Source organism: Archocentrus centrarchus, chromosome 22, assembly GCF_007364275.1.
Source record: "Archocentrus centrarchus isolate MPI-CPG fArcCen1 chromosome 22, fArcCen1, whole genome shotgun sequence".
NCBI classification, from domain to species: Eukaryota; Metazoa; Chordata; class Actinopteri; order Cichliformes; family Cichlidae; genus Archocentrus; species Archocentrus centrarchus.
Genome location: NC_044367.1, coordinates 2,810,990 through 2,955,168, shown reverse-complemented (window position 1 = coordinate 2,955,168; position 144,179 = coordinate 2,810,990). Strand labels below are relative to the sequence as shown.

At 40.7% G+C, this 144,179-nt stretch overlaps 5 protein-coding genes across 5 annotated transcripts; 4 read left to right on the top strand and 1 right to left on the bottom strand.

Moving 5' to 3' along the window:
• Nucleotides 1-36,781: 36,781 nt before the first annotated feature.
• LOC115772783 (phospholipase A and acyltransferase 4-like) lies at nucleotides 36,782-40,798 on the top strand. The gene is made up of 4 exons (XM_030719163.1): nucleotides 36,782-36,905; nucleotides 37,470-37,578; nucleotides 37,698-37,975; nucleotides 38,611-40,798. Exons 1-4 carry the CDS (start codon nucleotides 36,891-36,893, stop codon nucleotides 38,728-38,730), a joined length of 522 nt encoding a protein of 173 aa, XP_030575023.1. The 5' UTR covers nucleotides 36,782-36,890; the 3' UTR covers nucleotides 38,731-40,798.
• A 9,924-nt stretch (nucleotides 40,799-50,722) lies between these two features.
• foxi2 (forkhead box I2) lies at nucleotides 50,723-54,826 on the top strand. Its single transcript, XM_030719128.1, has 2 exons — nucleotides 50,723-51,424; nucleotides 52,280-54,826. The coding sequence occupies exons 1-2, from the start codon at nucleotides 50,821-50,823 to the stop codon at nucleotides 52,858-52,860; spliced, it is 1,185 nt and encodes a 394-aa protein (XP_030574988.1). The 5' UTR covers nucleotides 50,723-50,820; the 3' UTR covers nucleotides 52,861-54,826.
• Nucleotides 54,827-93,595: 38,769 nt separating this feature from the next.
• cfd (complement factor D (adipsin)) lies at nucleotides 93,596-97,224 on the top strand. Its single transcript, XM_030719271.1, has 5 exons — nucleotides 93,596-93,722; nucleotides 93,859-94,015; nucleotides 96,017-96,158; nucleotides 96,300-96,590; nucleotides 96,770-97,224. Exons 1-5 carry the CDS (start codon nucleotides 93,665-93,667, stop codon nucleotides 96,947-96,949), a joined length of 828 nt encoding a protein of 275 aa, XP_030575131.1. The 5' UTR covers nucleotides 93,596-93,664; the 3' UTR covers nucleotides 96,950-97,224.
• Nucleotides 97,225-102,438: 5,214 nt separating this feature from the next.
• Nucleotides 102,439-129,940, top strand: dnaaf9 (dynein axonemal assembly factor 9). Its single transcript, XM_030719463.1, has 37 exons — nucleotides 102,439-102,610; nucleotides 103,770-103,849; nucleotides 103,969-104,094; nucleotides 104,182-104,306; nucleotides 104,461-104,557; nucleotides 104,695-104,801; nucleotides 104,897-104,974; nucleotides 106,629-106,730; nucleotides 113,897-113,952; nucleotides 114,070-114,205; nucleotides 115,375-115,456; nucleotides 115,713-115,749; nucleotides 115,837-115,921; nucleotides 116,012-116,088; nucleotides 116,212-116,256; nucleotides 117,137-117,182; nucleotides 117,296-117,407; nucleotides 117,663-117,733; nucleotides 117,865-117,912; nucleotides 117,996-118,086; nucleotides 118,199-118,299; nucleotides 118,497-118,640; nucleotides 118,842-118,921; nucleotides 119,015-119,116; nucleotides 119,656-119,773; nucleotides 119,932-120,020; nucleotides 120,113-120,238; nucleotides 120,489-120,614; nucleotides 123,942-123,979; nucleotides 125,308-125,443; nucleotides 125,786-125,872; nucleotides 126,549-126,655; nucleotides 126,917-126,991; nucleotides 127,791-127,978; nucleotides 128,072-128,137; nucleotides 128,843-128,936; nucleotides 129,162-129,940. Exons 1-37 carry the CDS (start codon nucleotides 102,540-102,542, stop codon nucleotides 129,266-129,268), a joined length of 3,456 nt encoding a protein of 1,151 aa, XP_030575323.1. The 5' UTR covers nucleotides 102,439-102,539; the 3' UTR covers nucleotides 129,269-129,940.
• Nucleotides 129,941-136,712: 6,772 nt separating this feature from the next.
• On the bottom strand, nucleotides 136,713-141,514 carry ky (kyphoscoliosis peptidase). Its single transcript, XM_030719650.1, has 7 exons — nucleotides 141,455-141,514; nucleotides 139,988-140,586; nucleotides 139,535-139,649; nucleotides 139,268-139,385; nucleotides 138,879-139,070; nucleotides 138,515-138,705; nucleotides 136,713-138,386 (listed from the first exon to the last, which is right to left on the bottom strand). Exons 2-7 carry the CDS (start codon nucleotides 140,564-140,566, stop codon nucleotides 137,059-137,061), a joined length of 2,523 nt encoding a protein of 840 aa, XP_030575510.1. The 5' UTR covers nucleotides 140,567-140,586; nucleotides 141,455-141,514; the 3' UTR covers nucleotides 136,713-137,058.
• Between the last annotated feature and the right edge of the window lie 2,665 nt (nucleotides 141,515-144,179).

Sequence of the window (144,179 nt, the reverse complement as noted above, 5' to 3'; positions counted from 1 at the left end):
CTAGGTAAATTTGAACCAAAGTAGCAGCAGCACTAGCACTGCCTGAGTGAAATGTCTTATTTCCAGCTGTGGAGAGGTTGGAGGGAGCCACGGAGGGGAATGGATGAGAACAGAGAGGAGATGAGAGCCAGGATTGGAGATTGGGTTTTCCTTGTGTAGATCACAGGGTCAGAGAAGAGGAGGAAGCCTGAGAGGAGATTTAATCTCAGCATAATCTTAGATGTCTATCTACTCCTGCTGTCATAAATAATGGAACATCTTTTTTTTTTTTTTTTTTTTTTGCCTCTTCTGCAGATACAGAATCACAAAAACAATGTTGCTGCTTTGGTGTATTTAAGCAACCCCATTCCAGTAAAATTATTCCAGCACTGGTGAAATGTATTCTCAGCTGCTATATGAAGAAGCAGTTCACCCAAACTAGGTAGATTCTAGAGTAACATCAATTTTTAATGAAGATGCAATAAGTTTGCCATGTTCAATCAGGGATGAATTTATTCTGGATAAACTTAGTGCTGCACAGTGGATGCAATATTTTTGGGAGGAAATTTCACCCTGCAATTTTGTCATCCAGGGTGCAGAGTGCATGGAGCGAGGGAACAGAAGTGTACAGACATTTTTTTTTCCTTGCTGGCATCTCCATATGAAACTAATTCCGAGGATTGTCTTTGTGCTTTTTTTTTTTCTCGCCTCTGTGTCTGTCTCTCATCCCATTTTTTTTCTTTCTATCTTTGCTGCTCACACTCTCTCTCCTGAAGTGGAAAATCTGAAGTAATTGGTTTCTGAATTAAAGAAAGCAAGCTGGGATGAAAACAGGCTTTAATTCATTTTGCTCTCTCTGGGAGAAAAGGGTGTCGGGAGACTTTGGGGAATTCTGGCAATCGAGCATTCGCCCTCCATTTCCCTGCCAACAATCAGCGACATCGCTTAGGCTGTAGGTGTTTCTATTAATGGAGCTCTGGGTCAGCACTGGCATGCAGAGGCTTATTTTGATTAACCTCACACCTCTGAAGCCGTGGCAAACTCTGGCTTAATGCACTTCAGAGCGAGGAGTTTCAGACAGGGCGAGAGATGGGTTTGTTGAAAAAGGTTTTAAAAAATACATAATTGGTAGGCTGTCAGGGGAACAGAGCGGCAGAGGGTCGTAATTGGGGGAAGATGGAGAGAGACGTTCCACTCAAACTGCAAGAATTAAAGAGATTTCCAACTCGGTGTCAGAGTCCAACACAGAGGAACAATGTGGCGTATTATGTGAAAATGAGGCATCACACCAGCGTTGACAATGAGCCATTACATCCACTTGGCATGATATGCCTAAGGGGTTCAGGTATCCCTCGTCCTCTGCATGCTTGGGTGTTAATCTACAGCTGTAACTTTCTGCAGTCTCAACAGGTTATGATAATGACTCACAGAGGATTGTAAAGCTATAGGAAGCAAATCTGCCAACTGCCACTGAAGAAGATAATGAGTAAAAATCAGAATAATGTGTTATGATTTGAGTTGAATTTACAGAAAGATTCCCAGTTTATTGTCCTTTCGGTCGAGGCAGACTGTCACCCACCCTTAGTCTAGTTCTGTCGGAGGTTTCTTCCTGTTTCGAGGAAGATTTTCCTCCCTTGTTGCCAGCTGCTTACTTACGAGGGAATGGGGTTCTGTCTGCAATACTGTAAGGTGTTGACTTTACCACATAAAATGATTCACACGTGGTGTGATTATTATATATAATTAGAATAGGGTAGAATAGAATTCAGCTGAATTTAATTTTATTCCACTGTAGCTATCAAAATGTCCTCAAACCAAAATAATAATAAACTGGTTTCTGTTTCAAATCTATGAGGTTGTGGTGGGACTATAAATGTAACTAATTAATAAGAATATTCTGTGTAACAGGAGATTTGCCACAAATGGCAACAGATTTGCAATTTTCAGATTGCATGCAATTGCCAGTTTGACCCCATTCAGTCACAAACTGACAGCAGACTGACACCATCTTATTGCCTTTTTATTGCTGTTTTATTTTTATTGATTAATGCATCAGTCATTTGAAGACGGCAACTGACAGCAACTGGTCACAGGCCTAGTTCCCGTCTTCGAAGCAACCGTTTCAAAGGTACAAAGATCATTACACATGGTCACAGTCATTTTGGTCATGTCACGGTCTCGAACCAGTGTTCTTCACCTATGAGAACATTGCTGTGACTGTAGTAGCAGGTGGTGATGCAACACCTTATAGCAACATTGAAAATCTTTAAATACCAATGCCAGAGGAAAACTCTATAACTGCCCAGTGACTTGCAACACACAGGAAACTTGTGAGCTTCACCGTGTACTTTTGTGAAATGATGAGCCAGATGTAGACGAGTAACCCTGAAATATTCTCATTGTCAACCCACAATGTAATTAAATTTCATAGTCATTGAAAACGATCATTCTATCAAAAACAGTATTTTTTGGAGTTGATTTGTACTAGGTAATACCCCGGGGGTTTTTTTTGGTGTTTTTTATCGAGATGCCATGGCTCACATTCCCATTTCTGGCATTTATAACAATGACAAAATGATAATAAATTAAGAGCTTTATAACTCCTCTGCAGAAATCTACAAAAAGTGGGATTTTTATTATACTTTTTCAAATACAAGCATTTAAAACTGACATTTAAGTTATCACAAGGTGCCAAAAGTTCTATACTCTTAGTAAAGTACTGCAGTCTGTCACTCCTGGGAAGGTCATACACTTGTTTTCTGTTTTTTAAAAAAAAAGTCCAAAACAAAACTGAAACAAAGTGGAAACACAGTCATCAGAACATGATTATTAAAAAAGTTATATTTTACATATAGCATACATACATTTTTTTAAATTTCCAACACCATTAACTTTATTCAGTGTCTGCCTTCACTGTGGGATTCAGGGTATTTATGACATCATCTTTAAATGTATCCAACATACATACATACCTGCCACAAGCCATAAACCATAAGGAGATGCTGTGATGTCTTCACTTGTTTGTTTTTTTATGAGCTAAATTGCCTATAAAAAGCCAATTAAACACAGCATTCACTGGCCAGTATTTCAGTTGAAATAAATATTTTAACCAAAACTAGAGTTCCAGGAAGTGAAGCAGTGTCTTTTCTCTTACTTTTTTTCTGTTCAATATATTAGGGATGCTTAAAGCCTGTTTCCTGTGGTCACTCATCAGCCTTCAGGGGGGCCAACCATTAAGGTGGATCACTGGATCATCTACAAAAGTTTAGAATATCATATTTGTCATATCTTGTCATGGAAAACTGAAATTGTGTGTCAATTGCTGTATTCTTCAATCAACATCCTTTATGGAGTGATTTTCCTTTTCTTTCTGGGTGCAGCTACATTTCTGGATTTATTACATTCAAAAGAAGAATTTCTTTTGTGAAGTCTTACAACAGAGATGGTAAATGAACTAGTTCTTATATAGCGCTTTTCTACTCTGAGCACTCAAACAACACGTTTGCATTCACCCATCCATACAAGCACGTCCATCTGTAGCTAAGTGCTTTCTGTCTACCATTCACATACCAACTTGGGGTTCAGTAGCTTAACTAAGGATACTTTGGCATGCATCTCAGAGCAGCCAGGAATCGAACCACCAATCTTCCAATTAGTAGGTGACCTGCTCTACCTCCTAAACCATCCACCCCGAAGATCAGGTCTGTAACCAGAGTCCTGTCTCATTTTAGAGTTAGGCAATAAAAAATTGTGCTGACTATCTTAACTGAGGGCAGCTTTTGTCTAAACAAATTGATTTTTTTAAAAAGTCATAATGCTGTAGTCATAAGTGGATGTGGAAATGCATCAATAATTGTAAATGACATGCAACAATAATTAGGTATCAAAGAAATAGAGTAGCTATAGTGCTGATACATTCAGTCTCAGCATAAATGCACATTGCCAAATACACTAACAGGATTTTTAAGACCCCTGAGCATTCGTTACTGCATCACTGTTGCTTAAAATGACCTCTTTTTTTTTCTTGATACATTTATTTTCTTAATGTTTTCCCAGCTGTCCCAATTCATTGCCATTTCGTAAGCAGGGTGGTGCTGCTAAAAGCTGACATCCACCCATGTTTTTTGTACGTTTTGTTACCAAAGAAAATCAAACAATCACACTCAAAGATGTAACTGTGTGAAATGCAAACCAAAAGGGAGGCGGGCGGGTGTTCCAACCGTCTCCTTACTTTGCCTAATTCTTTGAAGCTCTGCAGCATTCAGATCCATCAGAGCCGTCGGTGGTATCACGGCGCTCCGAGCAGACAGTGATGGACGTGGTGTGGGCAGTTCACACACTGTAGAATGGGAATTTTGTGTGTGTATGTAGAGGGAGTGGGGTCAGCCGAAGTGCTGGTTACACTCCTAGCATGGGAGTGTGTTTGGTATCATCAGCCCTGCTCTTTTACCCTCAGCAGATAACCTCTGATTTGTATGTGGGGGTTAATCCAGGGATGACAAGGGGACGTTCTTCGCGGTGCTGCATCTGCAACCTCTCAGTCTGTGGGGATTTAGCTGCTCAAACAGTTACAAACACAATGAGACAACTGTCCCTTTCACGCCTGACCCCAAAAGCCTCAGAGCCCCCCCAAAAGGATCACAGCACACCGATCAACAAACCCCATTCACTCAGTTGGTGGATCACAACATAAAGGAGATCGATTCTTTGACGTGAATGAATCACTTTCATGGGATTTGACATGCAGATTCATTTCACTGACTAAAGAATGTGTCCACAGTGGGCAATGTGCAATCAAAACAAATGGTGCAAAAAAAAAGTGTCTGAGTGATGTGCAGCTTTTATTTAAAACCTTTATTATTTAACATTATTAAAATAACAGGTTGGCTATTACATGCAGGTATGATTTAATAAAGAAGCCATATATTTAATTCACGGTCCCCGTTACAAACCACTTTTGTGGGAGGAACAGACCTTGACGTCCCCTCCATTCACACACTCCCATGCATACAAGACGTACACGTTAAAGCTTACAGTAAATTTGTTTGAATTTATGCCCTTTATTGTCTTGCAGGGACATGTGTTATGCAATAATAAATAAAAAATCGGCCTTGTAGCTCAAAAGCACTTTGTTCGTCTTCATCCTCTTTTGCTGTTTCACACTCGAGCTCAGTATCACTACGTGACAGCCTGATTGATGGAACATGCTCTGCAGATTAGTGCTGAACTGTTTTGATACAGTTTTCCTGATAGAGCACTTACACAAGGCCCCGCTTGTGTTTTCCTGCATGTCTGCTGACAAGTGAGGGACTGTAGTAGAGCGGTGAGGGACGCCGTGTTGGGCAAGGCTGACTGGTACAACAACATGACTTTGTTATCAAAGACAACAGCACCAGGATAAAGGAAGATCTATTTTTCAGAGAGGCACTTTGAGTATAATCAAGAAAGACAGTCAAACAGGGCACTTCCTACAATTTGCTTGCCTTAGCTCTACAATAAAACACTTTTAAATTGCTCTTCATGGGGGATTATTTCTTTCTTTTTTTTTAATTTGATACATTTATATATTTTTTACCATTGTAACGGATTTTAGGTACATGATACAAACCTGTGATTTTGGACAATATACTGTAAATAATCTAATAACTAATCCTTTTCTCAGTGGTGGCAGTTTATCGTTGTATTTTCCCCAATGTAACTCATAAGATAAACCGTTTACACAATGAGAAATTAAAACAGGAAATCAGCAACACCATATCTTATTTTCTCTGGCAGCCACACTGAAGTCAAGTCTTGGGATGGTTACACTGTACTGGATCTCCAAGGGATGAAACGACACTTTGTAGTTCATCCCGTTTCTTACTGGCAGTTGATCAAGTCACAAATCTGTTGAAGCTATCGTTGTATTGTCTTAACAAACTCACATGTACTGAAATGTGTGAAATGGAAGGCATGTTATTTCAAATTTAGTTGTTTAAAGGTTTCATCCTAATTGATGTGCCTTAACTAATTCTGCACTGAGCTGCTCTAGGGAACAGAGTGAAACCATGCAGGTTTAATACTGAGGAACTAAGGCTAGAGTATGTTCTGTGCCACACAGTCCTGAAAGTCCCTTGGGGTAAATGTATTTGTGATCTTGAGTTATGTAAATAAAATTCCCTTGCATCAAACACAATCTGATGAGATTTATAAAAAAGCGACATTGTTAGTTCATAATTTTCTAGCTTTGGGTTACTGAATTATTTTAATAAGTCATTAACCCAGAGAGTTGGGATAGCAGGCAGAGCTCATCACAATGACACATGAGCATCTGAATAAGACATCACTGTGCTGAGATCCACAGACCCTCCATGTGATTGCCCTCTAGGCCTTAGTGTCTGCTAATTCCCAGAGAAAGAGACTTAAAGCAGAAGAATGCTGTAAGCCCCATGGCTGTCCCCAAAGCTCCTTTGTCAAATTCCCCACTGCTCTCTGCAGTGAAAAAGCCTGTACATGTATGAGAAAGTTAACTTTGACTGGCTTATACAAGATTTAGGTCAGATAGTACTTACATATGATTCTTGGCATATTTTTAAACCTATGATATAAACTGAACACCCATAACATTATTAGCACTGACAGGTAAAGTGAAAAACATTGTTTACCTTTTTACCATTAGTTATGGGTGGGATGTGTTGCGTAGCAAGTGAAAATGCAAGTTCTGAAGTTGATGTGTTGGAAGATATCCAGCTCAGTCCATCTCCAAAAAAGCAGAGTTGAGCAATCGTACCTTCCTTGTACCCACTGGTAAACGGGTTAACAAATGCCAGCCATGGAGTCATGGACACAGAGCAGAGTTCATTACTGTCTCTCAATTTGCACACTTTAGCACTTAGACTTGCTATTTTTAGTGCATAAGTGCATTCACACAGTATGGCTACATAAAGCAAACTACAGGTACTTTTATTGTATACTAATAATGGTCAAAAGGTTAAGTCTGTAGTGCCATTCACTTCCAACTCTCAAGAGCCACCATCTTGGCAACAGAGGAAAGAGAAGAAATTTTGAGAGTGTGTCATCAGCATCAAGGCCAGTGCTAGCTAGCATTGCATCTAGATTAGGCATGGCTTCTGGGCAGTGCACCTGTGTCTCATTATTCACTTACCTGCAGTATTTAACTTCAGCTCACCTCTTCACTCATCATCAGATTATTGACCTACAGTGTTTGGTAGAGTTGCTCAGGCCTTACCTTTTGCCAAGCTTTAAACTTATGAGCCTCGTCCTCCTTTGCTCTAGGAAGCCCACCTGCCTGCCTGCCTTGCAAATCCTTACCTGCCTTCTGGAGGAAACTCACCTGCAAAGACAAAGAGCCACCTGTGGAACTGAACTGTGTGATTTGTTGAGCTGCTTTGGAAATAGTTTACCTGCTCTGAATCTGTGGCTGGAATCTGTGGACTGAAAATCTTAGGAAGAGAACGCGAAGCATTCATTCATGTTTTGGACCATCATTGAAAACCTCGCTCTGTAATAGTCACCTTTGTGCTTGATTAAAATCTGTTGAACTTTGAGCTGACCATCTTATGTGTTGGCCCTGTGCTGGACTGGCAGCCTGTTCAGGTTGCACCCCTGCTGTATCAGTCCGCTGTGGTGAAGAAAGAGCTGAGCGTAAATGCAAAGCTATCGGTTTACTGGTTGATCTACGTTCCTGTTTTCACCTATGGCCATGAGCTGTGCGTAGTGACCGAAAGAATGAATTCACAGATACGAGCAGTGGAAATGAGTTTCCTCCAAAGGAAGGTGTCTGAGCTCCCTCTTAGAGATGGGGTGAAGAGCTTGGTCATTAAAGAGCAGCTCAGAGTAAAGCCGTTACTCCTCTACATTGAAAGGAGACAACTGAGGTGGTCCAGGCATCTGGATAGAATGCCTTCTAGATCCCTCCTGGGTGAGGGGTTTTGGGAATGTCCCACCAAAAGGTGGCCCTGGGGGCAGATCCAAAACACGCTCTAGAGATTACATCTCTCAGCTGGCTTGGGAATACCTTGGTGTCCCCCCGGGATCAGTTGCAGGAGGTGGCCAGGGAGAGGGAGGTCTGGGCGTCTCTAAAGAAAATTAGATAAAGATATGTGACCCGTTTTAACTTTTGATTCAACTGAGACATAACCTCCAGTTTAGCTCAGTGCTTTTAGCTTTTTGGCAGTCTATCCTATCTTGCACATCATTTGGATGCATGCAAAACTCCACTTTGCCAAAAAGTGGTGCCAAAGTGATAATTTATGGCATGAGAGTAGTGATTGTCCAAAATTTCCACTCATGCCAGATTTAAATTGAAGGGCAACTTTTTTTTTTTACTTGCACTTATGAAGAAAGCTGTTTGTTCCAGATCCAGTAAATAACAAAATCCACTTTGCACTTTGATTAGCTGAAAACTGGTTGAAGAGCCACAATCTGCTGACTGCTGAAACTGAATAACAGAAAAAGGCTCTCCAGCCGAATACTGATTTGATCTGCAGCTCTGTCAGATTCAGCCAGTTTTTTTTTTGTGTTTTTGTTTTTCAAACGAGGGCTCTTTCGGAGCAATATCGATGGTAAACCAGGCTCGTTGATCCTTGAGAAAGCCCTTATCTGGTCTTTGTTGGCCCTGCGTACATTGATCACGCCTATTGTTGTGCCTGTTTCATTGAGGCAGGAGTGAATGAGCCTGCTGTGTAACAGCTTTCTGATCCCCTCGAAATGAAGATGTTCCCACCAAAAGAGACCTGACACACAGAGTGAGGCATCAGCCTCCCAGCAGACCTCATATAGTTTACAGATTTATTTTTATTTCTATACATTTAATAACTTGTTTGCATGTTATTTGGGGGGGGCTGTATAATATTAAACTTCAGGCATGTCATTTAAAACTTTTTCTCTAATCCAGGACAGTCACTAAAAGGTAGAGAACTAATATTATGTCATCATATTGCATGTTTGTTAATAAAAAAAAAAATCAAATTTATGTATTTCAAGCATGTTTTTATTATGTTAAATATTTAATTGCTTTGCATGTCCAGCAGTTTCTAAATGAGCTTTGATGCAGAGACCTGATGAAACAGTTACGTTTTGTTTTTGCTAAATCTCCAGTCTATGTTTAAATTATTATTATTTTTTTCTATATTTTAAATTCTAAATGGCAGTTTAAGAAGCTGAGCTGTCCGGCTGCATAATGTCCCATTTTCAGAATGAAGACATTCGTGGCCCACCAAATGTGCCACAAATAATCCTCCAATCACAGAGCTCATACTCTTGGCTGCTTTTGACTTCATGGTAACTCAAACATAATATTTATTTTAGTCTCATTTCCTTTTAATGGTCATTTTTCCATCCCTTTTTGTGTCCTACTTTGTAATTATTGTCTTCTCATATGAACTTGTTTCTCCTGGCTAAGGAACGTTCTTGGCAGAAAGTTCTTATTGCCTTTGATGAAATGTATTTTTTCATGAACTTCAGGGCATGATGTGTGGATTATTTATAGAAAAGACAAGAACCTACCTTCATTTAAATGATTAATAAGTGCTTAATTTTAATGAATTTCCATCATGATCTATATTATAAATACAGTATGAAATGAGGAAAAGACACTAGAGCAGAAATTAGAGAGCACACAGCTTGCTGGTTATAGAAGGACTATCAATATTTAATTGGGACAAAATATTATTTTCTGTCTGTGTTTCTAAAAAGAGAAATTTCCCAGAGAGGCAATTTCATCCATGTCCATCACCCTTAAAATTAGGTGTCTAGCCTCATAACTGTAGCGCTCATTGTAAGCCTCCTGTGTTATGTGCGGGTTTGGGTGATTTCAAGTGTCCTCTCCTCACATGAATGATCAGTCCCCATCATGTCTTAAAGACCTCATATTAGCCCAACAAAGCACTTCACTCTCAGACTGCAGGTTTCCTTGTGGTTCCTAGAGTTTCTAAAAATTACAGAGGGAAGCTTTCAGTGATTTGGCCCTTCTCCTGTGGAACCAGCTCCCAGTTTGTATTCAGGAGACAGACACCCTCCCCATGTGTTTATATACCACTGCAGCATGTCATTAAATGTTTGACTTCTCTCTCCTTTAGTCTGTGTTTCGTCTTGTCTCCCTGTGCTCTCATTTTCTTTTCTCTTCTCCTTCTTCGTTTCTTTTTTTTTACCCCCCCGCCCCCTCTCAACCGGTCATGGCAGATGGCTGCCCCTCCCTGACCCTGGTTCTGCCTCAGGCTTCTTCCTGTTAAACGGGAGTTTTTCCTTCCCACGATTGCAAAGTGTGTGTGTGTGTGGGGGGGGGGGGGGGGGGGGGGTCGCTTGATTCTGGAGATGTTCCCCAGAATACTGCAGCAACTTTACCTTGCAGTATAAAGCACCTTAAGGTGACTGTTATTGTGATTTGGTGCTATATAAATCACCCTGAACTGTATTGAAAGTGTCTGTACATGTTTACCAGAGGAAGTGTAACTCAAGCGCCCTCTACTGGTGGGGGCAGTGTGTGAAAGCTGTGCCCCAAGGTGTCTGAAGCAATGGGTTTGTGGGCACTCATGCAGAGGAAAAATCACATCAGAGAAAACTATCTTTAGGGTATTGTTTGCTCACTTTTGCTCTAAATTCTCATTTTCATAGTTTCCCAGCCTCTTGGCGGTCTTGCTTTCCCACAAACACTGTGTATCTGTCTCCTTGTTTAGAAAAAAGAAAGTAGAAAAGGGGTAACTGATTATTCTCCAGCTATCTATTATGTGCTCATTATGGACCTAATTTAGGCTGACTAATTTTGCATGTTATTGTATACTTTACTAGAAAACAAATATCTACGCCACAGTTATGATGATTCAGGAATATCATGGTAGGTCACCAAAAGTTTATTTTAAAAAGAAGTATTGCTTCCCATAATTGATAGTACTCCAAATCTAATATTATATTTGCAGTTTTGTTTTTGTTAATGCATGCTTTTTTAAAGTTTGTATTTTATTGCCCTAAAAAGACAAATGTAAGAACAATATTGGTATATGTGTTTGAATCTAAAAAATGACCACCACTTATTTATTTATTTATTACTAAAACAAAATTAGAACTTGATTTATCGAAAAAACAAACACAAGTTGAATGACAAGGAAACACAAAAGTAAGATCCACACTTTCCTGTGATAAATGTCTAAAATGATATCTCAGATTGACACATTGTTAGCACCACTGATGCATGTCTGCATAATACAGAAAGTATGCAGAAGGCTACATTGTCTCTGAGACTGCAGTGTGTATGGGAAAGGTGGATCAGCTCATGGCTCCCCTTTGCTTATCTTTCCCATGATACCATGTCTCACGCTGCGTGGGCTGGACTCAGCCCTCCCTCTGGCCGAGCCTGACTATTCTCCTGCCTCAATAGCTCTGTTTGACTCCTCTAGTGGAGTTCTGATCTGTCTCAGGGTCTGCAGCAGAGTCCCCCCCCCCACTACAGAAAACCCAGTGCCTGCTGTGGCTGAGAAGAAGGGTCAGTGCATGCCCCTCGCTAAAGACCGCCAAGACAAAGGCAAAAAAGAAAAAAAAAACTTGGAAGAAAGAAAACTATGCTACCAGGTTGACCCAATGCTTGCCTGTTTGTCTGACAGCACAATTTATGGTTGAGTTTGAGATACTGCTAGAGCCAAGTTAACAGTTTACATGGAGTGGTTCCCAAGAACAAGCCTTCATACAGGGAGACTGGAAAGGGAAAAAAAAGTGCTTCAAGGGAGAGTGTGGAAGAAAGGAACGGAGGTGGGAAGATAGCGAGACAGAAAAGAAAAAAAGCAGAGAAAGCAGAGGAGGCAGGGTGCAGGCAGATGCAGCAGAAGCAGGAGATGGAAAGTGACAAGAGGAGAGAAAAGTGAAGAAGCAGAAACAGAAGAAAGTGAGAATAAAGAAAGGAAGATGTGAGTGAGAGACTGTGATGAAGACAAGCTCATGGAACAAACGATGCTTTTAAAAAGTGGACTCTACTTCACCGAAAGACAAAAAGAAAAAGAAAAAATACTTTTTTAAATGGAGAAATGTTGGCCGGTTATTGACCCTTAGTGTCATAATGGGATTTAATCTTCATTACAACCAAGTTCACTGCCAGTACAAACATCTGCGTTCAGCTTGTGTTTAATATTGTAACTTATATAAAGAGGTCTGCAGAAAATTGTCAGTTGGTTAAAGAAACCGAGACATTTGTAATTTGTGCGTTGGACATGCTTCAAACACACAGGCCCAGACCGCACAAAACACAGAGTACAGTTGTTGTTTTAGACCTGAATCTCACTCTCTCAAAGCACATTAGGTGAGAAGCAGCAACAAAATTGTGTGTTGTCATATATAATAGGTTACTGCTGCCTTTATTTAAATGTATTTTTCTAAGGTTTAAGATATTTTACGGAAACAAAGTTTTCAGAAAGAATGTGGGACACGACCTAATTGTGTGTTTTAAATTCTAAATGGGAGTCGAGGTCTGGGGCCTGAAGGAATTACCCTCTAGCAGAACAATTCACTGTTTGGTTTGATTTTTTTTTTTTTTTGTTGAACAGAAAATATAAAAGTGGTGTAATTTTTTGTTGTTGTTGTTAAAATGGCAAAAAATTTGTTTTGTTAGGTCAAGATTTTTGGAGTGGTGGAGAACAATGAGAAGAAGATAAAGTTAGCGAGCTAAAGGAAGATAAAGGAGGAGCGGTACAGTACAGTATAATGAGGATTTGATTGAGAGTGGCAGGCTGGGGATAAGGGAGGGGGGCAGATAGAAATGTAGAGAGAGAGATGGGAGATGAATGGGATGATTGGATGCATGCTGAGTGTGAGATATCTATTGAATTACAATATGCTCGGCTTGCTTGAGGTTGCCATGGACACATTGTAGCGGGTTTCCTGGGGAGTTTCTCCGTCTCTTCTGAGAGAATTGTCAAATGACGTTGTAACCCTCTGTAACCGTGGTGACAGCTCTGACATCAGACGCGTCTCACAAGTGGAGCCGTTGTTGTCTGCAGGTATACCGGCGGCCAAGTTCACCGCGGTGCACTCACACTCCTTTCAGTGCCGCCTCCGTGAGACATTCTCACTTTCCAATCAGCTTCAGCGCTGCCAGAAGCCCATTCCAGAGGAAGGAGACAATGAATTTTCTCTCTGTGAAATATTAATGCCACACTTTTCAATTCACTGCATAGAATTTCTTACACAAGATGCAACACAGACTAGACTTCAGGCAGGAAATGGTGTATTAATCTTGGAGTTTCAAAGGAAAAAAAAAAATATGCAGAATTCCTTTGGGGATGTAAAGACTGGGAAAACATCTCTCTCAGCATGGATAAATATTTGGATTAATCCTGGTTTTCTCATGCAAAGTGAGGCCTAGGCAATACCTTCAACAGAGCGCCTGCTCCTGGATAAGTTAAGTAAGTCCCAATGGCTTAAAGAGATCAATTGGCATCCCCCCTCCAACGCCCTCCATTTTCTCCTTCTGCCCATTCAAAGAGTGGCCAACAGCATGAGATGGGGGCACACTCATGTGTGAAATAGACTCTTCATGACGCTAGTCTTTGGCCATCTCGTTTTGGGACCTTCGTCTTAATCCCCTTCGAATTCGAGGAGGAGGGAACGCGAGCACAAGGCCTTTTCTTTGGAAACAGAGGGCAAGGGGCGGGGAAAGGGGAGAGGCTGATGAGTCCATTGACAACAGTTGCGTATCTGTGGAGATTTAGGTGATGATTTCATAAGAAATGGCTGACTGAGCAGCAATGGTCCCCACTTTTAGAGAGAAAAAAAAATGCAGTGTTTTCCTCTCCACTGATGCGTTCTGTTTGTGAAACTAACTGCTGAAGTTTTTCTGTAGTGCAGACAACGAGCTCAGTCCCAGCAGATGCGTACAACTGCATGTTTCACACATTCTTGCACATGGGCACATAGGCACCAAAACACTAAGAGCCACACCAAATCTCAAAACGGCATCCTCGTATGAAGAAGCGCATTATTCATGATTTCAGGAGATAAATAAAGGACACACACACACACACACACACACACACACACACACACACACACTGTATAATACAGAGTATTTTACTGTTTTCAATAATATTTTACTGGATCCACAGTTCACCCAGTAAATGTATAGACAAATATATGCCTTGCCTGATACAGATTGAATTTTCCCAGTACAAAATACACCTGATATATACAATATATGCACACTGAGGAGGAACTCTTCCTATTTCATTCCACAAACTGTAACTTACAAAATCAAACTCAAAAAAAACAATCTGCAGTTTCTTCCTTTCAACGTTTTTAATTAACAGCTCCGCTTCTGAGCGCCACTACTACTTACAGACTCACAATCGCACACAAACAAACTGACTAAATAATCACTCATGCATGGCCCTGCCATACTGTATAAATAATCTCACAATCTTGCACAAGCTGATTGGAGTGTACATTAATTCTTTTATCTGATAATGCAAAAAACTTCGTGGTTCCTGTGCTCCCAGACGAACTGTGTGTGGCTGGTGTAACAGATGCATCCACCACAACTGTGGCCTCTTTAGCGATCAGTATACAATATAATGAAGCTCTCTCTTGCTCTCTCTCTCTCTGTGACTAGCCCATAGATTCAGCTCCCACTAAGTAATTATCCATGCTTTGCAAAGTCCTCAGAACTCAATCTGTGCTAATGTCTAAGGATTCATTATAGTATAAAACAGATAAAAATTCAATTATTTTCTCCTGGGTACATGCATTACTCCAGATTGCCCTTCTCTTGAGGTTATTCACATTGGCTGTGGTATCAACACAGCATCACAACCCACTGGCTAATGCAGCATTTCTGCTTATATAGATGGAAATTAATTGGGAGGGGGATAAAAATAATGTGAGGTTCATTTCCGCTGAAAAGAGTAAAAAGTTCCACTGATCACTGGAAATGTTTTTTTTTTTACATTCTACTCTCTGTTTGCAAAGTCATAATGTCATTATGAGCGCAGTGCGTCTGGCTGAAGAGATAATAAATACCAGCAAAAAAAAACTACACTTAGAAGGATGTTCAAGCCTTTCTTTTCATCACAATGTTCGACAAAGGCTTCAAATTCATACTTGTGAATGTATGAATCCATTATGCAATCGTTCAGTAAAAAATTACAGCAAGTGCTGCAATTTTTTTCTTCTAGTTCATGCTTTTACTTTTGAATTTCACACAAAAACCACATAAAAACCATTTACTATGTAAAAATCACAATTTTCTTCTCACTCATTCAAATGACTTTAAAAATAAAACTTTTAACTGTAATAACAATATCACAATAAATCCTCCTTCATTTTCCAGGATTCTCCTGAGGTGACTTACATGCATGTTCACTGTTAAGGTGCTCTGGTTGCATTATTATTTATTTTACCAGTTGAATGTTAACCTGTCACATGCTAATATTGTAACAGTAGCACAAGAAGTCCAACAAAGTCACTAAATGGTCATGAGCTAACAGTAATACCAAACTGTGAAAACACCGCACTGTGTATTAATAATTAAATTTTACTTAAGGTATCAAAAGTAAAACAATGTTCCCCATCAGTGTTATATGGGTCAGTACTACAGCTGCAGATGTTTAAGGCTGAGGCCATTTAAAATATTAAATCTACTGTAATGTATCATATTCTGTAAAACAAAATAATAGTTACATCTTGACTTAAAAGCATATTAAAATAAAATATATTGATATTGAAAAATCACTGCAATTCAATTCAATTTTATTTATATAGCACCAAATCACAACAAGCAGTCGCCTCAAGGTGCTTTATATTGTAAAGACCCTACAATAATACAGAGAAAACCCAACAGTCAAAATGAAGCCCTGTGAGCAGCACTTGGTGACAGTGGGAAGGAAAAAACTGCCTTTTAACAGGAAGAAACCTCCAGCAGAACCAGGCTCAGGGAGGGGGGGTCATCTGCCATGACCGGTTGGGGGTGAGGGAAGGCAGACAGGACAAAAGACACACTGTTTACCATCATTATCAGATATTATCACAGGACAGTCAAATATTAATGAAAAATGAGGGTGGTGTGTTAGCAAAGTATCTGGTTAAACTTTGCACAATCAGTCAGAGGAGTTACTCCTCAGAGATGATAATCTGAAAGTGTGGCTGCAGCCTGTACCTGTTCAACTTGCCTCTTTTATTAAACCAGACATGACAGGAGCTAAAGTCCTCTCCCATCAAGGGCTCCTTGCCAATGTGCTAAAGGAGTTAATTTCACACTAACTTTAAATCACACATGCTGGCGAAGGTGGTTATTAGGAGAAAACCTATCTGTTAGGATTATAAATCACAGTGAGCTCAGTTTCTTGCTAATGTTCTTGCTAATGCTAGCTCTGTTTCTACACAGCACACAAATGGTAACTGATCTCAGAGCAGTGAAAGCAGGTCCAGTGGCAGCTTGTCCAGTATGCTTGTCCTTCACCCTGTCCAGCACCAGCCTGGATGAAAATGCAGGCCCCATACAGACTCCAATGGGATTCAAGACAAGCAGGCTTAAGCCAGTTTCCAAAAACAATACCCAACTGCAGCCACAAGATGGCAGTAATTTGAAGAATGGATGCAAGCAGGTAAGAAATTTTTTGACAGGTGTTTGAGATAAACGGAATGAGATCGTTGCCTTGTTTGTCCTTGCAGAATGCCACTGGCATATACCAATAAACCCAATTAGGAAAATAACTAATAATTTTCTCCAAATGATGCAGAGTTTTTGTGAAAGAACATGATCATGTTGCAAAACTGTTTAATATTAATATGAAAATATTTGTTAGATGTTATCAATGAACAAGATTTTTGGGCGTTTGTCAGAGTATGTGAGAATCTGGATTGTGGGTGGTGAGTATGGTGTAGCCTTTCCAGTAAAGTTCAGACATCCAGTTTTAGCACGAGTGCATCATTCTCTCTCTTTCACATCCAATCAGTAATAACACTTCATGACACCACTGCCTTCCCATTATCTCTTTTTCTTGCCATTTACCTGTGTCATAAATGTCAGGTTCTACAAGGCGTACCTCCTGACTCTACATGTGCACTGCATTAATATTATATAAGCTCCCAAATATTATACTCTGGTTCCTTTCCTTTTAAATGGCAGGTTATGTGCAAGACATTAATTTTAGGAGGAAAATTCACAGTATTACAACAGAAGCTTGGAAAAAGGCCCTGTTAGTCACTCCAGTTTCCCCCAAGACAATGTTTATATTAAAAATCATTTTATTTTTCATTTTATTCCTTTATTTGTATGGTGGAGTTTAAGTTGATTTGTGAGTGCAGTGGTATTGGTATTTAGAAATGTTTCATACAGTGTGCCCAAGATCATGATGCAGTAGACATACATAAGCTCTAGTCCCCTTGCAACCTTGCACTGGATATGCTGTTAAGAGGATGGACATGTTTTTTAGTCCCTTTATATTATTTTTGGAATGTAAAGGTCCTCTCAAATTCAAAATGAGCATATATTTAAAAAAAATGAATGTGTTGGATTCTCAATATTTTCACTTAAATGCTGTTTTTGTGCACACAGTTTACACAGTTTCCTAACTTAACTGGAGACATGGTTGTTTATCAGTACATATAAACAATCAGTTACAGGTTAGACAAGCAACATTCAGGGAAGTGTGTTCAAGTGCCACTTGAGCGCCGTGTACTGCAGACTCCAGTTGTGTGTGTGAAGTGTAGCTGAAGTGTGGCTGACTTTTGTGTTTGCATTTGTTTCCTCATTGTCCTGGCAGGAGTTGCCCGTGCAAGAAAACAAACATTCAGAATTCACTCATTTGTTTCCTAGTTTATCGCTTAATTAACTTCCAGCATTTGAGTCCCAAGTCCTGACGATCAATATAAATCACCGCTGCAGACGGGGTCTCACTAATGAGATCAGATTAAGGAACGGAATTACACCCGCTGCTGCCACTAATGATTAGAAATCACTAAGTACCCCTCTGTGCTATTAAAAAGGCCATTTAAACAACATCCATATACTCTATTTCTGTCTGTAGCAATGCAGTAATTACAGTCTGTTTGACACAGATTAATTTCTCCCTTCAACTATCTCCGTTTGACTTCTTCACTTTCAGGACTTGGATTCACTTCACTCATATATAATGCTGAGCAGTTCACCACATTCCAGTCTGTGATGATGAACTGATAATTTTGTACAATCTTTTTTTTAGATGTAGGACAGCAGCAGCAGCAGCAGCTGGTGTTCATAGACTTTAATTCAATTCAATTTTATTTATAAAGCACCAATTCACAGCAACCGTTGCCTCAAGGTGCTTTATATTGTAAGGTAAAGACTTTATAGTGTTGCTCATGTCTCTATTAGCCCCTCAAGCATGTAAGAGTTACTGATGCTTGTTTTGCAGTACCGACACTAGAGGTGAGTAAGCTAGATTAAAGCAGTTGTCAGAACTGTTTCTTCTTTTTTTCTGTCTACTGCCAGAACTGCTTTGAACACATAGAGCCATGAGTACAGGAGAACACCAGGCAAATATTTTAAAAAGTGAAGGTCATTGCACACACACATATATATATATATACACAGCATGTCGTTTAAGGCACAAGAAGGGTCGTGGAATTACTCTTGTACTATACACCAATCGGGTATTATTATTATTATTATGACTGCCTGCCTAATATTGTGTTGGTCCCCCTTTTGCTGCCAAAACATCCCTGACTCGTCGAGGCTTGAGCTCCACTAGACTCCTGGAGGTGTGCTGTGGTATGTGGCACCAAGATGTGAGGTGGGGGGCCTCTATGGATCAGACTTGTTTGTCCACCACATCCCATAGATGCTCAATTGGATTGAGATCTGGGGAAATTGGAGGACAAGTCACCACCTCTGAGTAGTTGTGCTCCTCAAACCATTCCTGAATCATTTCTGCTTTGTGGCAGGATGCATTATCCTGCTGAAAGAGGCCACAGCCATCAGGGAATACCGCTTCCATGAAAGGGTGTACATGGTCTACAACATTGCTTAGGTAGTTGGTGTGTTTGTCAAAGTAACATCCACAGGGATGGTAGGACCCAAGGTTTCCCAGCATATTATTGGCTTCTTCCCATAGTGCATCCTAGTGCTAGGTGTTCCCGAGGGAAGCGATGCACACACACCCGGCCAGCCACATGGTGTAAAAGAATTCATCAGACCAGGCCACCTTCTTTCATTACGCATGTTCCGATTGATGGTGCTTTCGTTGGTGGACAGGGGTCAGCTTGATCACTCTGACTGGTGTGCTGCTATGCAGCCTCAACACAGCAAACTGTGATGCAGTGTGTATTCTGACACCTTTCCATCAGAAACAGCATGAACTTTTTTGGCAATTTGAGCAAACAGGAGCTCGTATGTTGGATCAGACCACCCTTCGCTTCTCACTCCATTTGTGGATGATGGCTCTCACTGTGGTTCGTTGGAGTCCCAAAGCCTTAGAAGTGGCTCTGTAGTCCTTTCCAGACTGATAGATGCCAATGATTTTGTTTCTTAGCTGCTTCTTTATATTGCGGCATGATGTGTTGCTTTGGAGATCTTTTAGCCTAGTTCACTTTGTCAGGCAGGTTCTACAAACCAAGTCTTGCTAATCTAAGTATATTGGCAGAAAATGGCTGTTTTGGAGCATTTGCTAAAATGACTGGTGCTGCTGGTTGGCTGTGGGGGACGGATTCGGCCTAACATAATGGGGATTTGTAATCTGTAAGGCTGCAGCTTAAAGCAAGTTGCTTGTGGTTGCAAATCAAATTCCCTAAGTCAGCATTCTGAACCAGGAAGAGATTCAAAATGCAAAATAAAATTAGACAGACGAAATTGAAAAAGCTAAGCAAAATATCAGTTATATTTCCATTTTATGCTTTCAAAGCAGAAATCCACAGGGAGATCAACCAGCCTGCTGTTTATCATTAGCAGCCAATATGAACCTGTTAATATCAGTACAGTAAGCTGTGAAGTGAAGTGTGAGATTACTGTGCTTATGCTTGTCTTTAATGTGGAAAAATATAAACAGTTTGAAACGTGTTGCTTTCGGTGTTCTAACAGGTTTTGATTCATGGCTGGATAAAATCCCCATTAATAAGCAAAAAAGACAGGAAGTATTTGGGCCTCTTTAAATGGATTTTTATGAAACTCCAGGACCAGGATGAAGGCGACAGGTTTTAAAATAATTAAGATTGGCCATCTTTTAAATTCCAGTTATTCTGACATAAACATCATCAGTGTTTTCCTATAATACTCCCCCTAGTTTAAGACAGTAAAGGAAAAAATAAAAAACCTGCACAGACCTTCAGAAGATGATTTACTCTCAGTCCTTGAGTGGGAGACACCGAGATAATCTGTGCAGCAGGAAACCCAGCAGTGCTAAACATCCTGTTCCCACATCATTAGAAATCACCTCAAATACATTGTCTCTTTCTTTCTTATTATCACACCACTATGAACACTCTGACCTTGTGCCTAAGTCAACATCCTTTTTCCGGCTCCAGGTAAAGAGAACTGCTGTACCCTGAAATCAGTAAACGAGTGGGAATCTTCTCACGAAGATAACGTTTATTCACGCTGACACCAGGAACAAAAAGCAGAAAATTATGTGTGTTTGGCAGTGATTAAAAATATCTTTTCCTCAGTCCACAGTAAAAAACAAATGCAATCAGTGTGGTCCAGGATGGTGCAAAGGTCAAAGGCCTTGTTTCTGTAACTGCATGTCATTTGATTTTCCACCAAAACTCTCAGTCAGCCTAGAGTGTCTCTGAAACTACTTGTACCTCATCCAGTCACAGCTATAGTCATTTAATCTTACTGTTTTAGATGAAGCAGCACACAATTTATATAGGCCAGTGTAGATAGTAACCCGCGAAAAATCCACTGTTGTCTTTATTAAGCTAAATAATAACTACAGAGGTTAAATTCTTAACTACATTTGAATGTACAGACACATCCAGTGGGCAAAGGCTCTGTAAATAGCAGTGGGAGCCATACTGAGGAAAAAGCCTGAATAAATGAACATTAAAGTTGACGAATGGTTCTTTAGTTTACTCGTATTTTCACACAAATGGAACACCAAATGAGGCAATGTATTTCACAAGAAGACTTCTTGCGGGCAGCATTGGTGGTGAAGTGGTTAGAGCTGCTGCGTCACAGCATGAGGTTCCTTGGTTTGAATCTTCCAGTAGCCTGTGGCCTTTCTGTGTGGTGGTTGTATGCTCTCCTGGTACCTCTGTGGGTATTCTGGATTTCTCCCACAATCCAAAACTTAACTGGTCTAAATTGGCTGTATGTGAGTGAGTTGGGGTACACTCCTCTAATGTGGCACTTAATACAAAGAAACTCAGAAGTTATTCTAGTGAAGGTCTTTTTTTTTTCCTGCTAATCAGTCCCTCTTATATCAGCTTTTCTTTACAAAAATGCTGCGTGGCAGCTCTGACTCTATATTCTGTTCTTTAGTAGAAGAAAAACACACTACCAAGTTGTGTTGCTAAACAGTACATTTCCACCCACAACTACAGTAGCAATCATTGTGGAGAGAAGAGACTTCAGTTTTAGGTACTAATGACACATGTGCTCTCAGTACCTGTCACATATTAAAGTCACTAAAGCAGAGTCTCAGCAGTAGTAGACTTTGTCTAGTTAGCTACATCCCCATGTTGTAACTAACAACAAATATAACAAGTTTAAGCTAGTAATGTAACAGAATACTACTTCAAAGTGTTTTAAGGACCCTTAATTTCACATTTACAACAAAAAAACAGCCACAGCTAGTAGGCAGCAAAAATAGGAAATCAAGGTCCAAAAGTTTGCAACATTATTTCAAGTTAAGTTAGATTTATGTGCTGCTCTCTATCAATATGGATCATCCACAGGGCAATAAAGGAAGCCCCGCATACTGTCTTTGTGTGACACTCCACTGAGGAGGCCTGATCTATCACAGAGCTTCCTGTCAGTGTAGAGGGTAGAGGGAGAGAAGCATGGAGTGTCTGTAAAGAGCAAAGAAACCCTGCAGTATTTCAGCTCCTCTCTTGGCGTTCGAGCTCAGGGACAGTACGATCCCTGGCATCCGGACTCTGTACCTGGCTTTATAAGGCCTTAAGTGATGCCAGAATTGGGCTATTCTTGGAGACGGTCCCTAGCACTCCGTACCCAGAGAGGTTTGTTTGGACTGAGGCAAGTGGAGATGTATGGCTACCACTGCCACGTAGTAACAACCCCTTCTCTCCAGTGTCACCTATTAAATCTTTATTACCTACACAGTCCAGTGCAGGGGGTGAGAAGAGGAAACCTGTGATTTTTATTTCCTTTTTTCCTACATGATGGGGACAAAGAGGGGAGACAAAAACTTGCAGTTAATGCTCTTAAACTAGGCTAGTCAAAATTGTGTTTGGTTAGTCCTAACGGGCAGCACGGTGGCATGATGGTTAGCACTGTTGCGTCACAGCAAGAAGGTCCTGTGTTCGACTCCACCATCTGACCCTTTCTGTGTGGAGTTTGCATGTTCTCCTTGTGTCTGTGTGGGTTCTTCCTCCTGCAGTCCTAAAGACGTGGTTACTGGGGTAAGGCTAACTGGTGATTCTAAATTGCCCATAGGTGTGAATGTTCATCTCTCTGTGACAGCCCTTTGACCTGTCCAGGCCTCTTGCCCTATGGCTCACCACCCACAACCCTGAATTGGAAGAAAAGGGGTGGATGTTTAGTCCTATACAAGTAAAATTAGTTACTTTAAATTTAGTTCATTTATTTATTTAAACCTATACTTACCCCAAGACTCTCATGCATAATAAGTACTGATAATAAAACGTGAATGTTTTAAAAACATCCAGTTTCTTACTGTGATTTGTGACTGACATTTTTGACTTTGTGTCAATAATGTGAGCATAAAACTGAAGAGCAAATAGAACAAAAAAAAAAAAGGGTTCAGTTGTTTAAGATTCTTAAGTGTGCTTTTAACTGGCTGTTAAAAGCACACTTAAGAATCTTTGCTTTCTCATTTCTTCTGTTTCTCACTACAAACAGAAGAAAAGAAAGAAACACTCATTTGTAATGTTTGTCTAGTACACATCTCACTGCATAGAACTGTGACGGGAATCTGCAGAGTTGCAAAGAGGAGGGTTGCAAAGCACATAATCGATTTTAGAGTATGCGGGTAACAAACACATCCTGGTGAAACAGGAGGAGCTGTCAGTCTGATTCTGTGATTGATTATGGGGAACAGATAGAAGGCTTCTTTCCGAGGAAATCGTCCCTCTGGGATGGGCTTTAGCGCAGCCTCTGTTTAGCTTCAGCTGCTGGATGGCAGGATGATATGGCCCCTGGCCAAACTTAATGTTTACACTAACGCTCACAACTGTTCTGTACGTAGTCACGGTGAATTAGTGACCCTGAGACGCGGGGCTGTTGTGATTATGGCGAGACAGGTGGTCGGTGCAGCAGTGGGAAATAGTGAGGTGGTGGTGAGGGGCAGAGCAGAGTGGATTTACATTTGGTTGCAATCCTTGAGCTTTAAACACACAGACAACCACCATGTTTGATATCAGGCCCTAGTGGCCATCTTTTATAGCAGTGGCCTGCTCTGTAAGGCACAATAAAGTTTGATCCTCTCCTCGTGTGTTCCTTACTTGTCTAAATTGGAAATATCTCTTGGCAGCATGACAAATAAATCTGGCAGTTAAATGATTTTCATGGAGCTGCCCACTGCAGAAAACCTGCTTATCAGGTCTTTTTGTCTAATAATAAAGTTCAGTAATAAAGTGAAAAGAATATAAAGTCTGCAGCAATGCTAGCACCTCTGAGAGCTTGTACTTAGGCACAGTGGTGTTTAATATTAACATTTGCTTACATACAGACTCACAATGAAAATAACATTCATATACTGTAGATATTTAAATCAGTGAGCTAATACTAGTATTTTTGAAGTGGTTACCATATTAGGCAAGTAGAATACTGACTGTATTCTGCAACTTAATTTGATGTTTTAGCACGCTAGCATTTGCTAATTCCAACCGTGATTCATATTGCAGGTGAGCGAGATGGTGCAAGCATCACCGTAACACAGATGTGGCTGAAATATCAAAAGGTTTTGTTGGTTTTTTTCTTTTTTTCAGGTGGAGCCGCAGCAGGGGTGCTGGCTCTCTCTGACGTACACCTGCTTTCTGTCGCAGCCACGCAAAGCTTATAAAAGAGAGAACATCAGATCCCCACCACTCTGCATTTTCCTCCTTTGGTTAGATTTCTTGTGCACTTTGTTCTTTTAAAGCAGCAGGTGTTCAATTTTATATATATATATATATATATATATATATATATATATATATATATATACCCAAAAAAAAAAAAAACACAAAGCATTCCACTCTGGTAAAATCACCGCCTCTGAGATATGAAGCTGCTGCAGTATCTCAAGAGCATCTACTGTATCCACTAGCGGGAGGATAAAGCGGCAGATGAAGACTGGGTCATTGGTTCAGGTCTCAAGAGAGCCAGCGCTGCTGTGCGTTCTGCACTTAACCTGAATCTTAACCTGAACCACCTCATTAAAACATACAGCTGTACAAATGTACCATGTGGTGGGACTGGTTGCCATTCAGGGATTTTTCTTTCAGGAACAGCATCGGTTAGGAAGAGAGGCATTAAAAGGAATCAGTCCCTGTGATGTGGGGAGTTCAGGCGAGGTCAGTGCTGCAGGACCAATCTGGTTTTTGTCTCTCTTCACTTCCAGAATCAAGTGTATGGAATAGAAAAAACTTTCTCATCCCTATTCCTGCATCAAGAGGATGTCGTCAGCCCACAGTGTATGTTTAGCAGCAACCACAAAAAGGTAACAAAAAAAACTTTACACGGTTCACTGAGCGTGACGTGTTTAGCTTAAATTTTTCCTGGAGTTTGCCTATTTAGGGTTTCTTCTCAAATGAGGCCAGTGCACTATTAATTACAGTAAGAGGACAAACAAAATAGCAGCTACAGTACGCATTTTTCAAGTAGTGTTTATCCAGGCTGCCGACCAGATAACCTCGTGAAAGGGAACTGAAGAGAGAGGGTACTGTAGTAGGAGTGCACGCAGTCTTTCTAGTGAAAACAAAATGTATCTGAGCCCTGTCAGTGACCTTCATCAGAGAGAGAACAGACTTTCGCGCTTCTTGTTGACCCAGCTTTAAAGGTTCAGCTTTTGTTTTGCACAGATAAACTCTGAACAAAGCCTAATTGTGAAGTAAGAAATTAAAAATAAAAAAGTCGACGAAGGAAGCAATTAAAAAGTGCAGCAGAAGCCGGTTTGTTCATCCTCTCTCTGTCCAAGTGATCCTACCACCAACCAACAGCAATAACAGCATCTTTTCCCTATTAAGCTCTACTTTTTGTTAGAAAATGGTTTTTGGTCATTTATGCTCTTATTCACATATCATTACAGATAATGTAGTCCTCCTTGCACCGAAGTACTCGCCACTTATTTTCAGCCCATCAAATTATCACCTGTCCTCCTTCACATGCTAGCAGGCTCGGCAGAGACAGTTATCTGATGGTCTTATGGAGATTTCTTGCTGAACAGAAATTCTGGACAGAGTTTTTCCACCTTAAAAATATCTTCAAAAGTCAATCCAAGAAAGCAAGAGAGAGAGAAATCATGCAACCTGTACCTGAAACCAAACTACACTAACTGGCCAGTTCATTAGGTACACCTGTTCAACTGCTCATTTGTGCAAATATTTGATCAGCCAATCACATGGCAGCAAATAACATGAATTTAGGGATCTAGACATGTATACTGTCAAGACGAGCTGCTGAAATTCAAACCGAGTATCAGACAGGTGGGAAAAAAAAGGTGATTTTAAGGGACTTGAAAACATGGTGTGGTGGTTGGAGCCAGATGTGCCGCTCTGAGAATTTCAGAAACTGCTGATCTGCTGGGATTTTGCTGCACAGCTATCTCTAGAGTTTACAGCTGACCTCGGCATTGTAGACCAGGCCACATTGGGCCCTTTGGTTAAATAAGCCTATATCGTGCAGTTTTTCCCATTTCAGCTATCAAACACTCTTTGATAAACTTCCCATCAGAAAATTCCTTAATTTCTTTGTGATTCTGTGAGAAATCACAATCCAACTTTGTTGTTTGTTTTGGGTTTTTTTTTTAAGTATGTACATAAGTGTACACAAGCAAAAGCAGCTTCCCTGTAAATGTGTTGGAACCATCGTTTATGACGCGAGTTTGCTAGCCTGGAAAACAACCTGCAGTTGGAAAACAAAGCGGACAATTTTGAATTGGCTTCTTGACTCTAGACGAGAGCTGTGATGTCCGCAACACAGGTAACCGCATGCTTTGATGGGCTTGGGCTGAAAATGGACAAACTAACAGGTGCTACAACGGGTGTCCAAATCTGACAGAGAAAAATGTCTGGCCTTTGAAGCGGATGAAAGCTAAAGTGACTGAAAGGAACCCGGCATTCAAATTGGTATTTTTGCACTGTATTTATCCACAAGGAGGTGTTGTGTAAATCAGTGCTAGAAATTAACCATGCTGTTGATGTTGTAACTAAAATAGTTAGAAAAGAGCACTGAATCACAGTTTGTTGCACTTTGGATTCACCACTGGCAGAGCACTTCACCTGGATTTTTATTCTTCTCTCAAATAAGAGAACCTTCCACATATAAAGAGACATGCTCAGAAGACGTTGGTTCTCTCTGGCGTTACCGTCATATGTGAAGCTTAATAAATCCACATACAGATCCCCTCGCAGTGACGATCACCTGTACTTCACATTTCCACCTCAGACAACCTGAACCTGACTCTAATTCACCTGTTCAAGCCCAGAATAGACTCGATTCCTCTCACTGAAGAAGAAAAATGAAAAACTGCAGATGAAGACAACAACAAGCAATTTTGTTCACGATTGTTTTGGGGAACGTTGATTAAATAGTGATAAAATGTTGGCGTTTTTTCTATGCTAATTGCACATTTTAATTACATAATTGTAACATCTACTCTTACCAGGACCACTTTATAAAGACATAACATTAAATAGCGAGCAGAAGTGAGTTCAGCTGATTGATGCGACCCTCCACAACAGCTGCAGTTTCTCATGTGTCCCATTGGGAAAATGAATTGCCCACCTCTGGTTTACAGAGAATGGTCTGAAAAAGAGAAAATATCCAGTGGGCAGCAGTTCTCTGGGCCAAAGTGCCTTGCTGATGAAAGAGTTTAGAGGAGAATGGCCAGGCTCCTTGGAGGCAACAGTAATTCAAATAAGCACTTGTTGGAAGAGCAGAAGACCACACCAGGTGCCAATCGGATGAGTCTTGATTTCTGCCGTAACATTCAGATGGTCGGTTTAGAATTTGGTGAAAGCATAGACCCATCCTGCAGTTCAGGTTGGTAGCGGTAGTGGTGTAATGGTGTAGTGGGTATTTTCAGGCCTCTTGATACCAACTGAGCATTTTTTAAATGCCACAGACTACCTGAGTATTGCTGCTGACCATGTCCATCCTTTTATGGCCACAGGGTTTCAATCTCCTGCTTCTAGCAGGATATCGCACCATGTCGCAAAGCTCAGATCATCTCAAACCTGTTTCTTGAACATGACAATAAGTTCACTGTATTCACAGAGCCACAGTAAAAAATGCCAGAGCAAAATGTGCAAGTGTGCTGTTGTGAAAAAGCTTGACCGCAGAGTTTCAGTAATTAAGGATTATTAAATGCCTTGCTCAGGGGCACATCTGCTGCAGGAAATAATTTCGGCCATGAAACTGAAGTGGCTGTGGTGGGTCAGTTATACAAGCAGGGGGTCAGTGTGTTTGAGTGACGCCCCCCCGCTCTTTGCAGCTGTCTCTGCTGGCAGCTGAGGCTACTGGGCCCTGGCAGTCACCAACACTGTCAGATCAAGTCAGTAACGATGTCCTGGAAGCTGTTCAACAACCCAAAGCCATCAGTCAGGGAAACAAAGGCACGCCCACAGCATGGTCTGGCCCAGAATGCAGCCATTCATTTGCGAGGGAGAACCCACAGCACTGGCCAAGCCTTTCATGGACAGAGAAAGGGATCTGTAACCAAACCATGCTCAGTTAAGACTCTGATTTGCCAGGGTAGATAAGGGGTAATCAATCATCCATGGTCAGTCCTTGTACAAACAGTGTCAGGATGTGTCATTCCAGCAGCAATTGGCCAAAGTCAGCTGATGACTCTCAAACCAGGGTGCAAGTCCTGTCAGTGGCTTTAACACAGATCTGTCCTCTCAGAAAAAACGTCTGCTGAACAGTAACACTATTTCATTCCCTGTGAGTGAACACCAGCTTCTTACTAACTCATCTGTGCATGTGGTATGGACAACAGTAGGTGGACTGACTCACAACTATTTTGAACTGGCATTTCCAGTAGCTAGAACTACCCAGTGTTCTTACCACATCTGTGCAAACATGGAAACAGCTTTCATCAGCAGCTGTGATGTGTAACTTTTCTTGATTCAATAGCGCCACCTCAGGAAAGTGATGATGAGTGTTTTTAAAAAAGTTGGATAAAATTATAACGTCACTGGAAAAATTTCATGAAAAAAATATTGCCTAATAAAAAAAGAGAGGTAATAAATTTTGAAAGGGCTCGACCAAGTTAAACAGGCAGCATTTTTCATTTCTTGTGCACAATTTATACAATTTTCAGTTACTTGGATCCTTCTCAGATACTTGAAACTTCAAGGTGAATCTGAAGGGAGAGGTCTGTATTTCATTGTCCTGGTACTCTGATGGAAATAATATATAAACAGCCTGGATATGATATTGATAGTATCCCTAAATTAAAAAAAAAAAAAAAAAAAAAACCTTCATAAAAAAAGGCTTTATATTATACTTATGTCAGCAATTTCTTATAAAAATAAAAACATTTACAACACACATTTAGTTTCAAACCCACTGTTCATCCTGATTGAATATAGTGAGTTTTTTCTTCTGGGCTGATATTGACAGAACGCTCCCAGATCTTAAATAATGCTGTTTGGATTTCTGATTTTTGACTCATAGTTTATTTATTTTTTATTTATTTAGATTTGTTCATAAGAGATGGGAATCAAGCAGTTGTGCAGTGTGGCTCATCCTATACACAAATATCACATTAATTACACATCCATTTGACACCACATATATACATATATATATATATATATATATATATATATATATATATATATATGTATATGGTAACACATCCTTTTTTTGGAATAATTTTTTCTGTGTACTGATGAAATTTGCTTACTTCTGATGGTTTCCTTCTCTCCTTTTATTAAATAAAGTGAAACTAAGGGTCAATTGAGATGCTTCAGAATCTTTAACTTTGACAAAATCTTCCCAACTCTGCAATACAATCAACATATACTGATCTCTCTTTGTTTAATTAGAAAAAAAATTAATGTCAGTAACAACTTACACTACTGCTTTCTACTTTCTTCATTCCAAACAAACCAAGCCTGCCTTTTTTTCCAAGCCGCACTGGGAAAGAGCTGTAGCGCCAGACACTGTATATTAACAGCAAACAAAACAGAAAAACTTTCACAAACTAACTGCAAATTACTGTGAGCGAAACAGACTTCTTATATAAAACTGCCACAGATTCTTACTTTCACTGCCCCAAAGTTGGAAAAGGCTGCAGCACTTTTTCATTATTTCTTCTACTGTATTGACAAGGGCATAATTTCCATCTCCGCAGACGTGTAAAAGCAGTGTGTTTTGAATGAGTCACCAGCAGTTGGTCACCTTTCAACTGTTGCCTGCTGGTTAAAATATCCACCATTTCTTTCTGTCACATGGAGGAGATCTCAGAGGAGACCACAGAGGGTGAGCAGAAGGCGGCTCCTTCTCTCTGTGAATCATCATGCACCTTCTGTCTGCTGATTCTGACACTTTACTGAACTCTGAAGAGTTTTGTTTCCTTCTTCTCTTTCCAGCACAGGCACCCTCATAAGGAAACATAATGACATACACAGACACATAACACAAACAAAAAGACATTGTATATGAGAGTAAAACACCGCAGTGGGAGCGGCTGTCAAATCAGTGGCAGCAAAAAAAAAAAAAAAAAAATCACCTACTATTCATTTCTCCTAAAAAAAAACCTTTGCCATATGTGTATGTGCGTGCGTGCGTGCGTGCGTGCGTGTGTGTGTGTGTGTGTTTCTATATAAACGCATCGACTGAGGCCACAAGGGAGGTCAGTGCTGCATTCAGGGTCAAATCAGTTCCTGGTGGTTGGGTACAGTGTGTTATGAGATGTCTTGGTTGGCTGACCCAGAGCAGGAAGTCTGCAAAGAAGACCAAGAACTCTTTTCAAATCACAAATCATCCCATGCTGCTAACTGCTCTGAGTTTCACTGGCCGGAGCTCCAGCGAGCTCATTGGCATGTCATCTGAGTTTCAGAGATGACAAGCCTACAGTAGCTGGCATCTTTTCTCTGCTCTTTTTTCTGCTCACGTCTCGTCCCAGAACAACCCTTGGCATATGAAAGGTCCGGAGGAATGGAAGAACTGAAGCAGTTGGGACAGATAAGAAGCTTTTGTTTTTACAGTGGTTGCAGTCCCACTTTTGTAACCCACGTGCAACTACTGCTGGATGTGTGTCCCTCCTTTAAGATGAGGAATTTGGGATTAATCCATTTTTTTTTCTCTTTTATTCATCAGAAGTTACAAATCTTTATTTGTGAAGGTTTAATCTCTAATTTTATTAGTACTTATTTTCATTGCAGATTTAATCACATATGATATGTAACAAGTTTTTTTTTTTTTACAATTTTTATATGTTGATTTTGAAAAAACATAAAAAGCTTCAGAAATTGGACTTTAAAATCAGTTAAACATGATGAAATAACTGTTATCAGAGGACAGAGAAATATATGCTGATGGAAACAAGAACAAAAAAGGACGACAAAGAAGAAACCACACTTGAACTACAACCTCAATAAACACCTTCTCAATGAGTTTACAGTCCCAGTCATTAAAACTATTTTATAACCATTTTTATAACCATCTAATCTATACAGGCCACGGTTAGGGTTAACCTTCTGTCGCAGTTGTTTTATGGCTTGCGCTTTAAAATTACTGTTTTACATTAAATTTGCTGGAGCCAGCTTCAAGAAATATTTATTCTCTTCATGGCAGACGGAGGCAGGATGAACCAGTCTCAGTGCTTCCTTCAAACGCATCTAACTTTACAAATAAGGTGATTAAAGCGGAACTGACCTTAAGTTCATAAACACTCGCTTATGTAGTCTCATTATTTGAAATGTGTATTTGGTAAATCTCCACTTTTGTCATTGTTCACCTTGTAGTATCTAAACTGCCCTCCGGGGTAATTACACACAGTATGCTGCCACCACAGCAATAAGAAACTAAGATGTGAACTCTGCCCCCAGCTGCCCCCAACTAGCCTCTGTCAACTGCGCTGTCCAGTCCCCATGGCAACTGGCACTGAACTCGTTTTCCTGAAATGTGTCCGTCGCTTTTGGAAAACAGCAGAAAAGGAAAAAAAAAAAAATATAACAGTTGTATTTGTTGTACGCACTGTGAAAACACATCTTTCATATAGTGCCAGTGAGCCCGCGAGGCTTTGTCTTCTGTACAAATATGAGTGGCAGCCTCTTTTCCAGCCATGAGCAAACACCATGGCCCTCGTTATCCTCCTCCTCCTCCCGACTCCACAGTGGGACTGCATTCTGTAGAAACAGTGTAAAAAAAAAAAAAGACCACTGGCACTGAAATTGATCTGGCTTTAATTAACCATTGTACAATGATCCATGGCTTCTGCCAAACAGTCGGCGTGATTTACGATCCACTCGTGGTTGAATATGGGCACAGGAGGCAGCTTCAGCTGGGCTCGTTCCCTTAGAAAAGAAAGCAGCTCAGACTGAGTTTGCGCTGCAGAATTTAATATGACATTTGAGACAGCAAAATATAGGCATTTTGAAATGTTATATTTCGCTAAAACATATGGAGACTATATTCTCCTTTTGTAGAATATAGTCTCCAAAAGGTTTTTAATTTTAATTAAGTTTTATTCCTTAAACCTTTCAAAGTAGAAACAAAGTCCCGACAAACTGCAAAACTATTCTGAATTTGCCATGTGACATATTTGCATCCACAAATAAGAATTTTACCCTAAGACACTGAAGTGCTGCCAGTGCTGCCAGTGCTGGTTTTGGTTGCATGCAGATGAACAGCCCACATAAAGAGGAAAAGAGCAATTAACCGCAATGCCTCAACTACCCTCTGGTGAAGATGTGTATACACTGCTACAACAAAAGCCCTGAAAACCTGTCCATTGCCCCCAGAGGCTATACTGGACTTTTAATAGCATTTAATATAACTAACACTGTTATTACTAAAATTTCTTCTCTGTTTCTGTTGTCTTTTCAATGCCGTTTGCCAAAGAAAATTATTGTGAAGGCCTGTGGACACCAGTCAAGGGAACCTTTAACAACCTGGCAACCTAAATTCTGTTCTCATGAATGGCTTTATTAATAAAAAAGTGTATTCTCTGTCAATGAAGCCACATAATCCCACTATGTCTAATTTAAAAGCAGCACTGTATTTTATTGATTCATGAATAAATAAATTAGTTATGCAGTATGTGCGTTTTTCTCTTGCCCTCTATGTGACCTGAACTCATTCATGTGTTATTGGTGTGTCTTTATTTACACAGAGAAAAAAGGCAACTCACTTCTGAATGTACTTTAGTTACCTTGAACATAAGCCTTTTACAAAAGAGAGCGTGCCTTTCTCTGTGTGTAACACTTGCCCGTTAGCTGTGGGGCTGCCGCTCCCCTGCAACCACCACAAATTCCCAAACATGCATTGTTCCCAGCTGATTGAGGTGGTTTCTGCTTTTAAGACTCGGTGAGGGAAAGGTGTGCAAATCACTGACTTAGCAATACGCTCTCAACAAAATCTCCTCCCTCTTCCCCCGTAACAGGCCAAAGATCGTGCTGCGCTTGCACGTCTACCAGTCAATACTTAAGAAAAGGCATGAAAAAGAGAGCAGCATTAGCATATCAAAGACCAACATCTGACAAGGCCCTGCCGGTCCGCCTGAACCTACCATAAGTGGTGTGCACTGGGAGAAGGAGGTTTGACTGTACATGAGGAAAGGTGGGAAAAGCGAAAGTCCAACAGTTGAAGCTTACTGAGGGTTTCACTGCTGCTCATCAGTCACACAAGAGGAGACCCTCACAAGAGGGGGGATTAGGAAGAATATTAGGGGCCAGATGTTGGAGATGAGCGCCCTCCTCACTGCCTCGGGCTCTGATTAAACTCAATATCTAACACATGATTTTTCAGTGTGAAAGATCAGAGGTCAAAAGTTTAAGGGAGAGAGAGAGAAGGCAGTCAAAACAGGGTGAGACGAATAAAAGGACGGTATTTAACAAGTGTGGCATTAAAAGGCAGGACTAACATATAAGAAGGGAGTTCAGTGCTAGGTGTCAAATCTCTCCTCTGGCTTCCGTCTGCTGTCAGCGAGGTGAAGACAGCCAGAAGACAGCAGAACAGTAAAGGAAAAATAGGGGGAAAAAGGAGGAAAAAAAATGTTCTTGGCAGCAGTGCAGGACATAGTGTATAACAGCTGTATTTAATAAAATTTAAAAAAATGAAAAGAAAAAGTGCAGCATTGATCAGACTGTGGGGAATTTCTCCAAACATCCTGTAAAGCTAAAAGGCCAGGGAGCTCCCTGTGCTGGTCTGATTGAGGGTTTCCTGTTTTAAGCACTTAATGAGGAACTGGGGAAAAATCTAACTTCCAGGTCTGCCGACTTGGATGCTTTCCTGAAAATAAAAATGAAACAAAGCTTTTTTTTTTTTTTTTTTTTCCTCCCAGGTTCTTCTGGCAGATATTACTGAACACCTGCTATTGCTAGACATCTGCAATTGTGAATTTTGGTCACTAGGAGTCTTCTTAATGCTGTTGAACATTGTGTCTTACACCAAAAACGCAGAGAAAGAAAACATCAAAAACAGACAAAACTAGAGAGGGGAGAAATGACGCAACTGCAGTTCCCCCTAGCACTGCCTTTGACTGTTTGTTGTGATTTGGCGCTATATAAAAAAAATTAAAATTGAACAATGGCTATGAGTTCACAGAGAGCTGGGGAATGGTGGTGAAAGATGTACCCTTAGTCCCCCTCCTTGGTTCAGAATCGTTGTTCCCCTTTCACATAAATGGCGCTCTTGACTCCCTTCTCAAACCAGCATTCCTCCCTCTCCAGGATGTGCACATCCTCCTCATTGAAAGAGTGGCCACTGGCCTATAGGTGCAAATAGACCACAGAGTCCTATGTATAATTCACAGCAATCTTCTTGGTACTTAACTGTTTACGCTATAGTACTCTGTTTGTGTCAGGGAACTTGATCCTTTGGATGGACTAATTCTTGGCGTAGCGTGTTCTGGGGTTTGAAAGCCACAGAAACATGATGTTTAGAAAAAATGCACCTCAGCTTTTCCAATACTCCTGACACATTACGGGATCACCGAAGGTTTTAGCTTAGGCAGCAGTTGTCCTTCTTCTCTCCTGGATTGCCTAGAGCATTCTTTAGGCATCTTCCCAGCTTGGATGAATGCCCACCTCGGATAACCACATTTACTCAGAGCCTTTTTGATATGTTGCTCTGCTTCCCTGGCCGCTGTCACTGTGTTGTGGCGTCAGACCTTGAGAATCAAAACTTAAATACTGATCCATGTGTGTTGGTTGACAGTACACACTGACTTACAAATGGCCCCATTACTAATTGCAATTTCACAGTGTAAGAAAGCTAGCCAGTCATTTTTCATATCCTCCCTGGTGAACTTGATGTGTTTGTCCACTGAATTAATGTGATTTCTGAATTATACAGTAGTATGTTCTGACCAGGTTTCATCCACATACCTCCACCAATGGCTTGGTGGTGTTCCAAGATAGGATATCAGAGCCCTCTTTTCCACTTCTTCAGTATACAAGTTAGCCACAACGGGTGAAACAGGGGACCCCATGGCACACCCATGTTTCTACCAGTAGTACTGTCCCTTGTAAGATTCAAGATTCAATATGTAAACATATAACGAAATTTGCGTTCCAGGACACCCATCCAAGAGAAATACAAACACAGAAACAAACAGGGGGGACAGGTGTCTGAGGTCGTGCAGCCGTTTTGCCGGCACTACCTTTAGCAGGAAAACATAAAGAGATACACTGGGATAGGTAGGTTAAAAAAGAAATCATCTCGTACTGTGTTCATCATGAACACCTTACGAGGTTCCAAAAGAACACCTCAGCAAAGCAGCAGCACATTTAAAGCCTGGAGAGCACTAGGGTGGGTAGGGGAGGGGCTGCCAGCGGAGACGAGCAGGATACTGTGATGGCCAATCAGCTTCCAGACCAGCAGTTCATGATAATGTTCATGGTAAGATGGTACAGTCAGCCTTGGTTGCCAGGATACCAGTTCATACAGGTCACAACACAGCGCGGGGGTGAAGAGCATTTGTTTACAAACATCTCCAAGAGGCGATTTAGACAGACAGCATCCAAGGCCGTCTGGGAGCCAAATTCCAAATAGTGCAATTGTTTTGGTTCAGGACGTCATAACTATTTGCTGACAGACTTACAGTTTTCTGGTTACCGCTCAGAAGTCCAATAATCCGAATTTGGTTCTACTCCACCACACAGAACAGACACTCCAACACTTCTCCAGATGTAATCCACTTCGATTCAGCTCTACTGAGTCTGACTGAGTTCGTACTGTTTCTGCATCCCTCATAGGCAGCCTTACTAGGGCCTGAACAGCTGCCCAGAAACCAGGTATCCCCAGGTCCAATTCAGGGAAAAAAATCCTGGTATCAATATATATACTACGTCCACACAGTCCAGCCAGGAACGTTATCTTCCATCCCCACGGGAATCCATAACATAGCCAGCCAGGTGTGTAGTCGGACCAGAGGAAAGAGGGTTCCCCTTCTCCCAATCTCCTCGTGATGAGAATTTGGCCATCAGTAGTGTTGAGAGACCAGCTGACCAGATCCATGATTTAATTTCCAGTTCGGGGATGTGTGAAGAGACGCAGCGAAGCAGCAAAAAGCAGGGGTAGATAGGGAAGGCTGGGGAGAAGAGAAAAATGCGTCCGTCTCCACCGAGAGCAGGAAAAAAAAAAAAAAAAAGTGAAATATGTAGATTAAAGACACAGTTCTAGTAGCAGACACACTTGGTCAGTGTTGAGAGGGGTACCGCAGCTGAGGGTAGGGTCGTCCTGTAATTTCTTGGATGGATGGATGGATGGATGGATGGATGGATGGATGGACTTCTTTACTATCAAACCACCTACATTTGCACTAACATTAGACATATTTATTTGCTCATTTCTTTCAGTGAACTGTAAGATATGAAAGAAACGTACAGTGTCTTTCATATCTTACAGTTTGGGGAAGTGTGTCCAAACTATGTCCAACCTATGGCCTTTACATGGTACAACTATATTCATTTATTTATTTATTTTTTTTGCTTACTCCACAAGAACATTTCATTAGTTTAGCTTTGATTCAACATCAGGGAAATAAGGTGGAGGTCTCTAAGATGAAACCATTACTGGAGTTAAAATTGATAAAGACATGGTTTGATAAAGAGCTGTTTTAAAATCCTTGATTCATGATTATTTCCAGTGCAGTATCTCAATCCACTGAACAGTTCACAAGAAATGAAACTTAGTCTTTATCGCACTAAGCACCACTTGGCAACTACTCAACAACAACAGCCCCATTGACTCTTGTGGTTAATGATTTACAAATTTAGCCCAAGTAGCCTCAATACATAGTGTTTACCAATGTGCTTATCTCGTGTTTGTCTGCATGCATCTCAGCACTTCTCCTCATCAAATGAGCGTGCACCACTCCCAGCCAGGATAAATATGTTGCCAGTCGCCCCTGCCTGCTGAATGAAGAGGTGAAGACATGGCACCAACACTGGTGAGTCGTCTGCTCCTTTACTTCACCGTTACTTTACTGTGTATTTTATCACTTTGAGGCTACATAGGTATGTTGTGTGCTTTTACTTGGTCAAATTTTTATTATTTTCTGTGCTGCATGAGTGCATTACAATAATTAACAAAATACATCCACAGAATTTATTCCAGTTGTGGAGCAACATGTTACCATTTCTAAGAGACACTAAATTTTTTTTTTAGATATATTACACACTGTAATACTGCATTGCTGTAGATTTTCACCCAACATTACAAATGCTCTTTAGTTTATTGTAGACAGCTCAATCCATTGAACAGTTCATGAGAAATGAAATGCAGCCTTTATCGCACTGATCACCACTTTGCAGCTACTCAACAACAACAGCCCCACTGACTCTTGTGGTTAATGATTCGCAAATTTAGGCCATGTAGCCTCAATACATAGTGTGAAGACTATTAGGGGCCTTATAGTTTCACCTTAGTACTAACTGTTATTCTTCCTCTAGTCAGCGTTTACTAGCTTACTTGTACATTTACACTGAGAACTGCGTTTACTTGTTATTTTTAGTTTGACAATGATCCAAAGCCGGGGGACCTGATTGAGATCTCTCGTGGGATGTATACACACTGGGCTGTCTACATTGGAGGAAATGAAGTTGTTCATTTGCTTCCTCCAAGTGAGTTCTACATTTCTGAATTTAAACAAAAGCCAATACACACTGACTTGCTCTGCTTAATTCATGAACCGATCCTTACTACAGTCTCTCTCGAACCTCCTTTTTCCTCTTCCAAAAAGCACATCCAGGTGGTGAGTTGGGAAACTTTGGCGAGCTGCTGACATTAATAGACAGCAGCACAGCGTGTGTGAGGCGTCAGAAGATCTGGGAAGTGGTCGGCTCGAGCCGTTTTGAGGTCAACAATCTTCTGGATGACGAGTACCAGCCTCGTGAGCCTCACGTGATTGTTATGGATGCCTGTAGGATGGTTGGTCGAGAGCTCCCTTACTCTGTTGCCACTCAGAATTGTGAACACTTTGTCACAGAGCTGCGCTACGGCAAGCCAGAGTCTCGACAGGTGAGGGGTTTTTATACATCTACATCCATGTCTACTTAAAAGAGAAGTCTGTGAGATGGAACGAGCTGTGAACTCGCTTGTGTTATGCTGAACCTGGCCTGAAACAGAGATATATATATATATCTAAAATGCTGAAGAAAATTGGTAATACTTATTGCTGTTTCAGTGAGAATTCTTGTATCAAAGTGATTGTCTGCACCTGCACACTGGATGTGTTTATCGTCTAAGCACCTCATTCATTGTAAAGATACACAGAGCAAACACAATCTACTATGACTGAAGCAGATGTGGTGCTGAATACAGTTTGAGTATGCATGTATCAAACAGCAGCGAATGATTAGTTTGAATCCAGTTAGTGCATTTGTCACCTTCACTGTCTTGTGATCATAAATATCTGTCTGAAATTCAATGGATTTTCAGCAAATATTTTAGTATATTAGATCCATTATTTTCTGTTTTGTTTTTAACTCTCTATTTTTGCAGCAGTGTGGTAGTCAACACTGATATACATCATCTAGCAACAACAACATGTTTTCCCTCCATCAACCCGAAACTTAACTGTTTGTAAATATATAAAATATATAATGTCATATATATAATATCAGCACAACTTCCATTCTTTCCTTCTCTCGTAGGTTCAAACAGCAGCTGTGATTGGAGGGGTTGCTGCTGTTGGCGTAGCTGTTGCAGTTTTGGGTGCCGCTCTCTTTTCCTCTTTGACCAAAGATGAAAACAAAAGAAGAAATCATAAGTGATTGCAATGGGACAGCGATATTAAAAAAAAAAGAAAAGAACTTGCCATGGTTTATAGCAGTGGAGGTGAAGGTGAAGTGCTAGGTGTTGAGGAGAGTAGTTGTGTAGAAAAACAGTCTTAGGTGAAATCTTTTACATTCCCATGTGTGTAAAAGTCAATGAATGTCACCTTTATTAAATTTTAAATTTTAAATTTAGGATTCTTTTAAAGATATGATTACTCCCTCCATAAGACAAATACCAAACTGACAGAGGGAACTATCTAATTTAAATATGCCTATACTTACCATCTTTTTACTGTGTTCTTTTATGAATAAGTAACTGATAATGCAATAAAAGCCGTGTTGGAGGTTCAACTCAGTTCAGAGCCTTTCAACTGCCAAACACAGATGATTGCTTTCACTGAATTTTAATTTTTCTCTGGAGAAACTTTTTCCCAGTAATTGGCCACAACATTGAAACCACTGCTGGGTGAATAATATCGATCATTTCATTAAAATAAATGTGCTGCTGGGAAACTTTGGGTCCTCTTCTGGAGTCCACGCTTTGAAAGGTCAGAGATGTTTTTTGAATGATGAATTTGCATGTGCAAGCAGACAGAGTAGTTACATCACTTGAAAACTTGAAATATTTACTGTATGTGATACATATTTTCACAGTATCAATCATGACTGAAAAGCAGAGAGTGTATCAAGAGTGGCTGTGCAATCATCGTGCTGCACCACAATCTACAGCTGTTCATATGTTGACCCTTATTACAGCCGAGGCAGACGGACCAAATGATGAGTCATACCAGATCATGTGATCACTGCAGGGTTTTTGTGTGGGTTGTTTTTATAAAAAGGACTTGTGAAGATTGAAGACATTTTTGGCAATATTTCTTTGAATTGTGAACATTTTAGCAAATCGCAGATGCTTTTAGAAAGTTTAAATTTGGACTGAAGTAACCACTGAGACTGTGTGCAGGTTTTGTACACATATTGATTTTATATTACAAATGTATTTGGATTTGCATGTTTTCTGAAGCATCCTCATATGTTAACCAACAGACAGAATGCATGAGCTCAGTAAGCAATTTGACAAAATCAATTTACAGACATATATACAATCTAATGTTAATGTTAATGTAGAAGCAGGTCAGGGCCGAGGGCCAGGCCAGTAAAGCTGTTAGCAGGTGGGTGCAGCGGGCTTGCTTAGTCCCCAGAATCAGCACAGAACCCCATATTGTTCTTGAGGTCAGCGTCTGTGAGCTCCATGAAATCCAGTGCGGGCTTGCAAATGCTCCGGTCGTGGGACAGAATCCAGAAATAATAAGACCTCACACCCTCCACGCTTCGGGAGTCTGATTGAATGGTTAATGGTGGCTGATCATTAAGCTCAGAATGAGTATGCATAACAAATGTGCAGCGATGTCACTCAGTGACTGATAGAAACACAGGCTGATAATATACATGATTACAGAGAGACGGTGAGTCACAGCGTCAAACATGAACGCTGATTAGATAATATTTATCCATCTATCCATCCATCCATCCTCTGCAGCTTATCTGGTTCAAAGGTCTCAGCAGAGAAGCTCAAACCAGGGGCAAATAAATAGTATTTAGTTTCCACTTAATTTAGTTGAGAAATGCAGCTTTAAAACAAACACTTTTTCATTTTTTCGCCCTCTCCATAAACTGTTTTTTTTTCCTGTGGTATCAGTAAGAATCTTTGGACAAAAGACTTTATTAAGTCTGCTTTCAGATAAGGTATTTGTCAATAGCATCAATCAATAATGTCAGTCAAAAATGAGTGACATTAAAAACAAGGCAAAATCCCACATTAATGAAATGAACAGCATAAAGCCACATAGTAGATCCAGTAAGCTGTACGTGACCAGCAAATGATGATGATTAGAATTCGTGGATTTTTGTTGTTGTTGTTTGTTTATTTCATTTTAGTTTTGTTGTTGGCTTTGTTTTTTTTATTTTTGGGTCTGATCATCATGAAGTGAGCGTCAAAGAAAGGTCCTGCTCCTGATTACGTGGCAAATACTTCAAGTAGGATTCTTGCATTCAGTTTCTGTCTCATCTTGCGGTCACTGCTTTGTTGTTCATTACTCTATTTTTATTTTATTTATTTTTTTATTCAATCAACTATGGTCTTTACGTTACAATATAAAGTGCCTTTAGGTGACTGTTGTGATTTGGAGCCATGTAAATAAATTCTCTGCAGAGCTCTTTGCCTTGTCATTTTAGCCACAGTGGTGTGGCTGCTGTCAGTGAAATGTAAGTGTAAGTGTAAATGTAAGTGACATTTTAAGGTACAGTCAGTTGCTTTTTGAGATGTTTGATTTTTTTTTTTTTTTTAAAGAGGAGGAGAAATTGATCACACTTCCTCTTGTTCTCCACTCGTTTTGAAAGTTTGAACCATTCCCTCCATTTGTATGACTCTCACAGCCCCCCCCCTTCCTATAGCAGGAGGCTGTCAGGTTTCCTTTGAGTGTGGTGTTCTACACTGCAGCTATAAACCCTCAAAAATGTGAATAGACAACAGTTTGTATGAACTGGCATGTTCAAGCTTGTCCTGGCCATAAATCTCAAAATGTTTTGTGGGCATAACAATGTACAAACTCCGGGCACTGGGGGGTGGGGGGGGGATTACATCATGGAATAGTCACATCTGATAGCAACATGTGGTTAGAGGTGGATGCAGAAATCTGGGATATGTCCCAGTGGACATAAATTTGAGATACTTTTCTAAAAGCTGCCAGCAACGGAAATCACTGCATGGCTGCACATCTTGCATGTTTACCTGTGATTATCTGGGATGCAGTAAACCTTGAGCCAACAATGGTTCAGTCAGGTTTTTTTAACATGATTAATAGGCCTTCCCTGGTTAATAGTAAGATAAATGAGTTCAGAGAGGCTTTATCCTGGAGCCTAATGGACTGAAAAGGGACTTATTGTGGGTTTCTTTTGTAAGCTAGGCTTGGAGGCAGCACTGAACCAACATGAATACAGCCAGTAAAGAGCAGTTGGTGATAAAAGCAGTGTGACAGGCAGCCATGGAGGCCAGAAATCAACTACTTTTGGTGTCTGTGTCACTCGAGGATGCATGGTTTCCCCTTTTGGGGACTGTCACCGCTAATGCCTCACGTTCAAGTTGCCACAAAGGCAAACAGAGAGGAGGTGCTCCTAGCCAGGAGAGCCATTAAAAACCCCAGAAATCTCCCATCCGATACAAAGATGTCATTGAGGTTCGTCTCTGCACCTGCTCAAGTCACGGAAGGGATGGCAGAAGGTCTTCCTGTGTGTGTCCGAGTGAGTGACAACAGTCCGCCGCCTCCGTGCTGCAAAACTAGCAGAACAAGATTTTTTTCTTTTTCGAAAGGCAAACTGCTCCCATGCCAGATAAGTCAACAAATGAGGGCCAGTGAAACTTTGTTCGTCGTGTGTGAGGGGCTTTTTGTGAGCGGGGTTGTGTGGAGAGAGTGGGGGAAAGGGGGTGGAGGGAGGCAGGATGGGAAGCTGGAACCAGGACCACATAAAGAAGAGAGCCAGAAGGACGCGGTTTGGAGACGGTGGATCGGACCACCCTAAATGTTAGGGCTTTCTGGCTGCTGGTGCACGCTCAGGTGGCAGCAGCTAAAACACCTCCATCTCGCCTCACTCACTCACTCACTGAGTTTACAATGAAGAAACTGTTTCAGCAGGACAAGGGCTCTGCCTCTGAGACCACTGACTGAGAGAGATTAGAATAACAATGGCCTGGGTTAATGATGTTTGTGCCGTTGAAGACACACAGTCATTACTAAAAAAGCCATTAGGCCTCTGAGTCAAAGAGAATGAAAGGGGTGTTTTTTTTTTCTTCTCATTCTGATTACTTGCAGCGAATGTTAAACAGAACAGTGATCAACACACAGCACCAGTCGCTCAGTGTTTCATTTTATGGCAGGTTCTTGGTATTTTTCTTTCAGCTATAGCTACTTTTTAACTTGTGCAATAGTGGCTCGTTTCATGCATTAGCTCCAGTTCCTTTCAGCCTTTCACCTGACTCTTTACTCTGTCCTACACATCATGTCGACTCAGAAGGGAGAGCAGAGCTGGAGCTGGCAGAAGGGGCAAAAAAATGTAAAAAAAAAAAAAAAAAAGCCAAAGGAGGGAGGAAAAGAGCAAAGAAAAAGAAGGCTTTGAAGAAGACTGAGCTTGCAAAGCTGTATTTTAAAGTTGGATGGCACATCAGAGGCACGAGCAGCTACAGTTCTGCTTTTTTGAGGCCTATATATGCTTATGCTGCAGCATCCAAAAGAGCATTCCCTTTAAAGCCGGGCAGAGTGAGACCAAACATTCACCACCATGCTCCGAGCCTTAATTATCCTTTGGATCACAAGCAGAAAGCTGATTTCAGAGTTGCAGAAGATGAACAGAAGATGACTGTGTCTGAAAATAATTAGACGCGACATGATTTCAGCTGTTATTTACATTTATATTATAGGCTGACACTATCATTTAGAGGGACACGACGGCAACAGTAGAATTAGTTTCATTTCCTGTGCTTCCTTGTCCTTGAAGTGTCTGTTTAATAGAGATGTGATAGGAAAAGAAATGAAGTTGGACTAAAAGAAGTGCTTAGAGATGCTTTATTTAATTAATAACAAGCACCAAATACAGTGCTCAAACAGCAGCTCTCAGACAACACTGTAAATATTGGTGAACATTGTTATTATAACAATCCGAATAAGTTACCTGCCTCAACAGCCTGAAGTAGCTCCGTGACAGTTAAACAGGTATGAAAACAGAGCGAGTAGAAGAAGTGATTCCTTTAGATTTTAGGTAGTAACACTAGATCCAATTCAAATTTACAGCAACCTTCAAAGCAGGTCAACAGAGAAATAAACTTAAAGCGCTTGGTGGTCTGCAATTTAAGCAGTCAGCGGTTAGCAATATGAGGGTCAAACCAAACAATAGATGCACCAAATCATCTCTCTAAAATATTTATGTTTGAAATCCCATGTTTCTAACGTTACACTAAATCCACATCTTAAATAAATAAGACAATTGCAGGGCAGAATCTCAGCAAAAGAAGGAACAAATAGCTGAGTTGTGTAGAAACAAGAGCTGGGCGGTGAATGGGGGTTTGTGATTAAATATATGCAAAAGGAGAAAGAAACAATCAGAATGCCTATTTTTGAAAATGATGAAGTGTGACATACGCTCAGCCCTCATCTAAATGCTCACTGCCTTCTCCCAGCACTGGTTTGGAGGGGTGACTGAAGAGAGAGGAACTGAGGAAATGCCTGTGGCTGAGCCTCTTATTTTTCCATGGCAGAGTTATAAACATATAGTGCAATAACATCTCCTGTATGTGCCCTCTCAGCCCACAGAACTGTGGCTGGCCTCCTAAAAGCAGCACTATGTTATTACCGCCCGCTATGAATGCCTTCTGTGTCCGTGTGTATGTGCGTTGTTATCGGTTTGCCGTCACATGTAAGTCTGTGCATGCGTTTGGTAAAAAAGAGGAATGCAACATATACTTAATATGTGTAAATGTTTATTTCCACAGGCTTCCTGTGTAAATTATCCTGCCCAGCCTAAGACAGGTAGATTTACAGGGCCTGATACATAGGTATAAATAGGTCACAGAAATAGCCTGTGGCTAAATGGTGGAGATTGTGCATCCGCTGAATGGGTCTGACTGTCTCTGAAGCAGGAATAAATAAGTCTTAAGCCCCCCCCAACCAACAGTGGTAAAGCAGTAAAGCCTGACAAGTTTACCTGTTTATGTGAGGATTTTATTGATTATATACAGTACAACCATTCTGGGATGGAAAAAATAACAACCACACATTCATCATTCAGTAAGTGCATAATTCCCCAAGAGTGTGGTTCGTCCATTCATTTACCATCTTTAGTCCCTATTATTACAGCAAAGCATTTAAAGTTAATCCCATTCGTCATTAGACCACCTACAAATTTTACACATCACGGCAGCTTCATCTTTGCGAAGTAAAGGAATTTTCAGCCTCTAAACCTAATCTTCATGTGCTAAGTTTCCATCCCTAAATGGTAAAATAGATCACTTGTCCAGTGCTGTCTTACTCCCAACATGTCACTCAGTGGTGGTAACAGCCCACCAGCTTCACTTTATCCCTTTGGCACAAGAAGGGGAGTCCAATAGAGTTCAACAGGAGTCCCTGAGTGTCTCAAACAGATGCAACGAGACCCTGGATAACAAGGCTTTGGGATTTGTAACCATTTTAAACAAAGAAATACACTGAAATTTGTTGCTGACAGACTGTATACCAAATATGGATATAGCTTCCTGGGCTATACAATTAAGCCAATGTAGAAGTACCTTAAAGATTATTGGGGCAAAGGTTCTTCCAGTATAGCACCACAAGTACCACGTGCGTGTGCCGTGTCCCTTGGTTTCTCAGTCAAATCCAACCCTTGACTTATCGTGTTAGGTTTCAAAAACACCACGATGGCAACAACTGGACTTCACCAATCAGTGTGTGTCTAAAAGGAAGAGGTCTGTCTTTTAATCCATGTTTTATGTTGTGAAAGGATGTGTTTTAGCCCCTAAACCTAAGTCAAGTACTCTTAGTGTCTAAACTACATAATTAAATGTGTGTGCCTAAACCCAACCGATGAGCAACAACAAAGGCAGAAAGTAAAATGAAGGGGTCCCAGACAGGATTCAAACTCATGTCTGGTTGCCATCATCCATGAATCCAGCTGCCTCTTAATGCAGACTTTTGCACACTGGGAATCAGTGTTCAATCAGCGGGTACCCTTTGGGTACTGAGAGGTGAGATTCATATAACTTAACTTAGTGCAGGACTGTATTAGTTTGCATTCATTTTGGCTAGGTGGCAAAATAAACCGGTAAATGTGTATGTATCACAGTTTCGTGCCTTTTCCTGTTTTGAACATGCGGCTCCAGCGTGAGTGAGCATATTGTGTTCCCATCATAAAGTTTAAGCAAAATGAAATAGTGACGTGTTTTTGAGGCAGCACTTTACTGTAATTTGCGTCCTTGCCTCAGTCTGAAATGACACTTGACATCAGTCGCAGGTCCCAAACTCTCGTGTGAAATAAGATATAAAACAAAACAATAAAAATATTCCTGTGTGGTCTTGTTCCTGTTTTTGCCCGTTGTCTGTAATTACATGCGTTCATATCAGCTATAACATTAAAATGTCATCCTTTCAGTTGTTTACGTTTCAGTGTTTGCGTGCAGCCTTTTTTTTAGTATTTCTTAAACAGCCACAATATAAAACAAGTTGATGTAAAATGTATTATTCAGAGCGAGAGCCATGAGCCACGGCTCTGTGCTGCAATAACTCACATGCTGCACATGATATCAACATGGAAGTCATAAACTATTTATGCTTTCCTCTCATCTTTGAGCATTTCTTTAATGATTTATCAGTTAAATGCTTTGACTCTGTGTTGTCCTTCATCCTGTTATGCTGTTCTGTTAAGATTTGTATCCAGTTCATAACACACAACCACAGACACGCATGGCATATATGAAGATGCTTGAATTAAGGTGGCACAAAAACTGCACAGAGTTTACAGATGTGTGAAATGAGTGTGATGTGAGGGAGCAAGCCAGGCCACCTAATGATTCCTCCTAGGTTCTTGGGTGCTTAATATTTTGTCCTCTTTGGTTTGTTTCCTTAATTTTTTTTTTTTCTGCTATGCGAAGGCAACAATGTATTACTTTCAGAAATGGCAATTTACTCAGAAAAGATTGTAATAGATAACAAATAGGCATTCACATGACCACAGTTAGGCCACAGAGCCACATTTTCTGCTTTCCATCCTTTGGGTTCTTTAAAAAAGCACAACTCGTGAAGCCAAGATGCTGCGAGCCCACAAAAAGCTGTCTTCTTTAAAACACTCTGCTCACATCAGCTTCAGAGCCAGCAAGTCTTCCCCTTTTCCACAATCTCAGATTCTCATACATACATTTGAGTTTGTGAAACAGTTTTGGCGACGTGTGATGAGCCCTGGGATTATTGTCATAGCCAACCCCGATATTATAGAATTACAGTCAGACAGAGCGACTCCTGGTGCTGCGTGGACAATTACGCTGCGGCCTGGATCCCAGTGGAAAAGCTGCATTAGAGAAAAACCTCAGTCTCAGATGCAGAAAAAACAGGGAAGTGTTGGCAAATAATGTGTCAATACCAACCAAAGTAATCACAGCGGGGCTCAGAAGGGGTCTGACTCCACTTTATTAGAAAGTTCCTCTCCAAGAAGAAATGTAACACGGTCGGGGGGTTCCAGAAAAATGCAGACAGGCTCTGGTTAAAGAAACATTTATGTGAACTGTTTTGTTTTAACATCATGAGGGAGGGAGGGAGGGTCTCTGGGCTATTATTAGTCTTAACCTGGACTCTGGACTGGAAGAACCAAGCACGCTTTAACTTCTTTTGCAAACTACAGTAGTTTTCACCAAACTCATGCTTCCATGTAGGCCAAAATTTTAAAGAGTTTGTCAGCAGCTTGGCACTTTCATTTAAAGACATTTACAGCAGAGTGGGACTCTCTCTGTGGGTGCCTCATGCGCCGTGCCGTTGCTTCAGACTCCACATTGAGCAGTGTGCTGCCTCCATCTTGTGGTGACTATTATATCCTACATAAAACTCTAAATAGTTGTAGAAGAGCTTATATTTTGATATTTGCCAGAGAAAAATGGCATCTCAAGGTGGCAGTATGGCTCCACAAGTGATTCTTCTATCAAATATCTGAGCTAGAGGCAGAAAGAAAGGAACCGCACTTAACGGGAGACTGTAGAGATTTTATTATGGTCTGTCCATTTCTAATTATGCTCTAAGTGTTTGAAGAACTGATTTCAAGAGAAAAATGTATATTCCCTGACACTGGCCACCTACTGAATAAAAATTTGTATTTAATTTTGGGCTGCCAGGGGGTCGCCACAATTTTGAACAATTACTTACCAAAAGAAAAATCTGTATAAAGGTGACACAGTCTCTTAGGTATAAAACAGGCGTAAAAAAAAAAATCTGCTAGCACGTTTCGGCCTATGTTGAGCAGCTATAAAGCCGTGCAGTCCTACCTGTGTTTGCCCAAATGAGAATAATTAAAAGTAGCCCACTTTGATTGTAAATAAAAGGAATCAGCCTGATAGTAAAAATATAAGAAGAAAAAACAGTCCAGACCTGGAAATAACAACATCATCACCTAATAAATAAACATTAAATTAATTTCTGTGTTTATATTAATTTATTTTTTTTTTTTTGTCTAAGCCAAAGTGGGCCACTGGAGATGGACATGTGGTTCCAGAGCCACAAGCTCATGACCCCTGGTCTACGGGGACGAGGGTACATTAAGAAATATGTGACTAGTTTAAAGAATGCAATAAGATACAAAGAACAAATGCAGAAATGTGATAATAGAGGTATACATAAAACAACAAATAAATAAGTGAAAGATTTATTAATTTTAAACTTGAAACGATGTTCAGTTTAGTTCACTTGATCTTTCCTTTGACTGTGATAATAATTTTAAAAAACACCCATTATTTAACACCACCTTTTTTTAAAAAAGTATTACCAGTGTGTTCAGCAGAGAAAATGATTACCCAAAGCCGGCGATATGTGAATAATGATGTTTCTGCCTGTGTCCAAATAATAATTACAACACAAAAATGGTCTTAATAATAAGGCACAATCAGTAGGTGACAAAGGGGGTCTCATTCAGATGTTATCTTTATATTCACACTACAGTTCAGGCTGCTGCGCTGGCTTGTTTTAGTTAAGCAGGCAGTTGGTAGGTGGAGCTCTCTTATCAATGACACTGTGAAATCTGGACTTAATCCTCCTCAAACATCTGCCATCTCATTATCCTCAAAGAAGCCCCCACCGTGCTGTGTTTTATCATTTATCATTTTGCGTCCTTCATGTCCTCACACAGCATCATTTCATATATATATATATATATATATATATATATATATATATATATATATATATATATATATATATATATATATATATATATATATATATATATATATATATATACATATATATATAAAATAGAGGTGTATATTCTGCACCCTGGTGTTTAATATGGTAACAAAAATATCTATTTTATGGCATGTTATTTAAATTCACTTCAAACATCTTTTTTTTTCCTTAATTTTGGAAAATTGTGAAATTTTGTGTGAAAAAAATTATTCTGTTTGACGGACTGAAGTGAGATCATGCAGAGGTGTTCATAAAGTAAAAATCCTTTCAGAATAATATGATTTAATGTTGTTGGTGGGTTTTTTGTTTTTTTTGAAAAAAGGTTTTAGGGCTTGGAAGTAAAAAAAAACAAACATTTTTATAAGGGCTAATTTATTTTTAATTCTTGATACAGAAGGTAAATTATACCTGAAACATCTGATAACTGGAGTCTGACTGCAGACTAACGCGCCAAATTATAATAAAACAAACAAAAAGATCTTACTGACTCAGAAAGCTTTTATTTTTAATCTACTGAATGAAGTCAGCTTTTGAACTTTCACAAAGGGACTTAGATTAATATTAGCAGAGTTTAATAGTAGCAAGAGTCAGTCTAATAACAGTCACAAAACAAGATTCAAAGTCCTATAAAATCACATAACTTGATTTTTTTTAGGGGGAAAAAAAAGCTGTTACTTATTTATTAATCATAACATACTGCTCTTTTATTTTGAAAAATAAAACATCAATTTAAATGAAACTAGAAAAAAGAGGAAATGCTTTGATGAAAAGATACAAAGAAATTAACTGAATGTTCTCCAGACACCTTAATTACCCACAAAACCAACTCTAAAAACCCTTCAAACAAACATATTTGTTATTTCTTGCCTACGGGTAATAATAGTAGGGCTGCCAAGCAATTTTCAGTTGAGGCCTCTTGACAGTTCACAATATTAATGGGTGCAATTTAATTACAGCCTTTAGGACGCACATAAACAATAACAGGAAGTCCTCTTTGGGAACGGTGAGGTTTCAGCTTCACAAATTCTGTTAACTTGAATGTACAAAAATCTTAGAACATCCTTTCTTACATACCACAATCTAATCCCTGAATTTCTCATCAGATGAGTGAATGAAAGTGAGACAGTCACAGTTAATCTCTCAGCAATACTGCTTTTGTTATCAGATGTTTTCCATCTCACATGCTTTTTAAACTAAATGCAAGTAAAGATGCAGAGAGAGAGCGTAAGGATTCCAGTCCTTTAACAACACTCTTGAGATGAAAAGAGGTTTAATGAGCCCCCCAGCTGCATACTGAGCTAATGGATACTACTATAAAGCATGTTCTCCTCGCATTTATAACGACTGTTTGTTAAGAGTTTTGTTCATTAAAATCACGTAAAACCAATTTACCCATTAGCTGCTCGTTATGGGGATTGCTGAGTGGCAGGTAGTATGGCGCACATCTGGATTTCTCTGTGCTGGGGGAAGTAAGGGAGGGAAAGTAAACCAATATTACTCTAAAACTCAGCTTTGTTGTCCAATATTCAGGGGAGTATTATTCACAATATTACTTTATTTTGTTTTGATTTGTCAGACGTCACTTTGTGAATTATTTTTAGGGAGCTGTGCTTTCCAGTGATGATTAAGGCAGTGTTTAAATAGCATGTAGCAAAAGTAAATTCCTCTGAAACCGTGACTGGTGCAGGTCTGAGAGAGGAGGCCAGGAAATCACATCTTCTAAAAGTGATCATTGCAGTCTGAGTCACGTTTGCTGTTTGTTGACTGAGGTTAAATGATCACAGCTTCCACCCCTCGGAGAAAATATGAACCCAGCAGGCGTCTGTTGTGTCTCTCCGGGAGGCTTTCAGAGGGGAAACGCTCGGGAACCACTGACCCACTCTCTGATGAATGAGGTAGAGCATGACCACACCCCCGGCTTCTCACCGTGTGTGTCTATTGGCTGTTGGGAAAAGCGCTTGCATGTGGCTGCTGTCAAGGGTTTATACTATTAAAACTCCCCAAACTCCTCCATCCTCCCTGACACTTGTTGCTGCTGTCTGCACACCACAGGGAGAGGACACCTGAATCGCTTCAGCATTTCTTTTAGGATTTCCCGCGGGGAGTGATGAACTCCATCGACCCTCAGTCCCATCACCAGCACCACCACACCTCCCCTACCGTCGGTTCTCTCCCATCCAAAGGCACCCAGGAGGCCCCCGATATGGCCGCTGCTGTTTACTGCGACAACTTCAGCAGCATGTACCACCAGCCGAGCCTCCAAGGTGCGCAAAGGCCCGCCAGCTACGGCCTCGGGGACTACGCATCGTCTCCAAATCCCTACCTGTGGCTCAACGGGCCGAGCGTCAACTCCTCCGCTTCATATCTACACGGCAACAACCCGTCGTTTATCCCGCCCTCCTACGGCTCGCAGCGGCAGTTCATAACCAACTCACCTGGATTCGGCGGGCCCGACCTGGGCTGGTTGTCCATCGCCAGCCAGGAAGAGCTGCTGAAGCTGGTCCGTCCGCCTTACTCCTACTCGGCGCTCATCGCCATGGCCATCCAGAACGCGCACGAGAAGAAGCTGACCTTGAGTCAGATTTACCAGTACGTGGCTGACAATTTCCCCTTCTATAAGAAGAGCAAAGCGGGCTGGCAGAACTCTATCCGGCACAACCTGTCTCTCAACGACTGTTTCAAAAAAGTGCCGAGGGACGAGGACGACCCAGGTACCGAGAACGCGTCAGATAAAAAAAAACTTTATTGCTCCATAAATATGATGAGGCAGTTAAATAAGGTTCACACTGCGAGAGTGCTTAGTGATGATTAATTCACTGGGAATTTTTGGTGCGCATAATCTGACATTGTTACTTAAATCCTTAAAATGTGACGTTAAAAAAAATGAAATCTTTGTAATGTGAATAACAAAATAAATAAATAAATTCTGACGGATTATTATAGTTTTCATGGTGCCTATTCAGTTATATGTGTAATATAATTACACATATAACCAGTTATGTGTAATATTTAATATTTTGCTGACAAAAAGTCATTTAAATATGCTTTTGACACTGCAATATAAAACAAGTAGTAGTACATTATATAGACTGATATTCATAGACATGAATATTTTGATAACCTACAATACAGCCATGTAGTACAGTTTATTTTCATCTCCACTACCTCGAGTAGTCCATTACAGTATCTTTCTCTTTAAAGTAGTGCTTGTATTGTACAGTATGACTGGAATGTTGTTTTTCATTCTAACCTGTACTTTAGTCTAGACTAGAAAGACTCAGGAAGAGGTGCCAAGAGATCTGCCAAGAGTCCAGAAGTGCAGATAACAGGAAACTAAGATTGAAGTATAATACATTATTGTTGTTTTGGGGTTTTAGCTTGTGTGGGACAGACACCTCCTCACATTGTTTTGATTTGTTCAGTCAACCCTGAACTTTAAAACAACAGAAAGAAATTGAGGGTTTCATTTAGTCACTAAAAATCAGTAAAATTATGATCAGGTAAAGTCTTGATGATCCAAAACCGAAGTCATTCAGCTGTAATGTGTTTCTCCTTTTCACCTACAGGAAAAGGAAACTACTGGACGTTGGATCCAAACTGCGAGAAGATGTTTGACAACGGAAATTTCCGCAGGAAAAGGAAAAGACGGTCGGATCAAAGCAGCGCAGGAGGAGCGGCAGCGGGCGCCACAAAGGTTGAGGATGGTAGGCCGGCAGCGGCTGCCTCTCTGAAGCCCTCAGACAGTCCTCAGCTCCTGGGGCCTTCCTCCCCAGAGATGGAAGTGATGAACGAGAACCACAAAAGTTCCTCATCTGCATCACCACCTGGACTGGCCTCCTCTGCTCCTTGTTTTAATAATTTTTACAGCAACATGTCCACTCTCAGCTCAGGGGCCCCCAGCCGACAGGGGTCCCTTGGACTGGTGAACGAGCTCTCAAACAGGAACATAACTGCCCTGAGCCCATACCACCCAAACCACAGCGGGCAGGACGCGGGGTCATCAGAGCACAGCGAGAGCTTGCATTTCAACCGTGGAGTGTACTACAACACGTTTGGCAGTGGGCAGAGCGGACAGTTTAACAGTCACTTCTATAACAGCTTCAGTGTCAACAGCTTGATATATCCCAGGGAAGGGACTGAGCTATAGGAACTGCTTAACCACAACATCACACTGTTGTAGGGACTTATTTTTGCTCTATGACTCGAACGCATGCTTACATTTCTGCAGTGAGATCTAAGCACAGGCTGGGTTGCAGCATCACTCGGTCCAACACATCAGAAGCAGAGCATTTCCTTCACTGATCAGCATACCAGAGAGATTGAAGAAGATAAAAAAAAAAAAAAATTGGGTTCATTTAACTTAATTCAAACTGTGGAGACTATCAGCCAGAAAGTGTAACAAAAATTAAGTACTTATCTTTTTTTTCTCTATTACTATATGAAAGCTCGTCTTTGCTGTCAGTGGTAAAAGAAAGGCCACCACTGAAAACCGCTTTTTTATTTTTCTAATAATTTGAATACGCTGCTTTTGCTTTTATATGAAACCACTCTGTCATGTCCAAAATGTAAATGTGCATTTGCCAAACGTGGCTCCATTTTTTCTGTGGCGCAACCAAATTCATACAGCAGATCGCATAATGTTGAAATAGTTGATTTGCAATCAACACAAATCTGCCAAAGCTGCCTTTGTGAGACCGCCATTACCTCAGAACAACAATCATATGGCATGAACGTGCCCGACACTATCAATACTATGACACACAATAACTGATTAAACAGATAGTTAAACTTAAACAGGGCTCTTCTTGTTTTTCGCATCTCCGTATTGACTAAAACCACAGCACTAAGGCTCATTTAAATACACATGTACTTTATAAATATGTATTTTTGTAAATTATGAAAGTAGTTGGTAATTATTTATGCTATTTATGCAAATAGGCATTTTTTTCTTTTTTTTTTACTGTTGTCTGAACATAGTTTGGTTAAAGCAGACTATTAGCTTACGAAACCCAGATGTGCCCATTAAAAGATATATCCTACATCACGGTTTCACTCAGGAGTCAATGTGACAATCATTGAACGGCTTTTGTATCTCCTGCTGTCTTTTTTCTTTATACATTATTTACAGCATGTAGGCAGTTTCATCTGCTATCACAAAAAAATGTTATGTGCTCTCTACTGTATTGTCATGCATCCTTTTAAAATGGGGCATGAGGTACATTCAGGTCTTCATTGTATTTAAATGTGTTCCCCATGAATTTACTTTGACTTCATAATCAGTTGTAAAGTCAAACAATTTGCTTAAAAAATACTGTGAACATTTTTTTAGTTTGTCATGTTCACCTATTATTTACATATTATTTTTATTGTGTGGGTCTTTTTTTCCAGCTTTTATAAATATTCTGCACATACTCAGACTTTATAGTTCCTCATTTTATTCTCCCTATAACGAGAATCGGCACTGCTGGCTGCTTAAAAGCAATTTTACTGGGGTGCGGTGATTTAAAATCAAAGTTCACATCTCACATCTTTTATTCTGTTTAGTCGACTTTTCTTACTGTCGGATCAGAGATCAGTGTTTGTGGGATGGTTTTATTCTCAGAAGACAATTTTAGTACCACATACTTTGTTCTGTGGAACAAATAGAAAGTAGAAAAACGCCTGTTTATAGTGGTCCACCTTCAAACTGCCTCCTCTGGCACCACTAATGTCCTCTTATCGAGGCAGGTTAAAATGGTGCTCAGCAACATAAAAAAAAGATGAAAAATGGCACCAAACAAAAATAATTTATAAGAATAAGGAAAAGTCACAAGAATGCTCAGAGATTCCTTAGAATTGAGGAATTTTCCCAGAAAGAGCTATGCAGTTTTGTACTGATTATAAGGAAAACTGAGCCAGCTTCCAATAACAGATGTCCAGTGAATCGCTGACAAGGCTAACGTGTCAGCTGAGATTCATCGAAGCAAAAAATCATAATACATGTGGAGAGTTAAGTTTCCAGTAAGAAGTTAGGCGAAACATTTCTCTGAAGAAAACTTTTCCCATAATTCTTCCAATATATGTTTCTGACGTGTGTTTTTTTTTTTTTTAATTAATGTTCTGTCGATATTTCTGTACAGCATTACAAAGAGATTAAACGTGTACCCTCATGATACAAAAAACGATCTTTGTTTTGAATGTACAGTCTGTTCTGTGTGCTGCTTTGATGCAAAGTTTCCTTTCTCGTGTCACAGTTTCAACATTTAGGACTTCAAAGTGAACAACAGAAGAAGATTTTCACACCTGATTCCAATATGTTCACCACTGCTACAGGCAGAGACGAGCTGTGCCAAGATCAGTTTTAGAAAAAATTAAGGAATAAAGCTCAAGATTGGAGCTACTCCAAAGACACAGCAGTTTGCAGACGACTTCATACAGAAAGAATACGTGAAACAATAGAGCTATTGTGCTCTGTCCTTTATGCCAGTCCCCATGTATCAATTAGGGACTCTCTGCAGAGAGGTGAAGATATCCCCTTTAAGCATCTCTTTGTCTCCATTCTCCAGCGGTGTTTGTCCTGAACTGAGAGGAGGCCATATTCCTTTGTTCCCGCTAAGAAACGACGCATCAAGAAATTCCTTCTGCAAATATTTGCCACCCATTGTGCAGATTAGGGACAATGATTTGATGATTTATTTAGTTTTCACTGTTTATAATTCACACCATGCATGTGTCCAGGTACTTAAGCACTGTTCCGTGAAATTGACATGACTGTACTTTCTTATTATCTTGGATTTGTGTCTTTTTTTGGCCCTCAGTGTTATGAGAATCATTGCAAACTGCTGCGGGGAGGGGGGGGCAGCATTGTTTCTGAGTTGTATCGTTTCTATTTAGAGTATCCAAACATAATCAAAGGAAAAAAAAATGTTGTAATAATAATAAAACATTATTGAAAGTATTTTAGTTTATGTCATGCACTAATGTGACCCTTAATTAATAATACTCTGACCGACTAATTAAGCCCTATAAATGTAACTTTTTATGAACACGACTTCATAGCCAGAGAGTCGTACCGGTGTGATCTCATTTGTAGGAGGATGGATCAGTTAACACATAGTTTACGCCCCTGATCATCTCAGATGTGTTTCTTCTTCTGTGCTGCTCTCTAACGAGTTACAATCAGGTGACCTAGATCTGACTGTAGATGTCAATATAGATTGAATAGGCGGCTGCAAAGCTTGTCCATCCTAGCAGACTTCTCCAGTGCTGTCCATGAATGAGCACTCCTGCTGCCAACTGTGAGCTTTTCAATTAGAGAGGATCCACTGACCCAGGCTCTGTTTGATCACCTTCTTCTGCGCCTGGAACATCGGGCACCCCGTCCTAATTTGGCATTCACGCAGCTCTACTGGGTGACATTTGAAAAGCAGCATTGTTGGGCCAGCTGGGAAGCAGGTTAAATACTGGACTGCTGGTGCTATTTTGATCAGTGACTGTACAGTGTAGGCTGAATTTGTGCTCTGAAATGACCCCACAAGACCCCCCAACCCAAATTATTCCCCTGATAATAGACGGGGAAGAGGCGACGCCTCGCTAATGAGAAACATCTTAGAGGGAGCACAGAAAGAAACTGCTCAGTCTTGTCAGCATGTTTCACATGAAGGGCCGGAGATCAACTTCATCAAGGATCCCTGACTGTGATGTTAAATAAGCACAGCAGAGTGATGTTCTGTCAGGCAGGTGGCTCGTTTCAGGACGCAGGAATGTCAGCGTCCTGACGTGATCCTCAAAAACAAAACTGAGTTTCTCCTAATCTGAAAATCACAAGTGTTTCATTCTATTAGAGCAAATGTTTTGTACTGTGTACCCAATTTGACCCTAATGCTTATCTTCAGTTTGATGTAAAGGTCAAACAACTTTGGTGAAGCATCAGTAATTGCACACAGTTATAGAGGCAGCTGTTCATCTCATTCCCCTGTGCTGTGAACGTTCGTGAACCCTTTAGAATTTTCTTCACTGTTATATCTAAAACATTACCTGATTTTAATACAATCCTGTGGAGAAAGATAAGCAATTTAACAAATAAGATTAAATAATATGCTCTGTCATTTATTTATTTTAAAAAATGGTTCAATATTTCATAAGTGTGAGGGGAAAAAGTATGTAAAGAATCTGATTCAGCCGTGCCAAGAAGCTGTGCAGAATGGCTTCAGACCTGAGATGTTCTCCGGTTCTCTTGCATGAACTGCCTTCTTCTGGTCATTCCACAAGTTTGATTTGACTAAATTATGACATTAAATTTGTTCTTCTTTAAATATCCTTTGCTAGAACGAGCCGTGTGCTAACAGCTGTCGTTCTGCTTGGTGCGGTTCTAAATTAATTGTTCCATCTACTCCAGATGTAAAATCAGGGCAAAGCTATGATAGTGCCAACATTTTGGTTCACAGATGGGATAAAAAAAATCAAAAAATATTAATCAGATAGCTTTCTGAATTGACTTTAGCAGCTGCAGATAAGAGGCACCAGTGACGGGTTTTTCCTGCAAGTGGTTAAACACATTCTTCTTACTTGATTTTGGGACTTTTTAGGGATGTTTTTGGTCATATTCATGCTGAAATTGGGAAAATTTAAAATTACAAATTACCTGTAAACACCTGTCTGTTGACTTTTATAGATTAAAAAAAAATACAGTACAGTAGCATGAAAGTTTTGGCATATGTAGAAAAATATCTCTGTGGGCTGTGTATGCTAAGGAGTTTGAAGTGGGAAGATGGGGAGGGTTGATATAGTAGGGTGGCTTGGGGGGGTCCTGGGTATGATTTGATCCTGGAAGGCTCAATTAAGTGGTTCGTTTACCCCTCGTGTGGAGCTGGTGAATTGGAGCCAGGTCAGCTCCGGGTTGAGACGTTGTTCATTATTTTTCCGCCTGTCGGATCCCATGAGTGGCCGCTGGAGACGGTGGCTGCTCGGCGGCCGAGGAGCAAAGGGCCTGCCGGTGGGGTACGTCAAACACACTCAAAGGCTCTCCCCTTGCCGGGGGGATTATGATCAACAAAGCATGTCCCACACCTGCACCGAGCAGCACAATGGAAACTCCGCGGGCCAATGGAGACGCAGAGAGAGACCAGTTATTAGAGGCCCCCACCAATGTAATGGATTACATTAACCCCTTCTGTTGTTCTTCCTCCCAGAGCTTAAACATTGAACTGACGGAATCCACAACCCATTGAGAAAAATTCTAGTAACACTTTGTTGTAACAGCTTTTTTTCCAGTCTATCCACTCACTGATGATGCACTTTAACTCCACTGCACAACTGTGTGGTGACTTGACCAAAAGCTGTAAAGCTTTGGACAACTCTCCTTACCAATACTACATACTCTTGGTGATTATACTAGAGCACAGATCAGATCGTTCAGATTGGTAGACATGTTGGTCAGGAATGATGCCTTCTGGCTTTCAAAAGTGTTTAACCAATCTACATTAGTTCCATAAGAAATGGCTGCAACACATTTTTTTCTTACCATCATTAACCTCCTGAAGTGGGTCAATGTAACTTTGATTCATTTAGGTTGAAGAAAAGCGTAAAATAAGTGAATTCCATTCCTGTATGAGGAAAGCTAGTAAAGACATTACCTCAAAGTGAGCCTTTTATGGTTTTCCTTCATTTCTCTTAAATGTGATGTTACAGTTCTATGGCCATATAAAGTTTTAAATAATATCACCATCATACTATAATGATTGTAGCGTATTTATGCATGGATGTTCCCTATCTCCTCCCAGACGAGTGGACCGATCTTGATGGAACTTTGCATAGACATTGCCCAAGGCACTGGATGGTGGCCCTGAAAGGTCAAATCAGTGCAACTTAAAAAAAAAATCCAGAAAATAGGAAAATGCCTCATAAAAACACGCAAAATGGAAGCTGGATAAAACACAAAAGCAACACAAAAAAACACACTGCAACAGCTCACACAAACAACAAAAACAAAAAACAAAATGAAACTTGCAAAACACAACAGAAGTGTTTTTGGGGCGACAATAATGTGACGGAGCAGTTGTGGAAGTGACGAGCTAATGGCAAGCATGTATCCACAGTATTTTATGAATCATGAAATTTATATACACATTATCTTACATCAGAATCTTGTGATTCATGTTTTTGTTCCTGTCACTTGTGTTCTGTTATGTTAATGTCTCCCCAAAAACACTTTTGTTGTGTTTTGTGAGATTTTTTTCTACTTCCATCATGTTTTAGTCAACTTCCATTGTGTTTTTTTTTTTTCTATTTCTTAAGTTACAGTGCATTTGAACTGTCAGGGCCACCGTAGCGCTGTGAGTGCCAAAGTCTATATGCAGGTACAAATATTTTATACAAATCCCACAATAGTATATTTTTGCACATTTGACAGTTCAGTTAAGCACTGAAGGCAATCGCACAGAATGGATTGTCAGAATATAATGTATCATAGCATCATACTTTAATGATCATAATGTATACATGTATGTTCCTTATCTCCCGCACATAGCATGGAGGTCTGCTTGTAGCTACATTGCCTAACGCATAATGACTATTCTAAACCTACATTTAAGGTTTTTATGATCGTGGATCTGCATAATGTCATACTGATCCTAAATACGGTCATCCCGGGCACACAGCTCTGGTTTGGAGTGCAGAAGCACCAATCACCTTTTGTTCTAATTCTTTGGTTGCATCACTCAGAAAAAAGCTGGCTTAAATGGAAAGGGAATGGAGCTACAATGGCCTGGTTCAGACAGACGATGAACTGTGGGTCTGCACCAAGACCCAGTAATTTGTGCAAAGGTACTTTGTTAGAGTTGGAGTTGGATATTAGCATAATAGATCCCCTTTGGGGAAAAAAAAGGGGGGGGGGGGGGGGTGAGCTTTGGACACAAACATGGTAATATATCACACACTAAACACTACACTACAAAGTGAGACAATTTTATATGATCTGATCCTGAGCCAAAATGCAGCACAGTCTGTCTGATTCACCTCTGGCAATGACAGTTTGGTTGATTGAAACTTGTGCTGCTCTAATTAAAGCTTATTACATTTTATTTAGCGCACCATATTGCAACGCTCATAAATAGAAGGTGAGAAATGAGAAGAAAACTGTTCAGTGAGTCACAGTCAGTATTGAGACCCAGCTTGCATATTCATGACTGTTCTGGTTGTTATGGTCTTTGCAGGCCTGGGGTTTTCCCATTTTTTCCTCCCTCCTTTCTCTCTTTTCTCTCTGTAGTCTCTCTCTCATTCTCAGGTGGACTTGTGGGCTGGTGTTCTTTGCTGGCCCCACCTGTAGGCGGAGTTTCTCTTTCCCGGGCTTTCTTCCCACACCTGTTCTGCATTAAGTCACTGGCTAATGGTATTTAAGAACTGGTTGGTGCAGCTACTCTCTACCAGATTGTTATTGCCACTGTGGTGGTAATTAGGCCTCCCATGTCTTTAACTAGTTCCTCTGCTTTTTGCTCTCTAACTTTGCTTCCTTGTTTGGTTTCCAGTTACCTGTCCAAAGTCATTGCGGAAATCTGTGGTCCCAGATTTCCGCAGCCCTGAGGAGTTTAACAGACATTTGCAGTTACTCTTACCTGAGCCATCCAACCAGTCACTGCTCTTACAAAGGAAAAGACTTACCTGTTACTCACCTGCCTACCAGCTGCCTCTCTCAATCTCCTGTTCAAGACACAAACAAGTATTTTGAACCATTCCTGGTGAGTTCCACCTTTCCATGTTCTGGTCCACTTGTCAACCATTTAGCAGTCAACTGTTACACAGCATCATCCAAGTTAAGCACTTTCCAACAAAATTTATCTCTGCCTCCCTTGAAACCCACCTGCCTGCCTGCTGCCCCTCCTTATCTAATGCTCAATATACAAACAAGTGAGGTCTCAAAGTCAAATTACAAATACTTAAAGATCTTATCAAACACATTAGCTGCTTCTAACCTCTCGTCTCTGGCAGAAGCTCCTGTACAATTGCAATTGTTCTTGAAAGAGTAGTTGTAAAACAGCTAACTGATCATCTGCAGAGGAACGGTTTATTTGAAGAGTTTCAGTCAGGTTTCAGAATTCATCACAGTACAGAAACAGCATTAGTGAAGGTTACAAATGATCTTTTTACAGCCTCTGACAGTGGACTCATCTCTGTTCTTGTCCTGCTAGACCTTGATGCAGCTTTTGATACTCTTGACCACACCATTTTATTACAGAGATTAGAGCATGCCATAGGTAATAAAGGTACTGCGCAGTAGTTTGAATCATATCTATCTAATAGACTGTTTGTTCAGATAAATGGGGAGTCTTCTTCACACACTAAGGTTAATTATGGAGTTCCACAGGGTTCTGTGCTAGGACCAATTCTATTTACACTATACATGCATCCCTTAGACAGTATTATTAGAAGGCAAAATATACATTTTCACTGCTGTGCAGATGAACTTAACCCCATCATATCTTAAAGACCTTATAGTACCATATCACCCCAATAGAGCACTTTGCTCTCAGACTGATGGCTTACCTGTGGTTCATGGGGTATTTAAAAGTAGAATGGAAGGCAGAGCCTTCAGCTTTCAGGGCCCTCTTTTGTGGAACCAGCTCCCAGTTTGGATTTGGGAGACAGACACCCTCTCTATTTTTAAAATTAGGCTTAAAGCTTTCCTTTTGGTCCAGCTTATATTTAGCCTGGGATCAGGTAACTGAACCATCTCTTAGTTATGCTGCAATAGGCCTAGGCTGCTGGGGGGGGGGGTCCCATGATGCACTGATTGTTTCTTTTCATTCACCTTTTTTTGCTCTGTTTATACTTCACTCTGTATTTAATCATTAATTATTATTAATCTCTGGCTCTTTTACACAGCATGTCTTTTGTCCTGTCCCTCTCTCCTCAGCTCCAACCAGTCACAGCAGATGACTGCCCCTCCCTGAGCCTGGTTCTGCCGCAGGTTTCTTCCTGTTTAAAGGGAGTTTTTCCTTTCCACTGCCACCAAGTGTTTGCTCATAGGGGCGTCATTTTGACTGCTTTACCTTAAAATGTAAAGCACCTTGAGGCGACTGTTTGTTGTGATTTGGCGCTATATAATTAAAATTGAATTGAACTGTTGAGGGAACTCCCTTTCATACCACGTACTTGCTTTGAATACTCACTCCATTTTTACATTTAAATTTGTAAAACTGCAGTTGGTTGTCTGGGTCTGCTCTCTGAGTGCAATTTATGGTTAAGCATGACAGAATGACCTGGCCAACCTTTGGACGAGCAACCATCTCCCACCAGTGTGCTTTGTTAAGTCAATGCGAACAAACTTGCACCTCACTCGTTGAACAGTTACGAGCCACAAATCAAAGGTTGAACCAGATGAGTAAGTGGCCTCAGTCTCCAGCTACTGAACCGTCTGTTCAGTCCCGTGTGACAGTAATAAACAAAATAAACAAAATAACAAAATAAAACATGGTACCCATTATACCCATGTACGCATACATTCACCTACATATACTGATTCACACACACATGCAATCGTTTAACTACAGTGCATACTACATAATCTTTAGCCCATGTTTAATAAATAATCCTATTTAGAATACTGTATTTATGTATATATTCTCATATGTATATTCAGATATATACATATTTGCATGCACATACACCTTCACATATATATATGAAGATTCACATACACTATATTGCCAAAAGCATTCACTCGTATGCCTTCACACACATATGAACTTCATTGACATCTCATTCTTAATCCAAAGGCTTTATTATAATGCTGGCCCACCCTTTGCAGCTGTAACAGCTTCAACTCTTATGGGAAGGCTTTCCACATGATTTAGGAGTGTTCATGGGAATTTCTGACTATTCTTCCAGAAGCACATTTGTGAGGTCAGACTCTGATGTTGGAGAGAAGGCCTGGCTCACAGTTTCCGCTCTAATTCATCCCAAAGGTGTTCTATCAGGTTGAGGTCAGGACTCTGTGCAGGACAGTCAAGTTCTTCCACACCAAACTCACTCATCCATGTCTTTATGGTCCTGCTTTGTGCACTGGTGTGCCGTCATGTTGGAACAGGAAGGGGCCATCCCCACATTGTTCCCACAAAGTTGAGAGCATGAAATTGTTCCAAATGTCTTGGTATGCTGAAGCATTAAGAGTTCCTTTCACTGGAACTAAGGGGCCGAGCCCAACTCCTGAAAAGCAACCTCACACCATAATCCCCCCTCCACCAAACTTTACACTTAGCACAGTGCAGTCAGACAAGTACCATTCATCTGGCAAACCTCTAAACCCAGACTCATCCATTAGATTGGCAGATGGAGAAGCATGATTCATCACTCCAGAGAACACGTCTCCACTGCTCTAGAGTCCAGTGGCAGGGTGCTTTACACCACTGCATCCGACACTTTGCATTGAGCTTGGTGATGTTAGGCTTGGATGCAGCTGCTCAGCCATGGAAACCCGTTCATGAAGCTCTCTACTCACTGTTCTTGAGCTAATCTGAAGGCCACATGACGTTTGGAGGTCTGTAGTGATTGACTCTGCAGAAAGTTGGTGACCTCTGTGCTCTATGCACCTCAGCATCTGCTGACCCCACTCTGTGATTTTACGTGGCCTGTCACTTCATGGCTGAGTCGTTCCCAATCGCTTCCACTTTGTTATAATCCCACTAACAGTTGACTTTGGAATATTTAGTAGGGAGAAAATTTCACAACTTGACTTGTTGCACAGGTGGCATCCTATCACGGTACCAAGCTGGAATTCACTGAGCTCCTGAGAGCGACCCATTCTTTCACAAATGTTTGTAGAAGCAGTCTGCATGCCTAGGTGCTTGGTTTATACACCTGTGGCCATGGAAGTGACTGGAACACCTGAATTCAATGATTTGGGTGGATGAGTAAATACTTCTGGCAATATAGTGTATATTGACATTCATATACCATACAGTATGTCATTTGGTATCTAGTTAAATCCTTCCTCATCCATGTACTCTTTGAAGACTTTTTGAAGACATTTTGTAGACTGGAAAATGTTTGAACATCATTGTAGTTCTGCTGGAAGACTGCACCACAGTTTGACCACTCATATAGAAACACAAAAGGTTTTCACCATTTTCTGTGCTTTACAGAGTTTTAAATTAAACTTTCCCCTCTGATCATAGGCTCAATCAGAGAATATTTTCTGTATATTTCCTAGTAACACTTTATTGCATACTTTTTATAGTACTTGTGCAGTCAGATGTTTTATGAGGTGCATAAATTTGAATATATTCAAAAATATCATGTTAGTTTCAAGCTCAGGTATCCCTGGGTTAAGGATACCGCTAAAGCCAGAGGAGTAGCCATATTATTTAGTAAGAAGGTTCATTTTGCACCATCAAAAATAATAAAGGATAACAATGGCAGGTTTCTTATAATTGCAGGCAGTCTATTTCACACCCCTGTTTTATTGGTGAACATTTATGCACCAAACTTTGATAGTCCAGATTTTACAAATAATTTATTTAGCACACTTCCTTTTCTTGATACTCATTTATTAATTCTTGCTGGGGACTTGAACTGTGTAATGAACCCAACATTAGACCGCTCCTCACCTCAGGTCTTTACCCAGTCTTCTATGTCAAAATCAATTTTGGATTTTATGTCTCAGAATGGGTTTGTAGATCCTTGGAGGACACATAACCCACAAGCAAGAACTTATTCCTTTTTCTCTCAGGTACACCAGTCCTATTCTCATATAGACTATTTTTTTGTTGATGGTTCTTTAATGCATAGAGTAGCGTCTTCTGAATACTATCCAATCATTATTTCGGATCATGCTCCTTTAAGCCTTGACATAAACTTCATGGATAAACCCCGCTCTTGCCCTCATTGGAAATTTAACACTCTTCTACTATCGGATGAGCCATTCAATAATTTCATTTCATCAGCAATCAATGACTTTCTTATTTTCAATAAAAGTGATACAGTCTCTTTTTCATTACTGTGGGAAACGCTGAAAGCTTATCTTCGTGGCCATATTATTTCTTTTTCAGCTAATCTTAACAAAAATCGCAGAGCCAAGATAACAGAAATCTCAACAAAATTTCAAGATATTGACAGACGAAATGCCATCAATCCCTCACAGACTTTATTGAAGCAATGACAGAATTTACAAACCGAACTTGATCTCCTTACAACATTTGATGCAGAACGTCTCTTGATTCGATCTCGGGCTGTTTATTATGAGCATGGTGAAAAGCCAAGTAGGCTTCTGGCACACCAACTGAAACGTAAGGCCAGCTCTCGCATAATATCGCAAATCAAAGACCAGTCGGGTAGTCTTGTCTCTGATCCTGTCTCTACGTTTTTAAGAGATTTTTTTGTGATCTGTATAAATTTGAATTACAGTCTGACACAGATGAGATTTACCTTCCTCCAGAATATTGACATTCCTAAGATAAATAATTTAGTTTCTGACCAACTTGATGCACCTATTAAATTGGAAGAAATACTTACCTCAATTAAAATATCATGTTAGTGTGCTTTTGAAACCCTATGTTGCTAACTATTCTCTTTACTCATTTTTGAAGTATACATAATGGTTGCATAAAGTATGTGAAGTTATTTATGATTCGACAGGTGCTTTGTTTTATTCAGGACTGAGATGGTTCTTGATAATAATCCTTGGTGTTCCCTTGGCTAGAAAAAAATTAATCTACAGTTTAACTGGAATGAAATACAAGTTGAGAGCTGGAGTCTGTTTTGCCACCGAGAGCTCCTTCTTTATAACCTCTTCCACCCTCCATGGAGGCCATGGAGAAGTTTATAAAGGATTCACTGGCAGCCCTTCTTCAGCTTTGGGTGCTGGTTTCTTTTTTGTTGAAAAGAAAGATAAGACTCTGAGATCGTGCACAGATTAGACTTAATCAAATAACCATTAAGAACAAATACATGCTGCCATTACTCACCTCTGTCTTTGAGCAGCCACACACAGACATTATCTTCACTAAGCTTGATCTTTAAAATGCTTATCACCTAGTCAGTATTAGGGAAGAAGATAAGTTGAACACCGCATTTAATACACTTTTAGGACACTTTGAGTATCTCGTCAAGCCTTTTCTGCTAACAGTGCAACTGCAGTTTTCCAAGCCATAGTAAATGACATTTTGAGGTATTTCCTGAAGATCTTTGTGTTTCTTTATCTTGACAATATTCTGATTTTCTCCAACACCCTGGAACAATATCAGGAAGATGTCAGGGAGGTGTTGCTGTGGCTACTGTAGAACAGGTTGTATATAAAAGCAGAGCAGCTACATTATTGAGAGTAGTCATGTGAAGATTGACCCTGAGAAAGCAGAAACTGAATGGACTACTCCTACCACCCAGAAACAATTACAGAGCTTTCTGGAATTTGCCAGCTTTTACTGCCAATTTATCAAGAATAACAGCCAGGTTGCAGCTCCCCTAACTCAACCTTGAGAGCATTTGCTTCGTCTCTAGAAGCTGATCATGCTTTCCAGGAACTCAAACATTAATATTGGTCCAACCAGAGTTCCACAAGCAGTTTAATGTAGAGTTGGATGCGTCTGATTCTGGGGTGGGGCATCCTATCACAACATGCGGACCAAGATGGTAATTTGCATCCCTGTGCCTTCTGTTCTCGACATCTGTCTCCCACAGTGAGAAATTATGATGTTGGAAACCTTGAGCTGCTAGCTGTTAGGTTAGAGTTAAAAGAGTGTAGGCATTTGTTAGAGGGGGCCAAGCAGGCTTTTATTGTCAGGGCTGACATTACAAGGCTGTCCTATCTTTGCTAAACACTTTTCCTTTGTTAGGTTTAACTTCACTATTATTTACTGACTGGGTTCTTGAAATATTAAACCTGATTATCTCTCTCAGTAGTTCTCCAGCGAGTCCTATCCATCCTCTCCAGAAACCATTTTACCTCCCTCCTGTCTCCTGGGTGGGGTTTCTTGGGAGGTGGAGGATCTCATTTGCCAGGCTCAGTTGGCTGAACCAGATCCTAGCTCTGGTCCCTCCAACCGCTTGTATGTGGCCCCCCCAAGGTAAGCTAAAACATTTTTTCTGGTGACCAACTTTTGGCAAAGATGCTAGGGAGTATGTTTTACCATGCTCTAGACATAAAACCAGTTCCCAGCTACCAGCAGATCTGTTACAGCCTCTACCTGATCCTAGTTGCCCTCACATAACTGGTCTCATATAACTTAAGATTTTGTTTCGAGCTTACCTTCCTCAGAAGGCCACATAGTTGTATTAACCATCATTGTCAGGTTCTCTAAAGCAATACATTTCTTAGTCCCACCTAGACTCCCCACAGCAACTGAAACAGCTCACCTCTTACTTCAACAGGTTTGTGTGTGGAGAGCTTTTTGTGAGGTACTAGGAACCCCACAAAAAGAAAGTTAGTCTTACCTCTTGTTTTCATCCATAATCCAATGGCCAGATGGAAGGATTGAACCAGGAGCTTGAGGCTGCATTGCATTGTGTTGTGTCCTCCAACCCAGCTACTCCACACATCTCCCTTGGATCAAGTATGCCCATAATACACTGACCTCAACAGCAACTGGACTCTCTCCTTTTGAAGTGTCTCTTGGTCACCAGTCTCTGTTGTTCCCAGCTCAAGAAAGAGAGGAGGCCATGCCATCCATCCAGCACCATCAGCCCTGCAATACTCCCCAGGTCAGAAGGTTTGGTTCTCTCTGAATGATATTCCTTTAAAATACTGCTTCAAGAAACTATCTCGTAGATTTATTCGTCCTTTTTAAACTGAGAAAACAATAGATCGATCTGCAGTCCATCACTTCTTTGAGAATTCATTCCACTTTCTAAGTGTCTCAAATCAAACAGTCACTTGTAGTCCTCTGTCTATTGTCAGATGGGGGCAGTGTCAAAAATATGTGGTACAACCTGTCTGTGGACTACTCTTGCTTGTGCTGTTGTTGGCCCATCATTATACTGTATTTTATTTTATATTTGTTTCATGCTTTTCCCATTGGTGGTGAACTCCACTATCACTCCCTTCCCCGCTCCAGCTTCATGTAAACCAGTCACTCCACTGTCACTCCCTTCTTCAACCAGTGCACAGCGTCAAACATCCAGCAACGTGCAGTTGGAATTTTGAAGGAGTGCACAACAGCACATTTCCAATTTGTGGTTAAACATGACACTGGTGCTATTATTCCAACACATCACACCAGCTTAAACTTGAATGTTATTAACTGCGCAGCCACATTTGCTATATCATGCTTGGATTGGTGTAAATATGAATACTACTCCTCCATATTCTCCATGTCCCATTTCTCAAACTGTATCAACAAGTAAACAGCATTGTTTACCCAAAACTGTGCAGTGGTAACATAGCTTGCAAGTTTGTTTGGGGTTTATTTCAGATGTGTTTTGGAACAACAGAACAGGAGGGTACTCAAATATTTTCAGTGGAGGAGGGTGTCAGTCCCTAGGGAACCCGTCATGGGCAAATTGGACCAAAAGCTCAATGGAATGTACATCATTGCCCTCGTCCTCACCCCCTCCCCGATACTCCCACTCCACCCCTTACACACACACACACACACACACACACCCTCCAATTCTCTTTTCTCCTTTAATTGGGCCCATTTTCCTGGCACCTCCCCAGATCACACTGTCATTTTAAACTGCGTAATAAGCTATTAGCCCCAGCCGGACCGGGTTCCACAGTCACCCCACGCTAATCAACATAGACATGGCCATTGTGAGGGACTGGTACTCAGGACATCACAGTCCTGCTATTGTTACTGGCCTGACCTCAGGGCCCCGGACGCCCATGCCCTGGCTCACAGAGGGATGAGGTGGGAGCAGAGGGAGAGGTAAACATAGGGGGAGATCAAAGAGAGGTGAACTCACTCTCGCTGCCCCCTAGGAAACAACGAAAACAAACTGTAACACCTTTGGTTCAGCCATCGTGCTTTGACAAAAATATGACTTTCTGCCTCGTCCCAAAATAGCGAAACCCCTGTGACAAGAATGACGATGCCGTACGAGCAAATATTGATTTTTCATTTCATATTTTACCACCTCAAGTTTGTACAGAAAGTATTCACGAGGGCGAGATTTTGTTTTGTCATTATTTAAAAATATTATAATAATAATTGTCTTTAATCACTGGATTTTTTTTTGTTTAGTAAGTTGTATTTTCTGTTTTTTTAAGTTTTTGTGTACCACATTGCAAAATGTCAGCCTTGTGTTACGTGACTCACAACCAAATCCATAAAAGTCAGCATAAAAAGTCATTAGCAAGTCTGTGTGTGGCAGAAGTGGGACTAGCATTTGTTACCATCTTAGTCATTTCGTTGTGGGGTACTCAGGGGTGTGGTCCACTACTGACTTGTTAGCTTGGTAAGCATGACACATTTTGTTTTGACTTCATATTTCAAAACCCTCAAACTTACAATTTTACAAAACTGTGCTGTGCTGGTTTCACACATTCATAATAAATGTCATAAATTCTGTATTTGAAATAACTGTACTCAAAAGGTGAATGGGGTAATTACTTCTCCAGCAGATCTTTGTTCAAAAAGTTTTTGATGAGAGGTACAGTAAGTCCCTGTGCTGCCTGAATGGAGAGGAGCTTTCCTCAACCATATAACAGCTCCTGTACATGTCCTGACACCTCCAGGCGGAAAATCAGGGGGTTAGACAAGGCCTTGGCACCGCAGCCTGTCTGAGGCGCTAATACTTGCACAAAGACTTGGCAGGGAGAAAGCAGAGCTGTATTTTATGTTGGGGATGTACATGTTTCATAGTTGTTGTAGACTGTCAAGCGCTCATTTGTCACCAGGAAAAGAGTCTGAACTGCTGCATAACTGATATACAAGCAGGTAAATCAAATGTGAGGAGGTCTGTTGATTTATCCTGCTGGAAAGCTAAATAGTGATGGATTTTATCTTGCAGGATATCAAAGGTGTGTGTGTGTGTGTGTGTGTGTGTGTGTGTGTGTGTGTGTGTGTGTGTGTGTGTGTGTGTGTGTGTGTGTGTGTGTGTGTGTGTGTGTGTGTGTGTGTGTGCGTGCATTTGGTGGAATGCTAGAGGGCAGACTGGGATTGAGTTGTGAACAGGTGCATCATAGGGGGGAGTCCAGGGAGGGGAGCCCCTGTGAGTTATTATGTGAGTCTGGCGTGTGGTTAGATGTTGGAGTTTTCTTCAGTTTGTCCACTAGACTCTCTGCCTCTTCTACTAAAATTAGTCATTTTAATGAAAACGTGTTTGTATTAGAAAAATGTACATCATTAAAAATAATACATGAATCTGCTTTAAATTTATGTGTTTTATGTGACAAAATCCGTCTATCCAGATTTCTACTCACACACACACACACACACACACACACACACACACACACACACACACACACACACACACACACCCTTCCTGCCTCCACCCTCTAATCCAGCCACCACCTCTGAGCCCAGGGTCCTCAAGAAAGGTTCATCCAGAGGGCGGAATCAACCTCCATGGCAAAACGCTGGGGCTGGAGAGGCATTCAATAAGGTGGGGTGGGGACTGATTAGGTTGGTGTGGGATGTGCGTACTGTATGAGTTTGTAGTAATGTGAGTGAGAATGGTTTGTAAGGGACTGTAAGAGGGCATCATTTCTGATGGGTTTGAATGTGTGTGTCTGCGTGTTGGACGTTCACTGGTTCTGAGATTTTTTTCTTCTACATTTGTCATGGTTCAGTGCTCTGAACGTCTGCTCAAGGGTCACAGCTGAACTTCTGGTCAGGCTCCCGCTCATAGCAGCTGCCTGAAAACACAGATTTTGGGGGGAAAGATGAGGCGTATCTATCTGGAGTAACACAAGACAATATTAGGAGGTCTCAGTAAAGACCTAACCCACTGACTCGATTATATCCATTCATTTTAGAATTCCTGATAGAACAATGACGGCTGATCTAACTACAGCAGTTTACAAATCACTGAGTATAACTGGAATTAGAAGTGACCCTGCAAGCAACTGAACACAGTTATACAACATGTCTCTTAATTAACAAAGACATTTCTGTAAAATTACAGAACCAATCTCTATTTTACTGCATCAAATTTTAGATATGTATTTACAGTATTAAACTTGAACTTTACAGTTTTATCTTTTAAATAAACATTACATGCATGTGAAATTATGTTAAATTTGCAAATGTATTTTGGTGAAAAAACAAATTTTACTTTGAAACAAAATATTTTGTCAGTCACAGTTTTTCAAGTTTAAATTACAAAAGGATTAAACATATTTTAATATATTTCAAATTAAAGGCCAAACAATAGTGATAGGATGATATTAGTGTAGGGACAATTTAACTAATTTAAAAAGCAATAGAGCAATAGATGATTTAAAATGGTCTCATAACTGTTAAACCAAAACAAAGAACTTTGGTTATGTTAAAGATAGAGTTAGGATTTAGGGTTTCCACATTAAATGGAAGTTAACAAAATAGCCTTTCAAAGATAGCCGCCTGTGTTTGTGTAAGTGTGTGTGTATTGTTTACAGTTTACACAGTAGCGCTCTGGCAGCGCATCAAAAACATGTTGCTTTTTTGTTATGAGGTAAACACAACCCTCAACCCTGAGGCAAGGCCAGGACAATCACCCAGATCCATGAAGGCATCCCATATCCATGATACCTCCAGTGCTCCAAACCTTCACGTGATAACTTGTACACCCAGAGGGAAAAATTAAAACTAGTAAAACTTCTAACCATATACATTATTTTGTACACTGTGAACACCTAAGATAAATATATTTGTTTGCAATTTTATCCTGGGTGACTTAATAAACAGTGATAAGTATTTTAATTATGTACACAGTAAAGGATAACCTCACGTTTTTATTAATGTTTTTGAGTGCCCTTCATGTGTCTATGTTGCATTTAGTACTATTGAGAAAAGCAGTAAAGTGCACTGGTTTGACCATAAGAGGCATAAAGGTTTATGCCTCACAAAATGCTTAAGATTTACTGTCCAGCACAGGAAGAATTCCCCATAACAGGTGTCTGCTTTTTAGAGAGACACATATTTGTAGACCACCTGACTGAAACCCACATAGAGGCAAACAAGGCTATGGTCTGTGGGTTCTGTGTGTGTGTGTGTGTGTGTGTGTGTGTGTGTGTGTGTGTGTGTGTGTGTGTGTGTGTGTGTGAGTGAACCAAAGGGGGGGGGGGGAGAACTGGAAAGCCCCCAGTGCAGGTGCAATCCAGGGCCATCCGCGACGCTCCGTCAGCTTCACACCGGGCCAGCGAGGGGTTCAGACAGGGGGGTGGAGGGTGAGATCTTCTCACCCCGCTGGCCTTCTTCTGCGAAGCAGAGCTGGTAATTTGGACAGAAAACTGGATTTGTGCCCAGCGGCAAAGCAGAGCCTGGGCAGAGAGGCGGTGAAGCAGCCCACAGCTGAGGCTCAGAGCAGGAAAATAGGGCTGAACTCAGGATGACCAATATATTTTCATTCATCCATTCATTTGCCTGTCTTTTTATTTCCTCTCTACTCCCTCCTGCACTGCTTGCTCTCTCACTATACTGATCCACTTTTCTGTGATCAGCTTGGTCTGTCTCTGCTTCTCAGAAGGGTTCATCAGCTCTTGTTAACTATATATATATATATATATACATATATGCATACATCTGTATGTACTGTATACATACAGTGTATGTGTATTTTTTATGCTTTAACAACAAGATAGTTGGAGACCTTTGTGCTTTGTAGCAGTAAGCTTTCCTTGTTTTTACTACCAGTACAGTAGTTACACCAAAGCAAACACACAAACTGGCCCTTCTCAAATATTTTGAATAGGAAATGTACTATTATGTCCACTCTCATATCATTTCCACCTGTAACAGAACAATGACCACAAGCACAGCTTCACAAATGTGAGAAGTATTGGAATGGAAACCATCAACTGATCAGTTCTGTCTATGGTGTTGTGGCCATAAATACCGCTGAATTTATGTAATGCATCTGCATTAATTACATTTAATTGACACTTAGGGGGTTAATAAGATAAGATAAAACTTTAATGATCCCACGACGGGGAAATTTGCGCATTACAGCAGCTCAATACAGAGAAAAAATGAAAAGGATGAGTAAAAACAAATAACTAAACTAAAACTAAAATAGAATAGAATAAAATAAAATAAAATATACACACATACATAAGCACTATATACATAAATATATATATCAATGTCAATACACACATTTACATATACACACATATACACACACACATCAAAAACACTATATACAGATATCAAAACATTATATAAATTTGTAGCCGGTAAGGTACACAGCATACACAGTATGCATTATATGGGTGAGTGTAATAAATAAAATGTATCTGGACTGTATGGATAAAGTGATGGCAGAGGAGGTAAAGTGTCCAAGTGACTCAAGACATTATGAAGTGTTGTACAGTCTAACTGCTGTTGGGATGAATGACCTGCGAAAGCGCTCCTTCTTACAGGGAGGATGTTTCAGTCTCTGACTAAAGGAGCTGCTTCATGAGACTAAAGGTCTCATGAAGAGGGTGATGGGGGTTGTTCATGATGGATGTCAACTTTGCTAACATCCTCCTCTCACCCACCACCATTACAGACATTACACCATTACATTAATCTCTGTAGAACTTAGGATGTGGCCTACACAAGTAGTCGACACCATTGCCAGCATCTACACCTCTGTGGCTACAGCTGCACTGACAGTGATGTGCATTTACATTTGTAGCTAAAGTGTAGCTATGTCATATATAAGTCCCCTTTTAGATCTTAACCTGAGACTGCGTTACCAAAGTTATTGTTCCTTTGTCACATGAGTAACAAATGCATACATAATTTATTAAAGTCAATATTACATGACCCAGCCAAAGCTCAGGCACTGGGCTCACAGCTTTGAGCCATCCACACCAGCTATGCACTCCTTGTGATAAACTCCCCCTCCCATTCCACATAAATGAACACCCCTAGTGAACACCCCAAGACATGCTTCTTTTTTTTTTTTTTTTTTTTTTTTGCAGCAATAAAATCATCGCAAATTGCAAATTATTTCAATATTTTCCTCCCAAAATTTTGTGCTATGAATGGGGAACTACTATCAACACATGTGCAACAAGGCCACATCACAAAACTGACAGTCTGGCCTCTTTAATAAATACCAGTAATAACCATTAGTAAATCGGGCCCGTAGTCGTTATACTGTAGATTGATTAATGCAGTTTTACACACCTAAAAAGCAGCAGTGTGTGGGCACAACCGACAGCTCAGTTACCCTAACTTCTCTAATTTATTTGAATCAGCTTTTACAATGACTTTAAAGGTTGTTTCCAAAGTGCTGAATACTGAATCAACAAAAGTAAAATGTATGCGTCCTCCTTTCAAAACGCTGCCCTCTTTTTTTTTTCTTTTGGTGTCTCTATTTTTGCCCTCACACAGAAAAGTCTTGTAGATTCACCTGCCAGGCTTTGTTAGTCAGTGTGAGGTCTACATCTGCCAAGGCAAGCACAGCAAAGTAATAGAAGGTAATAAAGTACCCCGTAATAGAGCATCGCAGAGGAGGTAATTACAGTGAGGGGTGCCTTTTAAAGGGTTGTTTGTAATGATTCATGGTTGCACAAATGCAATTTTCCTGTCACTCCCTTCTCATCACTCATTGCTGCTCGCCTGGATCTGCAGCTAGCCTTCCTCTCACCCCTGCAAGTAGCATCTCTACTGTGCTAACTAGGCATATTTTGTGAACACAGAAAAAAAAAAAAAAACTTTCCAATAATTTAGCTAATGTTCTATCTAATGGCTCCTGTAGTTTCTGGTAGGTCTCTAGCTTCCAGTGCAAAACTGTACACTTTGCACTTTCTTTCATCCCTCACGCACAAACAGCCCCGTCCGTTAATATTATTCTTTGCTGCAGACAAACAAGAAGGACGTTTCAGATGTTTGATCTGACCAGTTTTCTTCCTGTCAGCGCGCATGTGAGAGCATGCAGTCAGGAGTGAGGCATAATGCTGAGACATTTAACCTTTTTTCATTCATAATCAGGCAGATTTAGGCGATAACAGCCTGGGATTAGCAGACTGTAGTCGCTGACGTTTGGCACAGGATAACAAAAAAATGGGTAATGAGATTCTTTTTGTATATTAATAGAAGGTTTCTTTTCAAACAACCTCTGAAATAAATAAAGAAAAGAAAAGAAAATGTTTATTATATCTCCTCTTGCTGGAAAAAGCATATATATATATATATATATATATATATATATATATATATATATATATATATATATATATATATATATATATTACAGCAATGACAACATTCAAATAAAAACACACCTGCTAAGAATAACTTAATAGTGATTTTCTTTAATTAATTAATCATGATTACGAGAAGAACTCATTTCTGGATGACAAGATGACCTATCATCATCATCATCATCATCATCAGTGTCTGAAGTGTCCACACTTCTGTAATTTTGAGCTGTTGCATGTACGGTTGTTTTCTTCAAAAAAGCCAATGCACAGCAAGATGTTACCTTAGATGTTCCCGATATACACGAAGGGGGTAAGATAAGAAAAATAATATCAAAATCTTTACAGTGAGTCAAATTTTTGGTCTTTAAATTCCAGAGAAGTTGCCATGGATTTTTTTTTTATGTGGTTTTTCATGTGATGTACTTAGACTGAAGAAGCCATCATCTCTACCCCTGAGTCATGTCCTATCCCTCTGTCTCTTAGTCAGTCTTGACAAATCTATGGGCCCATTTGTCACCACAAGAAAAGCACCCGAGCCCCTCCCCGTCCCTCACGCGTTGCTTTAATAAACTGGGTTTGCATGAGATGCCATTTATGTTCAGAAAAAAAGCTCAGGCGAGTTGGAAGAGACTTGCGGTGCAGCTTACAACAGCAAAATGACATCGCCTCTTTCCTTCGCATCCCAACCCCAACTGAGTCCCAGACATCAAAGGCAGGTGGAGTGAAACCATGAAATTACAGGTAAGGTGTCAATTACCCTTTGAAACCAAGCACTCTCCAAATCCAGGCAAGACCCAGCCGGTCTCTGGAATTAGAACAAATAAAGAGGAACTGAGGAAAGAATGGCAGAGAAGGGAAGGGAGGGAAGAGGAGTGAAGGAGGAGGTTTTACAGGCCATGTTGACAATATGGTATCAGTATAAAAGGCCCTAATTCAGCTTTAAATTATCCCCTCCTCCTCTCTTCAGTACAACTGTACAACCATGGCCTGTTTGGGTGCGTGAGAGAGGCACGTCTGGGAAAAAAGGAGGAGATGAAAAGAGCTGCAAGTAAAATCTGCATCTATGCAACTGTTTTTGGATGCATCAACTTTCTCCTGCAGAGTTTATGTGGCAAAAAAAGAAGCACGCTTCAGCCCATTTACATCTCTGGTTTCACTCATCCACCTTTTCCCTTCAACATCAAAGGCAAATTTTCAGTTTGTAATGACGGATAAATCCAGCTGAACACCTTCTAATTTACAGGTACACCTTTTTACGAGCAATAAAAAGTCTTTACGGGTTAGATTACGCTAAGTATAATCTAACTGGGAAAAGGAAAAAGGAATGAAAACAACAGTGGGGGGTTTTTGTTCATATATTTGTTGCCGTTTTCCGAAGTGCTGCTTTTATAAACTACTGAGACAAAAGAAACCGTGGCGTCGTCGCAAGTCCTTTAACTCACACTCAGCAGTCTCTTGTTTCTCTGTGATTCCAGTTTGACAATATAGTATTTATTATTTCCTCATAAAGGAAACTGTCACAGTGGGAATTAATTGAATTAATTATTGTTCTCGCTCTCTTTCTCTTTGTCTGCCATGAAGTCAGTTGACAGCTCATGTGGGGGGAAAAATCCATCCACAACTTTGGGTTACACAACACACACCCGACAGCGCGAGCCTGGTCCAGCCCAGACGCTGCAGAACACCCACAACGCCCCCCCCCCCCCCCCCCCCCCCCCCCCCCCCCCCCAACATGCCTTCAGCTGCCAGGTGGCACCCACCGAGCATGGCTTTAAACTAGGCTGAGGAAGGGGAAACTCTACACTTTAAAAAGAACCCATTCACAGGATTTGTATCTGAGACAATAAAATATATTAGTGAATCAGAAATGTTCCATAACGTTACTGTTGCTACTGGATGTAGAAGGCGTTCAAATAGAAAGCTAATGATCTGCAATTCCACGATAAACACTGTGACATGACCGAAAGCTGCAGAATAGCTGCTTACTGGACACTGTGGTAAGTAAAGCTGCAACATTAAAACCGCTGCCAGCTGATGTGAATGACACTGTTTATGTATTACTTTGGCACCTATCAAGTGGCTCAAGGTCCTGCGTGTGGGAGCCAAACGTTGGCCCATGTGGTCCAAACCAGCAGAGATACTGTAGCACACACTGAACATTAATGTTGGTTGTGGCTGAAAGATGCTCATACTGGTCAAAGTGGACCCCATCCACTCACAGAAACGCCTATAACAACCACATGAGCAGCAGAACTGGATGCTGGAGAGAGGGAGGCATGGTTTATGAATCACACTTTCTTGCGCATCACGGAGATAAAGGGGTGCACAAAGACACGATGACAAGTCAGCAGAGTCGGTTTGAAGATTTGGGCAAAGTTCTGCTGGGAAACCTTCAGTTGTCATCTTTCAGCAGCTGAAGCTGTTCAGGAATGCTTTGAGCAAAAGGATAAAAGTTGTGGGATGTGGTGGGAAGCAAGGCCAACCATGGAGACTTTTATTTTTATATGCATTCAGTGTGTAACTGCACATAAGCATCTACTACAATGTATAGCCAAAGTAACAGCCACGTGAACGCCTGCACATCATTGGATCATTGGTGTGTATTGTGCTGCTGATAAATCAAACCCAATTGTGATCCGTACATGTAGTCACTCTACCTGTACAATGAAAGCTGCTGTAAGCTCAATTTACTTTTACACTTAGGGTGTTTACAAACACTTCAGTTGATAATGAATGTTGTATGAATGGAGAGCCAGACAGAGCAGACGGACCGTCTGTCAGCAGCCCGATGACAATAATAAGTCATCTGCCTTTTCAGGTTCATAAACAACTTCCCATTATTAATTCAGCATTAACTGCTGTGATTCATTGTGGGTTGCGGTCTGCAGTCTATTGCTGCCAAGTTTTTTATGCATGAGTTGAGTAAAAAAGTTGGTGTGTGGCATTGTTTCCAGGAGCTCATGCCAAACATCTGTCAATTCATCTTACACTTCCTAATGAAGTTTCTTTTTTTCTTTTCTTTTCTTTTTTTTACTGGTATACTGTCAAAAACACTTAGCTGAGCACTTATTATAATATAGATAATACTGTAAGTTACACTCCTTTTGCTATCACCCAAAATGCTGATTTCCTAAACTGATTCTGAAGCTCAGGGAGAAGTTTGTCACGGTGCTTGCATGACTGATAAGCAACAGCAAGTCATAGTCAGCTGTGGTCGCTGCAGATTCTTTAGCTCCATCCGGGCTCCTCTCCTTCGTCCAAATGTAGCGTGATTGCCTTGATCCACCACCCAGAGGTTACATCGGCTGGTTTCTGCGCTCTGTAGGTGCTAATCAACACATCACCAGCATCCAGGTGTCAAAAGCTTCTTCAAAACGCTCTCTTGAAAATCATGCATTTCTTTTTGTTGTTGTTGTTTGTTTCTTTTTTTCTTTAAAATCTTCTCCATTAATTTCCAAGTAATGTCAATATGTCAGTTATTCAGCTTAATAAATGATTATTCTGGCTTCCGCAACAACATCCAAGTGCTGTCTCTTGAACGTTTTAGCTAAAGTCATTTAAGGTAACCCTTCATCAAGCTGTTAGAGGCACTGAGCTTTCAAGCAATGTGTGAACTTGCCTTTGTCAGAGCTGTATAGATAACCACAAGTGAGTGACACTTTTTTTTTGTCTGAGACTGCCTCAGAGGGGAAGTGATGCAATGCTGACCGAGGAGATTCAAAAACAACTCTGGGCTCAGAATCAAAGAGGCCGGACACCTTGTCTGCTCTGCTGACAGACACTTCAGTGGCGGTGGAGCCCTGAAAGTCTCTCAGTTTGGAATCACTTCTCTGCTATCACTCACACCCTCTTACACACATTTTAAATGTATGGTGTATTGGTACGCAGAAGCAAAATGTTCTGGGCAGATGTGAACACGTTTCTAGCTGCTTGTCTGCGTGAGCAACTGTGTGTGTGTGTGTGTGTGTGTGTGTGTGTGTGTGTGTGTGTGTGTGTGTGTGTGTGTGTGTGGTGGATTTGCATTCTATGACTCAAACATAAATTATAGATACAGATTACAAAACAGCGCATCGCTCAAGGTGCGATGAGTAGAACATAGATGAAAACATGTGTTTCCACAGATAAATGCAACAACATCAAGTGTTCGAACAAAGTGTATGAATATTTTCGCTCTCTGGAGGTCTGTTGTTGTTGCTCAGCTGGGACAAGACAGCTGGCCTTCGTGCTATGCCATTACCTCAGATCCCCTTATTACAGAGAATCCAGGCAGTAATGGAAGTAGCCCGTCGTCTTGGGCCAGGTAGCTCAACTAGCCCATAAATCAAACTGGTGTTTAGGGAGGTGAGTGAGGCGGGGGAAGGTAGTGGTGGAGGTGGAAGGGGGGTGGTTTCAGGGGAAGTGTGTAGGAGAGAAAAGCAGGGTAAAGAGAAGACGGGAGGAGTTTCCTGTGCTTGCTGACAAGTTCAAACGAGGCTTGAGCAAACAGGCTCTATAAGGTGTGAGGAGCTAAGATAGCCAGCAGTAGACTGGTAAGAAGAAAGACAGGTTAGATGGAAGCAGGGAGACGAGGAAAATTCATGTTAGTGGGGAAAAAAGAAGTGGAGCTCTTTAAAGGAAGTAGCCGGCACTGAAAAGGGTCTGACTGTCAGTTTAGACTGAAAATTTGTTACCGCTTACTGTCACTCTGTCACAGATACACACACAAAGTGCTCTGTAGGATTTATTTGTGATTGACTGTGTTCGGTGTTCAATCAGAAATTCAGCGGTAGCTTTTGAGATGAAGACTACAGTGACAAACTGGGCAGTTACATAAAACAGAAAGAAACACCTTAAAGGTTTAGTCAGTCTTTTTAGGTTATTTAATAGAAAAAAGAATGCTGTATTTGTAAATATACATTGATTAGTGTATAATTGATTCTTCCAACACATGATGCATTCTCATAAACTTAGAATTAATCCATTTAAAATAAATTAATTGTTGGACATCACCATTCTACCTAATTGTGGCTAGAGACGGGCCACATTTGCATGCCTTGGAGGCAAATTTTATATCATGTCTGCACCTTGAGACTCAAGATATGAAGGATCATATGTTTTATCATCTGAGACCCCTTCACCAAAGAAGTGAAAACATGAAGGAAAGAGAGAATGTGACCGGCACCTGATGAAATGTCATCTTCCTCCTCACTTCAAGCCCGTGCATAAACATGTTTTTTTATTCCCAATATTGTCGCAGTTACTTATTATCAACAGATTTGACATACGGCCCATCTCCCATCTCTGGACAGCTGACATCAAGCGGGCCAAATAGCAACAGCCGGTTATACGCTAACATTAGGCCAGCTAAAGTTGGGCTCATGTGTCCTCAAAATCACACTTTCCCTCTGATAAACAGTTTGATTACATTCTCACATCATATGAGAGTTTATTCTAGAAGTGGAGACCCAGCAGCCTACACTCACTTCAGATGAACAGCAGTTTGTGTCCTACAGCGGCCACCATAGCTAAGATTATGCACTTGAACTGAGAGGGGTAAGAAAACAGAACTCAGTTAGCTGCAATGTGAAATCTACTGACATCTAGTGGTGATATTTTGCACACTGTAACTTTTAAAAGGGTAGGAATTAAAAAAAAACAAAAAAAAAACATTATTATATGATGATGGCCCGTGCGCATTAGTGCCATTATTATGCTAGTATCACATACATCTCCAGTATAACATAGTAATGATACTTAAGCTCATGTGCCCATGCATATTATATGCTAAACCGCGCACAATGTCAATATGGTGATATCCATTCAGAAATAATGTTCATAAATCAGTTCAACGAGGTATTCAAATTATGAAAAGTTGCAAGGGAATGCATTTAGTTGCACAGGTATTAATTCAGTAACCAGATTACTTCATGTCATAAAACCTGAACCTGATGTGAGCACTGGATAAAAAAATCTGGGATTAACAAACTGAAACCTCAACTAGATTTCAAGGCTAAAACAAAATAACATTACCATCACATAGCCACATCAGATTAAAAAAAAAAAAAAAACTTCACTTGTGCAACACACACAACATCTCCTCAGCTCACTAACCTCAGTGTTATTCCACTCATTGCAGGTGCAAATTGCTTGGTTGCTCCCAATTTGCATCTTACATCCTAGTGGTTTGTATTGAAATAATTTGTCCAAAACAAATCTTGTGGCATCATAATAATCAAAAGCCACTGTTGGATTTGTTTTATTTGGTGGGGATTTCAGTGATTTGTCTGTATGAAGGGGTTAAATTCCTTGTGGTGATGTTACTGAACAATCCCGCCATTGTTTTCTGGAGTTATGACTGATTGGGTGCTTAATTATGATCCTGTGAAGTAAGGCAGTTGGAATCTTTGTGATCTCTCTGGTTTACGTTGATTAGCTGTTACGATGTTTGATTGCTGTGTAATGAAGTCAGAAGTGAAGAGTTAAACGTTTTGAAAGCTGCCGTGTCTGCACCGTCTTCTGTCAACATGGTATGTGCTGCTTGTAGTCATGAAACATGTTGCGTTTTTATAATGGAATAAAAAGCCTGCAAGTCAGAATTAACACATCATCTGAAATGTGTGATCTCATTTGAAGCTCAACAACCAAAGCAACTACAACAGCTACTATCAAAGCATTAACACTGCATGTCTAAGTTGTTGTAGGTGTGTTTCACTGATCGAGTAAGCATGGAAGAATCTGGCAGAGATCTCCTGTTTGCAGGAAATCCAGAGGGAAGCCACTTAGAGAGCTGTATTTATCACTCCCATGAGTAATAACCACCGAGGAAAACACAAGTTGGCACCAAACACAATGGCGCAATTGTTTTTTCTAGTATACGGGAGGGGGTAAAATGAAGTGCTTTTAATATTCACATACAGTATATCTGTTACCAGTTTGGATTGCAGGCTTCTCCTCCTTTCCAGGAGGGCTTGTTTAGCATTGAGCCCTGGGGGGAACAGGTGGATTTTAGGTGTGTTCCCTTGCTGTGTCTGGACAAACCGACACACACCAGGAGACAACGTTGCAGAATGGATGACATAGTTTAGATCTTTTTTAATAAGCTTGTAATAGCGCTTTTGTGTTCTAGACCTGCGTCATTTGCATGCCTCATAAGTGGGGAAAAAAGGTGATTATGTTCCATCATGCCACCCATTGATGTTTTCTTTGGCCAGGTGATGCTATGTTTGCTTAGCAGGGGTGCCAATTTCTGCATTTCGGCACAAAGCATTTTGTTTTAGCGCTAATTACACGGCAGGCAAACACAAATGTTTCTTCCTCTCCTCTGTGGGTGACAGTTATTGACAATCGGCCCCGTCTAGCCATAATACGCCAGAGGCGGAGGAATCAACCACTTCCAACATAAACACTGCAGAAAGAGGAGCTTCAAATGTGGTAGATTTTACCATGACAACTGTAACTATGTTCAACAAATTAGTCAAAGATTCCCTCGTTGTTTACACACGTTGAAATGACAAGAGGCCTGTTTTGTTTTTTCTTTTAAATCAGACTGACAGCAGGAATCCTTCAGGTTTGGCAGTTTTTTTCATCGCTGTGGCTGTGAATGGGCACAGACACACACTCCAAGTTTAATTTGGATCTTCAGATCTAATGTTTGCACATGTGAGTTTGTGTGAATGAATGTGTGTAATCGCCAGAGGGTCACAGTGTATTTTCAAACAGTTTTTGGCATTAGCAGTATCCAGTAGGATTACAGAGAACGCACCAAACAATCTGACTGCTGTCAGTTTGGCTTTTCTGGCAGTCATCGTCAGATATTCATAATCTTCCTTATGTTGTCCATTTGGTGCGTTAGAGTGTGTTAGAGCGTCTGACACCAGGATCAAAGATCGGTAGATTTAGTCAGTCTCTCCCTGTTGAGTGACTCTCAGTCTTGTGTGGAAATGGTTGTAGGGGTCAGTGCCTGCAGGTCACCCATACAGCTATTCCCTCTCTCCTCCGATGCATCCCTCCCTCCATATCTGCATCCAACACTTAGCTGCAGCAGCTTCAAAGGACGCGTCCCGTCACACCCTGCACATCAAAGACACACAGTCAGCATCTGTGCCAATCAAAGTGTGCACATAAGTGAAGGTCCTCATAAGTATTTGTGTAAGTTCCTACTGATGTCACATCGTTAAATGGATGACCTGTTGATAGAGATTTTCAACCCCCCCCCTCACCCTCAGCTACAAGTGATTTTCTTTTCTTCTTAAATTAAAAAATAAAATGAAATAAACATCTCCAACCATTAAATTCATGGTCAGTGCTTTAAACCCACAAAGACAACAGGTGGGAGGCAAAGCCAGCAGCAGTCAGCAGATAATATGGAGAGTTTGCTGAAAGGCATATGTTGGCAAATGGCTAAGCAGCTGGTATTTTAAAAAAGTAAAAGGTATTTAAAATGCACAAATTATCAGGCATTTGGGCTCGCAAGTTTATATTTTAGTGGTGTCATCCTGATTAAATCAATCCAGTGTTTCATTCTGCTGATGGACACAGATTACAGTGTACAGCAGCAGCAAAGCAGATCACAAACTGAAGAAGCTGCAGATGAGCATGCAGTTTGTAAAGTCCAATATGAATGTCATTAATATGAAAGTCATTCATGTGAATGCGTAAATGTGTCCCAACTTGCCTGCCTACATTTTTTTTTTCACAGACCAACAAACAAATGTGGGGTTTTTCTGCCCTCTGTTTAACGAGCTGCATGCTGGATACTGGCTTCCAGAAACTGTATTGAAGTAGGAAAAATAAATAGATAAATAATAAATAAATACAGTTCTGACAGAAAAGATTTTATTTGTCTAACTGCCTCTTAGAACATATTCTAAACAGGCTGAATAGTGCCACTTTTGCCATGTAACATTTTAAATTTATGGTTCTATTAAGGAAATGATGCAGCAATTCAGCTTCACCCAGCTCCTCCAATTTATAATTTTACCCTAAAGTCATCATAATAAAAACGCATATTTTGTCCTGTTATTCTCCAAGGTTTATGCTTTACACTACCAACATTATAAAGGGTATCATATAATTTAAGAGTTTGGCTGAAATTCATATATCACACATGACTGTACTAGCTATAAAAGTCTTCTTTTGGCTGCCCTCTTTGGGCCTCATCACAGCGGATCATCTGCCTCCATCTCACCCTGTTCCTAGCATCCACTTCTGCCACACCAACCCTCTGCACGTCCTCCTTCACTACTCCTGTGTGGTCTTCCTTTTGTTTCCTCCTGCCTGGCAGCTCCATCTTCAACATCTTTTGCCCAGTATATCCACAAAGTTGAGACGGTGTGGGCATTTGCAGACATGTCCAAACCATCTCAACCTTGTCTCTCTAACTTTGTTTCCAAACCTCTCAAGCCGAGCTGTCCCTCTGACATACCTCACTGTCACTCCCAAATCTAAGCATCTTCAACTCTGCCACCTCCAGCTCGGGCTCCTGCCTTTTGTAAGTGCCACTCTCTCTAAACGATGCATCGTTGCAGGTCTCACTACCATCTTGTAAATCTTCACTTTCCTGCTGGCTGCTTTCCTTTTGTCACAAATTGTCCCTGACACTTCTCTCCACCCACTCCACTGATAGCACTGATAGTTTCCTGTGTGCATGCATCTTCCATAGCGCTGACAGATCTTTCAAATCCTCTGAATATCTCCAGGCCCTGACACAGACATGTACGCCAAACACACTGGAAATATCAGACTGTCAGAGAAGCACTGCGAGCTGGTACTGGCCTCAAATCTCACGCTTTAGTAAAATACCAGCTTTCTGTCTTTGGACTCAGGAGTCTGGAAGTTGCTCACATGGGCTGAAGTGCAGGTGGTCCCATATTCTGCCAAAATGATCTGGATCTGGATCAGGATCAGAATCTGAATCTGAGTAAATTACAGCATCTGAAAACCTCACTTTCTCTGCATGTTGAGACGAGGATTGCGGTCATAGATCATTCTGGCACTGTGTGTGTCTGCGTGCCCATCTTTTTCTTTTTTTTTTGTTTCTCTCCTTTTTTCACTTACTGTGTTTGTCTTTGTTATCTGTTTTGTTATGTACAGTTTCTCGGTCCTAATGGTGCTCATCCTGCGTGTTTTTAACACAATTATCTTTCTTTCATCAAAAAAAAAACTATAAATTTAGTTCTGTTGCTGAACTAAATAATCAGACAAGTTTCTGCCTGTGTCATTGCGCCAATCTGAGCATTTCACTCAGCTGCAACTAGCAGCTATTTTCATACACAATCCCTTCAAGGACCGTCACAAAAGACACAACTCACGACTGAAAAGCTAAAATAAGGAAAAATTTTTGCACTTTGCAAAAATGAAAATCCAGCAACAATTTACCGGTAAAAATAGCTTCAGTTGATCAATTCATCAGTTGGTCCACTTCGATCAATAACAAAACGCTTTCATCACCCAGTTTGACCAGAAAAGCCTTAAAATAATTTTGTTCTTTTTCTGTTACTATATTTTTTTTTTTTTTTGGAATCACAGAGAACATTAAAAAGGCTTAATTCTCACTTTTTTCTGTTTGTCACATTGGTTATACTGAGGCACCTATTTCAGGGAGTGTTCTCAGCCATGACATTTTTTTTATTTTTTTTGTACATCCCTTGACCTTGAGATAATGGAGATTTTTTTTTTTTTTCCGGATATTTCTCGAGTTGAGTTGCTCATTTAGGGATTAATATTGAACCCTTCACTGTAATTACACATATATCCTGCCATATCTTCTTTATGAATGTGTTTCAAGGCACATTTATTTCCTTGTGGGAATGTGAGCTCCTAGTTCTCAATTTTGTGGGACTGTCACACATTCTCACCCTGTTGTCTGGATGTACAAACAAACTGAGAGCTGCACGCAGATGGGGACAAAACCCAGGCTTATGGCTGAGGCGAGGAGGAGTCAGGTGGATCAAGGAGCAATGTGGGAAAGGTGGAATCTCCCGCTGATCCTCCTGGGACCAACACCAGGAAGAGAAATGTCAGATTTACAGGATTCAGTGTTCTCCTGGGAAACATGGAGGTACTGACGCACATTCACACACATTTACTGGGAAAAGATGGTAAATAATTGTAGATATTTGACCGCTGCTGAGAAGACGGTCTTCACACATGCAAAGGCACACATTCATACTCTAACTGGCATGTATGATTATGTAAATGCAAAAGTAATGCATGGTCCTACAGACTGATAAACTGTCAGATTAAAGGAATCAGCTTCTGATGGGAAAATGCAGAGAAACGCATTCACACACACACACACACACACACATCTGACCCTCAGTTACACCTTTTTTGGAAAATAAGAAGTAATTTAGTAGAAGTAAAAAGTTCCTAAAGAAATATTAAATTAATTGAAATTAAGATAAATACATGCATCTAGTTAGCACCTGTAATCACCATAACTGTCAATTTTAAACAACAAACTTTAGTGATGGTGGGTTTTTTTTAACACAAATTTTATTTTTTATTTACATTTTTCAATAATGCATCAACATGAAAAAAACATTTATTTTATTGTGTGCAGTCTGTTTAATAGTGTGGTGCATCTTTATATGTAAATATGAGAGAAGTTTCATGGGAAAAGAAGCAAAGCATCTAAAAAGTATAAACAGCTTATGTGACCTTTTTCTAAAGATCCGCAAACCCATTAACTGAAGATTTATTGTCATTAAGTATACACTGCATGAATAAAATTGCCATAATTACTTTTTATGAGTTTGCATCTGAAAAAAAAAAATGATTATATTTTCTCAACTAAAAATATAGGCTCTGCCAAATGGCTTTAGAAGAAATATGACAGTGAGTTACAAAGTGTAGAGATGACAGTCCTGTGGGACCCCGGCCTGCAGTAAGAAGCGAGATTAGAGAGATTACAGTTAAAGAGTATCTCGTCCTGTGGAGCCCCTTCTAAACACCAGCTCCCATCAGATGGGCCTGGTCTGATGGAGGAAACAGAAGAGATTATACATGTTTAACAGTAATCCCCCTCTCCTGGAGTCGTGCCAGCACTGAGCAGAAGACCTCCATTTGACTGGAGAAACAAAAGAAAGCAAGGAGAAAGCCCAGGGTGGAGAGTCCACACTTTTAACAAGGTTTACAACTTTCACAAAAGAATGCTGCAGCTCACTGAAAGAATAATTCACATTCCAAAACATGAGCATTTTGTTGTAAAATTCTGTCTCGCTTTATAAAACAGAAAAGAAGATCAGGATTTCATTCCTGACACTTTTCATATCTTAATAATAAATGTTTTTTTTTTGTGGCTTTTATGCTGCCAGGGACAGAGGATGATATGTGTTGTAGTGGTTCATGGATGGTCACCAACTTATTTGTTAGCAGGTGTTTGTTTGTTTGTTTTCATTTTTGCATTAATAAATAACACAATGGCCTACTTAAGTTCAGTTGGCATTTGTAACCAACAGCTGCACCCACAAGATGTGGTTCTCCTGCAAAATCACTCAAAGAAACACAAAGACACTACAAAAGTTATGGCCTACAGTTATCTTATGTTGCTGACTGACATCTTTGTAAGGTGGAGATGAGATCAGATCAGATCAGATGCAAAAAGACTGCACAGTGTTGTGGTAGTTAGCAGTGTCTGGGATTGAATTCAGACTGGGGCTTCCCAATCACAGTCCAAAAACATGTGGTTTAGATTAATTGGTGATTCAGTAGGTGTAGGTGTGAATGTTATAAATACAAGAAAATGGGTTGATGCAAGATCAGTTTTATTTATCTCCAAAGTTGGGAAATGACTGTGTTACAGGAGCCAAAGCATGAAAAACAGCCCGAATTCAATAAAAATAAATGTAATATCACAAAATGAAAACAATTACACTAAAGACAGCGCTCAATTAAATAGAAAATACAGAACAATGAGGAGCTTAATAAATTAAAAGGCCGCACATCACAGTTAACTCAGGCCACTACATTTAACCTTACAGCATGTGGTCACCTGCCCAACCTGCGGGCTACACCAGCACCTCAGGAGCTTAAATCTACACTGAATGCAGGTATGTAGTGGCACTGGTGTTAGAGAAAGTGTTCAGAGGTGCAGAGCATATTCAAGATCCATTTATTATACACAGCCATTCAACGCAGCCACACTCATTTGGATGAGTCAGCTGATGGAGGAATCCCTTCAGTGTGTAGATTCAAACTGGGGTCAGACGGCAACAGCAAGGATGACTTCAAGGATGACCTCAACAAGTAATATGGATGCATTCCAAGAGCCAACAGTTCAATATTCAGGCCAGAGAAACCATCCTTCACACGTCCAAAATTACATCACAATTGCAACCAGTGCGATCCCGTCACATTTCCTCATATTCGAGGTCACGTGTAAGTCTGCATTCAGATTGTGGTGTCTTTCATTCAGAGGTCAGGCAGATTTTTCCAAGTGATGTTGACAGTTTGTTTGCACTGTACAAATGCAGTTTTCCTTTGTGTGTTTCCTGTTATCTGTGAAAACCATACAAGACATTTTCAATCAGCTTCTATATATAATGAAACAAACTGCGGTTTGTGTTGAACAACTTTCACATTTCTCTCATACAACATAAGTATGACTAACTAAGTAAGTATGACTCCAGTAAACATGAAAAATGAAAAAGAGGTCACTTTTGTGGTAAACATAGTAAGAAACATACTTTTTTTTTTCATTTCTTTTCCATATCTGTGTCTTGGTTTCGGTGTGTCTGAAGGGCCTGTAAGTCAGCCACTAAACAAAGCATAACATCAACACCGTGTGTTTACCATATGGCATTATTGTATGTGACACGTGTGAGAGATTACAAGTTACTGGACTGTTTCCTGCTTTAAAGATCCATCCTGTAGTATCTGAACTTTTAAATTCTCCTAATGAATCACAGCCTTTGACTTGCACTACAGTTGAAAAGCCAGCTTGTTCTCACCAGCAACAACAATAAAAATAATAATAATCTGTTTAAAAACAGAGATTATGAATCTTTTCGAGGCCTGTTAATCACCTTGAAATTGATAGTTTCTAATTCTGTGCTTCATATAAGATGTAAGCTTGTCCTGAATACATCAATCACAAGCAGCGTCAGTGCTGTAAGACAGATTTAGTTGTAGCATTTTATTCTGCTTTCTATTTGCATTTGTAAAGTGCAGTTGTGTAATGTTGTCTGTATGTTTCAAAGTTTTTGAAAAAATAATAAAGTTCAAACGCCGAAAGAAAATAACATGCCATCTATTAAGCCGATAGCAAGGAGAGATCAAAGACATGAACAGATCGTCAGACTGACTGGATGACTGATTGATTGAAAGAAAAGGCTGCCAGACAGACTGACAGGCTCGCTGAGTCAGTGTCTGAGAATGAGAGACGGAGGTGGAACGAGCAAAGCAAGGGAGGCAGAGAGAGAGAGAGAGAGAATAATGAAACATTAGAAAACATAAAGTTGAAAATGACTCTGTTAATTTACCTCTGATAACTGGTTCAGTGCCAGACCACACACATGGATGATCAGATATAGATGTCCACACACACACACACTCACTCATACTCACACACTGCATACCTAGATGGGTGGGCTTGGTTGCTCGAGGCTACAGTTGTCGTTCTAATTCGTCTCCATCGCAACAACAACAATTCTTGGGTGACAATCAAAATCCCGGGACAGTTCTTCAAACCTGATTAAAGCCTAATAATCAGTTTATTCTACTATAGCCCACGCCATGAATCAATAAATATGTGAAAACATTTAATTCATTGCATTAAATCTATTAAATGTGTAATATTCAAATCATGTGGTGATTTTTTTTTATTCATTTGTTGTTGTTACTCACAGATTCTGCAGATACACCAAACCTTTCTATAGCTAAATTAACTCATCATCATCCAAGGTGGGTAGTCAGTTTTAACCTGTAATTTCTAACTATTATATCCTTCCTAACTTGTAATTGGGAGAATATGACTCATGATTTAATTGGTGAGGAGCAGGAAAATATTATAAGGAGGAAAAAAAATATTCCTCCATGCATGCTATTCCCCCACTTTACAGTAATGAAACCACATGATCTCTCTCCCGTCAGATCCCTAAGACATTAGGAAAAGAAACTCTTAGTGAGCATTTGTAAGCACTTTAATTACCATAATAGGTCTATTTCAGAGAAAATGGCCTTAATGATATAAAATTGTCATCCTGTTCAGTCAATAGACACTAACATTTTGGATATGGCAAGATATTTGTTCATGTAATTTACTGTTTAACATTCATTAGAGTTACTGTTCGGAACCTAAAATGAACACTTAGTAACACATTCACTCTTCAGGCCAAATGTTTTTCATCCTCTTGATGAGCTTCTCTGCTTCACTGAAAGATGTAGTTCTTGCCTGTGCCTGCAGAGGGCAGTGCAGGTCTAGAGTTGTCTGTGATTCGGAAAGTGTAACAATAAAACTGCATCACACTAGAAGTAACTTTGTAGATTGTTTCTCTTTGTGTGTGTGTGTGTGTGTGGGCGGGGGGTAGACAGTTGTTGTGGGGGTGGGGGTGGGGGGGGGTGTTTTTAATTCCATGTGTAGTGTTACATAAGCATTGCACAGTAGGCAATACACAGCAGATCACCAGAATGTGCAAAAATGTCAAATTGGTGTGCAAGAAGGCAGCAAATCCAATTTTTATTACTACCGAAAACTGAATTAATATTGTTTGTAATGTTTTACCTTTTCAAGTAGATGGCACTGAAAATCTAAACTCTACAAACTGCAGACCCCGATTCCTAAAACAATGTGTAATGTAAATAGGCCCTGCAACAGGCTGGTGACCTGTACAGGGTGTACCCTTCCTCTCCATTTTGCATTTGATGGCAGCAACATATCTAAGAAAAAAACTGTGACAGGGGGAACAAAAGGCTAGAAAAGTGTTGTTAAAAAGAAACAGGAACATTTTGCAGCTAGTTATCTGGAAACAGGTCAGTAACATTGTGTACAAAAAGAGTTTCTTAGAGCGGCAGAGTTTCTCAGAAGATGGGCAGAAGTTCACCAATTCGCAAAAAGCTACAAAAAACAGTTTGACTATTGCATTATCTGCAGTACGTAACAAAATCTAAAGAGTCTCAGAATCTGGAGAAATCTCTGTGCGCAAAGGACAAGGCCAAGAATCAAGACTGGATGCCTCTCAGGCAGCACTGTATTAAAAAGAGGCATAATTCTATCATGTAAATCACTTCATGGGCTCAGGAACACTTCTAGAAATCAGTGTCTGTGAACACAGTGCTCCGTGCCATCCACAAATGCAGGTTAAAGCTCTGTAGTGCAAAGAAGAAGCCATATGTGAAATCGAAATTTGAAATTCCTTTTGGAACACATGGATGCTATGTCCTCTGGACTAAAGAGGAGAGATACATTCCAGTTTGGTATCAGTCCTTTGTTCGAAAGCCTGCATCGCTGATGCCTGTGAAACTGGCAGCTTTGCACATCTAGAAATCTACAAACAGTGCTCAAAGGTAAATATACTGTATATACAGCGTTTAGCAACATGATGCTATGCAGATGATGTCTTTTTCAACAAAGCCCTTCCCTATTTCAGCAAGACAATGCTAAACCACATAAATCTATTACAGCAGCATGGTTTCATGCTATTGTAAGAGCAGCACGGAGCACCGTGCTGAAGAGTCCTGGTGCTGAAGGGGCCTAACGGCGGTCCAGACCTTTTGGCTCATTATGAAACAAAAATACGACAAAGTAAACCCAGGACTGTTGAGCAGCTCGAATTCTCTGTCAGATCTCCTAAAAGTCCAACAACTGCTCTCCTCAGTTCCCAGACATCTACAGACTGCTGTTAAAATAAAAGAGCAGATGGTGTCTAACGCCCAAGCTTACAAAGCTATACTGCTACAGTTGCAATCACAAAATAATTACCATTACAGTAGATGAATGTGGAAGAGAGGATTAAATACAGACATGTAGGGTACATAGTGTAGATATTTGTCCATTGCTTATTTGTCCTTAGTTATGCATAAGTTTTTATGTGTTTTTCCATTTCTCTTTTTCAATGGAGTGCAGAGAAATACGACAGACCAATGAAGACCACAGGCACAGGCCGGTGGCTACAGGGAAGTGATGCATAATAAGGTCGACAGGACACACACTACAAACTAATTACCAGGTGCTAAAGACCTCTGCTGTAACAAAACAACCTCAGTATATTCCCTGGATAAAATGTTCAACTTCTAAATCTTCCTCTCTATCTCCTCCCTGAATATAATCCGCCAACCAGAAACGTTCCCAGACAGCAGAATTTCTTTACAAGTTCACAGCAGGATTATTCTGTCCAAACTCCACCCAGCAGGAGTTTTAGCTAAACAACACCTTGTCAGAGCTACAGTCAGCCGCTTGGCTTAGCATTCTGTGCAAGAAAGCCAGTCGGTCTGGACAATTATGTAAAGAAAGCAAATAAAGAAAACTGGAAATATGAGTGTGATGGTAAGATTCAGGATTCAATATTTTATTGCCATGTCACTGGTAGGAATTTGCCCCAGTGGGCCCATGACTGACAACAAACAATCACAGCAAAACACCTAATTATATTTGATATATAATGGAATTTGTTAACAAAACTGCAATTAGTTCTCTTTGTCTGCTCATACACAGTACACAAACCTCTTTGTCAGATGACATCCTGATGTGAACCATGTGTTGACAAAGACGCATCTAAGGGATTGTGCTTCTGCCGATTTTAGAGCTTTATAAGCTGCTTCATAGTTCACACAAAGACACGAGGACATATTCCTGCAAGTGGCTTTTACTGTAAATAGCAGCATTACATTCCTCACTGTCGTTCCCATTTTAGCATGTTATCAGTCTATGGTCACCTTTCTAATAAAGTTTGGAGTACAGTATATTTCCTTTAGTGCTGATGGTACAGCACTGGCTTACTATGTTGACGGGTAAAAAAGTACTGGAAAAGGCTGGACTATCATTCCAAACACAGCTTAGCCAAGCGGAGACAAAACAGAGGTTTTTAATCGAAAGCAGCACTGCTCGGCACGCCAGCGCATTTCATAAATGTCAGAGTTGAGAAACAAAGTTTTAAATCATAAAACCGTCCCCAAACCTACAAAAATGCTTCATCCATTTTGTTCCCCATTTATATTTTGCAATAATTTGCCTCTCTGTATATGATTGCCTTGGTAAGGACATTAATTAGGAATTGCGTCTTCCTGCAGCATTTGAAGTCTCAGCCGAGATGCTAAAGCTTTGCACATATTTTTAACATGTGCTGGAATTTCTGTCTCAACAAATGTTTTACATTAAATTTTCTTATACATATTTACTGTGAAGTGTAAGCCCACATAAATCTGAGCACTGAGTAACTTGTGTTTTTAAGAACATAGCACCGTAAGTGAAAAAACAAACATCTCCTATTGTGTGATGGATATCTTCTGGACATAAAAACCCTCCCAATAATATAAGTAAGTGTCAGGAAAAGTCGCACAGATAGGAATTTCAAGCAAAAGCAGGAGCAACATAAAACATGTAATGAGATAAAGACCTCAAGAACATGTTTTATGTTTTCCTGTTTTTCATGGCAGGAAACAGGGAATGGGAGGATTGTGCGACTCCCACTTCTGTTTGCGTAATATTGGCTTCCTCGGCTCCAAGCGACAACCTTTAAAAACTGCACACACGCTGGTTTAGCGTTAGTTTAAAAACGACATCATGGCGTCAAAGGTACTCGTGGGTGCTGCTGTTTTTTTTGTTGCCTTCATTTCAAAAAGTAAGTTTGTGCTGGTTTGTCCATTTTTTTGTTGCATCATTTAAAATGTTATTGTGTTAAAGTAAAGTTTTGTTGCAAACTTGGACAAGTGAATATGTAAAAGAAAAATAAGTATCATATATTTTCTTCACCTCAGGTGTGGGGATAATTGGTGGCAGAGAGGCAGCGCCACATTCTCGGCCCTACATGGCTTCCATCCAGGTACCAGAAGGCGAGAATCTGAAGCATGAATGTGGAGGCTTTGTGGTTGCAGATCAGTGGGTGATGACTGCAGTGCACTGTCTACCTACTGGGTGAGGAAACTTTTTTTTACATCATGACAAATGAAAAAATAAAGTGCAAAATCAGAATAACATTATATTATATTATATTATATTATATTATATTATATTATATTATATTATATTATATTATATTATATTATATTATCTGTTTAGAGCTGCTGCTGTTTAGATTGTGCTCATGTTTGTATTCCAGTGATGGGAATTCCGGCTCTTTTCAGAGAGCCGGCTCTTTAGGCTCGGCTCCCAAAGAAGACCCAGCTCTTTCGGCTCCCAAATGGCTCCTTAGATTTTAATTTTTTTTTCTTTACATATTCAACATATAATAGAGCGCTCCAAATACAAATTATAAAACAAAAGATTGGAAATCAGAAAAAACAAGGGCCTTTGAGGAGTTGATCCTGATGACCTGCCCTCTTTTGTTCTTCTAATCACACTGAGGGATGAACAATTCGTATACAGTATAGCTATGTAGGTTGTTTGTGCCGCCTGCTCGATATTAAATTTTAAATTTGCAGTGTACGCTCTGTCTATCAGAATAATCTTTTAACGCCAGGCGATCGCTGCTGAATCGCGGGTTTCCTGACCTTACAAGGCGCGAACAGCTGATTAAGACATAGCGTCTCACGGCAGAGTCAGCTGGTCCAAGGAACTTGATCAGCTGGCTTTTCACCTTAACTCCGCGACCATTCGTGCTATCGAAATAATTCAAACTGTTCCTGAACGCTCAGAAATTACACTTCACAGTCATGTAGTGGTACATTATTACGGTATTTGTGACCGGAAGTCCGCAAACGCCGGCACTTTTGAAGTACGCTGTTTCTCTTCCACATGTTTGGCGGTATAAGGTTAAAATGTTTCCATTCTTTCAGTCAGTCAGTCAGTCAGAATACTTTATTGATCCCAAAGGGAAATTACTACTGTTACAGCTGCAACCGTTTCATTTAAACGAGTAAACCTAAAACACAATAACATACACTAAAGGCATAAAAGTATAAAGACTAAAGAGATATTTTGACTATATACACATCTAAATCTATACACATATGAAAATTGTGAGTGCAAAAATTTTAAATAGGTGTCATTATATATATATGCACAGTCCTTTTTTGTACAATGTATAAGTGTATGTACAATGTATATAGTGTATGTACAATGTATATGGAAATTTAAACAATTTTATGTACAGTTGAATACTGATAAGTGAATGACACTGATGAACCACAATGTCACCTATTAAGGGAGGAGTTATAGAGTCTGATGGCCACAGGTAGAAATGACCTCCTGTGGCGCTCTGTGGTGCATTTTGGTGGGATGAGTCTTGCACTGAATGTGCTCCTGTGTCCCATCACTGTGTTGTAGAGTGGGTGGGAGCCATTGTTCATAATGGCCTGCAGCTTAGACAGCATCCTCCTCTCCGACACTGCCATAAGCGAATCCAGCTCCACTCCCACCACATCACTGGCTTTGTGGATCAGTTTATTGAGTCTGTTTATTGAGTCTTTGCTACGCTTTCCGTCACTCATTTTCCTCACCGTTCCCGCGTGTAGCCTCTATGTAATGCGTAACTTCCTCTGGCTCTTTCCTGTCTCCGAGTGCATTTTGCATGAGCCCCTCACTCCGTTTTTGCAGTGTTTGTTTACTCACCGCAGTGTGTCCGTGGACCCTCCCCCTCCCGCTCAGTGTAGACGATCATATGTTACCATTCATCTTAACCAATCACGTGCGGCTTCCACAAAAAAAAAAGAAAAAAGGAAACGAACGAAAGGAGAAAAAAAAAGAAACGGCTCACTATCGGGAGTCGGCTCCCGTCGTTCACTTCAAAGAGCCGGCTCTTCGCGACCGACCCATCACTATTGTATTCACTAATCTCTCGTGTGTTTGTTCTAGTTTTGTTCTTGCGTTTGCTCATTAAAAGCATGCAGAGCATATAGAGTTTTCTTTTATTTAATAGATAACAGTACGTCTTGTGGACTGTTCAATACTATTATAATTATTGTGATCTTTCCATAGACCAAATGGAAGGAAGATAGTGTTGGGTGTCCATTCTCTGAGTGAACCTGAAGAAACAAAGCAAATCTTTGACATTTTGGAACTTCACAACCACCCAAACTTCAACCCGAATAATTATGATAATGACATTGCTTTAATTAAGGTAAAGGAATATTTTTGTTTTGCAGTTTTACTGTCTGGAGAGTAACTTAAATGATGAATAAAAAGAGTCTAATAAAAAGTAAACCAAAACAGTGATATATTTAGAATGATCATCTATCGGGTTTTTTTTTTTTTTTTGCAGCTGGATAGTCCATTTAACATTTCTGAAGCGGTTCAATCGGTGGAATTTCTGCGTGCCGGAGGCACAAACCCCGTCACCGGTGTAGAGGTCGAGACGGCTGGCTGGGGGTCGGTAGACAATCTGGGAGTCAGACCAGACAAGCTCAAAGAGGTGGTCGTTGAGGTGATCAGCTCGGGTCGGTGCAGACGCAGCGACTACTTTGGTAGAAAGTTCACCAATAACATGATATGTGCACATAAAGTCTGCGCAGACCCCTGTGACCAACCACATAAGAACGAAGACAGCTGTGATGTAAGTTTTTGTTCCTTTTATTCAACTAAATATGAATGGTAAAATGAAGGCAGTCGTCAGACACGTGGATTAGATAGCATTAATTATGCTAAACTGGATTATTTCTCTTTTTTTTTAGCTGACAGATGCAGTTTTAATTGTTGTGATTTTCTTTCTGCTTCTTTTTTGTCACCTTTCAGGGGGACTCTGGAGGTCCACTGCTCTACAATGGCGTTGTGGTGGGCATCACCTCCAATGGAGGAAAAAAGTGTGGCCAAACAAAAAAGCCTGGAATTTATACCATCATCTCTCACTACACTGAGTGGATTGACAACACCATGGGCCTGCAGCCAGCTCAAACAGAAGACCAGAGCCAATGAAAGCAGACATTACAAACTTTTTAGCTACGGCTGACTGTTTCTTTCTGATTTATAATTAATGCATGTCTGTAGGACTAGATCTCAAGCATATGACAAACGTACCACAAAAATATATGCGAAAGCATCTTCTTCTTCTTCCTCTTTCGGCTGCTCCCTTTAGGGGTCGCCACAGCAGAGCATCTGCCACCATTTCATCCTTAGCATCATATAACAATGTATTTGACATAATTTTAGCACGTTGCTGTTTAAAGGAATTAATAAAATACTTCATCTCAGTCTCGTTCCATACCTGTCTTATGTTCTTCAGCACCTTGTAGAAAAAGCATCAGATGTGATATATATATATATATATTAGAAAAAAAGTATCAATATAAAGCTTATATAAGACTGCTGGTCCAAGTGCAAAGAAACAATTATGGATCATACTAAATGAAAATGTAGTTAAAAGACTAAATGTATGAGTTAGAATGCAATCTAAACAAAATCTAAACAATTTATGCATCAATGTTGTGATATTTATACATATGGGTCAGCTTGCTTACAAGTGGATACATTTGTAACACTGGCCTCAAGGATCTGTAAGTCTTAGGCAATCAAGATATCGACAAACAAATCACATAAACTTGTCAGTCTTCATACCAGTGATGAGGAAGTCCAAAAGCAACTAAAAAGAGCAGCTGCAATTTTTCTTTTCCACTTTCCACTGGTCTGCGCAGAGACATAGGTGAACGTAGTAGGAGACGTAGTTCTTGATGTGCTCCCCTGATTTGTCTGGCTTGATAAAACCCACACCATCACCACTACCATTTTGTTCAAGTGACATTGCCCACTTTGTAAGGATTTTATTTTCTTTTACAAGTCATTTAAAGGTCTTTAAAGCAAAGTCTCTTTAAGTGCAAATGTTTTAGGTTTTAGGAGTAATTACCAAGACAATTTTCTGCAAGTGATCCGGCCTTCAAAAGCAAACCACGCTACCACACGAGCACCAATAAAAGCAACAAATCTGGACTGTAATCGAATCCAATTCAAAACACGTACACTTGCAGCTCATTTCTCATAGCTGAATCAGCACTTTTTACCAAACGCTCCAAACAGGAAGCTTCAGAGAGGTGCAGGGCTGCAGAGTGTATGAGATTGTACAACATTGTACTGGTATGCAGTGTTCCCCTTTTATGACAGAATAGAAATGAATTCTCTTTTAATAAGTAGTTCCCTTCCAGTGCCCCTTCCTTCCACTCTTCAATCACTTTGTTTCTTTCTCGCAGCTCCTGCAAAGAAAATATCTTCACTGAGTAGGAGTGTCCTCCATGTGAAGCAATCAGTTTATTGATTCCTGACAGCTGATCTTTCACTTAAGGATAGCTCAAAGCTTTCTGGGATTTTGTAATGTTCAGCTCATAATAACAGCTCCCACACTTCCTTATAAGCTCTTGCAGGGTTGAATGAGCTCCAGCAACATTTTCTGAGGCCTGTACTAGTTGCTGTCAAATTGAACAAACAAGATGGTGATGTGCTCTGAAAATTCTCGTCCAAAGACCTTCTGGACCTGTCCAAGCATCTCACACTCTCCCTGGGTGAAGTGTCCTACCTGGAGCACCAGCGGGAAGACATGGGGTCCAGGTAAAACCAGAGCCCGGCAGTCCTTCACCAGCTCTACGTTCTCCACCCCGGCTTTATTCCACAGCTCACAAGGATGAGCCGCCTCCCTGCTGCAAACACCTCCTTTTTCTCACAAGACACGGTTGGTAGGGCCAATTCGTGAGTGGACCCATTAACTAAGTACTGGCAACCTGCTCTCAACCTGCTAACCTCTAGGATTAGCTTTAGAGCAGAAGACTTACCACTGCCTGAGAGACCCAGCAAGATGACAGAGATATTATTCTTTTTATCACCTGAAAGCCAAAAAATTAAAAGAAACTGACAGTTAGAAAGCATCTACACAGAGATTAGAACATAGAAAGTTTATGAAAATGTTGAAAATGTGAATAGCACACTAGCTACTGACCCTTGTCAGGAAGTATCCCTATTGATTGGAAATCGGCCATGACATTTCCACTTTTCAAAGGTGGTTCTGGCTCAGACGGCTGAGCCACTTTCTTGTTTTAAAGGCTATCCTGTCTGACCTTCAGTCTGGTTTTCGTGTTAGACATGGGTGTATGACCCCCGTCACAAAGGTCCTTGATGACATTACAGCATTAGACAGCAAGCAGACCTGCATAGCTGCCTTCATCTAGCTGACCATGTCCAACAGTTGAAATCTTGGTTCTTGGCAGAACCATTAACCAACCCAAAGGTGTGCCTCAGGGCTCCATCATGGGACCAACCCTGTACTCCATCTACATTAATGATGTAGCCAAAGCTGCTGGCAGTTCCCAAATCTATCTATATGCTGATGACACCATCCTATATTCCGTTGGGCCTTCACTCCATTCTGCAGTATCTACTCTTCAACTCAGCATCACCTCTGTAGAGCAGTCCTTTCACAGTCTCCATTGACATGACTTTAGCACTGCTCTCAGAAAGCTGGACACTCTTCAGCATTCAGCTATCCACTTTACCACTAATGCGCCTTTCCACACTCACCACTGTGACCTCTGTAAACTGGTGGGCTGGCCCTCCCTTCATACCCAGCAGCTCCGTCACTGGTTTCACTTCATCTATAAGACAATCCTGGGAAAGACACCACCTTATCTGTCGTCTCTTCTTCATGTAGCCTATGATAAATATCGTACAAGGTCAAGTGAATACATCAATACATACTTTATTGATCCCGCAAGGGAAATTATGTTACAGCAGCAAGAAAATAGCACAATCTACAATAAATAACAAGTGAGAGTAGAAATGCCACAGGCACAGAGTGCAAAACTATACATATACAACAGTGATAAAAACAAGATCAATAAAATATATAAATGTAGGTAAAGAAGAGTAATAGTAAGACTGACATTCTGTATTAAGAATTTGCATTAATAAATAATATATACACTAGGAATCTGAATATGTACACTAGGAATCTGAAAGAAGGTATAATAGGGAGACGTGTGTGGGAAGAAGAGTTATTATACAGTTTTATAGAGAATGGCTGGAATGATTTCCTGAAGCGTTCCTTATGGCAGCAGGGTTGAATCAGACTGATGAAATGACTGGAAAACTTTACAAAGAACCCTCAAACTTTAACATCTCTTACTACTTTCAAGCTTAAAATTGAAAAGATTATAGATGACTGTTGCTCTCGCTGATCACCCCGGCTCACACTAACATACACGCGTGCACACACACTACTTTCCCCTCTCTCCCTTTAATGCTGACTCACCTATTCTTCTTCTCACTCCTGCTTCTTATTCAGTTCTCATTATTTACATGCTAGCTCCATGTTAATCTGTGACTTTTCTTCTGTCCTCGGCATGTTTATATTTTTATGTTTATGTGTATCTCTGTGTCATGGACCTATTTTTATTGGGGTCTCTCGGCCAGGTCATGTTTGTAAATGAGAAGTGGTTCTCAAACATTTCACCTGGTAAAATAAAGTTTTTTTAAAAAAGTATTATAATATCTATAACTCTTGGTGGGCCATTTTCCCTGTTGGGGTCTAAAGCATTTGCATTTTGAACCTTGTTCTACTGGTTTTATATGTGTAAAACTGAACATTTTTATACTACAGGTTATTAATGCTCATATAAAAGTGTAACTCTATCACCCCCTAGGGGAGATTCATATCACTTTTTCCCTCTTCCAATAGATGCTGCACCATTTATTTGTAACTCTTTAGTGTACAGGAAAGCTATAGGTCTGTATTTATATTTAGCTTAGCAAATTTCAATTTGAAACACCAGAAGAAATGGAAATAAGTCTTGCCATCAGGGGCATTGATCTGAAGCTGCAACATGGTCCCGTGGCTTCTTACAGCCTCCTTGAGGCTATCTCTATTTGCCTCATATTGCTTTTTTCCAGCAGCTTCCTTCTTTCTTTCCTCAGCATGTTTTGCTTTCAGCTACTTTAGCTCTTTGGCTCTCCGCTTCTCTTGTTGTTGAACCAGCTGCTTGAAACCTTCTCTTCTGCCTCCAGCATGTTCTGTTTGAGGTCGTTCATGGCCGAGTCCTCTGCGCTTCTTTTCTTGGATGCACATAGCATGGTTTTAGTGTAACCCATCACACCGTTTTCAGTCACCATGCAGTCAACCATCTCGAGCATGGCGCTCGAGACTAAAACCATGCACATAGCATGGTTTTAGTGTAACCCATCACACCGTTTTCAGTCACCATGCAGTCAACCATCTCGAGCATGGCGCTCAGCCCACCACTTGCAGCAGAGGACGTAACCCCCGTAATCTGCCATCACATACATTTAACAAATCTAGCAGAGTATCATCTAATGTTTCAACAACCTTTCCATCTTCCACAGAGATAATGATCAAGTATTTTAAAGCCTCAGCTCCAAAGTGGAGCCAAAGATAACACCTGAAATTAGATTCTCATGTTCTGAAACAACGATTATAAAAAGGGGTGAAAGGATACTTCCAGATTACAACATTATGTGGACCAAAAAGTTTTGCTGTCAATTGCATTCCACAATACACATCTGAATCAATATGCATGTTCCTTGTGCTTCACTTTAGGTTTGAGAGTACTGCAAAAAAGAGAGAGAAAAAAGCATTATTTTAGTCGAAAAACGTGCAGCACTTCAAATAAGTTTGTGCACAAAGCAGTTATCCATGCTAAACTGTAAAATACTCAATTCTCTATTTCAGAGCATTCAATGAAACACCTCAGTTTTAAGGATAATGTCATTGTGTGTTAAGTTTCCATCACAGTGCTAGTATATTTTTAAAAAATCATGGCCAAGGTTAACCTTTTAAATGGAACTTGCCTAAGTTGGCCAGATCCCGTTTCCTTTTCCTCACTTAATCATTTACTGCCTTCTGCACCATGGAGCCACTTTGCAAGACATCCAGTGATTGTTTAATATCTGTATTATAGCTGAATCAGTTTCACTGCAGACCATCCAGAAACATAAGTGTACTTTAGTGTAATGACATGCCAAATAAAATGTGGGTCAACAACCTGTGAACGCTTCAATTAAAACTAATAGTAAGAGTTCCAAGAAAAGAAAAATCCCAAATTCCCCAGCAAACCACCGAATGAACAATAATAGACACTACATTATAACAAAAGCAGTAGTTCTCCCTCGTACGTGCTTACTGAGGGATTGCAGCATCACTTGCAGCTGTGTCCCACTGCCAGACGCTGTCAAAACGGCCCAAAACAAGGAGGTACTACGGGGGGGGCAAATGGGGAACATCGTCTGTTGAAATCCGACAAAAGTATTTCTTATAATGAATTAGTGTGTCTGATACGAAGCGCGATGCTATATAACTTCCCGAAGTGTCGGGGGTAAATCAAATCATAATTTTATATTATCAGGATTGCCCGTTCAGTATTGATATGCTGCTCTAGATACCCCCATTTATGGAATCGTTCGCTCCGTTGCCATGCTATCTTTTGTAGACACTCTCCAGGTTGATGGAGAAGAAAATGTAGTTACACGGCCTGAAAAGAAGAATACACAGAGCTTTTTTGGTTTTGCGTGAACCATGACAACAATTACAATGGCCGGTATAAGGAAAGTTAACGGGAAATTCTCTGGAATCAACCCAGCCGTGAGGTAATGTTCTTATCGAGTTGTGTTTACAGAAAATGCTTCACCGTAGCTGTCAAGCTAATGCAGCTAACGTTCGACCGAACCACTGTCCATTATTAGTCGACGTTCCAGCACCACTTCTCATTAATAATGTTAAAAGAATAGTTTACAATAATGCCTATATTATCAGAGCGTCAACCCAGCTGTAGGTTACATTTTGAATAATAAAAATAGCTGGTCAAGCTGCATAATAATAATTTTGCTGTGCTCTGCCACCCATTTTTTTTTTAAGATTGACTGCATCTCAGTCGAGGCAGTTTATTGTTATTGTTAAAAACTAAGCAGTAACGTTGATGTAGAATTGTGTAGGAAAATATTAATTATAAAAATAATATAATCATATTAAATAAGTTAATGCTTGAGGCTATAAAGTTCAAGTCTGGATCCTTACAACCTGCCCAAGTATCTCACCTAGCCCTGTTGTCTGAGTTTAGTCACACACACGCGCATTTCTTCCTGCCCAGCAAATTCATTGAAGAGGTTTTACCTGGCGTCTCCCCGTGGCTTCTCTCGATCATAAATAATTCCCTTTCGTCTGGCTGCATTCCAGATTACTTTAAAACAGCCAGTGTCTTCCCTCTGCTTAAAGCCCCTTCCTAAACCCCCACTGCGTTAGGAAATGACAGGCCCATTTCCAAACTGCCCTTCATTTCAGTCGTTGCTCATCAGGTCCTTCAGCTGGTTGACAGAAACTGCATTACTGAATTTTGCTAATGATATTCCTGTGCACTTAGATAAAAGTGAACATTCCATTTTAGTCTCAGGAGACTTACCTGCTGCCTTTGAAACAGTTGGTCATACCATTGTTATTAACAGATTACAGAATTGTTATCCCTGGATCATCCATTTGACAGCTTGAGTGGCATTTCTTACCTTTACTATGCTGATGCTACACTGCTGTACTGTCTGTACTGAAGTATGTGTGCTGGAATGAATTATTGACTGTATTTTGATTGTCTATATTCTGGGACATGTATACTTATCTTTAATGTATGGCTTTTATTCAAACTGCTGCTTCCAAAATGAAGAGTTTACTTTTCTATCTAAACTTTCACCTGAAGTTCAACATTAACTAATAATCAAAGACAGTTATAGATTTCTTTTTTTTTATCATGCTTTTCAGCTGCTGTCGCCTGCGTCAGGTTCAGGCTCTGCTCTGTGGTAGTGGCGGTGCCACTCCTGATGGCATCCTGTGCTCTCTCGGTATGTTAAGTTGGAAACTTAACTGTACTTTGTGGCTAAAATAAAGTCACAATAGGAAGTGAACTGAATATTTTCTCTGGCCATTCCAAAGCCAGTTATCGTGTTTTTGTGTATTTCAGGAATTGATAGCAGATATAACGAGGGGTGCACTGAGCTGGCGAAATACTTGTTCTATGGACTGTATGAACAAAATCAGATGACTCTGGAACATGGCCTTGAGGAATTTCCTGAAGAAATGCTGGATGGTGAGTGTTGGTCTCCATATGGATGTCATATTTTTGTGCATGCTTTAGTTTCTATCTGCTCTGACTCATCATTTGTCCTCATTTCAGATGTGATCCTGCTAATTAAGGCAGAGTGTGTTCATCTGTACTGCAACCCACTGAACTACAGTTACCTGTTGCCCTATGTGTCACACTGGAGGAACCTGCATCTCTACTGCATGACAGAAACAGAGGTTAAAAAAAACAAAACAAACCCATAATAATAATGATAAACTAGCGACAGAAGTTATTTCCTGTTGTTGAAAGTTCAAAATTTGTCCCTTTGCCGTTTTGTTAATCTGTTCTAAAGCTTAAGTCTTTACTGTCATTTTCTCCTTCCACCTACAGTATGAAGATGAAGAAGCAGCAGAGGAATTTAAAATCTCCAGTTTTGTTACAATGGTGCAGGATTGCTGTCACATTGGAGTACCTTACAGCTCGCAAGGTACATGTTAATACATTTCTCCGTCGTTCACATGTGTGTTTAAGAAACAGCAAAAAGTGTTCTCAAACTTCTTTTTATCTCCTTAAGCTGTAATTTAGGGTTTTTGTATTATATCCATGCATTTGTGTTAATTTTAGGACAAATCCAGAAGTTTGATATGTTTATGGTGGAAAAGTGGCCTCTGCTTCAAGCTTTTGCTCTGGAAGGCATTGGTGGAGGAAGCTTTTTTACCATGAAATACAAGGTAGAAACAACAGCAAAAGAACCAAATTATGCAGAAAGTTATTGGGATGCTTTGCTTCTTGATTTATTTTCTTTTATGTATGCCTACTTATGCAGTTAATGGACATGAGTGAGAAGCTGTGGCAGGTTTACAGCAGACTTGACCCAGTTTCCCTGGATAATCTCCTCACAGAGGTAACAGTGAGTTTAATTTTCTGTCACCTGTACTCACTTTGACAGTTTCCTGTTAGTATCTGAAGCTTCTATTAAAACGGCCATAAACCCACTACAGTTACAGTTACAGTCCAGTCCTTTGTTTGTTAAGCCACTTAACCCTGACCTATGAATTATTAATGCATAAAAAAGGCACCTAACTCAAGTTATGATCTAGTGTCGTGTCTACACATAGGTAGGGTCTTTAACTTATAATATAATGCACCTTGAGGTGACTGTTATAGTGATTTGGTGCTATGTAAATGAAAGTGAATTGAACATAACAGACAACTTATCAAAGAACAAATTTTAGATTGTATCTTTAGACACTTTGTTATGAGCTGCCTGTCACAGAAACACATAATTTGTGCCTAAATGTCAAAGATAACAGTTTGACAGGCATAAAATATTATTTTTGGTCCAACGAGGTGATTCCCTAAGAGCTGCTAGCCAAAAAACTTTGCACGTCATGCCCACTTATGCCATGTTTCCTTAAAAAGAAAGGAAACTGGTTAAGTGGAGGACAAAAGAAGAAGTGGCAGACCTAAAAAAATGATGAATATTATCTATGAGTCCTGTTCCCTTAGGAAAACAGTGAAAAAATTGAGCAAAGAAATGACATGCTGTAGGACCTGAAAGATGCAACTGGATCTTCAGTTGTTCTATTTACTATTCATTGAACCCTCATCAGAAATGGTCTCAGTGGAAAGGTGGCTGTCAAGAAGCCATTCTTCAGGAGGCACAACAGGGAGAAAAGGCTGAAGTATGCCATTGATTGATGAATTGATTGATATGGATTGAATTGATAATCAGTGGTCTTATGGAGTGATGAATCCAAACAAAATTTTGGGTTCAAATTGTCTTCAGTACTGTGTGTAGAGAGGAGGTCAGGAGGTCACATAAGGAAAAATTATCACTCACCAATTGGCTTCACCAGAGATTGTATTGTATTATTCAAACAGTGTGGGGTCATTTTGACAAATAATGAAACAAAAGGCAGCCATCTAAATCTAAAGAAGAGCTTTGGATGTCCTTTGGAAAAGCTGGAGAACTATTCCTGAAGACTATTTTAAGAAATGACACACCAAACTCACTCATCCATCGGCTTGCCAGACAGAGAAGTGTAATTTGCCACTCCCGAAAACGCGGATATACTGCTCTAGAATCCAGCGGCAGCGTGCTCTACAAACTGGATCCAACGCTTTGCATTGTGCTTGGTGATGTAAGGCTTGGATACAGCTGCTCAGCCAGGAAAACCTATTCTGTGAAGCTCTCTACATATTGATCTTGGGCTAATCTGAAGGCCACGTGAAGTTTGGAGGTCTGTAGATACCTCTGTCATTTTATGTGGCCTACCACTTTGTGGCTGAGTTGTCATTCTGAATTGCTTCCACTTTCTTATAATACCACTAACAGTTGACAGTGGACTATTTAGTAGTGAGGAAGGCAAGTGAATATTTCTGGCAATTTAGTGTATGTTCATATGTTTCAGTAAGTCGCTGCACATATTTGCCATTTTCCTAGAAAAACAAAGAAATGAGGGGTGGCTCAAAACTTTGGCACAGTACTATATGTGAAGACATGATCTGTTAATAGGATATGTAGTCTTACCTGGATGCTATTGGTTTTATCTTAGGACCTGGTAAACTTTGAGAAGCAGTGGAATGGCTTTTTCTCCAGCATGGACCTGGAGAATCATCTGTCTATCCTGGAGCTTTCGGAAGCACAGGCGGGAGAGGTACGTTTATGGCTTCATATCCTTACACAGCAGTTGTTCTTCTTTTCTGATATTGGGAGTAATTTATATTGTTCGGGAAATGTTTTTTCTGAATACGTTTTTTTTTTTTTTTTTTAGAAATGAGCCATTAATCCCCTCATCTAATTTTATTCTTATGTCACTTAGTTCACTTTTTACACGTCTTTTTTCTTTCTGCACTCAGCAATATGTTTACGTCACTTACAATGCTACAGTTTACTACACTAACATACAGCGCAGATGCACACACACCAACATACAGCGCACATACACACGCACACATCAATATAAAGGGCACACGCCAACATACAGAACATATGTACACACACACACACATCCTTAGTGAGCACACAACAGTCCATCAGTTAGTTTAAATATGAGCACACTCAGATTTGTCTCATGGAATGTGCACGGGGCTGGTTCGAGGGAAAAGAGACTAAAAATTTTTAATCGGTTAAAAGACTTAAAAGCAGATGTTGTTTTTCTACAGGAGACACATGTGTCCAAAACATCTGTGCTCACTCTTTCCTCTCCACAGTTCCCTCACACGTACTCAGCCTGCTATAACTCCAAACAAAGAGGTGTAGCTATATTGATTAACAAGAAGATAAACTTTAACATTAGCAACAGTACAATAGACCCTGAAGGTAGATTTATAATACTTAATTTATCTATACAGAATACAGATTTATGTATTGCTAGTATATATGGACCAAATGTTGATGACCCCTCCTTCTTTCATGCTTTGTTCACTTCACTCTCAGATCACTCTGACACCACACTTGTAATAGGAGGAGACTTCAACCTGGTACTTAATGCAGATATTGACAGGCTCAGTACAGCAGCGAGTCAGAGGAACTGGCAGTCTGCAGACATTCTTAAACAGTACATGAAGGATTTTGGACTTTGCGATGCTTGGCGTTCACATCACCCTACTTTGAGAGATTATAGTTATTTCTCACAAGTACACAAATCTCATTCCCGCTTAGATTACTTTTTAGTTAGCAGCTCCATAATGATGGATATCACAGACACTCAGATTCACCCTATCACTATTAGCGATCATGCACCGGTGTCTATGTCTCTGACACAGAAAAGAGTCACACCACCAATCAGGAACTGGAGATTTAATACATCATTACTTAAAGAAGAAGATTTTATTAATTATTTCAAAAAGGAATGGTCAGCATACTTAGAATATAATGATATTCCAGGAATATCACCATGTGTTCTTTGGGAAGCAGGAAAGGCAGTAATGCGGGGCAAAATAATATCTTACTGCTCGCATAGGAAAAATAAAGAAAAAGCACTTGTGTTAGAATTAGAACAAAAAATTAAATCTTTAGAAACTGCTTATGCCGCTTCACCACAAGAACATACAATTATCAGCCTGAGGAAACTGAAACTGGAGCTAAATGAAATAATTGATAAAAGGACACAATTTATGTTGCAGAGGCTGCGTTTGGAAAACTTTGAGCATGGAAATAAATCTGGAAAATTCCTGGCCAAGCAATTAAAACTGAATAAAGAAAAAACAGCTATTTTTTCTATTAAAGACTCGACTGGTATTATTACTCATGACCCACAACAAATAAATAACTCTTTCAGAGACTTCTATGAAGCCTTATATTCACCACAGATTAACCCATCTGATACTGAAATTGAAGAATTTCTTAATAATATAAATCTACCAAAACTAAATGACAGCCAGGCTGCAGCTCTGGATTTACCTCTTTCATTGTCTGAACTTAGTGAAGCCCTACAGCATCTCCCAAATAATAAAGCCCCAGGCCCAGATGGTTTTCCAGCCGAGTTTTATAAAGAATTTTGGTCTGAGCTAGCTCCCATTTTTTTCAGAATGGTAACTCAGATTCAGAATGACCACATCTTATCTCCAACCTTAAACTCTGCTAACATTAGCCTGCTTCTTAAACCAGGCAAAGACCCCACACTCCCATCCAGCTACAGGCCAATCTCTCTCATTAATGTAGATCTTAAAATAATTTGCAAAGCCCTTGCCAAAAGATTAGAAAGTATTACTCCATTTATTGTACATCCAGATCAAACAGGCTTTATCAAGGGTCGGCACTCAGCCAATAATACACGTCGACTGATAAATATAATAGACTATTGTTCTATTAACAAATTAGAGACGACAATCGTGTCTTTAGATGCAGAGAAAGCATTTGATCGGGTAAATTGGAAATTCTTACTAGCAGTTCTGCAAAAATTTGGATTCGGTTCATCCTTTATAAACTGGATCAGAACACTACACAGCTCTCCGAATGCGCGTGTTAGGACAAATGATCTCATTTCACAAAGTTTCAGTCTGCAGAGGGGCACTAGGCAGGGCTGCCCACTCTCTCCCTCTCTTTTTGTAATTTTCATTGAGCCGCTAGCAGCAGCAATCCGTCAAAATGCAAATATTAAAGGGATTCAAACTGAAAATATGGACCATAAACTTAGCCTTTATGCTGATGATGTATTACTTTTCCTTGGGAATTCACAAGGCTCTCTTTTGAAGACTATCACACTGATAGATAAGTTCTCATCTATATCTGATTACTCTATCAATAGGAGTAAATCAACAGTTTTGCCTCTGAATTGTAATTTCCAGAGAACCTCTAGGACCCCACTAAAGTCAGGAAATATTAGATATTTAGGCATAAATTTTTCCGCCAGGCTCTCAGACTTGGTACGATTAAATCATATCCCCTTATTAAAAACAATAGAGGATGATCTCACACGTTGGAACAGTTTACCTATATCACTTATGGGGAGAGTTGCTGCCATTAAAATGATGGTTTTACCAAAAATTAATTATCTATTTTCATTGATCCCTAATAAACCTTCTATTCATTGGTTCAAGTCACTAGATTCAAACATCTCAAAATTTTTATGGAAAAACAAACCGTCAAGAATAAGCTTAAAAACTTTACAAAAGCCAAAACACAGTGGAGGTCTAGAATTACCAAACTTTTATTACTATTTCTTAAGCAGTAGATTGCAGTATATTTCAAAGTGGATCAAATCCAATTCATTAGACAACCCATGGCTGGATCTAGAACAGGCGTTTTGTGGAAAAATAAAAATCTCAGATTTACCTTTCATTAGTTCCAGTATTAAACATCATAACTGCTATAAAGTCCTTAGTATAAATACCTCTCTGACAGCCTGGTGGGAATTTTTAAAAATAACTAAGTCTTCACTCATCCCCTGTAAACTAACACCCATTTGGAACAATCCAGATATTTGTCAGAAAAAGAAAATGCTGAATTTTCCGTTATGGCGTGATAAGGGTATAAATAACTTAGAACATATTATCCAAGATGGAAATTTTATCACGTTCCAAGAACTTATATCAAAATATAGAATTGGCAACGGTAGATCTCTGGAATATCAACAAGTTAAGTCCGTCCTACAGGGAAGATTTAACCTTAATCAATTGAATCTAGAAATGCCTACTTGGGTAACAGAATTTCTTAACCTCTGTACCCCAAAATTGCTATCAAAATTATATAAATTATTAATAAAAACTGATGATTCAGTTTCCCTCCCAATTACAAAATGGGAGCGTGATCTTTCTGTCAACCTGGATCAAAATTTATGGACAGAAATATGTTTAAATATCTTCAAAATGACTAAAAGACCCCAAATACAACTTGTACAATATAAGATTCTCCATAGAACATACTACACTGGACAAAGGATGTTCCAAATGGGCCTTACACACTCAAACATATGCACCCACTGTACAAGCAATTCAGAGGATAATCATCTACACGCTCTGTGGTCTTGTGTACCAGTTCAGAGATTTTGGCAGAGGATTTGTGAAGATCTATCCACATGGTTTAGCTGTCATATCCCAACTTCCCCCAGACTATGCATCTTAGGTGATGTCAGTGAATTAATTATGGAGTTAAATATATCACACATAGTTCTTACTGCCTTGTGCATCGCTAAGAAGATGATCCTCATGAACTGGAAGACAAAAAATAAACTATGTATTACTCAGTACAGAAATTTATTAGTAGATCATGTTAGTTTAGAGAGAATGTCTGCTTCTTCTAAAAACAAATTGGAGGAATTTGACTCTCTTTGGTTCCCACTGCTCAGCTCCATTACTTAGTGGGGGTGGTGGGCTGCGGGCTCTGCTCCTGATGTGCTTTGTGGGGGGGTGGGGGGGGACTCCGGGGGCCTGGGTAGCTGGTAGCCTCCTGGGGCTGGGGTCCTGGGGCGACCTTCTGGTGATGTCTGTGTGCCTGTCCTGGTTGATGGTGGTGGGGGCTTGGATGGTGCTGCCTTCGGTCCTGGGGTGTGGGCGGGGTGCTTGGGGGGGTGGTGCCGGCCCTCGGTCGGTTGGCTGGTCTTCCCTGTATGGCTTGGGGGCTGGGGTCTGGGGCCCCGGCACTGGGGCCGCGCCGGCTCCCGGTGGGCCCCCCCTGGCGCGGGGGGGGCCTCTGCTGTCCCGGCCGCGCCGCCGGGTGGGGTGGGTTGGCCTGACGTCGGGATGTCCGGTCTACGCTTTTGGGGCCCTGGGGTGCCTGCATTGCAGGGGGGTGGGGTGGGGGATGGGGCCGCGGTGGGGTGGTTGGGGGGGACTGGGCACTGCATTTCCATGCCCAGGCCAGTATGTCCTGTCGCCTGTTTGTGTCTATTGTTGAGTGAATGGGCATCTAGGAGGAGCGGGCCGCCCTCTGCGGTGGGGGCGAGGGCGCCAACCTCGGGTGCTGCAGTGCTCCGGGATGCTGTCACCGCGGCCCCGGGCTCACCTCCCCCTGCCCTGTGCTGGGGTGTGGGAGGTCGGGGTGCCTATTGAGCCAGCGGCTAGCTGGCTCTCTTCTTCCAGGATTTTTCCTGGTCATATGCCCCCCCCCCCCTCCCCCTCCCCATACACAAACACACACACACACACACACAGAATACACATCACTCACAGATGTAGGATGGAGAGGCCACGTGGAGAGCTGCACCACCACTTGCCTCTCCGTTTTAATTGCACTTTAGTCATTATAACTCACAACACATACACACTTACAACCTGATACACATAGGACCTTTGGGGCAGGCATGTTACTCAGAGGTTGATGAGATGGGCCGCTGAGGTGGCCCCACTCGGATCCTCGTCACTGTCTGTCTCCAAATTTTATTTGCACTTTAGACATGGAGGGTTTTGGGGGGGCAGTGTGGGCAAGCGCTGACGACCAACAGTTGGCGCTTGTGGCATAACTGTCCCCTCAATTTTAACTGCACCCTATACACCTCATTCACTCACAAACATTAACACATAGACCTACAAGTTGGGGAGGAGGAGGGGTGGATGGGTCATCTTACACCCCGATTTCTTGCGTCTCGCCCGGGGTAGGGGTCGGGTGGTTCCTTGGGGACCGGGCTGGTGGCGTCCTGGGGTCGCTGTTGGCCCTGGGGTGGTTTCCACTTGCCCCGCCTTCAGAGGGTGGGTAGCTATGGATGAATGTGTGTCTTTGTGTATTTGTCACCGTCTCCGTGAGTATGGGTGGGTGAGTGAATGTGTATGTATGGCATATCTGTGTGTGGGTAAGTATGTATGGGCATGTATGAGTATCTGTGTATAAATGTGTACACGGGTGTCTGGGTGTGTTTGTATGTATGGCTGGACCTGGGTCTGGGCCTTGTGCCTTGCCTCCTGGCCGCTCCTTGCTGGTTGCCTCCCCCCCCCTACCCCCCTGGGATGGGGGTGCCTCGGGGTTCCTGGGTGGGGCTGGGTGTTCTGGCGTGGGTACTGGCCTGCCCCCCTTGGTGGTGCGGTGCGGGGCTGCGTTGGCTTCTTCGGCGTGGGGGGGGGCTCTGTGGAGGGTCGGGCGGTCCTTGGGTGCCGTGGGCCCGGGAGCCCTGCCGCCGGCCAGTGCAGGGGGCTGGCCGCTGGGGGGGGGCTGGCTTCTCATCGCCTTGGGTTCCCTGGAGCCCTCGCTCCTCGACTGGGGGGGCTCCGTCTGAGACCACCCTCTCCCGTCTGCTGGGGTAGGTGTGCGGTTGTCTTTGGACTGAGTGGCCGGGGGTCTTCCTGGCCCTTGGTGGGCTGCTGGTGGCCTGGGGTTCTGGGGGCTTTCCGTACCTGCCTCTGGCTTCTGATGGGTGGAGCTGCAGCGCTTTGCCCTCATTGGTAGGTACGTTCCATGACACAGACACAAACATGACACAGACACAAACGCCCACTCAATCACAACTCAACAAAATTGTTGGTGTGCGTAACATGCTTTGTTAGTTTTGTTTTTCACACACAAATTTATTTTTGCGAGTATTGATAGTATTTTTTTATATGTTAAAGTGATGAAGTATCTGATTAATAGACTTGTGCTCTTTCCCCTTTTTTTTTTTTTTGCTCCCTTTCTCTCTCCCTTTTTCTTCTCTTTATTTTCCTCTTCTTCAGCCTGTCAGCTCTGGCTGTTACATAGTATGTGGAAAAATAACTCAGATAAATAAAATAAAGGGTTAAAACAACAACAAGAAGAGCCTATTGAGAACCTATAGAGCTCATCTTGAAATAGCAAATATGTTTGGCACAACAACGCATTCAGATCACAGTTCTGCTTGCAAGATCTACCAGACATGACAGGCTAAAAAAAAAAAAAAAAAAAAAAAAAAAAAAAAAAAAAAAAAAAAAAAAAAAAAAGAAATGAGCCATTAAGCACATTTTTACACAGTGAAAAGATGAATGAGATTGAATGAATAGACTTTTTTTTTGCAAGTTCTGTTGTTTTGTTTCCTGCAAATACAAAATATCACCAAAACAAGTATTATGTTTTTCCATTTGATTGTTTTTCATCATGTTTTTATTTTATTGTAATCAATTGTGAACATAAAGTAAAGCATGAGGAAAGTTCATGAAATGGTGATTTCAGTACAAAATTTTATATCTTGCGAGTCATAAAGTATAATTAACCACCACTGAAGCAACCTCTCAGGAGAATTTAATAGTCCATTTCCTGCAAATTGAACACAGAATGTCAAGAGCAAAGGTGTAGCAGCTGAAAAAAGATTGCCTGCATGAATTTTATGCAGTTTATAACATGCATTGAGTATTTGCAGGCAGCATTGTTTAGTGTTTCAGTCTAACAGAAGTGCAGTGTACCTGTGTGAGCATAAAGTGTATTCTCATCAATCTACAGGCATTCCGTACTTATTACCTTCATGGACTGATCTCAAGCAAAATCACAGATAAAAGGTATTCTTTATATTCCCTGTGTGTAAACACTGAAATGATGTTTATCTGTGGTCTTGTAGGTGTGGAATGAAGAAAAAAAAAAACACCCTTGCTCAGTGAAATGTGTCTTTATTTCAGTAAATGTCAGCAGCCCTATGTGCTGTTTGGGAAACATTCTGCCTTGGAGGATCTGGAGAACTATTTATTCAACTTTCCCTCAGAGAGTCATCAGGTCCGCAACACAGGGCCTCAAGGTTCTGCAGCCAGACACATGGTGAGAAACAGCAGCATAGTGACGGATAATAACTTCTCTGAGGTAGAGTAGAAAGCAATTATGAAACAGACAATTGTATAATGTATAAAAAATATAACCCTGTAACCTTTATCGATTATTCTAAAGCATCTGGTAATGATTGGACACGTGCTGTGATTATTAGAGTAGAAGACCACTGTTCAAACTCCACTGTTTCAATTGGTACTGGAATTCTTTTTTTTTTTTTTCTTTCTTTCTTTTTTTTAACGCCCTCCAGCACCCCACCTCCTGCAGGAGGCGTTGTAGGGGTCGGGTGCAATGTGTCGGGCGGAGGCCCTGGCGGACAGATCCTCAGCTATCTAGACTGGCTGTTGGGATGTTGAATGTCACCTCTTTGGTGGGGAAGGAGCCTGAGCTAGTGCGTGAGGTTGAGAGATACCGGCTAGATATAGTCGGGCTCACCTCAACCCATGGGTTGAGCTCTGGAACCAGTCCTGGAGAGGGGCTGGACTCTGTTCCAGTTTGGAGTTGCCCTCAGTGAGAGGCGGTGAGCTGTCGTCGGTATTCTTGTATGCCCTCGGCTTGTTGCCTGTATGTTGGAGAGGGTTGCTTCCCTGTCCCTTCAGGCCAGGGAATGGGTCCTGACTGTTGTCTGTGCTTATGCACTAAACGACAGCTCAGAGTACCCACCCTTCTTGGAGTCGCTGGGTGGAGTGTTCGAGGGTGCTCCATCGAGTGACTCCATCATCCTACTGGGAGACTTCAATGCTCATGTGGGCAGTGACAGTGAGACCTGGAGGGGTGTGACTGGGAGGAACGGCCTTCCTGAGCTGAACCTGAATGGTGTTTTTTGTTTTGTTTGTTTGTTTTTGGTTTTTTTTTTATTGGACTTCTATTTAAACGGCAGTTTTTACTTAATTAATGTGCTATAAATCCCATTACTCAATGAAACAACAAAAAAATGGCTGTAGCACCATCTGCTGAAGTAATTTGGTATGGCCCATGATCAGTGAGTGTGCAGGGCTATTTTTTGATAAGTCATCTTGGGGTAAGAAACATTTCACTGCTGTTGCTAAAGTCCTCCTATAAATATGAGTTGTAGGGCAGAAGTTTTAACACTTCTGTCATTTGTAAAGTGGGAATATTCTGCTGCTGATGTCTTTCAAACAAAGCACTTTTTACTCGTTTAGATTCTCCAGTGTGTGGCTCCCAAAGGACCTCTTGCCTGCTCTCGAACCTATTTCTTTGGGACTACGCACTCCCCATACCTTGGTGAGGTTCACTGTATGACTTGTATATATTCATCTATTGCATGTTTGCAAGAATATGAAGATCATCTTTTATTTTACTTTGTTGTCCTTAGAATTTCAGAGACTGCAGAATATAGTATATTAACCTACATTTAAAGCAGTAATAACAAACTGTGTAAAATGTTGCTTTACTAAGTCTGCCTTGTTGTGACCTGTAGTATGAGAAGATCTTTTTGGTATTTATTTTGTGTATTTTATGTTCATATGCACTCCCACAGGAAATCAGAGCACAGAGCAAAAGAAAACAGATGTCTTGTGAGTGTTTACTTTTTAATCTTTTATTTTCCTGTCAGCTGTTGGTTGTTGACTGTTTGAGAATGATGAAAACTTTTTTTCCTTCAGAGTTTTGTCACAGATTTATTCAGCTGCCATTCAAGCAGTCCTGTCAGGAATCAAATGCTACTCCTGTAGCACCAGTGCTACCAAAGTGAGAGGGAAAAAAGTGGACAAATTTTCACAGTGATTATACAGCATGTACTCTCACATGTACAGGTGTTGATTATGTAATCCTTTGTAGGCTAAGGATGTAGCTGAGAACACCTTTCTGATGGCATTGGACTCAGTGAATTTAAGCCAGTATCGCAGTTTTCTCAGGTAGCGCTTGATTGCCTTTTTTAAAATTATTATTAATTAATGAATGAATGTGGGAATCATTCACTGTATCAGACCATAATTGAAGCTTAAAAATATGTATTCTATCCCTTTGCTCATGTACAGGTCCAAATGTGAATTCACCATTCAAGCAGTGAATAAGCAAGGAATGTGGGTATTAGCTGCACCTTACCTCCATGTATTAGCTGCACCTTACCTCCATGTATTAGCTGCACCTTACCTCCATGTATTAGCTGCACCTTACCTCCATGTATTTGTGTTTGATTTTTTTTTTAAAAGATTTTTAGATAGATAGATATAAGACTTTATTTTGAACAAAATAAAATAAAATACAAAAAACATGAGAAAATAATAATCAGTAAATGGCATGTTCAAAAAGGAAGAAACACAAGTTTATTTAATCCCACCCTTTCTTATATACATATACACACATGCATACACATACAGTACATGTACATATGTATGCACACACATAGTGTGTGAATAGTGGGTGAGAACAGAGCCCTTCTTCTTCCCTGTACTTTGCAAAAACCGTATTTTTGTAGCACATTTTAAACTCAGTCATACTTGGACATTCAGACCTTGAGTTCATCACTCAGTCTGTTCCACAGCTTCACTCCACATGCAGAGATGCAAAACATTTTTAATGTTTATGGACACCAGAAGGTTTTCAATTCAACTCTCCCCTCAAATTGTATCCCCCATCTCTTAAAAAACATTTTAGAATATTGTCAGGAAGTAGCGTGTTTGTTGCCTTATACATAATTTGTGCAGTATGAAAATGAACTAGATTGATGACTTTTATTTTTTTTATTTTAATAATAGTGGATTTGTATCCAGTGTTGTGGATTATCCTTATGGCCCATTTTTCTTAACATTAATTAAGTATTGCCCCAAACCTCTGCTCAATAAAATACCATAAAACCACTGAACAGTGTTTTCATTGTATTATTTGAAAATTATATATTAACTTGATGCTGTCTTAAGAACATTTTTGGAGATATTGAAAATTGATCTTATTCATTTTCAGGTTAATTCCTCTCACTAATGAAGACAGCCGTTATGTAGTGAAAACAGTAAGTTAGAGAAGCATGTACAACTTGTTTGACCAAAGGATTTTGATGAAATTACTTATGTGCACAATGTTCTACATTTGCAATAATTCTATGTTTTTTTGTTTTTTTTTAAGGCTTCCCTGATTGTCCATGACATCCCAGACCTGCAGTGGGACAGGGGAAACCTGGGATCTGTAGTCTTCTCTGAATCCTTCCTGGAGTCCAGTATCAACATTCAACAGAGAGGTACGTCTTAGATTAGATTAGAATGGATTGCTGATTGAATCCACAAAGGAAATTTGATATACATAATAAGCAATACAACTCCACAGGTCACTATAAATATAAAAAGCCAAAAGTCATTTTGAAGCGACGCAGTAGTCTAAAAATAGCTTATTTCCTGTGCCAGGGATTGTGTTTGTTGTTCATCTTGTGTGTTTGTCATTCTTTGGCTTTGCTGTTTTTGCTCCATGTCAAACAAGTCTGGTTCTTCTCCTGTAGATGGCACTGTGTCTTCGGACAGCTGCTACACCATCTTGACTACAGCTGTGCCTCGCTATGCCTGCTGGCTGGTATGTGTGAGACTGAATGTAGAACACAGAACCAATATTTCACGTAATCTGACAGATTTATACTTAATTGGGGAATAAAGCTAGAATTTTCTTTGACTTTTTTTTCTTATTGTCATTTTCTTTGTTTTCAGATGGAACCTGATGTCAAGCAGTCTGAACAAGCACAGCAGCTCACTAAGGTAGGTTTAGCAGCCTCTGCTCGTAGCACTGTCCTGTGTCCAGCATGTACAACCAGATGACCTACAGTATTTGTTTTAAACAGGAAGACGACGGGACGTGTTTGGGAACAGTTGTGACTGCAGCTGATGCTGCATATGTGTTGTCCAGCAGCCACCTTTCCACTCCTGAAGAAGGTGAGAGCGATCTTGCAAAAACTGGGAGGAATTTTGCTATTTCCATTTTTCTTTTCTGTGACCATTCAAAAGAAAAATGTTTTTTGTTTTTCAATTCAAATTTTGATTTCAGGAAAGATCATTTTCTTTTCTGAGGGACTGTTTATCCATTCTCAATATGGGAGCATCACTATTTCCAAGGATCACATCAACAAAGTCAAGTTATACAATCCAGTATGTATATTTATTGTGTGACTGGAAATTTTTTTTTGTGGTGGTTCATCTTGAAACGTTTACATTTATCTGTGCAAAATCTGTTTAAAAGTTGAAATATAAGGTTTTAGTACCTTTCATGTAAAATTATGCTAAAATATGTTCTTTTGAATTCCTCATACCTTCTTCTTGTGTTTTGTGTGTCCTCTTATTACCAGGACTCCAGCACTGTGGCCTCGCTCTTTGTGGAGTATGAGGACAGTCTTCTCCCACACCTGCCATTCCCTCTTCACAGCTCTGATAAGTGTCTGGTCTTTGCTCTTCTTCCCAGGTCTAAGAGCCACAGGGCCTTCTACTCTAAGGTGAGGTCTCATGTCGGTGACCTCTGATACCCTTTAATATATGACTTTAAGTTAAAGAATATCCAATTATCACTTCTCTCCTTAGTGCAATACTTATTTACTTGCCTACTATATACTAAAATGTGTTTTTGCCCACTTCCTCTTTATGTTATCCACATTAGAGCCACAGTTATACTTGTGTAAACCTTGCCTTATTTGTAGGTTTTGTCTGTGTGGAAAAGCTCTGGACTCACTCTGCAATTCTTGGATCAAGACAGCCTGACCTGGAACCAGAAAAATCTGTAAGCAAACAGCTCTTGGTTTGCCAGTTTCAGCCGTCGTGCGGTCATTTGAATAGGTTTTGTCAGGGTACATATTCTTTTCTCCCCTTTCAGGCACAGCAAGCTGCAGAAGCTGCACGGCAGTCAGGAGCCACCAATGGCCAAACGCAGAGGCAGCCTAAAAACTTCATACTGTCAACTGCCAGAGCAGGAAATGTTAGTACACACGTAGCACCACAGTTCTTCAGAGCTGAACCAAACAAGTAGTAAAACCTGATGCTAGGTGTTGCTTAATCATGAGTCTGTACTCCCAAAATAGCTTTTAAGCCCGTGTTGCACAGTTTCAGGCAGTGTTGACCATCTGCAAAAGGTCTCTTATGCTCACACAGAGTATCTATTATTATTGTTTGAGACAAAGTAAGCAGGACATTCATTTTTCCCAAGCTTTATAGATAGAACCAAAACATACACGGGTGACAAAGCACTTCTTCTACATTTGGTTTGTTAGCCATTGTAATTACACCTCCAACTGCTTTAAGCATTTGCACCCAATATAATCATATTATACATTCCCTCAAAATAGTCACTCCGTACTACCAGTTTGTATTGTTAATTTTATGCTAATTGCTGTGTTCAACTAGACATTAATAACATGTAAAAACATTGGTGTAAATTCAATAAAGCTTTATCTAGGCACGCCAGTCAGTTGCAACCACATTCCTGTTCACTGATTCCTGTATTCCTGCCTGTTCCAGGTTTCTTCAGCACTTTGCTCTTAGTAGCATTGGTCAGGAGCCCATTCTCTATGAGCACCTGGGGATGCTCTTCCCCTCTGCAGAGCTTAGGAATATACCCCCTTGCCAGGGAGACAAGGTGAATATTGGTGCAGTGACTCCTTCTCTTTTCGTGAAGATTGTAGACACAGTCAATCATTTTCTGATTGCTTTTTTTTATCTGGGACCTAGTTTAATTATAATAAAGCTGATTTAATCAATATCTGATGTGAGCTTTTTTTTTTAATGTGTCAAAAGGTTGTCATCACCATCATCACTGGACTGCCAGGAAGCCATAAGAAGAGACTTTGCAACTTCCTAGTTCGACTAAACAAGGAATGTGAAAGGTAAAAGATTTGTTTATAAATACAGTCACAGTAAAGACCGGACTTACAACACTTTGAAATCTATACAGATTTCTCAATCGTTGCATCTACAGGTGGGTGGTTTATGAGCCTGGTCCTGAAAGTTTCTCAGCCTCTCATCTCCAAAAGTATTTGTCCAGCTTCTTGGAGAACCAGAGAGGTACAAGAGGCAAACCCTATCTGTTGCTGCTTACACCTGGGTAAGAAAAAAATGAGCATCTTGCTGCAGTAGTGAACTGAACCAGTCAAGACTGATTCACGCTTTAGAACTGACCTAAAGAAGACTAGTCGAGGAATTTTACATTACAAATCCTGTAAATTTAATACTTCTCATTTAATCATGCAACATAACAGGTCTTAGAATATGTACCTTTTTAGAAACATGCAGGATGTTGGGTAAAGAAAATACTTTCTGGTACTGTTTACATTTGTGAATGTTCCTGCTTGCAGATACACAGATGTTCTGGATGTGGTCCAGGCTGTGCTCTTCCATCCTGACCCGGTTGTTCAGGCTTGTTTCACCATTGGTGCCGTCACTGCCTGTGTGAACCCTCTCACCTCCTTTATGGAGCACAGGTAAGATTTTAGAGTTTTCTCTCTGCTACTCTAAGATATAAAACAATTTTTGACTACAGTAATTTGTAGTAAATAAAATAATGTGGCTCAAAAAAAAGTGCAGAGGCTCACAGTTGCAGTTTGCCCAGTTTCACAGCAGTCAAAGTCAATTTAGTGATCCAGTTTCACCATGAAATGCTATTACTTATTACTTAATACTATACTATATCACTTCTGTTGTGCAGTTTGCCATTGGCCTAGCTGTGTGCTTGGTTTCCTAAAACACGTATTTGGACCGAGAACAGTTTTTTTACTAGCACTGTAAGGAAGTGTACATGTAGTACGTTAACTTGCTACCAACAAAGATTACTCCTGAAATGACACATATTTCAGCTTGTTGTGCAATGTTAGAGTTTTAGTGAGGTCAAACCCACCAGTGTTAAGGGTTTCACTTACGTATGTTTTTAAGCAGCATATGGACAGATCAGATGATTGCAGACAGGGGATGCTCATAAATTGTTAAAGTGCTGGAAGTTTCCACGAAAGGTTACATGACACTTTTAGCTATTAAAACTCAAGGCTGGATCCCTTTTTACAGAGAGGATCAGCTCTACATTTAATCTCGCTCTCCTTTTGTTACAGGCTTTAGATGGAGTTTACAGAGCTTCTCACTGTCATAGATTTACTGAAAGGCTCAACACAATATGGCATACTACTCTGGTTGATAGGCTGTTTTTTCCACTGCAAAGCCTAGCAAGGCTGGGCCCTGATGCTTTCATACACACAAGGCCAGTCTAGAGGGTCTAGCCTTCACATGCTTTGAGAACTATCATCTGTCTTCACTAGCTCTTCATTAAAAACTAGTAGATGTTATATAACAAATACTTTTGTTACTTAAACTATAGTTGGATTCTGGACAGTAATCTTGACAAATCTTAATTAAACAGATACAGTTAGTGGCACTTTTTTGTAGCTCTGCCTCAAACAATCAAGAAGATCCAGACTTTCAGCTTTAATTCAAGGGGTTTAACAAAAGTATTGCATAGGGGTGGGACTCGATTAAAAAAAATTAATCTAATTAATTAGGAGCTTTGTAATTAATTAATCGAAATTAATCGCGATTTAATCACATTTAAATATTTAACATGAGAAATATTAATTTAAGTTTGGTTGATGAATGAATCAATATACATAAGCTTAAACTTCAAAATTTTGTTTATTTTCCCACCAGTCTACTACACAGACCAACGAAGGGTGGAAGTGCTCCTGTGATAAGCAAACTCCTGAAATTAAAGTTAATCATCATAACTGGATAGTTTTATTCAACATTAATGTCTCACTTAATATAGTTGGAAATGAATCATTCGCTCAGCTGTATTCCTTAATGTTGAAATGTGTTATGCCTGTTTTTCTGTGTGGAGTTTGTGTGGGTTTCCTCCTACAGTCCTCCTATAGTTGAGCCTTTCAGTAAGTCTATGACAGTGAGAAGCCCAAAGACTGTAGGGGTTAGGTTGATTGGTGATTCTAAATTGCCCATGAGTGTGAATGGTTGTCTGTGTTGGCCCTGCGACCTGTACCGGGTGTATCCTGCCTCTCGCCTTATGACAGCTGGGATAGGCCCCCCATGTCCCTGAAAAGGATAAGTGGAAGTGAATGGATGGATGGATGGATTCCATGTCTTTGTCTTGGGTTGCTTTTACAGTTTGCTTTGGGTCGTTGTCCATGTGCACTGTGGAGCGCTGTCTGATCAGTTTTGCAGCAGAATCCTGGTACTTCTTTCCGCAGTCATGTCAATAAACACTAGTGGCTCGGTTCCACTGGCAGTCATACATGCCCATGCCATAGCATTGGCTCCACTGTGTTTGACAGCTGATGTGGCACGCTGCGGATCATGAGCTGTTTCTCTATCTTTCTCCACAGTTCTCTTCCCATCATTGTGGTACAAGTTAATCTTAGTTTCATTTGTCCAAAGAGTTTTTCTAATAAGGCCTTCTTGTTCTTGAGTATAAGCAGCGGTTTGCACCTTGTAGTAAATCCTCTGCATTTATGTTCGTGAAGGCGTCTCTTGATTGTAGACTTTGACAATAACACGCCTACCTCCTTGACTTGGTTATAGATGTTGTGAAGGGTTTTTCTTGACCATGGGAGTAATTCTGTCATTTTGAACTCTAGTTGTTTTTGTGGTCTTTCAGAGCTTTTGGTGTTGCTGAGTCGGTCCGTGCATTCATTCTTTTTAAGAATATTGATTTTGCCACTCCTAAAGTTTTAACTCCTTAACAATTACTGCAATTTCTTTTTTTTTTTTTTTTTGATAAACCCCTTAAATTGAATCTTAACATCTGCACTTCAGTCACATCTTTATTGTTGGTCTCCACTGTGGTGATGTACAGAGGCAAAATTCTTAAAAACTGTCTTTATTCGTAAACTTTATTCGTAAGCTTAAAGACGTCTTGAATTACGTGCTGTCATCATGCAACGATGACCTTTCAGTTAAACTCCAGTCCCTGCTTGGTTCAGGAGTGGAAAAATGTGTAATGAGAGGTTTAGTTAACAATGCAGTTAGCAGTGACTTTTCCAATTGAGGCATCTTCATCAAGCCTCCTGTCCCTGTCTGTTGCCATAGATTGTATGGAGGTCTGTGGACCCCTACTATGGCACTAATTGGATACGGTTAGCCCAGCTTAGGCCTGACCTGCCTGTCACCCGCTTCAGCATAGCCCTTTAATCCCCCAGATCCACCACATGTGTGGCCAGCACCCCCTCCTCAGAGAAGCTCATCAGTCAGTCATGATCTGTTCTTTGTGATGGATGCAGACAGTTCATTACATCAGGACAGGAAAGATAAATACCTTTCAAATCACTGATCCCCAAGCCTGCAGGCTCCCAAAGAAGGGCGGTGGTTGCAAGGAGACTTCAGAATGTGGTGTGTAACACCAATTGATTTGAAAACACTTGATAAATAATTTCAGTGACTTTTAATAAATTAAATTAAAAGATGTTCCATTGGTCTGTTGCCAGTCAAAGTCCTGATGTCATACTACAAAAACTGCCTTCTGGTCAAGGCCAAGGCCCATAATATGGAATTAGCCTGTTTATTGCTGCTCAACTTTGGTATGCACTCATCAAAAATAGAGTTCTTCTTAATGATGATGTGACACAGGACATGGGCAAAACAAAGAGGGCAGAAAAGCAAATAAATTCAAACACCGCTCTTGTGTGTTGTTTGAGCTGCACTGTCAGTCAAAAATAAAACTTGCATTAGATCAATTGATGGTATTCTTTCCACACCGTGGACTCGAGCATAATATACATTTAACTGAAGTTCTCCTCTCTTTTCTGTCATTTTAGGTTTGCTTTTCCTAAGCTGCTGGAGCAGTGCAGCCAAGGTTAGTCCAGTCCGTTGCACTTTTCTTTCATACAGCAACACTCTGCATCTACAGTACATGCCAGAAATGCTTCTTTATGGAAATGCTGAGGGAAGACCATGTTGATATTGAGTGATGCAGTTAGATTTTTTTGTTTGCAGTGAAGTCAGGCTTTGCAACAATATATAATGCAGCTATAGGCAGAAAACATTTATTGATTGAACCAGAGTTTGACCCTTTTTTGTGTGTGTGTGTGTGTGTGTGCCATAAATTTTGACTTTTACCTTGTTGACTTGGCAATCAAGTTGCAGTGCTCTTTACCTTACAGTTGCTGACATGTAAGATGCTTAAAAATGTGAAATTAAAAGCTGTTGTCAGCATATTACGCAAATATGGAGGTCATTCTGTTCTATGAAAAAATGATTTCTTAAGCCTCGTCAGTAGATAAAGCAGTTTGCTCCTTGTGCATCACTTGTACTAGTGGACGTTCTAGGCTCTTGTTGCCTAGGTAACCCTCTTTATGTATTCACCAGCCCTTCAAATATCAGTCCGGTATGCTTCTCTCTAATTTGCAGTTGCTTCTATTATTTGCCTCAAAGTTGAGAAGAGTTTAACTGGTGACCGGCCAACTTCGCATGGACTGCGGTTATTTTGGCTGTTGTAACTTGATATCACTAAATGCCACCTTCTGTGGTTTCTGGTTGCCCCGCCCCTGCTAGTCATTTCGTTTGTGGACAGGCCTTTAGCCCACCTTAAAATATCACAAATACCAAGAAAATCAGTGTTTGGATATTGTGTTTTTCAAATACAGCTGATAACCTATTAGCCTGATCGCCTATTTTGTTACATTAGTAACACTGAGATAATGTTTTATAGAAATGCTGTGATACATTTTACACCACACTGGTGCGAACATCACTGCATGTTTGAGGTAGTTTACTTTCCATTTTATATTCTGATGTGAACATTTTCACATATCCCTTTTGGGCTTGCTGTCATCATCTGTCCCATCTTTGTTACTGGATCCAAAAAACTCCCAGTTTGGGGCAGTGGGAAGGAAATCCGCTTGAGCGTGGACCTGGGAGAGGACAAACAAGAGGCTATCATTTCAGTTTCATTTGTCTCAAAATACCTTGTTCCCTTTTTACATCAGTCCACTCATTCGAGGTGATCAAAATGTAAATTCAGCTTTCAGTTAGAAAACGGCAGCGGTATGGCCAACAAATTAAATGTAGTGTGAAATGTGGTATTTCAGCAGGGCCAAAACAAATGAGATTTTGTATTTTTGAGAAAGCGATTCATTTTCTTGTGGCATTTTCCTTTTTTTTTTGTTCCTCGTTGTATGTCAGGTATTGTGAGTACAGTGGTGTTCACTGGGCTGACAGCAGAGAAGAAGCACCCTCTCATGCAGCATGTTCAGCAGTTGGTACGCTCTGCCAACCCCACTGCTGCCTTCATACTGGCAGAGAGAGGAGCTGTCAGCAGGTAGGCGCCCACAGAATCATGATCAATGCTGCAAACAGTCATTTCACTGCTTTTATCTTTGCCTAAAATATTCACTCTAGGCTACATTTCATTTCACTCTGAGTCTATGTTTAAATCTTCTGGGTCAGAGCATGGCTTAGTTAACACCCGAATGTGTAATGAACACTTCCCATTGCATTCTATACTTAATATTTTATTGTTGTGATTGACAGCTGCAGCTGCAGATAAAAGTACTCCTTTGTCACAATTAGTGTTCCAAATGCAAACACTTACAGACTGATTACTAATGCAGTACAATATTATAAGTGTTAATTTTTTAATACTATTTTTCTTCCTAATCAGAGATGAAGATGTGAATCTGATCTTGTCTGAGAGCGGCTTCAACGAGCCACAGATGCTGAGAGCGCGTTATGTCCTCTACCCTGGATGGTAAAGCACCCATATGTCCTCCTGTGTCGACACACAACCTTTTGGCTGCTGAATGACAGATTGATTCTTGCTTCGGCTTTCCTCAGTCCTACCTCCCTACAGTTTAATTGCCACTCAGCTGCAGTGGTGTGTGTATCGGCAGCTGATTGGTGTAAAGCCCCTCAGGGCATCTCGTGTTCTATCACCAGTTGCCTCCTGGCAGCACAGTAACAAGCTGTTGGCCATGCAGTTGCCATGTACACAGAGGGGTCTCTTTTCCTTTGGACTATATCCATCCAGCCTTCATGCCTCAATGCTCAGCCTAATATGAACTGCTGCTAAATCCTCCCCTCAGATCATACACTCAGTATCTGGCCAGACTTGGCCCTTTAATTTGCTCATCTTCGAGCTTTAATTTGTGCGGTTTGTGAATTTTAGTGTGCTTGGGATGCTTGTTACATGCCCGCATATCAAAGAGCAAGAAACATTTTTTTTTTTTTGTTTTTAACCTGCTGGTGAGAGAATCTCCATTTAGAAATTTGTCATGCATTTTAGCAGCAAATCGCATCCACTGACCTCTTTGCTGTGAGCAGCTGGTTGAGTAAACAGCTTTCGAGCCAAAGACAAAATGTAGCCCAAACATTTGGCTCGGTCTAGATTTAACTTTGACGTAATGTGCACGTGTTCTGTGTTCCAGGTGCAAAGGGCGCTTCTTCTGTGGTTCTGGGACTCTAGTCCTCACCCAGCAGCGCGTGGCTTTTAACCGGCCCCTAGAGAGGCCTCTATTTGTCACCCACTGTAAAGGTGAGATGGAAAGAAGCCTCGTGACAGACTCTGTAGATATGAATGGAAGGATTTGGTTGTGATTACATGAGCTGCCTTCCCTCTGAATATGGAGTAGTAATTATCAGCCATTGCTTTGAAGTAATCTGTACTCCCAGAGGATGCATTTGCAGTCTTGTTACAAACCTGCTTTCTAGGAAGTTTTCACATTACATTATTTTCAAATCCTGTGCTTTGTTTGACAATGCTCAGTGCTAAAACTCTCATTAATTTTTTTTATAGCAATCAAGTCATCACTAAGGCCAAGCCCCTTCCAAGGAAATGTGTACAATGTCTGGGGGAAAATCCAATTTTCCGGTAGGATTTACATTCTTTTCCTTTGATTTTTGCCTTAATTGCAATATACTTGTAACTTTTTGAAATTTCAGATCAGACTTTGAAGACCTCGCTTCTGAAAAGCATTAAAAAAAAAACCAAATGTGACCTCTTTCCATGGGAAATATTTTAATCTGTATTTGCATTTCCCAGTTTGGGGAATCATTAGACAAAAGGTTTCTCTCAAGGCAGGCACGAAGCTCCTGACGGTAGGAATTTTGCTTGGTTGTTGCTCTGCTGTCTGGTGCTTAGAACTCAGCCCATATTCCACCGGTTTGGTTTCCTCCACATGATTTTCTCACTTTTTTAATTTTTTTTTTAATTTTAAGACGTGTGTAGAGTGGTTGCATGAGGAAAGAGTGCAGGTGTCTGTGAGGAGGTGTTCAGCGAGTGTGCATATATTTGTATAGTTGAGAAGACAGAGTATGAATCAGTGTGGCGCCTGAGACTCCTTCTTTCTCTTAGTGTATATTTCAGTAGCTGCCTTTGGGGTAGTGTATCATTTACATCAATTTAGTCATTTTATTTTATTTTTTGTATTTAGCTGTTATGCATTCAGCACATATTGTTAAAGTGGGACATATTTCTCTTGATTTGAACTGGTTTTGTAAACACGAGTTCTGTGAGCCATTTTTGGACCTGATTTCCTGTACGGATGTTAAAACGTTAACACTCCACCAACAGCATGCTGGTAACATATGTAGCTGCTGTAGCAGGTGTTAGACAAGGTGTGAACTTTGTGAGACTCAAATCTGAGCTCCTTCATCTGTGAAACCTCCAGACTCAGACCAGCTGATGGAAGTGAGCTACAGTGCACTGAGTGGGAGCCTGAGTTTTGTCCCTGAAGACTGCAGTGGTCCTCCGACCGAGGGCCCCAAAGAGACCACCACCTCCTGTTTCTTAATCTTTGATGGTGTCGGTCTCACTGAGGGTGGACTAAAGGACTGGCTAAGACTGTGCGCCAAGCAGGTAGACAGTACACACTGCCGCTCACGCACAGACCTGTTATCACACGTCAGGTTTAAGAAAAATAAAGTGCAGTTTCTTTTTTTATGTTCACAGAAGCAGGCAAAGAAAACTAAGAAGACCAAAAGTACCCTTTCACAACAGGAAATCAAGAGCATTCACGTGAGTCTCCATTTTCTAACTAACACACAGGGACAATATAACAGATCGTAATTAATTATAATGTAATAAATGATCATTATTTCATGAAGCGTTCCAAATAAGCAAAAATAAAAAACCTCATTAGCACTTTGACACCTGTGTGGCAGCAAAATGCAGCATGGATGTGAATCACGTAGGTTTCAGGAAAAAATGTTTTGCGGATGAGTGGAATTAAACACAACACAATTCAGTTCAGTTTTATTTACAACAGTCACCCCAAGGGGCATGATATTGTAAAGTAAAGACTCGACAATAATAGAGAGAAAACCCCAACAATCGGACGACCCCCTATCAGCAAACACTTGTCGACAGTGGGGAAAGAAAAACTTCATTTTAAGAGGAAGAAACCTCCAGCAGAACCAGGATCAGGGAGGGGCAGCCATCTGCTGAGACCGGTTGGGGGGGTGAGGGGAGGGAGACGAAGGATGAACACCTTTGTGAGATCCCAGAATTATACACACATTTTCTGATCAACAATGATTGCACAAAAAAACTCCTAATTTTCTAACTGATGCTAAATACATGCACTGTTGTTCTTTTTGTGGTCTGTGTTTTGTTTCAGATCTTCCTAATCCTTAAATATTGGGCTTAGATGGAGACCTGTTACTGTTGTGCGGCTTTCATCAATAATCTTGACTGAACTTGAAATCATATGTTTCTGTTTAGGTGACCAGACACTTGGAGCCGCTACCACCGGGCTACTTCTACAACGGGTACCAGTATGTTGACATCTTTGGAGAGAAAACAAACTTCCATCCCAGTATCCTCTTCATAAGGGTTACTGTAAAACTGTGTGCCAGTCTGGCATCACTAAGGCCTGAGAACAGATTCACTAAAACAAAAGTCTGAAAAGTCATTAGTCGGTTTGATTTGATTGATTGATATTTTAACAGGGAAGAACAGTGAAAAATATGGTGATGCATCTGTGTATACTGTTGTGCGTAGTGATTGTGTTGCAGTTGTCCTTACATTGCTGTTACCGCAGACATGGATGAGTTTATTAAGGAGTATATCGCTGAGGCCAACAAGGAGATAGAGAAATTCAACTGTCAGCTGGAGTTGCAGGGACAACCTGACCTGTTTGATCCATAATCTACATGTATGTTCACTCCATCTGTCTCACTGTGGGGGGGTCAGGGAGGGCAAAGGCGATATGTGCTGAACACTCCAGTAGAGTAATCATTGTGTGGTCACACCTCATGTATCTTCAGAAACTGCTGCTTACTATGTCATTTTCTTTCTTTCTTATTTTGAGCCTTTGATCAGTGTATCATCAATGAAAAGCTGGTTGTGTAATTGTATGGCTGTTTGCCATATGTGAGACTACACCACCATTAGCACTTTGGTGAGTCGGGTTTCATTGTTATGACGTGGTAATTCAGACTAAGGCATGTTTGTCAGGAGATGAGGTTTGTTTACAGCTGCAGACAAATCTGAAATCCAGCCCCACACAAATCTCCACCTTTAAACCAATGTGATTATACCACTGAGTCTGCAAGCTGCGAGACTTTCACAATTGAAGGGAATTTCCAGTCACACACTCAGCTTGTGTGTTTCTGTTTATCACAGTTGGCAAATTAATGCCTCTATTTCTGGGCAGGTGTGGATAGCCGTGTGATTCTGGTGGGCTCCCTGGTGGGGTTTCTCAAGAATCGCTCCTCCTCTGTTGTCACCCAATCCACGGTCCACCTGTTAGCTTATCTGCAAGCCACACTGCAGCAGGGGGAGCGCTTGATCACTGAGCTGTAAACATTGGGCAGCCCGTTGGCCACAGACAGCTGATGAATGATGCCGTTAATCACATAGCTATAGACCGTCCCAGTGCTTTATTTTAAGACTCTTCAAGTGAATCTTAGAAAGTGCAATTAAACAGATTTCAATTCCAGCAGCAAAGTGTTGTAAGACAACTGAGGCATCATAAAACCTATTGAATTACTGGGGTTACTGAGGTCTGCCGCAAACGGCACTGTGTTCTGTTTATTATAATGCTGCTATTAACACTAACACATGATATAGACACACAAAGTTAAAGCTTCACTGCAGCCAGGTGTGGGTCACTCATTTGAACATCCCCCTGATTCTTTCATGTGGCAGCATTTGGGGAGGATGGGGCAAAATGAAATGTGGGGAAACGATGCTTTATTTAATTGTTTGGCTAGTTTAGGGTAAACGTGTGTAGAGCCGGTAGTAAAAGGTATAAGGCTTTGTGTCAGTGGTGTGATGTTGCAGAGACTCAGACTTACAGTCTTGTTTGAACAAGTAGTTATTCGACTTTTTGCTCAGCGATTGTGTGTCACACTAACGTTTTATGCATGTCTTTCTCTTATGAGGGTTCCTACACAGGTTTGGAAATTGTGTGACCTGTAAGAAATGTGTTTAATAAGCAGTCATTTCTCTGGAAAACCTGTGACAGCTGCGTATTTAAAAATCCACTAAAAATGGAAATGATGATGTCTAATGAAACGAGCATTTCAAAGTAATAGCTTAAAAAAAAAAGTATGACGTCCTGAGATGCAGAAAGTGTAGGAACGCTGCTACAGTGTCTGGAGATTCAGTGGCTTTCATTCATTATGGGGTTAGCAGTGTAATATATTAAGTGCAGTCCAGTGCACTAATATGCATTTAAGAAATACTGCTGCAGCTATAATTGTATAATATATTGCAGTGGCCACTATACCAAAAAATAATATATATTGGCAGTACTCAGCGAGCACTCTGAGAGTTCCAGATAAGAGAGGAAAGTTGTTTCTGTTAAGGTTCATAATCAGATTATTCAGCAAATGTAGGGGCACTTGCAAGTGAGGTGAACACTTGCTGTTTGAATCTTATCTAAAAACATATTTTTAGGTCAGTGGTGACCTCAGTGTATTGTGATTATGTTTTTGTTTATTTCTACTTTCCAGACAAACACAGAGTGATTACATCATTAGCAAATTCCCCCCCAGGTGACCTCTCTGTCTGTCCAGATGCAAACAGTCCAACACTGCTAGCCCCATCCGTCCACTTTGACCTGAACAAGCCATATCATCTTAGGTGTGCTAGGTGTGGAGCTGGCCTTTTAGACAAATCATACGTAGTTTAAGATGGTACATAAGCTATCAGTGAAGTACGTCTCTAACGTGTGTTACCCTCACGTGTTTCGGATAGCCGGAAAAAAAGGAACTCAAAAGGAAGGGAGGCGCTCGCTCCAATTACTCATTCCATTAGCTCCTCTCCTAAAGTTCTTCTCTTTTATTCTATAAAGAAGTGCAATTGTTCTTTGTGTTCTTATATATTCTACTTACAGTACCCTCGAATAGCTCTTTAAGGACAAAGCCGGGGAAACAAATGCGCTGCTAAATTTTCATTGCTTTTTTTTTCGGTGGTCTGCTGGACTCTTGCTTTAAGTGCTCACATAACAAGTCAAGGGTTTGGTACAAAATTAAATGCAACTGGGGGGGTGGGGGGGCTATTACCTCTGCTTACAAATGACGGATAACAAAATGCACACAGATTATAGTGCTTCTTTTAATGGAGTGGGATAATATATAACTTAAATCCTCTGGTGACAAAACGATAACTATCGTTTAAGCTGGATGTTCTTTTTAGCGTTTCAGAGATGCACTCTAAGCCGTCTGTTTGCAACAACAGTTGCTGTCATTCTGTAGTTATGTAATACTGCAGAGATTTACCTTGACTGACAGTGAAATAGTTGTGAGGCATATATATATGGGAGGCCACTTTGAAACCTGCTTCATGTCAAAGAGCTGGGAAGTTGAAATCCTTATTGGCTGAGAGATGATAAAGTGGTCCTTAAAGAGTTGAGGGTTATGTAAGACGTTTGACATTTAAATGAAATCATCACTAATATATATAAACACACACACATAACTATTACTACTACAAATGTGTGCACACTATTTTGCATGTGTTGATGTCATGTGAATATACCACCACATATAAAATTGCCTTTCACCAAACTGGTACAGCAAAGAGAAAATAATCACATTTATTTTGCTTATCTGCTATTAAGAATTTGAATTACCTCTAAAAAGCAAATAGTATTTTTGTAAGACTGTGAATTGAACGTTCTAGATGCAAACAAAACATTTCCTTTCACACAAGCTTCAAAAAGCAAAAGCAGATGCAAATTTTTTTTTTTTTTTGTAGTAACACACACAAAAAAAAAAAAAAGAACCTTGAGAATCTGATAAGTCGTGAGACATCAGGTTTCTCTGATCCAGCAGTGCCTTGGCTTCGGCTAAGAAAAGCAGAGATTAAAGCTGCATTCAGAACTCCATCCCTCTCCCTGTCACCAGGGGAGGAGGCGTTGTCAGGCGAGGATCTGTCCTTCAGCAGTGTTGGTGAAAGGAATCCATGGAGTCGTTCTTTAAAGCAATGTGTTTTTACTAAGCCAGAGGGTAAAGTAGTCGAGGTCACACACAGGGAGGCCGCTGGCTGGCTCAGGATAATTCAGGTATTCTCACTAACAAACCAAAAATATGGTGGAAAAAGGGGGCGAGGCACCACAGCAGCTCTGATACTTAAGATGTTTATGTTTACGGTTACATTTCTCTGTGTCTTTATTATGTGCTTAAGAACAAGTTCATTTGATCTTTTAAATAAAACATTTTTTTTTTTTTTTTCCCGGTTCTTTAAAGAGCTGAAAAAAGGTTATTCTTGTGTTTTTATAATACATACCCAGCACTATCTGGCGTCTAAAAATGTAAAGCTTTCTATCAGAGTATGCAGCACCCCTGTGAAATAAACAAAAAAAGGAGGATTGAGTTTGTCACTAAAGTTGGGTGGTCCCTCCTTCTTGCACATGGGGACCCCCAGAGAGCCCTCCACAAGCCTCTCCGTGTGACTGCTACGCAGCTCTCTGGCAGACTGAGCACTCTGGTGTCTTCATCCTGTATGTGGAGACTAGCCATTTTGTAGCTGAAGTTATAGGACAAAAACAAAGTTTGGTGTTAATTGGTTATTTGTGAAGGAGGGACATGTGATGTACTGCAGTGTGATTATGCAGTGTTAAAGCTTTTTGTTCTTTTCTACTTTTGAAGATTGGCTCCAGTGTTCAAAAAGGGCTAACCTCTTAAAGAAGTGGATGTGTTTGTGGTATTTTCTTCCTCTTATATTGGAAAAAGGCGGCTTGTAAATGGATTTTTGACTGACCAAATATTTCTCAGGCCTCAGGGGACTTACTGATACTAATTGTTTGGGTTGTTCTGTTCCAGCAAGGTTAAAATGGAATCGTGTGCTCTTCACCCCTCGGTCCTCACAGACGGAGAGAGCAGTTTTTTTATTATTTTTATTATTTTCATGCCTGAGATTACATATTTGCCCTGTCAAACTCAAGTCTTAAAGAAAAAGATGGAGGTGAAGTTGTGGTTAATATCTTCTGTCTGTAGCTACACAGTGACAGGCTGCACAGCAGAGTCCAAAATAAGGATGTTGTCATTTATGTTAAGGAACATTTATGATTCAAGTTGGCAAGTATTTGATGTCATGATGGCAGAATTAGATCTCTGAGAAAAAAAAAAAAAGCAAATGGCACCTTTTTTTTTTTTTTTTCTCCCAATACAGGCCATCCAGAGTCAAAGCAGAAAAAAATAACTTCTTATTATGATGAGGAGCGGAAAAAAAAAAAAAAAAAGTTAACTTCAAAAGTGCCAAACTGACTTCCACATCTTGTTTTAATGGTGTTCACGGAAAATGAGCAAAAACAAACTGCATTTGCACAAAACTACTGTAACTTCTGTTTTTTTCCTGTGACTGATGCTTTTATAAACTAATTGTTGTATTTATTGCACCACGTAATACATTAAATATTTATATGGTTTATGAGTTTGTTCTTCTGTCATTTCATTCAACATTTAGGACGTGAACGGGCTGCATTATGTTGCACTCCTGTCACTGTGTGATGGCAGTTTTGCTCTCAGACACTTGCAGGAAAAGGCAGGTGTGTTAGAGATGTGCGTTTTGTGTATTAGTTCACTTCACTGACGAGAAATGACGGCTGGAGTACTGCGGAGAGACCATGAGGAATCCTGCCCCACAGATCCCTTTATTTCCTCATAGTCTGTAGTGTGTGTGTGTGTGTGTGTGTGTCCTTGTATTGTTGCCAGGCAGATATACTCGTCCACATGGCTAACCTCTGACATCAGCGTTTCCTCGCCTCTCTCCTGCCACCACTGTGCCGCCAGTTTCTCCCCAGCGACTCAAGGCAAGGCTACTCGCCCAGATACACTTAGCACACTCGAAACATGCTCTTGCCATATCTCTTGCGCCATTCTCCTCCCCACCCCTTCTATTGTTGTATTTTTACCGAGGCAGTGAACTGAGGCTATTTGTGGCCTATTATGAGGGCCACATATAAACACTCATCACTTTGGTGTCTGCCAAAGCTTGCTGAGCGGGCCCAGGTATCCACAACAATAGACCGCTGTGCTAGATGTTTTCATTTTTTACAAAGTGAAATTGTGTGGAATTATTTTACTTTGTACTTTAAAGCCAGGTAAGTAAACAGAGGAAGGACCGCTTCAATTGCTCAGTGTCTAATGTAGCACTCTTGTGACGCAAGTCTTCCCTTCATAATAAATCCTTATTGGGATAACTATATTGCAGCTGAGTGTAGATTGCCTTTTCAGCTGCTACCATACTACACTGGGATTTTATTTTTGTTACCATGTACACTAAAGATATGGAAATTTTGACCTATAAAAACAGTCGACACGTACAGCAATGCCATGTAAAAATGAAAAGGCAGAACTTTTCATCATAACTGCAAAAGAAACTAGCTGACAAACCAGTTACATAGTGGCAGATATTCCAGAAGCTTCCTGGGGATGAACAGTTCTAGTAAGGCGAACATTTAATGACTATTAATAGGCCGTTATTGCATAATTAACACAATTGCGGAGGCTTAAATTGCAGTGTTGTGTAACTGTTACTGATAAAAACAAAATGCATACTACCATCACTGTATATTTTTATTGCACACCTTTTGGAAAACATGGCTTCATAATGCAGTTGTGTTTCTCATAACAACAATAATAATACACGCAGCTCTCTCGATCAGTTTAATATCATGGCTGAGCACCACAGCTGAGCACCATTGTCAAGCTTGAAGGTTTGTTGGTGATGAATACTGCCTGCATCAAATAATAGCTTCCAAATAAAAATGTCATGTTGGTTTGCTGCCATGCTTTCAGTGCACCACTGCTGCAATGCTTATACAGTTGCACGAACATACTTTAACATCAAATTTAAACCTTTTGGAGTTTTCTGCATAAATGCGGCCAAAAACACTTTCAGATTTTTAAACATCTTAAAAGTAGATGAAGAGGACCCTCTTAAACTGATGAACCATAAAACTTTTGATCTTTTGTTGCCTGTCTGTAAGGGGGAGGAAAATATGTGATTTATTTATTTTTTTTCTTTCAGTATTGGGTGTTTTGGATTAGGTGAACTCTAAATATTTATAACTGTCAATCAATCTTGGAGGAATTTTAGCGCATTTCACTGCTTGTGAATATTTTCTAGTTTCTCTAGTTAAAATCTTAACTTTGGTCTTTTCTAAGGAGGTTGTGTTTTTGGTAGCGTTTGCGTGTCATTCTGTCAGTAAACGCGATAGTTTGAAAAGTTTTGAATTCAGATAAAATTTTGTAGGGGTGCAGAGTGGGGTCATGTTAACAATCCATTCAAATTTGACTTACATCCACCGAGGACTTCAAGGTCAACTTCATGATTTCTTGGTCAAAAATTGGCAAAAGGCCTTATAACTTAGAAACTATGATTCTTGCAAGTGTGGAGTGTATTGTCAACATTTAGAAAGTAATGCTGATTTCAAACATTGTGTCATATTTGACTTCTGACCTCTCCTTCAAGGACAATAGATTGATGTGAAGGTTAAAATGGACTAGCCTGGGGCGCCTGGGTGGCTTAGTGGTGAAGCCGGCGACCACATACATATGCCACGTTGCGGTGCGCGGGTTCGCGTCCCGGCCTGTCGCCAATTTGCCTGCGTGTCTTCCACTGTATCTTTCCCCCATTTCCTGTCTCTCTCCACTGCTAGCAAAAGCCACTGTGGCCAAAAATGCAAAAAAAAAAAGGACTAGCCTGCCGCATCATTATTTCACGTTGATTTTTGAGGTGCCTTTGAATTCAGCCCTCTGTAGGTTGATAATTGCCATGATGTGACCTCCTTTTCTTCCTAACATATTACCCAATATAGATGTTGAGCATGATTTTTCTTTTTCCCATTGAGAACTGACGTGTTTTCAAAATGTTCCTTTAGTTATTTTTTGAACAGTGTAGCTCATTGCTGTGTTGCATGACTGTCTGTGTGTACGTGGGGGAGGGGGGGCGGGGGTTGTAGTTGTTTTAGAGTCAGCTTATAGAGTCAGATATATCATTTGACATTTTCCTGTAGCAAACCAAACACACTCAAACACAGCAAAGCAGGCCCAAACCATGACACTACCACCACCGTGTTTCACAGATGTCTTGAATTTGAAATCATGAATTTGTCTTGAATTTATACATTTCTGGCATGCTCATAATTTGTGCTATAAGTCGGTTCCCTAAATATGTGTTGTGAAAGTCAGGTTTTAAAGGATCGCTGTCCCCACTCGCACCTGATTTTACCTTTAATTTTACATTTAAATTTATTGCTAATCTGCTGCTACTGCTAATGCTTTCCAGCGGTTCCCACGTGGTTTGTTTTTTTTTCCTGTTACTGTACACTTCATTTCGACAGGCCTGAACATACCTCCATGTATACAGTGTTAATGCAGTTAAACCTGAAAGATCATGACTCACAGTTTGAATTATTTGCAAGCATTCTGTGTGTGGTTTGCTTTAGTCCATATCTGCTACTTCAGTAGGCCCCCCTTTTGATTTCACACTTCTTTCTCCTGCTGCTTGATGTCAAAGGTCATCAGAACAGCCATGTCACTGGAATCCCCAAAGGAGGCAGCCAGTTTTAGAACCTGTAGACCATTTCCACTGAAAACGTCCCCCTCCCAGACTCTGCTCTTGTTCAGTTTCAGATCAGTCCGCGTCTCACCCACCACGCTTACCCTCTGGGCCCCTGGCACCCGCACCCTGAAGCGAACCCACGAGGTGGGCTCTAGCAGGCCCACACGGGGCTCGAAGAGAACGCAGCCTTTCCTCCAGGCAGAATAGACGCAGGGGAATGGAAGCCCTGGCTGATCGCAGATGTTCCTCAAAACAAAGTCACACATAGGGTTAAAATCCCCACCAGGGGTTATCTTAGCATAGAGGCCCAGCCGATATACCCCAGCATCAGGCAGGCTAATGCTCACTGTCACTTTTGTGTCTGTGCATGTGCAGAACAGGTAGCGTGAAAGTGGAAAATCTGCTGGTCTTTCCTCTTCTTTGCTGAGTACAGTATGAAGCTCAAGGTCGCGATGGTTGTGAAAGGTGATGTTACACTTGCCTTGCTGGGTAATCACCACCGCTGTTGTATGACTGAATTTGGACAGTCCTGCCTCTGACGTCCGGGTTCCGGGGCCACATGATGAGCCCAGGTTAGCAGGGAAGAGCTCATGAGGACTAAACACCTTCCCTCTGCAGTGCAGCAGGAAGTTTGCAGTGTTCTGGAACTTGACTTCTGTTTTCTCGTAGTCCCGCACGAACACTGACAGGCGGTAGAAGCCATGCAAGGGGCACAGGACGTGGCATGTTAGGGTGTCTGGTTTAATCTGAGTAGCCAGGCAGCGTTTGGCTACGGCAGCTTCCATCTCTGGGTGGACCAGTTCACACAGCATCATCAGAGGCCTGGAGGTCTTCAGCACCAAATCAAAGACACCTCCTTCCACCTCGGCAACCTCACTGCTCTGGCTACTGCCTGTGACACCAAGAGATCCTGCAACTGGCTGCAGGCCCCAAGACAAGAAGGGGTTCTCCGGGATCTCCTCCATTGCTCTGGGGGTAGGACACTCAACTGTGAAGGAGCAGACCCAAACCAGAGGTGTGGCAGCTGCTTCAGGTCTAGCAAACACCTTCACATCATACATTCCACTGGCAGGTGGCAGCAGCTGCAACTTCATGCTCCGATGGGAGACAGTTAGGATGCCAAATGAGGAGTTGATAGACTCTTTCTGCTCCGAGGCACCACAGTGGAGTAGGTCTTGGTGCTGTGTGATCTCATAGGTAAAGGTTGTTGGCTTTGAGAAGCCAAGGGACACATTTGCCTCACCATCATCTGAGCAGAAAGACAAGAGATTATTTTAAATACACAAATATTAGCTCATCCTTGAAGAAAAAAATAAAAATATTCAACACTGAGATTCATACACTGGCATAAACAAAAAAAAAAAGCTGTTAGTGGACCTGTGACAATGTGACAGTGATGTGGCTGAATCAGCCTGAGCCCCATAGTGAAGAAGGTTGAGGTCTTGAAGACCCTCCTCTCAAACTCCTCCAGGGAGATGGGGACATCCAGGAGCTGCCATTTCTCCTCATCAGGGAAGTGCGAATCGATGAATTCCTCCGGGTCCGTTAGGAAATAGAAATCATCAAACCTTGAAGGAACAGATGGAGACGGCATGCTGACTTTAGACTCAACTCACTGGTTGCTATGGGAGTATTAAAATCAGCGACTGTTAAACTTCAGTTATTATTGTATCATTGTGTTGTTATGGTATAATTTGCAGCAAACTAACAACTAAATGGTGAAATAATTTCCTTTCCAAACCTTTTCACAAAGCTTTCATGTTCCATATCCACCCGTCCCGCTCCCCAACAGGCGTCCAATAGGAACCACTGTCCTCCCAGAAGCACAGCGTTCCACAGGTGATCAGATTTCACATGCTTGAGGCTTTGGCCCTGACGGTACCCTATGCCCTTACTGTGGCCCGGCACTTCTTGGCACTCGATGCCCACCTCTCTGTAAACACAAACCAAACATAACATGCTCATGGCATTTTGTTTCATGTCCATTGTCCTCAGACTCAAGTTCATGCCTGCCTTGAACTCAGAAGATATTTAATCCAGCAACTAATAAACAGGACTTTGTCTGAGATAAAACACTAGTAATTACAAGTTAACAGCAGTCGTAGGTGGTTAAAGTTTTGCTGTGTTTACTTGCACATCTCTGTACAAAGGTTGGAGTAGCTGCAGCAAACACCCCGGCCGGCCGCTATCACCTCTTCTGATGAACTCAGCTTCTCTGAGTGGCCGAGGTACCCACTCACATCATACTCTGTGGAAACAATGTTCCTTTATTCTCAGTAGTATGAAGGACACCTGTATGAATGAATGCTGCTAAACATAGACAGATTATCCATCTTAAACCGAATAATGTGATATATTAACAAAACCTGGTAGTGGGCTTATGAAGGTAATAGTTACCAATGTTGTGGCACAGCCAGACCCAGATGGCACGAAGTTTCTCCAGCTCAGTTCTGGCTTCCTTTGTGATGCGTTCTACAATTGTTTTCACATCATACACACGCTTTTCTTTCAGCTACAAAACACACACAAAGATTTGCACGGTCAAAAATCATAGATTTTTATCGACAGTTAGCATACTGTATGCAAAGATGGAGTCACAACCTTAATTCCCTGCAGTTTTACAGCATTGTCTTATTTGTCAGTGTCTTTCAGCGTGATTCTTTGCCTTGAACTAACCAAATACTGAATTTGTCTCTGAACTGCAGTTCTGTTTGTCTTGGCATGTGGAAAGTGAAATAGTCTTAGTCACTGCTGAAGCTAAAGATTAAGAACTGAATGGTTCAGTAGATAGGTGTGCAGGCACTAGCAGAAAACAAACAAACAAACAAAAAAGGCAAAAGAATGTCTGACCTCTGCTCCAGCCCTGATGACAAATGAGTCAACCCTGTGGAAGACGTCTGAGCTGGTGAAGAGGTCCTTTCGGTGCTTTCTCTTCACTGTCACAGTAGCACACGGTCTCACCCACTGTCCCAGGTGTGCTTTTTGCTGCAAGCGTCGTGGTTCATCTGCCTCCTTCCTCACTGCACTCTTTTTCACCACTGTGATGGTTCTAGCTGCGCTCTCAGACGACAGCTGTCTCTTCGCAGCGGGACGCTGGTCCTCGCTCTCTACTGCCAGTTTCTCGAACATGCACCGCCTGGAGAACGCAGTACTCTGGGAGGCTTCACCACAGACGAGGACCTGGGCTGCTACCACATCTCCACTGAGAGGAGGCTCGAGACTCTCCTGTGCCTGGTTCTCATTGTGCGCTTGAGCTCCTCTAACAGTAATGGAGCTTGGATTGCTTAAGATGGGATTCTCCTGAACCTCATGAAGGTCCAGGGTTTTCACCTGTATGCATCCCTTCTGGGTCACCTCATCTTGCTGAGAAAGGCGTGCAGCACAGGCAAATGGGAAAGAGAACTTTTGAATTGCAACTTCAGCTGACATTATGCCGGATGCATGGTATCCTGTCCAGAGAGAAGGCAGATAAAATCTAAAATTCTGTAAGATATTTTTAGCTTAATCTCATGAGCAGATAGCGCTTCGGTATCTTGTTCTGCTTAAGGTGAGACACATGACTACAGAGGGAACGCTCTTGCACAAGCTGCTCTGAAGACAGAAGCAGAAAGCTTATTCTATACAGTGCGCTTTATGTAAGACGGAGACAAATTGGCAGTTCTATCATGTCTATTCATAACCATGAATGAATGCAAAGGTTAGAATCATTAATCACTGTCGCAGCTAACAGCAGAGAGAAATCCTTCATCATATTACACGACCCTATAACTTCCTGTACGCGATGAACCTTCACACCGATGGCCGTATTCATCACGCCTTTAAAATAAGCAACATATGGGAACACATTAGTGTGTCGGGGAAAAACTGCTTCTTCTTGAAAGGACAGCAGGTTGGCACAGTGACTGTCCTTCAGCCAGATGACCTGGTTTGAAGCCCTGTGTTGGCATGTATCTGCCCTGCTCAAGTGTCCCTCACCAGGTCCTATCAGCTCTGTGGGCACTGCGCAGCAGCTAACCCTATAACCCCTTCCTGAAGATCAATTCAAGCAAAATTTCCAAAAGGTAGCACCTATCATGTCAAAGTAAATCCATTCTCAATCTCACAATAATTAGGTGTAATCTAGTTTTTGAGAATAGTGCTTAATTAAAAAAAAATAGATACAAATAAAAACATATCCATTTGGTATTAGTGATAGCACATTCACTGCTCTCTGTATACTGATTCATGCTTGATTTATGCTCAAAAGTGAAGGTAAACCCATTCTATATAGGTTTAACTGCTCCTACATCCCTACATGTTAGTAAGGCTTATACTCACCCTGAGGGGATATAAAATGCTTGCTGGATGTTTGCTGGAGTATCGGGCAGAGATGTTTCCACTGTGCGCTCTCAGTGGTCCCCAGTTGCAGGGGGGGAGGCTTATATATTCTCCCATTGGCCTGCCAGGACAGGCCCCAGAATAACAGGCCTAAAAATACTACAAAGCAGTTAAGACCAGCCAATAGAAAGAGCCCCAACTGAGGAGTGTGACGTCTGTGCGTGTATTTGTAAGTGTATGTGTAGCTTAAAGATGGATGTTCAGATGCGCTTGTACGTGTTCGGTACAAGCATTTGCTAATAAGACTACCGGCATGTCCGGACACACAAGTGAGAGTAAATTTGTGGATGTCTGTGTCAGTTCATGCATGTCTGCATGTATCCATATGACTCTTAAATACGCGGCTTTGTGTGGTGTTAATGTTTGGGTCAAGGCCTGTGAATGGGCAGCTGGAAGGGTTAATGTTTGAGCACATGTTGATCATGACAATTGGCCAAAGACGACCACGCAGAAATAATCAAATAATGCTGAGATCAATGTTAAAGACACACTGCTGCGTCTGGTAGACATAAGCATAAATATACAGTTTACTCCATCTCAGCTGTGTTTTCATTCACTGATCACAGTCCGGATACATCTCAGGAGACAACAGAAAAACTCAAGGCAACAGCTCCTCAGACAGCTGGGTCTGTAACAGGTGGGGAAAATTTGGGGAAATATTTTTTATTCACCTTCTAGGCAGCAGTTAGATATGAGCTGATACAGATCTTATCTATCTCATCAGTTTGAAGGTAACAGCGGTCCTTTCACTCCTAAATCTCACTACTTGGCAAGTTATTATCTTGTTTGTGTGCGAAAATGATAAGGTGTGATTTAATGTGAGATATGAGGCTCATTTGTCGACTCGTGAAGGAAGTTCCTGAATTGTTGTTTTTTTCTTTGAGGATCAGTGGAGACTCTGTTTCAACCAGCGATTTAAATAAAACTTCCAAAAATGGAAAGAATAAAAATGGCTACAAAAAAAAAAAAAAAAATGTGTGCCACTGATGTGGGAACACCAGAAATTCATTAATGTGTCAAAACGTTTCCATGTTAATAAAAATGAATGAACGGGTAAATTGAGATGCAGCATCTTCCATGTGTTTTAATATAAGCACAGCACATGTATCATCTGGTACACGCATCATGGACTCTTTGAACTTCTGAACTAAACCAATTTTGTGCTTTTGAAGTATATCTTCAGGCTGTTTTTAGCTGAGAGCATCGAGGTTTTCTCACCTTTACTTTCAACACAACACTCTGCCATCTTCAGTGCATTTCTCTATGTAGATATACGCCGCAGAAAGGGAAGCGGTCCTTGAGCACCGATTGAACTCGCCACAAAAATGAAAAGAAAGAAGGAGAACTTGTTGGATTATCAGAGAAACATATCACCCAGCAGATACAGTATTATATAACACTGCCATATGCTGGTGTTGATATTGATGTGTGGGCACAGCAAAGGGACTGCTACCTCTGCCAGTGCTGGATCCTGGGCCAGATGACTGGGAAAGCGCAGAGTAATAATGCCATCTGGAACAGCTGTCTGCCAAGGAATCTCTTTCTGGCTTATTAGGGAGAACAGAGGAGCGGGATGGGATGGGGTGCGGTGGGGGTTTCTCTCCAACTCAGAGAGAGGTGAGGCGCATTGAGGGGGAGATGTTTGATGTGGCAGAGAAATGAAGGTAATCACCCCAGGCTGAAAACAAAGAGATGTAACCCAGGCCCTTTTGGGTGCATGAGGTTTGTGTGTGATTCTTGTGAAATGTATTAAACTGTGTGCTTTCAGTATAAATGAGCGTTAATTAACATCTAAAACATTATTCTGGCTGATATAGAGGTCTCTGTAGGTGCTGTTTTGAGATCAGTGACAGTTTCCACTACACAGACCTTTGAAACACCCTAATGGTCTCTGTGATAATGATACACAGTTGAAATTCTAACAAAATAAAGTACATTGAGAAATAAATGGAATAAGAACTGTAGTTCATCTAGTAACACAAAAGCAGAGGGGGGAAAAAACACAAATCTGACTTGAAAGTTGCGGTGCCACACTGGGGGGTCGTGGGTGTGTGTGCGCAGCACGGTTGTGACTGGAGGCGCAAAAGCTGTTACGATGAGATCTAAGCGGCTGACTGGGTTCATATTCTTCAAACATATCAAAAAAAAAAATGTTAGCCTTTGCTGTTATTTGATCTATAAAAAAAAGAAAGAGCGGAAGCCCTTAATAATCAATTCTGTACCTAACTTGGAGCCAGTCACGGTAATGCGATCAGTTGTCTTCCTCGTTATTGCACATGTAGCCTTCGACGTGTTGTGTTTCAGAAGATCAAGAGCGACTGAGAGTGCTGCACCCCGCAGGAGACGAAGACAAAAATGAGTTGCTCTAAACCCCACGTGGACGAGAGACCTCTGTTTTATTCTATTTTTAGACTATAAAAGACAGCTATAGTTGTGGCAGTGCTGCGTTGATGTTGCAGCTGGAGCAACAACCTGAGTCCATTGTGACAAATTTCAAACTTGGGGCTTTAGTTTCTACTGCAAACCAAAGAAAGTGTGTATTATGACAGGCTTACTTAGAGGTTCAAACAAAAGCTTGATCACATTGGGTCTCTGGTACGTTCACCTTTGTGAATGTGTTTTAATAAGTGCTTTATATAGCACATCTTGCTAAGGGGTCTTGACA

What these genes read in the sequence shown, in the direction of transcription:
- cfd (XM_030719271.1), top strand. Translation starts at nt 93,665, where the DNA reads ATGGCGTCAAAGGTACTCGTGGGTGCTGCTGTTTTTTTTGTTGCCTTC. An exon ending in ATGACATTGCTTTAATTAAG is followed by an intron (nt 96,159 to 96,299) that starts GTAAAGGAATAT and finishes TTTTTTTTGCAG; the next exon opens with CTGGATAGTCCATTTAACAT. An exon ending in AGAACGAAGACAGCTGTGAT is followed by an intron (nt 96,591 to 96,769) that starts GTAAGTTTTTGT and finishes GTCACCTTTCAG; the next exon opens with GGGGACTCTGGAGGTCCACT.
- foxi2 (XM_030719128.1), top strand. Translation starts at nt 50,821, where the DNA reads ATGAACTCCATCGACCCTCAGTCCCATCACCAGCACCACCACACCTCC. An exon ending in GAGGGACGAGGACGACCCAG is followed by an intron (nt 51,425 to 52,279) that starts GTACCGAGAACG and finishes TTTCACCTACAG; the next exon opens with GAAAAGGAAACTACTGGACG.
- LOC115772783 (XM_030719163.1), top strand. An exon ending in TGTTCATTTGCTTCCTCCAA is followed by an intron (nt 37,579 to 37,697) that starts GTGAGTTCTACA and finishes TCTTCCAAAAAG; the next exon opens with CACATCCAGGTGGTGAGTTG. An exon ending in GCAAGCCAGAGTCTCGACAG is followed by an intron (nt 37,976 to 38,610) that starts GTGAGGGGTTTT and finishes CTTCTCTCGTAG; the next exon opens with GTTCAAACAGCAGCTGTGAT.
- dnaaf9 (XM_030719463.1), top strand. Translation starts at nt 102,540, where the DNA reads ATGACAACAATTACAATGGCCGGTATAAGGAAAGTTAACGGGAAATTC. An exon ending in TATCAACATTCAACAGAGAG is followed by an intron (nt 117,408 to 117,662) that starts GTACGTCTTAGA and finishes CTTCTCCTGTAG; the next exon opens with ATGGCACTGTGTCTTCGGAC. An exon ending in ACAGGGCCTTCTACTCTAAG is followed by an intron (nt 118,641 to 118,841) that starts GTGAGGTCTCAT and finishes CCTTATTTGTAG; the next exon opens with GTTTTGTCTGTGTGGAAAAG.
- ky (XM_030719650.1), bottom strand. Translation starts at nt 140,566, where the DNA reads ATGTCAGCTGAAGTTGCAATTCAAAAGTTCTCTTTCCCATTTGCCTGT. An exon ending in CTTTGTACAGAGATGTGCAA is followed by an intron (nt 139,071 to 139,267) that starts GTAAACACAGCA and finishes TTGTGTTTACAG; the next exon opens with AGAGGTGGGCATCGAGTGCC. An exon ending in CATGAAAGCTTTGTGAAAAG is followed by an intron (nt 138,706 to 138,878) that starts GTTTGGAAAGGA and finishes TGTTCCTTCAAG; the next exon opens with GTTTGATGATTTCTATTTCC.